The sequence below is a fragment of the Argentina anserina genome, chromosome 4, assembly GCF_933775445.1.
Source record: "Argentina anserina chromosome 4, drPotAnse1.1, whole genome shotgun sequence".
Lineage (NCBI taxonomy): Eukaryota > Viridiplantae > Streptophyta > Magnoliopsida > Rosales > Rosaceae > Argentina > Argentina anserina.
Genome location: NC_065875.1, coordinates 25,028,477 through 25,164,746, shown reverse-complemented (window position 1 = coordinate 25,164,746; position 136,270 = coordinate 25,028,477). Strand labels below are relative to the sequence as shown.

The 136,270-nt window shown below is 38.7% G+C and overlaps 23 protein-coding genes across 31 annotated transcripts in view; 15 read left to right on the top strand and 8 right to left on the bottom strand.

Moving 5' to 3' along the window:
* Positions 1–1,820, top strand: part of LOC126790940 (protein PTST homolog 2, chloroplastic) — a 3,315-nt gene extending 1,495 nt beyond the window's left edge. Inside the window, exons 3-8 of the mRNA XM_050517319.1 lie at positions 51–243; positions 331–578; positions 735–880; positions 969–1,116; positions 1,390–1,458; positions 1,538–1,820. Coding sequence (XP_050373276.1) covers positions 51–243; positions 331–578; positions 735–880; positions 969–1,116; positions 1,390–1,458; positions 1,538–1,633 — 900 coding nt within the window. The 3' untranslated portion in view covers positions 1,634–1,820. The remainder of the gene's footprint in view (positions 1–50; positions 244–330; positions 579–734; positions 881–968; positions 1,117–1,389; positions 1,459–1,537) is intronic.
* A 71-nt stretch (positions 1,821–1,891) lies between these two features.
* LOC126790941 (ultraviolet-B receptor UVR8) lies at positions 1,892–5,763 on the bottom strand. The gene is given in 10 exon segments (XM_050517320.1): positions 1,892–2,305; positions 2,394–2,489; positions 2,681–2,764; positions 2,885–3,019; positions 3,259–3,426; positions 3,660–3,818; positions 4,020–4,197; positions 4,257–4,509; positions 4,985–5,244; positions 5,327–5,763. Coding segments are annotated over 10 exon segments (1,854 nt in total). The 5' UTR covers positions 5,663–5,763; the 3' UTR covers positions 1,892–2,120.
* Positions 5,764–6,948: 1,185 nt separating this feature from the next.
* Positions 6,949–9,071, top strand: LOC126791544 (uncharacterized). The gene is made up of 2 exons (XM_050518004.1): positions 6,949–7,750; positions 8,331–9,071. The coding sequence occupies exons 1-2, from the start codon at positions 7,221–7,223 to the stop codon at positions 8,743–8,745; spliced, it is 945 nt and encodes a 314-aa protein (XP_050373961.1). The 5' UTR covers positions 6,949–7,220; the 3' UTR covers positions 8,746–9,071.
* A 3,015-nt stretch (positions 9,072–12,086) lies between these two features.
* Positions 12,087–14,296, bottom strand: LOC126790686 (homeobox-leucine zipper protein HAT5-like). Its single transcript, XM_050517019.1, has 3 exons — positions 13,837–14,296; positions 12,832–13,226; positions 12,087–12,748 (listed from the first exon to the last, which is right to left on the bottom strand). Exons 1-3 carry the CDS (start codon positions 13,961–13,963, stop codon positions 12,284–12,286), a joined length of 987 nt encoding a protein of 328 aa, XP_050372976.1. The 5' UTR covers positions 13,964–14,296; the 3' UTR covers positions 12,087–12,283.
* Positions 14,297–18,096: 3,800 nt separating this feature from the next.
* Positions 18,097–19,970, top strand: LOC126791436 (putative pentatricopeptide repeat-containing protein At5g40405). The gene has a single exon (XM_050517891.1). The coding sequence runs from the start codon at positions 18,097–18,099 to the stop codon at positions 19,942–19,944; it is 1,848 nt and encodes a 615-aa protein (XP_050373848.1). The 3' UTR covers positions 19,945–19,970.
* An 8,476-nt stretch (positions 19,971–28,446) lies between these two features.
* On the top strand, positions 28,447–32,259 carry LOC126790420 (protein NRT1/ PTR FAMILY 4.6-like). Its single transcript, XM_050516637.1, has 5 exons — positions 28,447–28,548; positions 28,644–28,764; positions 28,878–29,095; positions 30,376–30,816; positions 31,079–32,259. The coding sequence occupies exons 1-5, from the start codon at positions 28,546–28,548 to the stop codon at positions 32,048–32,050; spliced, it is 1,755 nt and encodes a 584-aa protein (XP_050372594.1). The 5' UTR covers positions 28,447–28,545; the 3' UTR covers positions 32,051–32,259.
* A 742-nt stretch (positions 32,260–33,001) lies between these two features.
* Positions 33,002–34,850, bottom strand: LOC126791624 (aldehyde oxidase GLOX-like). The gene has a single exon (XM_050518099.1). The coding sequence runs from the start codon at positions 34,782–34,784 to the stop codon at positions 33,042–33,044; it is 1,743 nt and encodes a 580-aa protein (XP_050374056.1). The 5' UTR covers positions 34,785–34,850; the 3' UTR covers positions 33,002–33,041.
* Positions 34,851–38,320: 3,470 nt separating this feature from the next.
* Positions 38,321–40,090, bottom strand: LOC126791890 (aldehyde oxidase GLOX-like). Its single transcript, XM_050518387.1, has one exon. The coding sequence runs from the start codon at positions 40,088–40,090 to the stop codon at positions 38,321–38,323; it is 1,770 nt and encodes a 589-aa protein (XP_050374344.1).
* A 1,495-nt stretch (positions 40,091–41,585) lies between these two features.
* On the bottom strand, positions 41,586–45,476 carry LOC126790583 (protein TWIN LOV 1). 6 transcript variants are annotated; one of them, XM_050516886.1, is made up of 7 exons: positions 44,111–45,476; positions 43,762–43,907; positions 43,528–43,603; positions 43,346–43,425; positions 43,191–43,246; positions 43,043–43,106; positions 41,586–41,892 (listed from the first exon to the last, which is right to left on the bottom strand). In XM_050516886.1, the coding sequence occupies exons 1-7, from the start codon at positions 44,697–44,699 to the stop codon at positions 41,740–41,742; spliced, it is 1,164 nt and encodes a 387-aa protein (XP_050372843.1). In that variant the 5' UTR covers positions 44,700–45,476; the 3' UTR covers positions 41,586–41,739. The 6 variants fall into 6 exon arrangements, 4 of the variants coding, with proteins under 4 accessions (XP_050372843.1, XP_050372842.1, XP_050372841.1 ...); XM_050516885.1 differs by having other exon boundaries at positions 43,528–43,587; positions 43,725–43,907; positions 44,111–45,475; XM_050516884.1 differs by having other exon boundaries at positions 41,586–41,868; positions 43,528–43,592; positions 43,700–43,907; positions 44,111–45,474.
* A 1,526-nt stretch (positions 45,477–47,002) lies between these two features.
* On the top strand, positions 47,003–52,249 carry LOC126791863 (uncharacterized). Its single transcript, XM_050518358.1, has 11 exons — positions 47,003–47,169; positions 47,669–47,978; positions 48,160–48,237; positions 48,349–48,911; positions 49,050–49,664; positions 49,847–50,001; positions 50,687–50,901; positions 50,987–51,120; positions 51,222–51,550; positions 51,637–51,740; positions 51,898–52,249. Exons 2-11 carry the CDS (start codon positions 47,693–47,695, stop codon positions 51,966–51,968), a joined length of 2,550 nt encoding a protein of 849 aa, XP_050374315.1. The 5' UTR covers positions 47,003–47,169; positions 47,669–47,692; the 3' UTR covers positions 51,969–52,249.
* Positions 52,250–52,372: 123 nt separating this feature from the next.
* On the top strand, positions 52,373–55,760 carry LOC126792465 (receptor-like protein EIX1). The gene has a single exon (XM_050518881.1). The coding sequence runs from the start codon at positions 52,884–52,886 to the stop codon at positions 55,758–55,760; it is 2,877 nt and encodes a 958-aa protein (XP_050374838.1). The 5' UTR covers positions 52,373–52,883.
* A 1,553-nt stretch (positions 55,761–57,313) lies between these two features.
* LOC126791865 (serine/threonine-protein kinase PBL34-like) lies at positions 57,314–61,008 on the top strand. The gene is made up of 6 exons (XM_050518359.1): positions 57,314–57,912; positions 59,014–59,348; positions 59,453–59,588; positions 59,688–59,824; positions 59,901–60,024; positions 60,334–61,008. Exons 1-6 carry the CDS (start codon positions 57,693–57,695, stop codon positions 60,846–60,848), a joined length of 1,467 nt encoding a protein of 488 aa, XP_050374316.1. The 5' UTR covers positions 57,314–57,692; the 3' UTR covers positions 60,849–61,008.
* Positions 61,009–62,378: 1,370 nt separating this feature from the next.
* On the bottom strand, positions 62,379–64,801 carry LOC126791866 (uncharacterized). The gene is made up of 7 exons (XM_050518360.1): positions 64,442–64,801; positions 64,153–64,296; positions 63,850–64,065; positions 63,541–63,662; positions 63,218–63,381; positions 62,821–62,975; positions 62,379–62,724 (listed from the first exon to the last, which is right to left on the bottom strand). The coding sequence occupies exons 1-7, from the start codon at positions 64,694–64,696 to the stop codon at positions 62,626–62,628; spliced, it is 1,155 nt and encodes a 384-aa protein (XP_050374317.1). The 5' UTR covers positions 64,697–64,801; the 3' UTR covers positions 62,379–62,625.
* A 3,446-nt stretch (positions 64,802–68,247) lies between these two features.
* Positions 68,248–73,656, top strand: LOC126792464 (protein DETOXIFICATION 8-like). The gene is made up of 7 exons (XM_050518880.1): positions 68,248–68,484; positions 68,861–69,405; positions 69,497–69,583; positions 69,693–69,749; positions 69,885–70,123; positions 70,207–70,412; positions 73,591–73,656. Exons 1-7 carry the CDS (start codon positions 68,248–68,250, stop codon positions 73,654–73,656), a joined length of 1,437 nt encoding a protein of 478 aa, XP_050374837.1.
* A 1,072-nt stretch (positions 73,657–74,728) lies between these two features.
* Positions 74,729–77,701, top strand: LOC126792959 (hypersensitive-induced response protein 2). Of its 2 annotated transcripts, none has more exons than XM_050519487.1 (6): positions 74,729–74,767; positions 75,678–75,875; positions 76,045–76,165; positions 76,576–76,667; positions 76,749–76,845; positions 77,040–77,701. In XM_050519487.1, the coding sequence occupies exons 2-6, from the start codon at positions 75,687–75,689 to the stop codon at positions 77,396–77,398; spliced, it is 858 nt and encodes a 285-aa protein (XP_050375444.1). In that variant the 5' UTR covers positions 74,729–74,767; positions 75,678–75,686; the 3' UTR covers positions 77,399–77,701. The 2 variants fall into 2 exon arrangements, with proteins under 2 accessions (XP_050375444.1, XP_050375445.1); XM_050519488.1 differs by having other exon boundaries at positions 74,739–74,767; positions 75,684–75,875.
* A 1,074-nt stretch (positions 77,702–78,775) lies between these two features.
* On the top strand, positions 78,776–81,220 carry LOC126792961 (mitochondrial outer membrane protein porin of 36 kDa-like). The gene is made up of 6 exons (XM_050519489.1): positions 78,776–78,923; positions 79,028–79,095; positions 79,503–79,613; positions 80,007–80,093; positions 80,255–80,463; positions 80,638–81,220. Exons 1-6 carry the CDS (start codon positions 78,875–78,877, stop codon positions 80,942–80,944), a joined length of 831 nt encoding a protein of 276 aa, XP_050375446.1. The 5' UTR covers positions 78,776–78,874; the 3' UTR covers positions 80,945–81,220.
* Positions 81,221–81,696: 476 nt separating this feature from the next.
* LOC126790225 (alpha-amylase 3, chloroplastic) lies at positions 81,697–88,931 on the top strand. Of its 3 annotated transcripts, none has more exons than XM_050516385.1 (13): positions 81,697–82,050; positions 82,140–82,270; positions 82,545–82,599; positions 82,683–82,805; positions 82,906–83,026; positions 83,129–83,445; positions 83,999–84,657; positions 85,050–85,239; positions 86,092–86,198; positions 86,772–87,021; positions 87,644–87,766; positions 88,164–88,331; positions 88,416–88,931. In XM_050516385.1, the coding sequence occupies exons 1-13, from the start codon at positions 81,787–81,789 to the stop codon at positions 88,572–88,574; spliced, it is 2,667 nt and encodes an 888-aa protein (XP_050372342.1). In that variant the 5' UTR covers positions 81,697–81,786; the 3' UTR covers positions 88,575–88,931. The 3 variants fall into 3 exon arrangements, with proteins under 3 accessions (XP_050372342.1, XP_050372340.1, XP_050372339.1); XM_050516383.1 differs by having other exon boundaries at positions 83,090–83,445; XM_050516382.1 differs by having other exon boundaries at positions 82,906–83,445.
* A 99-nt stretch (positions 88,932–89,030) lies between these two features.
* Positions 89,031–91,176, top strand: LOC126792463 (pectate lyase-like). Its single transcript, XM_050518879.1, has 5 exons — positions 89,031–89,042; positions 89,512–89,720; positions 89,822–90,482; positions 90,617–90,859; positions 90,955–91,176. Exons 1-5 carry the CDS (start codon positions 89,031–89,033, stop codon positions 91,174–91,176), a joined length of 1,347 nt encoding a protein of 448 aa, XP_050374836.1.
* Positions 91,177–92,270: 1,094 nt separating this feature from the next.
* Positions 92,271–94,199, top strand: LOC126789938 (AP2-like ethylene-responsive transcription factor At1g79700). The gene is made up of 6 exons (XM_050516020.1): positions 92,271–92,540; positions 92,643–92,734; positions 92,842–93,004; positions 93,113–93,163; positions 93,251–93,327; positions 93,420–94,199. The coding sequence occupies exons 1-6, from the start codon at positions 92,293–92,295 to the stop codon at positions 94,052–94,054; spliced, it is 1,266 nt and encodes a 421-aa protein (XP_050371977.1). The 5' UTR covers positions 92,271–92,292; the 3' UTR covers positions 94,055–94,199.
* A 564-nt stretch (positions 94,200–94,763) lies between these two features.
* On the bottom strand, positions 94,764–98,022 carry LOC126789939 (uncharacterized). Its single transcript, XM_050516021.1, has 13 exons — positions 97,890–98,022; positions 97,748–97,806; positions 97,509–97,565; positions 97,330–97,405; positions 97,126–97,196; positions 96,901–97,002; positions 96,707–96,796; positions 96,148–96,222; positions 95,973–96,005; positions 95,704–95,781; positions 95,491–95,565; positions 95,260–95,354; positions 94,764–95,116 (listed from the first exon to the last, which is right to left on the bottom strand). Exons 1-13 carry the CDS (start codon positions 97,936–97,938, stop codon positions 95,095–95,097), a joined length of 882 nt encoding a protein of 293 aa, XP_050371978.1. The 5' UTR covers positions 97,939–98,022; the 3' UTR covers positions 94,764–95,094.
* Positions 98,023–98,375: 353 nt separating this feature from the next.
* LOC126792462 (uncharacterized) lies at positions 98,376–101,402 on the bottom strand. Its single transcript, XM_050518878.1, has 8 exons — positions 101,194–101,402; positions 101,044–101,099; positions 100,572–100,734; positions 100,260–100,348; positions 99,996–100,128; positions 99,525–99,617; positions 98,970–99,072; positions 98,376–98,788 (listed from the first exon to the last, which is right to left on the bottom strand). The coding sequence occupies exons 1-8, from the start codon at positions 101,356–101,358 to the stop codon at positions 98,376–98,378; spliced, it is 1,215 nt and encodes a 404-aa protein (XP_050374835.1). The 5' UTR covers positions 101,359–101,402.
* A 1,478-nt stretch (positions 101,403–102,880) lies between these two features.
* Positions 102,881–105,153, top strand: LOC126791245 (single-stranded DNA-binding protein WHY1, chloroplastic-like). Its single transcript, XM_050517667.1, has 7 exons — positions 102,881–103,134; positions 103,387–103,487; positions 103,585–103,677; positions 103,889–103,983; positions 104,319–104,392; positions 104,685–104,773; positions 104,866–105,153. Exons 1-7 carry the CDS (start codon positions 102,894–102,896, stop codon positions 104,983–104,985), a joined length of 813 nt encoding a protein of 270 aa, XP_050373624.1. The 5' UTR covers positions 102,881–102,893; the 3' UTR covers positions 104,986–105,153.
* A 15,149-nt stretch (positions 105,154–120,302) lies between these two features.
* On the top strand, positions 120,303–135,856 carry LOC126792767 (WRKY transcription factor 72A-like). Its single transcript, XM_050519239.1, has 6 exons — positions 120,303–120,439; positions 120,858–120,875; positions 130,284–130,367; positions 133,729–134,325; positions 134,464–134,577; positions 134,727–135,856. Exons 1-6 carry the CDS (start codon positions 120,377–120,379, stop codon positions 135,570–135,572), a joined length of 1,722 nt encoding a protein of 573 aa, XP_050375196.1. The 5' UTR covers positions 120,303–120,376; the 3' UTR covers positions 135,573–135,856.
* Positions 135,857–136,270: the final 414 nt, after the last annotated feature.

Sequence of the window (136,270 nt, the reverse complement as noted above, 5' to 3'; positions counted from 1 at the left end):
AATGTAGAGATTCTAAAACATAATGTGTGATGCTTGTTACATTGTAAAAGACAGTTGGTGCAACAAGAAGTATGAGACCTGCATCATCAAACCCCAGTGAAGCCACCCTTAGTGATTCGGTAGGCAGGCTTAATCATAGCAGATCTCATTTAGATGCTGATGTTCATACAAATTCAATAAAGCCTGAAATGTGGAGAACTTGGAGCACGCAAAGGGCTGGATCCTCAGCTCTGGAATTTGAAGGTCCTGTAGTTTTACTTGTTTTCTTATTGTTGCATCTTTTTGGTTTATTAGTTTCGTTCAAGTGACCGTTAGCTTTTGATATTACAGCTGGTGAAGTTTCTTATGATAAGATGGGAGGATCAAAGGGAGTTTTGCAAGATGAAAAACTTCAATTGAAAGAGGGTGCTAAGGAATCAAATAGAAGGAATGATCTAGATTCTCATGATGAAGTGATCAATTACAAACAAGTACAAAGCCGCATGCAGCAACTTGAATCTGAGCTCTCCTCTGTACTTCATTCATTGAGGTTGAAAACTAGTAACATTACACCAAAAGAGATGGGAACGAATACTCATGTATGTGCATAACATCCCTGTGATTAATGAATCATGTTTCAGTTCAGATTTTTGACAATGCCTACATTTTTAGTTCACGTGTATGGGCCTGTTGCATTCACAATTCATCATGTCCTTAAACGCTTTCTCTTAAACCCACTTCTTTTTTGTCACCAGGGTCATGAAAGCTCCTCTGATGACTCGCGGAAGCTCTTTGATGCTTGGGAGTTTCAAGAAAATGAAATAATGCATGCTCAGAACAAATTGCGTTCAACACGTGCAAAGCTAGCTGTTCTAGAAGGAAAGATGGCGATGGCAATAATGTATGCAGAGTTTCTTTTTATGTTGAAAACAACAGTATAAGTCAGTTATTTCTTGCTTTAACACTTGCATCTTTCCTATTTATACTAGTGATGTGCAAAAAAAAGTGGAGGAGAAACAGAAGAGGGTCAATGATGCTCGTAGAGCCTTACGGCTGCTCCGAACTGCTTTAATTGTTTGGACAAGTTCAGCCTCAGAAGTGCTATTAGCAGGGTCATATGATGGTTGGGCTACCCAGGTATAATCTCTTCTTCAATTGATCATTTAGCTCGTGTTAGATTTGCTTTCTGGGAGGATTGCATGTATCTAAGAAATCTGATATACTTTAGCAGAGCTAGATAGGCTTTAAATAGATTAATTTTATTTTCTTCTTTGTGTTTTTGCCTTCATTTTGGAAGGGTATTACACTTTTAAGCCTTAATTACTTAGTATTAGGATCTCAATAATTTGTGGCAGTACTCTGTTACTGGCTCCATTGTAGCAAATGTTATCCGTGGTGATTGCTTTGCAGAGAAAGATGGAGAGGTCCAGTACAGGAATCTTTTCTGCGAGCCTTAAGTTGTATCCGGGTAGATATGAGGTAGATCAGTAGTGTTATTTGGTCATGCTTTTATGGCTATATGAGTAAAGAATGTGACCAGTTTCACCTTGCCTTGCAGATCAAATTCATTGTTGATGGCGAATGGCGAATTGATCCTCTACGCCCTATTGTTCGCAACAATGGATACAAAAACAATAGACTGATTATAACATAGCCATCCAATAGAAGAACTTTTCTTTAACGTAGGGGAGTGGCCGAGTAGGTAGTAGTTAAAAACCCTAGTGATTCTTGTGTAAGAAGTCAGATCTAACAGAGCATTGAATTCATGTAACACCCTGATTCTTGGATGGTGATCATTCAACCTCAACTACGATGGTTATCCAGCTGTCTTAATTCTAGTTTGTTTTTTTATCTTCTGAGAACATTACTTGAAAATTGATGCAACTTTCGGAATACAGATGGATATGAGTGCTGTAGAACCAAAGTTTGTATGAGATTAATGATCTGTTGCCAAAACAATACAACACTGTTACAGATATATTAACACTAAGAACCTGAACACACTATGGAACACAATTCTATTCCTGAAGTTGCATGACTCTTAATCTCTTCTTTTAGTTATTGTTGACCATGTGAAAGAATCAGTTGAAAATGGTGGCCGGAGGTCAAATGGGAAGGGAGCATAACAGTAAGTGCAGTAATCAAGGAAGTTGTGGTGTTCTTACAGCCATTGTGAATCCACTGCCACAGTAAATCTTGATTGCAGCAGTTTCATTCTGAGATTTGCGTCCGAGACTCACTTCTCGGGGACTGGTTTGATTATGAGTATTTCCCAAGCCAAGCTGACCGTGTTCGCCCCAGCCCCATGTCTTCATTACTCCATCAACTGCCATCACAATGATACATAATAAAGAATCAGACAACATCCAAGTATCAATTACAAAAGCTTAGTAATAGGGATAATAAACATCCACCTGTTACAATAGCAGAGTGCTCAGCTCCGGCTGCAATGTCCATGCTCCTAGTCCCTTCAAGACCAGGGACTTTTTCCAGAATAGCTTCTCCTGAATCTGCACAAAGAATCACACAGTTAACTAAGACCAGTAGTAATTTGAGTACAACGATTAACTGTGGTTGTCTCGATTTTAGGGGGCCATCAGAGTAGTGAAGCCATTTTTTAAGGGTAGTGAAACCAGTTATGATCAGTTAAAAGGAATAAAATTGTCTGTCTGGCTTGCAAACATCAAATCAAATGTATTACCTGCTAAGAGCCTGGCTGGATTCATGTTGTCAGTATTACCAAGGATTCCATGGTGAGTTCCACCGAGCATGAAGACTTCTCCACCTGTTTAAGATAATATGAGTCTGGCTAATCATAAAACAACATGGCTTATTGGAGAAATAGAAGTATGAAATATAAAAAAAAAACAAATGAACTAACAGAGCTGTTGAGAATAATAAATACCAGCAGTTAATAATAAAGCATGATTCCATCCAACAGAAACTTTGGTAAACCTTAACGATGTAGGTAAAGACTGTGGGGAGTGAGTACTTGAACTGCCACCAAACCCTTTCCCCCAAGTATACAAATGCCCGTGAGCTGTTACAACGGGTAAAAAGCGGATCTCAGAGAATAAGCTAAACTGATTATCAATACTAATGTTAGAAGGGTTTTATGCTACGTTTTATGGAATATCAGCATCTGTATTCCCTTCAACTGTTCAAGGTGAAGATGAAGTTCTCACTGTAATTCTTTTAGCTGTTCACATCGATTGGATCGATTTACAGATATGGATGAAAATATAAATGACAGAAAAAGAGAAAATTTGCTGGAGTCACCAGATAATGCTGCACTCTGATCTCCATTTGCCATAACGCTAATAACTTTTGCACCTTCAAATCCATCAATTTGTTCAGGAACACTAATTGACTTGATCTTGTCCTTGGAGATACCGAGTTGGCCACGCTTCCCGGAGCCAAACCCATAAACTTCATCTCCAGAATCACCTACAATGCATACACATCATGATCATGTGGAAGCTAAGGGGATGAGAATGAAGCAATGCATCAAGAAACGAAAACTAAGAAACTATAGAGAAGAAATGGAATGACTTCATCTTGAAATACAAGAATAAATAGCTTTAAGAATGTCATGGAGCACAAACATCCAAATACAACAGCATCACTTCATTACAACATTGTGTCTGCCTGAAACTATATGTGATCAGACTTGTAATTACCTTTCAACAAAACAAGTGAATGGCGCATACCACAGACTATCTGCTCAACACTACGATTATCAAAGAAAGAGACTATGACAGGACTGCAATGCGAAATGTAATCACCATGCCCGAGCTGACCAAACGTGCCATCTCCACATGTGAAAACATACCCCGCATCTGAAAACAAAAGCCAAAATCCCAAAATAAATTGCACAACCATACTGCAAAGTTCCCTTTTAGCTAAACACACCACAACCAGATTCAAGACAGTGCCAGAGCAATCAAAAGCAGAAAACTTTGAGGCTTTGAGCATAACCAAATTATAGATTCAGTCAACATTCTCTAGCAAAGGGTCTAATGTAAACTTCCTGAACATACCTGAAACAAAACCTGAGTGATTCCATCCAGCAGAAGCATGAGTAATGAAGTAGGTGTCCAAAGACATCACAAGCTTAGGATGTAGGCTATTGACCATCTCAGAATGACCAAGCTGACCAGAAGTGCCTCTTCCCCAAGTCAGCACCTTCCCACCTTCAAATAAAACCAGTTATATATTCTGTCCCTAACAAACTAAATTCATGATTCAGAGTCAGATTAGATGAAAGAGAGCAAGACACCTGAGGTTAAGGCAAGAACGTGAGCGCCGCCGCAGGCGAGGCGACAGATGGGTCCCACGGCGGCGAGAGAAGGTACAGAAAGCAACTGAGGGAGCAGCTCATCCTGTAGCCTCCCCGTGCCCAACTGCCCGTCCGTTCCTGCCCCCCAACTCCATACTTGTTCGTGCTCTTCTTCTTCTTCCTTCTGTAATCTTCTTTCTTCATTCTCTTCCATTACTCTCGGATGCCCTCTCCTTCTTTTCCAACGCTCACTCTCGCTTTTTGTACTTGTGTTCGACTGCTCATATTTTTGGGCTCTAACCCAATAATTGTGGGCTTCGACAACAAGTTTATGATCACATTCAATCACACAAGGATGTCTGGAACTAGAAAGAGTGAAAGACTGCAATCTCAATTCAGCTTGGTTCAGTTCCATTGTTGTTCCTAAACCTCCATTTCAGATTCAGAGCTTTTAGCATTTGGTGTTGGTATCAAACCACAGATATGTATGTCACAAGAGAGCAATCTCATTCACAAATCACAACTGCATTACTTGAAGTAAACTAGGTACAGTAGATCCACAACAAAGGGCTCTTTGATTCACTAGAAAATAACACAAAGCTCAAAAACCAAAACTAGAAGCAAGTTTCGTCTCTCAGTTCCTATCTTTATACCCAAGTCCCAAAACCCCATAACATGTTACAAATCCCAAATCGTCCAAACACTAAAAACCCAACACGAAGTTACAGAATGTCATCATAAGCCACAATCTCCCTTGCTCTGGAAGGCACCTCCAATACTGACGACTCAGAAATCTCATCAGCTCCTCTCGGGTTCACTATAGCCGAAGCAAGCTTGTTCCCTCTGCCATGACTCCTCAGAGGCATCCCGGCCCTCAAAAGCTTCGACGACGACGACGCCTCATTGCTCTTCTCCCTATTAGCCTCATCACCCGCAACTCCTTTCCTCCACTGTGCCAGAGGGTCTGTCGCCCACAGCACTTGTAACTGTAAATTTGACAAAACTTTTAGCCACCAAAATATCACTTTAAGACTCGAAAAGATGTAATTTCGGTAACGAAGAATTAACCTTTTTGGAGTGGAGGGTAATGCCGAAGGAGGAGTCGAGGGCGGCGTCCACGGCGGCTTGGGCGGCGTCGGCGGTGCGGAAGGCCACTTGGCCGACAGAGTCGCGGTCAATGCGGATGCGAGAGATGGGGCCGTAGATCTCGAAGCGGGACTTGAGGTCGAGGACGGAGGAGTCCGGGGGGAGGCCGAGTACGACGAGAGCGGGAGGTGGCGGCGGCTTGAAGGTGGGTTTGTCGAGCTCGGGTTCTTCTACGGCGTGAGGGGGGAGAGGACGACGGCGTTTTGGTGCGGAGGCGCGGCGGGAGGAGAAGTAGGCTTTATCTCTCTTGCGGTTCATCGGGTTTTGTTGGGTTTAAGGGAGGAGATTGGGAGAGAAACAAAGGAGTTGAGTTTCAGTTCCCGGGTTTTTGGTCGGAGAGACTTTCGAGTTTGACTGATGCTAGCCTCCTGGTTTTGGTGTGCTATTGGTGGCAAACTGTATATTTTGTGTTTCACTAAGGGGTATAACTGTCTTTTATTTTCTTTATTATTGGCTTTGGACTATAACCTGAACATTAGGTAAAATGCAAATACAAAGGTTTGTTTTCCAATAATTTCTGAAGGAGCTTATCGTATTCTCATGAAGCGATAAATAAAAAAGAAAGGAACTCTTGGTTGTATCAGGAATAAAATTTGGAGTTCGGTATTGTAACGATCGGAGGATTTTGGCCGTCCTAGCTTGAATTTGGCCATTTTTAGGACGAGCTTCACGTTTCCATCGCCGCAAACAGCTGACGCTTCAATACTCGTCAGATAAGTGCCTAATATGTCTGGAAAATCACCGGAGAAGATCAAGTAGGTTGCAAAAGACAATTTTACCCCTAATCGTTTTCTCATTCGGACCGTTTTGTACCTCCTCTGTCATTACTATTTACTACCTCGACTAGGTAAATTCCAACACCAAAGTTGTTTTTGATGAAGATTTCCAAGACCCAAGTTGATTCACACGATTTGGAATTTGTTCTAATGTATAAACCTTAAAAAAGTAGTTTACTTAAATCTAAAACATGGTTCTCTCCATGTCTTTTAAATTTTAACGGCATCAATGAAGAGAGTCTGATATTTTAACTATGTATCGGAAATAGTACAATTAGATCCACCAAATAATCTCTACCTTTAATTTCGTCATATTCTAAGTTTGGGTCTCTAACTATACTTTTAAGTTTTATGAATTCTCGTATGGCATCACTGCATAGCTCTAACCGAATGGTCGGACATACAATTCTTAAGTACATTGATTACAATTTTTAGAGTAAGTTTGAAAAGAGCTTATAGTGTCAAAATGCCTTTGTTTTGAAGGATAGAGCAAGTTTCTTTCAGGTAGTTGTAGTTGTAGAACATAAGTAATCTGCGTCAACCAGAATCTTCAATCTCGAGTCTCTAACTCAACAATGAACATGACAGAATAGCAAACATTTAGAGGCTGATGCAACCTCAGCAAATCTGAGACTCAATTCACATAGCCGGCAGTGCAAGTAAAACTGTAAAAGAATCTTAAATAGAAACTGGGCAATTACCCGGGTAACTATTTCATTGTAGCCTCAACGCCTCATCTCAAACCAGCCAAAACCTCGGTTTGTTCTCCCTCCCTACTTGGTTTTCGTCGCTCCCTCTTCCTCATCATCTTCTTCACCTTACCCATCCGACCAGAACTCAAACAAAAACCAAACCTTGGAACCAAACACTTTTGGACACAGTAAACATTTCTCCGTAATTTCCTTTCCCCCTAAACCCTTCCCATAAATCCTCAACTCTAAACCCACCACATGTCAATCACCTACCGAATTCAGCTTCACAGGAACTGAACTCAAAGCCAACAACTCAAAGCCATCGTTTCTACATCTCCCACTTCAGCAATGGCTGTAGCTCTATCAGCCTCAGCATCTCCATTAACATCAAAGTTAGTTCCAGCCAAAACCCTCTTCACATTTCCACCAAAACACTCCCACCCTCTCACTCCCCAAGCCAAACCACCCCTATTCAATTCTAATGGACTCACAGAGCTTCAATCTTTACGACCAGTAGCCCCTAGTCTCAAAGCTTCTCCTCCTGGAGTTTCATCTCATGGGTTTGAGGAAGATGAGGTGTTGTCAATTTTCGAGGAGAAACCGGTCAAGTTTGGGCTTTGGGTGTTGTTTTGGGCCTCTGTTTCACTTGCTTGGTTTGCGGCTTCCGGGGATGCCAATGCTGCTGCTGCTGCTGATTCGATCAGAGCTTCTTCTTTTGGTGTGAAGATTGCGAATGCGCTTCGGGGTTTGGGCTGGCCTGATGAGGCTGTGGTGTTTGCATTGGCTACGCTTCCGGTGATTGAGCTTCGTGGGGCTATTCCTGTTGGCTATTGGCTGCAACTCAAGCCTGTTATGCTTACTGTTCTGGCTGTTCTTGGGTTAGTACTCAATCTTTTTTATACTTTTGTATCGCCGATGTGCTTAAGCAGTTTGCTTTTAGTGATTTAGTTGCTGGTTTTTGATAAATTTTGAGTATTTAACTATTTATAGTGATATTGGAGCCATAGTATTGAGAGATCATTGCTTAGACTGTGTGTTTGGATCATAGCTACAATGTTTAGTTTCTTATATAGTGTCCAGAGCTATAATGCTTATATTGATTCATTTCGGTTAGAGATGCAATGGCTTCTTCATGTTGGACTGTGGTTCTTGTACTTTGTGCGTAAAATTAGAGCTATAATGCTTATATTGATTCGTATTCTTTTTTGTATCTGTTTGGTAAGCACACTTATCCTATAATCAATGGCAGCTAAAGTTTTGAATCATATATAATCAACATTGTCCTAATACGTTTTTCTCATTGAGAAGCATGTGTGCTTCAGGTTTCAGTGTTTTACCTTGTTAAAGTATTCGTGACTTTGCTGTGTGCCCAAGCCGTTATTTACTGCTGAATCGGGGAGGGAAATTGTAATTTTGTTGCCATTGAGATTATTAATGTTTGAGCTATATAATCTGCAGGAACATGGTTCCTGTGCCGATCATCATACTTTACTTGAAGAAAATTGCAACTTTCCTTGCTGGAAAGAATGAGGCTACATCTCGGTTGCTTGACTTATTGTTTGTGAAGGCTAAAAAGAAAGCTGGCCCTGTAGAGGAGTTCCAATGGCTTGGTCTGATGTTGTTTGTAGCTGTCCCTTTCCCGGGAACAGGAGCATGGACAGGAGCTATTATAGCATCTATTCTTGATATGCCATTTTGGTCAGCAGTGTCCGCAAATTTCTTTGGTGTTGTATTGGCTGGGCTTCTAGTAAATTTGCTGGTGAACCTTGGTCTCAAATATGCTGTTGTCACTGGTATTGTACTCTTCTTTATTTCTACATTCATGTGGAGCATCCTTAGAAATCTTAAGAAGTCCTTAAGCTCATCAACTTGACATGACATTGGAAATTTTGAAGTAATCCTATCTGTCTCGTGGGTTTCCCTGGTGACTCTGAATGTTTAGACTGTCATGCATTCTCCATTGACTCATCGCATGTTTTTGAGTTTTTCTTTGTCACTGCATAATTGGAATCACTACACATGCCATTGAGATCTATAAATGTTTTCCGATACTGGCATACATGCTGTAGAAGATCTATGAATGTTTTGTGATACCATAAACAGAGATGGAGTAATATGAGAGTCACGAGATGCATCTTTCTCTCAAACAAGTTATTCCTACCTAGCTGGATATAGGTTACTGTAGCTTGAGTGTGACTAAACAATTCAAGGTCATTTGTCTTCTTTCTTTTAGTCTCGAATTGTTAGAGGCGATCCACCAGGTTATTTGCCCAAAAACCTGTTGATGAAGCAGGTTTTTGATAGTCTCATAACTACTTCTGATGTTTCCAAATATGATATGTGCATTCATGATTCATCGAATGAAAGTAAATCCTATATGTTCAGTATTGCATGTGGTGTATTCTCGCATGCCTTCTTAAGTTTCTAGTTCTCACTTGTTGAACTTCATCATGCATCTGTTTATGCTACTTACAATACTTACAAAACAACCATAAGATTAGTGGAAATGCAAGTGAGAATCCATGAATGTTCAGTATTGCTTGTGGTCAATATTTGCTTGTGTTCTTAAGTTCCTGTCTCTCACTTGATGAAACTGATGTTTGATCTGTTTATGCTAGTTACAAAACAATTGCATGATGCATCTGATATGTTCAGTATTCTTTGGAGCTCTTTATTCCCTCGCCTTACTATGTTTCTGCTGATCAATTGGTGAATCACATCTGTTTAAACTACTATTGAACTATCGACTGATAGCATGATGCTACCAAACAATATATCAATACATATTGCTCTCCCATCTGTTTCGTTGTTTGGAACTGTTTCTTAAGCACTGCTGCATTAGTAAAGAGTTCTGAACATAAAAGATATCTATTTGGAAAATGGAGTGACACAATTCAGCTGCACCTTTGAAGGCCATGAGATAGTGCAGCTATATCAGTAGATCCTCTCTGGTTCACCTGAGTTGTGATATTACTGAACCCCCATTTCAGTAGTAGTTAGGGTTTAGGAGTCTGAGTTGGACTGGGAAACACTCGAAGCCCACTTCATTCACACAGCTACAGATAATTCCCCAATCCATCTGTCCTGATCAAAGAGTCAAAGGTAGAAGGCGAACACCCCTCATCAGACGCCATTGATGAATGAACCTCCTGACAACAAGGAGTGGCAGGCACGTGGGTATACGGCCCCACGAAAGAGACTGCACACGTGCGACATCAGCCATAGAGGGGGGGCTGTGGATGGACACGCCCTGACAGCCCATTTCAGACTTCCCCTCGGGGGCCCAATTTGATGTAACCCACCCGCCCACATTTACATTCTTATCCTCAAGGGTCACTGTATACACAACACTAGGTGAAAGCGACAGCCACAGAACCCTAGTCCCCCCCCCCAAGCTTTGCTTTCAGAACCACCACGGACGCTTTGCCACGTTGCCCGGGCTGTCTCCGTCATTGGGCCCGAATGTGGGCCTGGCCTACTTACTTTGGACACGTACACGGTGGTATTAGGGTCGTGTGTCTTCTGCTAGCTCCGGACAGTGTTAAATTGTCTGTCTCAGAGTTGGGACCGTCGGTCGTGAAATATCTTCAAAGTTGTGAAGGCCAATGGAAAATGGCAATGGCAACAAAATACGTCCACTTCTCCTTTGTACATTTCTTTACAGAAATCCTCTTTCTCTTGTCCTTGATTCAAAGTCGGGTCTTACAAATCCCACATGGCACACACTATCCCTCATTCCATTGTGTTTGACTGTTTGTTATGGTGTGATGACCCTATTATCCTCCCCTCCGAAAGCTTAAGTCGTCCGTGGAACTCGCTAGATGCACAGAGACATTACGATTGAATAAAATTGTAACATCTTATATGCTCAAAATATCGGTATTCTGACGTATTAGTAATATAATGATTTTTAACTGTCATTTAAAATAAAAATTTAATAGTACCAACATAGCCCGGATAATCAAAACTCCAAGCATGAAGAACTTTTGGGATAAAATTACAATACGATTAATCATTTGTGACAAGCATGAAAAAGAAAACACTGTTGTTTATTTTGGGATATTAGACTCAGATTGGTATTTGCTTCCCACCAAGAATCAGATCACAGACACACAGTAGCCTCTTCTCAATAGACAAAAGAACATTTCTCAAAAAAAAAAAAGACAAAAAAGAACAATCAAGAGCAGTGTGCACAGTGAAAATTTCCCCAGGGTAGAAAAATATCAGTCTTTTTCACTCTGGCAATAAAATTAAACTCGATCTCAATGCGGAGGTCAAAAATGCCACAGTTTCTTGCTCTCACCCCGAAAAAGTAGAGAAGATTTTCACAGCAAGCAAAGTTTGCTCATCTTCACGTGAAGCGTGACAAACCAGTAAGCTTCAGCTGCTGCATTTTTATATAGAGGCATGGACCATGCATGATGTAATGTATATTCTCATTAAATTAATTAACAATAGCAGAGACCATACCCTAAACAGTGTTTTACATTTTCGAGGCCACAGTTTCTTTGGGCAATCCAAAACTTTCATCAGCAATATTTTTCTGCATTTTCTTCTTCAGACGCAATCGTTAGGAAGAAAACAAAAAACTGAGCTTTGGAAAATTACTGAATACTTAAACCCTGAAGATGTCAGCATCCTCAGATTGGGATTCTGGTGCCAAAAGTCATTGCTGATCAAACAAGTATTTGTCACTTGGCAAAAATATTTGACTTTTTTTTTTTGCCACCATCTTTTTCATATGGTGGTTTTCACTGTTTTTGATTCAAACTCAGTTTTATAATACACTACTTGTCTTGGACGTAACTTCATGCAGATTTTAAAGAATTAACACAATATAATAGATATTACAAAATGATGATCATAATCTCCAGTCTATTTAGAGTGTACTCTGTTGTGTTCTCTGTTGAGCAACATGTAGATATTCGATCACATAATTCTATTGTTTCAAGAAACCCCCAATAACATAACAAATCCATGCATTAGTATATGTCATATATGACAAGATCAGCAGGATCAATTATAAAATTAGGTTATCAAATTCAGCGTGATCCGGACTCCTAAATATGCATCATCACGATATGTTATCCAGTCAAGTACACTCAAAATCTTACCCTTACAACAAAAGTTTTGTATTCTAAAAAGTTAAAAACGTGCTTCTGGACAAAACTACGTTGCATCTTAAAAGACTTACAAGCAGATGAAACATAATCATTGGCATAATAATTTTGGTTTATTGCTAGTTGATCGTAATTACAACCGAGACCTTGACATTGCATGATGGACAATGACACAAGTTCAATCTAAAATGTGATTCCCAGGGAGGCCTTGATCAAAAGAGCAGTGCTGATTTTCCAGCGGGAATACAAACTACCAGAAATGCAGAGGATTTTGATGTGGAATACAACTTCTCAGTAAGGCCAAAAACCAAAGTGATGCTGGTCTTCCACTCGGATGAATTCGAAATTACTAGAAATTGCAGGGGGATCATCGTAGCAGATGTCTTCCAGTTTTAACAAGCAAGGTGAGGGTAAATGCAAAAGGCTTTTGGTGAGGTTGTTGTCATCTTCATTGTCCTGTGAGAAATCTGAGTAATCAGCAGGTTCAAAACCATGAGAGGAATCAGCAGTTGTAGTAGGTTCTAACAACAATGAATGGTTTTCATTGCAACGTGGGCTATCCGAGTCAAACACATCACTTTTGGCAGAACTTGCATCTTCTTGCTTGCATACCATAACCGGCACATAAACATCAGCAGCATTGTTTGGAAATCCAACTTGGATATCCATTTTTGTCGAATTGATTCCATCATCATTTGACTCCAAATTCCCAGTTTCGTTCTCTCTCAAAAGCAACTTGTCCTTGAGGGAATCAATCTGTTCACGTAGGCAAATTACGATTAAAAACCAAAAATATCACAATAGAATTCAATTATCAGTGTATAATACTGCTAATTTACCTCATTCTTCAAATTTCCATTCTGCTTCTTTAGATTCTCATGATCAGCCTTGAGCTTGTCAAGGCTAGCTCTCAAAGAGTCATAGTCCTTTTCGAGCTGCTTGGTCTTAAACCGAGCCCGCCTGTTTTGAAACCAAATTGCAACTTGGCGAGGCTCCAAGCAAAGGTCTTTGGCAAGTTGGACTTTCCTATCTGGTTCGAGTTTGTTTTCTACCTCAAAGGTCTTCTCTAGAAACTGAACTTGATCCACTGTGAGGCGTCTCTTCTTTCCGGGATGATGCAGCTGGCTACCTTCATAATCCTCATCCCCATTTTCTTCTTTATCAATAGGGTGGAAGAGTGACTTGTCGATGTCTCCACCACTAACACTTTCGAAATTGACCATTGAATTTGAACCTGCATAACCAAACACAAAGAACACATACTTTAGAAACTCACTAGTGAAAACTTGACTTCAGGGTATTTGATGTGTTTAAAAAGAACTGAAATTTACAGCCAGCGGCATTAGTACTAATCCAGAATGAGTAGCAAGAAAATTAATTTAAGAACAAAAGGGAGGCCTATACAGAACAGAGTGGAGTAGATCAAAGAGCTTATGCGAACAAGCTTCAATCTTTCAATCTTATCATGTTAGATAAGAATATGAAAACAAAATTGGCAACAGCATATAGTCAAACTATGTTAAGATCCAAACTTTTCTTCAAAACTATAAAGATTTTGCTGAACAGAATCAAAATTTAACCCATAGGCTACAACAATGCAACATGGCAACAACTAAGAAATCTGGAGACTACACAACAGAAAGTTTGAAGCTTTAGTATCTATCAACCTAGAAGCAACATAACCAAAAGTCAACCAGAGAAACTCAAACTGCTCATGAAAATGGACAACCCGAAATGATGGTAGCAATGCCCAAAACAAACAGAAACACCACAAATAGAACAGAGGAGCTAATAGGCCAAAGAACCCACAAAGGGTGTAATGCAAAGGAGTTCTAAGCATTTACCATGAAAAGATGAAGATGAAGTGGGAATCCAAAGAGACTCAAGAACTTCAGAAGAGCAAGGAGGCCTTTCGTTTTGAAAAACAGCACTCATATCCGAAGAAGCACCATACCGTTTACCCCCCACCATATTTCTATGCGTACTTAATTTTTAGTTCCAATGCTGTGTGTGATTAAATTCTAAAGTGGATTAAAGGGACTTGCTTTGTGGTGAGTCACTGTAATGAGGAAACTCTGAGAGAGACTGAAGGAGCTCAAAGCCTCAAAAGCTCAAACCCATCATTCAAAAAAAAAGAAGCACTAGTGATTCTAGAGGGAAAAGGTTGGGTCTTGGGTTTATATGAAGAAGAAGCAGGAAAGCTTTGTGCTAAATGAAAAGGAGAGGCTTTTGCTTCAGAGGTTGGGAAGTTGGCAAAAGCCAGAAAAATATGAAAACCCTTGAAGGAGAGAGATGGGGGTGAAAGAAGAGATTCTTCCCTAGGGGGTAGAGCTTGGTGGGGTTATAAGGAGGAGCTTGGGGAAGACTGAAGAGACAGGAGGCTTTCTTTTCTGGGAGAGTAGAGACAGATTATACAAAATTACCCAAGTGCCCACCTCACTGAATTGAAGGAGGAGAAATAAAGGTTTCATATTTTCTTCTATTTGTTTGCTGTTTAAAGATGTAAGACTGTTTGTCAATGGCCAAAACTACGTACTGAATCCTGACCAAAGCTCAATACTAATGGCAAGTTTTCTCCATCTCATTTGGACATTTTCATTAGCATAGGAGGTTTTTTTTCTCATGTTTTCAATTTCTTTTTATTAAAGTGGTTATAATGTCTACATAAATTTATTTTATCGATAAAATGACTAAATTATAAAGACCACCATCTTAAGCAACTGATTGTGAATATTTTAATATTAAAAATAGAAGCCGTAAGCCGCATAATGAGATCAATTTTGTATGCAAGTTAGCCAAAAGTATTAGCGATGAAGTTCGCTTCTTAAAGTACATACACAATGGTGGTTCAAAACTTGAATGAACGCTTCAACAGTTTTTATGATTAAAAAAAACTCTTTCTGGGTTTTCTCTCAACTGAACCGACACACCACAACTTTCCTTTCTCTCCTGACCGGCGCCAGCGGCTTGCCGCCGTGCTCTGGTGCAGGAGAGGTGTTTTCCCTTTTTCCGTTTGTTTTGCTTTTCATGTTGCCTTAGTTGATTTTGGTTATGGCATTCTCTTGTCGTCCTTGGAACCCAAACCAAACACATTCAACATCAACGGCGGTGGCACCGGTGTTTTCTGGCGCTCTTAGATCAACTTTTTCCAATTCTTGAAGGCGGAGGAGGTTTCTGATATCTAGGCTTTGGGGACAATTGCATTTGGTTTCAGATCAAAATTCGGATTGGGTTTTTCGCTCAATCATGGATCTCTATGGCTATAGCTTCAGTTTCTTCTCATTTATTCTCCGAAGTTTATCTCCGCTTCTACCATTGTGGTTCATCTTTTGTTCTTCCATGTGTCTTTTTGACTGAGCTAATTATGGGTTTGGATTGTCAGAGGTTCCGATACAAAGGCTTCACTGAAAATCTCGTGTTCGAATTCATGCTACAGCTAGTTTTAGTCATGTTCTTTTCGTATCATTATTCTTTTGATTATTGTGTTTTCCTATTTCTTTATCTGTTATGTTTTTTTTTCTTACACATTTTACTGTGTTCATTTCTAGTTTGAGTCAAATTAGGCTTTCCTTGTAAAGTTCTATAGGATAGTTTAATCATTTTCTTTATATTCTCTATAATATTAGAGAATGTCATGCTTTTTGTTCTATACCTCTTTGTAATATTCGTCTTTTAATTAACATTATTTAATAAACAATAAACAATAAAAATCAGTTTTTATGATTAGAAGTCTCGTCTTAAATACAATAGAAATAGTTTTACAGTTAATAATAAAAGAAGAGTCACTTTTTTAATCAAAAAAAAAAGAGTCACATTCACCAATCACCATAGATTTTTGGGAGATTTAGTTCCTGGCATTGACAAGACATGAACAAGGACAAATTATATGTGATCATTTGTCTTGGAAGAATTATGACATGGATGCAATTTATAAGTTTATACAAGAGGAATGATGTAGTAATCAATGAATAGCCAAAATGGATGTGAAATTAGAAAGGAGGTTAATCTGGTAACTGAACAAAAATATATAATATTCTGAGAGATAATAACAAGGCAGAGAAACAAAAGGCAGGGGTCATCAGCCATCACCCTATACCCTATGGAGCGAGTTACGACCCTACCTTTCTTTATTTATGTTTTGTAGGGCACTGACAACTGACCTACCACTCTTTTCCTTTCACCTCCCGACTCCACCGCGGCGCAACCTCACGCCGCCGCGTTGCATAATCCGGCCGGCTTTATTCTTTTTCATTTCTCAGTAACTTGGCTCAAGCTTTGGTTAAGAATTGGCCATTGTCATCTAAGAAGTTCTTGGCATAACCGTTGTTCATTTCTTTTTCCATTTTTGGTTAACAATTGTAAATCTCTTTTTAGTTTGTCTTTGTTTTGGTTTGTTACCTGTTATTGTCCCTCATAAACAACTCTGGTCTGAATCTTAACTGTGTACTTGAATGGAGTCAATATGAAGTTCCTAGTTGACGTTGCAAACGTTGGCTGCCCTAAGAGACTTTGCTAAGAATCTATGCTCTTTAGTCTTTAGTACTATACTGCAATTAATCTAATCGAAAAATCTATACTGCAACTAATTACAATCGTTAGCTGACTTAGCTCTACTGCCACGGATGATATTAGGTGCTGTGGCGAACCAAATGTATCATCAATCATGATCAGTAACGCAGCAAGGCAAACTATACATATAAGCAACACCATTAATTAGTTTGTTGTAGAGCAGAGGACTTGAGATTTGTGATCTTGGACTACGATTTGATGTCTTCCAAAGAACGTGTTCTTCAATAGTCCTTATTAAGTTGCTTAAGTTTTCAGTAGCAGCCGTAACAGTTGCTTGATATATAATACAACTATACAAGGTATTTGTAAAGACCAAAATGATGTCTGCATTTGAGGAAGTTGAAACTGAGAAGCTGGGCTGTAATCTTATTGTAATTAACTAGCCACGAGGCAAACAAAGTCGTAACTAGCTGGGTCGTATAGGTCAAGTTACCATGACTTCCAATTCAAGCTTCAATCTTCTAACTAACTGCATGAGCATATTGCAATAATCTCATTAGTATTGAAATTTCAAAGTTGAGAACGTTATATTAGTCATTGTTTTCAATGTGCCGCATATGTGAACTAATCGAACAACGAATTGTATGTGGTCTAGTTCCCCTCGGATCCAAACACATCCCGTCCTGTGGTCTTAGTTATTCAAGAGAGATTACAGCAGCAGTTGCAATTTGCAGCAACAGTTCTGTATTGATAAGGCAGTTGTTGAGTGTAGTTAAGTGTGTCAAAGTCAAGGGCGGTGGTGGACTGGACGCCATTTATATCACACTTTGAATCTCAGCTACTCGATATCTTCATCATCAAATGTCAAAGATCATTTTCTTCATTTCAACTTTTCATATGGTTGACTTTGTACTATGCATTTGGCGTATATACATGCCTTCTCCGATCAGATCACTCCTACAAGTTACTACCAGCCGCATTCAGATTAAGGTCTAGAAAGAAATGTGATCCATGAGCAAATAGTCCACCAGATTCTAAGTTATTCATGCAATTTCAAAGAACTTGCACTTTTAAATAAGGAAGGTGTGTGTGGTCACAGCACTGTACCAATGTTCCTCTTCACTGCCAAATGCAGTGTTCAGTGTTGCTGAGATGGTTAAATTCTTCCCCCTGAAGACTTGTCATATCAACTTAAGGTAAGTTCTTACCTACATGTAGGACTAGAAGCTTCAATCTTTTAACCGCCAACTGGCTCTTAGCATGGTCAAACCAAAATAGACAAGCAACTTGGTCTATATTCAGAAGCATATCTTTCCTACTTTCTTCTGTTGCAACATGTTAATTACTAGGCAATTTACATCGTCTAGTAATTTGGGGTTTGGTATTATATAGTCTAAAGTGATTAGAGTCTCATAAACTAAGTCTACCCATAATGGCATAATGAGATATCAATAGGCAGAAGTGCTTGGGTTGGTTAACTTGGTTTAATATGGACGCTGCTAATGTGTGTTGCAAAGCCCAAACAATAAACAAAGACAAACCAAACAACACAAAAGCGACATCATAAGCGCAAACTCCACATTGTTGTCGTAGAAATGAGCTCCCTAAGATGCATAGCAAAACACCCAGCAATAGCACTAGTAGACTCCTCCACCACTCTCAAAGAGCTCAAGCAAATCCACGCCCAGCTCCTCATCCACGGCGTCCTCCCTCACCTCTCCGGCAACTTCGTCACCGCCATTGCCTTCCGTAACCCCAACAATCTGGAATATTCCAACCAAGTCCTACACCAATGTGACAACCCACCTATCTCTGCCCTCAACTCCATGATCAGAGCCTACTCCAAAACCTCCGCACCCACTAAAAGCTTCCACTTTTACAACCAAATCCTACACTCTCGCCCTAATCTTCTCCCTGATAACTACACATTCAACTTCTTGGTCGGCACTTCTGCGCAGGCTGCTTCGTTTGAGACCGGCGCATCTGCCCACGCCGCATTACTGAAGCACGGCTTCGAGAACGACCCTCATGTTTTAACTGCTTTGATTTCCATGTATGGCGAGCTGGGTTGCTTGGAGGAGAGCCATAGAGTCTTTCAGGGCATTTCGGAGCCTGACGTGGTTGCCCGGACAGCCATGCTGACCGCCGGAGCGAAATGCGGTGATGTGGATCATGCACGGAAGGTGTTCGATGAAATGCCCGAGAGAGACCCGTGTACGTGGAACGCGATGATTGCCGGGTATGCGCAGTGTGGGAAGCCTGAGGAGGCTTTGGACATGTTCCATTTGATGCAAATGGAGGGTGTGAGGGTGAATACGGTGTGTATGGTTTCGGTGTTGTCGGCGTGTTCTCACTTGGGGGTGCTGGATCATGGGAGATGGGCGCATGCGTATATTGAGAGGAGTAAGGTGAGGATGGATGTGACGTTGGGGACTGCATTGCTCGACATGTACGCGAAATGTGGGGACATGAGTAAGGCCATGGAAGTGTTTTGGGGGATGAAGGAGAAGAATGTGTATACTTGGAGTTGTGCGTTGGGGGGACTAGCTATGAATGGCTATGGTGAGAAGTGTCTTGAGCTTTTTACTCTCATGGAGAAGGAAGGCGTTCGGCCGAATGAAATTACCTTTGTTTCGGTTCTTAGGGGCTGTACTGTGGTTGGACTAGTGGAGGAAGGTCAGCGACATTTTGATTCTATGAGAAAGTTGTATGGGATTGAACCTCAGCTAGAGCACTATGGCTGCATTGTTGATTTATATGGTCGAGCTGGGCGTTTAGATGAAGCCCTGAACTTCATAAACAACATGCCAATGAAGCCTCATTCGGGTGCTTGGATGGCTTTGCTCCACGCCAGTAAATTGCACCGGAATCTGGAACTAGGTGAGCTTGCGTCGAGGAAGGTACTTGAACTCGATGACAGGGATCACTGTGCCTATGTGCTTTTGTCTAACATATATGCGGATTCCAAGTATTATGATGGAGTTGATAATGTGCGGGAAATGATGAAGGCTAAAGGTGTGCAGAAGAAGGTTCCTGGTTGTAGTGTCATAGAAGTTAATGGGGAAGTTTATGAATTTTTTGCAGGGGGCAACAAGTCTCACCCGAGGTATAATGAAATCATAACGAAGCTGGAAGAAATCTCCCAACGGCTGAAATCAGCAGGTTATGTAGCTAATACAAACCCTGTGCTGTTTGATATGGAGGAAGAAGACAAAGAGGATGCATTGGCTACACACAGTGAGAAGTTTGCCATTGCTTTTGGTTTAATCACTTTGAGAGAAGGGGTTCCCATTAGGGTTGTGAACAACCTCAGAATCTGTTTGAATTGTCATGATGTAACAAAGATGATCTCCAATATTTTCAACAGGGAAATTATAGTAAGAGATAGGAATAGATTTCACCATTTTCAAAAAGGTAAGTGCTCTTGCAATGATTATTGGTGAAAACGGAAAAATGGGAATAAAGCTGGATTTACTATTCTCCGATGTATCATTTTCCTCTTAGAATCAATAAAGTAGAGATTATCATAACAGCCTAATCATTTTCTCAGAAAATCAGAACCTTTTTCTTGTTCTAGCATAGAATCAACTGACAAACTAAAACAAAATAGCAACTGTATGTACTCAAAGTATATATTGTAGCTACTCTGATACTGGTATAAAACCAGGCTGCATACCTTAACCGAGCTAACACTGGGCTCGAGTGGTCACACAACGTAAAGTTCAGACCACAAAAACAGTACCGCATGTCAACCCGTTTCTCCAGCCCTGGAATTAATCCCTAGCAAAGCAAAGAATATTTGGGGGAAAATTCATATAAATCTTTGCACATTACACTAAACCGATCATAGTTTCAATTAGTTGATGTTATAAAGGAATTCATGCAACCGTGTGTTATCAAAACATTTGCCTTTTCTGAAATGTACCTCTTTCGCTACGTCTCTCTAATCCCTTTGAGTTTTCTTTAGAAATCGTACAGTATAATTCGCACATCGATAATTCTTAATTAATATACCATGGCTTATTTACAAGATTCATGTTATCAAAATAATGAAACTAAAAGGCTGATGATATCGATTTTTAGTCAACATTCTAGAATAGCAACTATATCTTTTGACGGCCGGTGCTAGATTTCGGTGTGAGAAAGCTTTGTAGCTGGCGTAGTGGCCGGTGCGGGGGCCTAAGCAAGTTGCTAGGGTATCTACTTTTGCCGATCAACAAGAAAATAGCTGGATGCTTATATTGTCTGGTTAACTAGTATAAGTGTGAGGGCCATGCTGCAAATTAAATCTATTCTGGGAAAGAATTCTGGATGAGACAAAGTGCGCGCAAACCTACTTTTAGGAAGGAGTGGAAGTTAGTTTAGTGGTTCATAGCAGCGACCTCATCCGTTTGTAATCAAAATTAGCTAGTCTTGATTAAGAAAACAACTAGTGCGTCGATTTGTATATATATCGAGTGAATCAACTCCAAATTCTCCTGGCTAGTTTACGCATCTTTTTTTCTTTTTAATTTCTAGTTCCAAGACATTTTTTATGTGGAGTCCGAAGTTAAATCCAATGGAAGAAAATCCCTCAATGCTCAACGGTGGTACACTGTTGCATACTGAAGCGGAGAGGCCAGTCCAGAAACCAGACATCATGGTATCCCCACAACTGAAAATAATTCATCAGGCATGTAACTAGACTCTAACGGGGCCCATGTGAAATGGTTCAAACCCGGTAGTCCAAAAACCGGATGCCCTGGCCACAGTAATGTCCTCAATGCCCCAACTCAGACTCATTTTGGCCCAGTTAGAAACAAAGAGGTGTGTAATACTTCAGCCAACGATCGAATTCCTGACCAATGTCGCGTTTAAGCCATGGTCAAAGAATTGTCGCGGTTAGAAACCACTACATCACACCATGTGGTTACGCATCTTTCTTTACAACTAGGGTTTATGCTAAATAAGGAACTAGGGAAGTGACCTCTGACGACTAAATGTATGCTATTGTAATTAATGGGCTAATTAGAACCCTCCCTCGATCAAAATATATCGTAAACTTTGCATACAATCACGTACATGTGAATTTCGTATAATTTATAATCTAAATATATAAATTTGATGAAAATAAGAGGAGTGCTAGGGCGTCATAATATGACGTCAAATTCGGTGTTGAAATCCTACGTGGCATGCCACGTCATATTGCCACATCAACAATTAAAATTATATAAAAATGTCATTTTAAATTAAAAGACAATCATATCCTTATTAATCCCACGGTTCTAAATTATTATAAAACATATATATTTTTCTTTTTATCATTTCTTCTTTTTCATCACAATAATGCTTCTAAAATACAATTTTAAATATTAAATTTTACAAAAATATGTTTGAAATATGTATCTGCATGTGCGAAATATATATATATATATATAAAGACAAAATATATTTATTTTTAAATTTCAGAAAATATAAGGTAACTACAAAATTTATATTTAGATGAAACTCTTGGTAAGATTCTTTAGTTTTTTTAAATGAAATGTTCTTTTGTTAGGGTATAATCGATTTAAGGGGATATGTAAGATAACAAATGTTATTTTTCCTAGAGTATACATATCTTAATTATTATCATATTTAATTCAGTTATGTCCATGTAATCTTTCTAGTAACAAATATGTCAAGATTCATAACTTTATTATTTAATTAATTTACATTCACGATTAATTAATGACTATAATTAATTAATACCAAAATCTAGAATCGTTGGATTAATGAGTATAAGATTGTATTTTCATTCAAAAAAAAGATTTTGTAATTATTGTAATTAATGACATGACAATGTAACGTGACATGCCACGTGGAATTACAGCGCCATATTATGGTGCTAAAATTATTTCCTAAAAATAATTATGTGCGAGGTTGATTTTCTCTGTATTCTATTAATTATCTCGAGTACAGTTTTAAAATTTATTATAACACGTACAAGTGATGCAACCTTTGCCATGATAATAATTATGCATGTTTTGCAGGTGAAGCTTAATTATCTAAAAACTCGATGAAGATGAGCATTTGACTTGAAATGGGAGTGGGATGATATTACTGATAAAACACAATAAGGCTGCAACGGCTGCGAGATGCCATTTGGGCATGGCTCAATTTCACCTCCGAAGAATAAGAATCTCATCAATATGCGTGTATAACGTTCAGAAGTTGAATTTCACATATGGTACGATATTCATATTGAGGTCCTAAAAGCTACAGCAGTGGATTGATTGTAAGCCACAATTTTAACAGGGAGAATATATAATATCGACAGATGATTTTATGTTACATTTGGTTATTTACCGGGAGCCAAAAAAATCCGATCTATTTCCAATTCACTTGATCAACAATCTTGTGGCAAGCATGAGCAATGATCACTATGTCAGTGACACTGGAGACATAGTATCCTACACGAAGTTATAATCGGACTGCTAGTTCATATCTTCCTACCCGTAGTTATAGTACGCTGGACTGCTAGTTCATATCATTTCTATTACGATTTTCCGATCCGAAAGTCGGATACTATTTTTTTCTTCAATATGACTCAATGTAAAGTTTTTCTATTATGAATTTATAAAGTTGGAAACTAAGGAAATCATCGATCGTTTGATAATTTTTTTAAGTTGCGTCACTTACAAAACTACTAGTTTAAATGAAATTAGGGGTTAAGAATAAGCGAGGGGACGTTGATGCAAACTCAATTTGTGCTTACCGTCTGATGGTGGAGGAGGCACTCTGATACAATGGCGGAGCCACATGCAGGCCCACCCGGGTCCAGACTCACCCCAGCTGTTTTACAATTTATATATAATATATGTTAAATAAAGTAAATATATAGTGTAATTATCTTGACTAGACCTCTTTAAAAGTATTTTTACAATTAATATTATCTATTACAAATTAGTCAAATATATATCATCTATTCTCACGTGATGATGATTAAATCTCTATTATTTATGTTTTATCTTCAACTAATATTTACCCTCTTAATGTATTAGTCAATTTTTTATCGTGAATGTTTCTGATTTATTCTTATATGTAAATAAATTTTTAACATTTTCACCGCGTGCATGTTAATTATACCATGACGTAATATGATTAGCTGAGTACATCACATGGCAGTGTTACGTGGTGTGGCGGGTACACAGAATAATTACTCTATTTTGAAGCTATTAAATAAGAGTTTTATATTAATATATATTAGTATTTTCTATTTTTCAACTTACTATCGATAATTCAGTACTTAATATTAAACCCTCTTAAGATCCAATCTTAGCTCCGCTACTGCTATCATATATACGTAAATATAAACAAAAGTTTGCTAGCTGGAGAGGGACCAAGTCACCAAGAACAACAAACTTAAGAGTTAGAGGAGTCATTAGTGCCCTCGACCTTGGGGCAAGGAGAGCTTGCGATTTATGGATCATGCATGTTGAGGGTATTACACAGCTCTACAGTTCACACACGGGATATATATGGACTAGCTGGGAAGGACTATACACAAACACATATATCGATCTAGGGGCCGGCCTCCACCGAAGCATATAAAATCAAAGTCAGATTATATCAGCACGACCTATATAAGAGAACTCAACCACAAAATCGAGCAGAAGGATGATCGAATAATTTAAAGAAATTATACATGCATCAAATTATCAATGAATTCTTTCCGCTAATCTCTATTCAGCTAGCTGGCCAATGAAAAAGGAGAGGAGACTTTCATAATTAGTTTTGAAAGGGAGAAAGGGAAAAGGGTGGACTTTCATTTCGTTGCTAGCTATCATGCTCAATATTCAAACCCTTCTCTTCCATTATTTCTAGAACTTATATGAATATATACCTTTCAACTTCTGAAAGGTTTAATAAATTTATGCAAGCTGGGATGGGGATGGCCCTAGCTAATTAAGCTCTCTCCCTCCCTTATATAGTTATATATACTGAACATGCCGTACAGATCGATCCGGCTCATAGGTTATGTCACAGTATAAGCAAAAAGACAACAACTGAGAGTGAGAGATAGCCATGCAGGAGAAATTGGGAAAATGAAACCTTGTTGACTTTGGAATTAGGCATACCAAATCTTATATAACATAAACTTAAAATACTATGGATAAGTGCTAATTATATCAAATATCGTGAACCAATCAGTCGTATGCCAAGTTCAAATATATAGATTCCAGTTATTTCTATCATATCGATGTACTCTTGGAATCTTATTTAGTATCAATAATTCACTGTAAAATGACATTTCTTTCATCGTTCTTGACAAGTGATCTTTAAAATGACAATGATAAAATACACAATATTTTTAACGTCTAAACTATCATCCCGATATTTTGGGAAAAATCTGTTGTGCACGGCTATATGCCATGCATACAACAAAACCCTGCCAAAATCTCACACACGGCCTCTCGTGCATCTCACGTTCCCCCTTTCGTTTGCCTGCAAAACACTACTGTATGTTATACAACAATGTACTGCAGATGAACCCGATATTTTGGGGATGCAAAGTTTAACTTGCATGCGCTCTTATCTGAGTTTTTTAAGCAATGGGTATATCATTTCACTTTCAAGAAAAATTACAATATTATGTTTTCTTCGAATCTAATTTAGTGGCCAATAATTTGTAGAATTAGATCATGATGATGTATAGCTCTTGTAATTTTTATTTTCCCATATTTTGACAATTCGTCTTTGCCACTCGTCGAAAAAGAAAGGCAGTTAATTGAAGTGAAAACTAACTAAAACTACAATAATATTCCATGAACAGAATGTATGCCTGGAATTGATGCTTTACTTTGCTGCTGCTTTATATATATATATATATATATATATGTATAGAAAGTAAGAAACCCTCTGTTAATTGCGGTTGCAGCATTGCACTACTGCAACGTACTGCGGCATCCAAACTTCCAAGAGAATCCTATCCAAACCGCCTTTAAATTCATTGTATTTGTGCCTGGATCGAGCTGAGAGTCTCTCTCTTACAATGACCTGCACCGATAATTACAGGTATGGCTAGTTATCTCCTGAATAGCCTATGGGCGGTAATGGTATATAAAATCATCCTAACCAATTCGTATACCAACCGTACTAAATACGTTGGTATATTAAAACTCGGTACATGGTATATGATACAGTATAATGTACCAACATTAAAAATATGGTAGGTAGGTGGTATAGATTTTCCATATACCATGGTATATCGTACATACCAACTTATATTATATTAAACTATGTAATTAAAAAAAAAATATATATATATACATCTTTAAATTTCAACCGTAGATTTATTGAAAAATAAATCCAAACCGTATAAATCTACTAATTTTAATATAATCTCTATGAGTTTCTTTCTCAAGTACACTATTTTTCTCGTTTTTCAATTTCTTTATTTAATTATGAATGAATCGATTCAATCTAATTCCCATGTACAAATGCTTAGACCTATCAGTAGCACCATCACTGCTTACAACATGTCAACATATATCGCATTTAAACCTATCATTTATTTTTTCAATTGTTTTGAGAATTCATAAGTACTTTAATAGTTTGACTATTTGGACTTTGGCTTTTTATTTATGACTTTGTATTTGGTAATTTGGCTGAAGTTATATAAGACTTTAGAATTATATTGCTATTTCACTTATTTGTTCTTACTTATTTGAATTGGACCTTTAAATTTTTGGGCCTTAAATATGTTGGTACAAGCTCATTACCAACCGTACCACTTAATTGGTATACCAACGTTATTGGTTAGTATAAATTGTGAATATTTCATACCAAATATATATTGGTTGGTTTATGGTATTGGAAAATTAATACTGTTATATCAACCAATCTAGCCCTAGAATAGCCACAAATTGGGTACGTGAAACCAAATTTACCATCAGCTGAAACTTTTGCAGACCGAAAACCCCATGTTGAAAACGAAATACTATCTACATCTAAATCAAACACAGAATCATTTCATTTTTTCAAGCAAACATTATTATTCTCATTTCCTTATAAATTATTAGTTGTTAATTACCATGAATGATAGGACTTGTTGAATTCTTTCATCTTACATACTTAAACATCCCTTCATTCTCGTTCGTTTACTGTTGATACTTACAATGATTCTAGGCTAGGGCTTGATAATTATAGTGATCGATACATAACCCTGTGAAGATTGAAACATCGATCCGCTGTATTATATGAAGTTATGAACTATATGAAGTCCTTGTGGCACATACATCTCTACACGTGGTAAATTCAACTCCAAGCAAACTCCTGGTTTCCTTGGTCGATATATCAGTGGGAAGGGTCAAAGAGACTCACAGCTGTCCCGGAACTCCGGAAGTAAGTCACTCAGAAATGCCATTAGTACTATGTGTCGGTCCTCATTCCAACTACATTACCAAACTATATACGCACAAAAAGAGACCTATTATTTAAACCAAAAATGATGATTGAATGCTTATCATATCCTTGTGAAATGCTAATAGATACTCCGTATATGGTATGGGTTTCAGCCGTTGGGAGATTTCTGCGATATGAATTGAATAGATGGTACTTATGATCCTTGTCCAATGCCTCCAATCCATATCTGCGATATAGATTTAATAGATGGACTTAATTTGGCTGTAATCTTGATCAAATAAGACGGTGCCACATTAATCATGTTGCATAAACTAATACATTCCATCCTCTAAATTAGTCTAAAGGATGCTCTAATCTCACTGAGAAAGTCTCCTTCATTTTGATGTTCAAATTCATACCTACTTAATAGCTTGATTACATATAATGATAATGATTTTATTAGATTAGTATATAATGCACTCTTTCTGTTTAACTTCGAGACAACGATCGCGAACATGTATATTCATATTATGAGTGTTAACATGTTCTAAGTGTGAATTTACTTTCAAGACAAATACAACTAAGTCATGTACGTCCTAATATAGTTTTGAGATAAACTTTTGCATTACACGTATCAACTGCACTTAACTTTAAGACAAATCATTCCGCGGTCATAGCACTAGCAAGAGGGGTGAGTCATGAGTGGGGAAGAAGGATTGTACGTGCTTGTGGCTATCAGCTATGTCTTCAAAAGCCAAAATTTGACCTACTTTTAACTTGTTCATGGCTATTGTAATCAGCATATCATGTCCAAATTATTTGTATCATGCAATTTCCAAATCTATAAGCTCCACAATGTCATGCGATTTGGATTTTCATTCCTCAGGGATCAAATTATATTTTATATAATTTAACTGTTGCGCGTTGATCAAAGGTTGAAGAATAAGAACCTTTGTCATGGATCAATAATTATTAATCGAAAATTATTAAATGGAAGAGCTAGCTTTACCAACAATGGAGGGTGGCTAGGATATAGAAAAGAAAGGAGAAAAAAAAAATATTCTATAAGATGGGTTAGGTCCTTGTAAACATCCCCATTCTGTGAACTCTAATAGCATACCCAAATTTAGGAAGGTGAGTCACCAAGACCTTTGTATTTAATATACTTTCATGGTCAAACATGATAAGGGTACCCTGTATATTTTTTGCTCCTTTGTTTACTCTTATAGTTTTGTGAATTGATTCTAAGACATACATACAGCTTTTTAGAAACCAAGCAACCCGAGAATGATAACTTACCTATTTGTTCATTTGCGTACTTGTATGGGAGTCTTGACTGAAGAAGTAGGCAATGTAACAAATGGAATTGGAAAATAGAAAGTAATTTGATTAATATTCCTACAGTTTTTATAGTAACATGGGGATAGGATAGATTTTTTTAAAGGGGGATCAAATTAAGTCATTTTCTAAAGGGGTGTGTAGACCATTCTCTCCTCAAGTTGAACCTTTCTCTCAAATCCTCCCCCACTCTTTATATCTCCCACACCACTCATATCACTCTTTATTTCTAATCATATCATAGCCTCCTCTACCACTTGGGGGGATCCAAGTTTAATTAAACTCCCAATCCCGTAGTTGAAAACACACAAAGGGAGAGAGCTCTCCCATACAGAGAAAAAATGGTGGGTTCTCTATTCCTCTCCTTTTCTCTTTACTCACTTTGCTTTTCCTATCACGCCCCTCTTTCTAAACCTCATGATCGAGTTTTGCTGTGTAGGAACAAGAACAACAGATAAGCAGCAGTAGCAGCTCCAGATGGGAAGGCTATTTGGACTGGAGGAACAAACCCGCCTTCAGAGGCCGCCACGGCGGCATGGTGGCGGCCTCGTTTGTGCTAGGTTTGTAGTTTGCACCCTTATCTTTTCATCTCCGATTCAAACAATTCAAGATTTTTTAGGTCATTTTGATACTGACACGGGTTTTTGGTATGTTTGGATATTTATGTATGCAGTGGTTGAGGTGTTGGAGAACTTGGCGTATCTGGCAAATGCGAGCAACTTGGTGATATACTTATCTGCATATATGCATTTATCTCCGTCCAATGCTGCCAACAATGTCACAGATTTCATGGGCACCGCTTTCCTTCTTGCCCTTCTTGGAGGTTTCTTATCTGATGCCTTCTTCACAACTTATCACATCTACTTGATAAGTGCAGTCATTGAATTCCTGGTAATTTCACTTCTGCTCTCTCATCACTTCTCTATGATTTCACTTCCGCCGGTTACCACTTTCCGGTTGCCGGCTGCGTACAGTCGTCTGGATAAATCTCTTCCATGGCATGTTAGGTCGTGCAGAAGAAGGATTGATAATTTGATATACACATGATTGTATACAACAAAACCGGTGATAACTAATACAGTAATACTATCTCAGTATCTCTTTTCATTTTTCCTAATTTGTTGCTGTGATTTATAGTTTTATATAGAATAGTTAATGGCCTTGATTGTCGCAATGGAATCGAAACAGACACGTGGCTTGCATCAGGATGATGTTTCATTCAGAAATCAGTGTCTGTTTTTTTCGATGAAAAGAAATCCAGAGTCTGTTGCAAACTGAGCTGAAACATGAAAATACCGCAAAACCCTCTCACTTGCTTATCAGTGCAAACTTCAACTTCTTTACTATGGAAGTTGAGGGAAACTGATATATTAATAATATTATACAAGTTTAGATGGGGTTGTGTGTTCTAGGCCTTAATATGAACAAAAAAATTTGCTCCAATTAGATTGGGAGGACCCATATATAAAACTGTCTCATATGTCATGCCATGACTATCACAAACTTGGATGACTCCAATTTCAGTTTGACAGCAATGCATGCAATATCAATGATGTACCTATATTTGTCTCCACATTGCGGAGGAGCTAAGGTACTACTTGGTAAGTACAAGATAAGGCCTTGAAAACCTATCACTCATTAGTAGCCAAGTTCTGGGGAAGACGTGAAAGGTTGCTCTGTCATAGTCTAGAGTAGGTTAATTTTCTGGATTTCAAATAGTCAGTTGGGTTATCTCGTTATGATGACCTTAGAATTTTCAACAATGGTTTTCGTCAGCTTGCTACAAGTTTTCCTTGTCTTGAATTTTCTATAATAGTGAATGGAGCCAGGTTACTTGTTACCAGTTAGCACCATACGACAATCGTTTTCAACGCTTCAGGTTCATGAACCACATGTATGGTGGCCCTGTTGAGAAGGAGAGCCAAAGCCACACATGTATATAGAGGCAATAGAGCTACATGCTGGATCAAATACTAGTGACATTTCATACGCCAAGTCCTTTTTGTGTGCCAAAAATGTCCAAAATTTGACGTGGGGAAGCAACGCGTGGCCTTGGCACCCACTGTTATGATTTTCCTTGTTTGCTTTTGGAGTTTTGACACGAGTAAAAATGAACTTACTATGAAGCTTTGAGGCTAAGTTTTAATGGCCAAGTTACTTTTATGTTGCAGGGTTTAATCCTACTCACAGTGCAAGCCCGCTTGCCTTCACTAAAGCCTCCGCCGTGCACCCCCGGCAGTCCCAACAGTCCATGCCAAGAAGTTGGCGGAGGAAAGGAGGTGATGCTCTTCATAGGTCTATACATGGTGGCGCTCGGTGTTGGAGGGATCAAAGGGTCATTAGCAACTCATGGAGCAGAGCAGTTTGATGAGAGCACACCGCAGGGAAGGAAGCAGAGATCAACCTTCTTCAACTTCTTCGTGTTCTCTCTCGCCTGCGGCGGCCTAATTGCGGTGACACTGGTGGTGTGGATTGAAGACAACAAAGGGTGGGAATGGGGTTTCGGAATCTCAACCATCAGCATATTGTTGTCTATACCAGTTTTTCTTGCCGGTTCCACTCTTTACAGGAATAAGATACCTAGTGGAAGTCCCCTAACAACCATTCTAAAGGTAAGTAGCTAATATCTTCTGATTTCGGACAATCTGCATGGTCGATATTAGCTCATTAAAGCTTGTTCTGTCATTTTTGTTTTCTCATATTTCCACTGTTGAGTCATTCTTCATAGAACATTTTATGCCCTCCTACTTCAACTTTTTTTAATTATTTCATCAAACATTTTGACATGAGTCACTCTATTGAATAATTTTACTGAAGCGCTCATATTAATTTTCACTTCGACACATTTCATCAAACACTTTATCGTGTCTGCAGGTCCTGGTCGCCGCGGCACTCAACCGATGCATAACCAACACCCCAAGCAATGCCATAGCCAGCATGACAGCAAGCCCTACATCTCCATCTCCAATCATCACAAAACAACCGGACCAACCCCAAACCACCATCGAACTAAAACACGACGCCGCCGCCGAGACGCCGTCACAAAGCCTCAAGTTCCTAAACCGAGCCGTCCTCAACAACCAGTGCACAGTCCAGCAGCTGGAGGAGGTCAAAATCGTCCTAAAAATTCTCCCCATCTTCGCCTGCACAATCATGCTCAACTGCTGCCTCGCCCAGCTCTCCACCTTCTCCGTCCAACAAGCCGCCACCATGGACACCCAGCTCGGCTCCCTCAAAGTCCCTCCGGCCTCCCTCCCCATCTTCCCCGTCGTCTTCATCATGATCCTCGCCCCTCTCTACGACCAGTTCATCGTCCCCTTCTTCCGTAAACTCACCAAGTCCGAAATGGGCATCTCCCACCTCCAGCGCATCGGCATCGGCCTCGCCCTCTCCATCGTCGCCATGGCCATCGCCGCCCTCGTCGAGATCAAGCGGAAGCGAGTGGCCTCACGCGCCGCCGCGCTAGACTCGAACGCGCCGCTGCCGATCACCTTCTTCTGGATAGCCCTTCAGTACCTGTTCCTCGGCTCAGCGGACCTGTTCACGCTCGCCGGGATGTTGGAGTTCTTCTTCACCGAGGCGCCGACGGGGATGAAGTCGCTGGCGACGTCGCTCACGTGGGCGTCCCTGGCCATGGGGTACTACCTGAGCTCGGTGATCGTCTCCGTCGTGAACGAGGTTTCCGGCAAGTTTTCCGATCACAAGTGGCTGTCGGGGAGCAAGCTGAACAGTTATCATTTAGAGAGGTTCTACTGGCTCATGTGCGTGCTCAGTGGGTTGAACTTCTTGCACTACCTCTTCTGGGCCTGCAGGTATAAATACAGAACAACAGGGGTAAGTAGGTAAATTACCACTCCTGGGGACGACTGCAAAAACTCGTTGGGCTGTATATATGAATGGGCCCAGTGCTGCATACAGAACAAAACTTGGGCCTATAGGACATGACTTGTATCAGAGAGAGCCTTACACATAGTAATTTGTAATCATGAGATGAACATGAACTATTTCATCATTATTTTAGATTTTCCAAATTGATGGTGTTCTGTTCTGCCTCATTTATGTTTCCAGTTTTTGATTTCTAGATTGCATTGGCTTGGTATTAGACTATCTAACTCTTCAGAAGATTAGTGGGATGGGCGGATGGCCGTTGTCTAATGGTTGTGACTGGCGAGTTTCATTCGAGTCGTTCGTTCATGCCTGCGAGCTCACACCAAGATCTTATTGGTCGCCGTTTCTATTCATCGTCTTGAATTCACGACAGTACCTAGTGGGAAAACCCGAGTTAAAAGGTTTGTTATACGCTTATACAAATATATTGGCCGAAATTACGTTGTAGGAATTCGAGTTTATGTTCCGATATAATGGCCTAATCGAACCAATTTGCTTTTCGCTGATCCAATTGATGTTGCATTTTTATTTTTGCTACTTTGATTGGGTCTTGCAAGTGGAATGATTTTTGTCACCAAAATCCTCTCATCTGATTATTAATCTTCACCCATTAACATAAGAAAGTTCTGTAGTTGGAATGTTGGATTTGCATTTGGGTCTCAACATTTGGTCCAAATGCCAACCTCTTCCTTGTAATCAAACACCAACCGCAATATCTCAATGGATCGATCAGTAGAAAGTTGAAACTTACCCAATAATTACTCTAATAATGTGGCTAACTTAGACAAAGCAGGCTAATAAAAGTACGAAACATATTGTTTTACAAATCAAAATTATACACTGTGTATTATTAACCTTCAAAACTTCTTATAAACAAATCCGATTCAATCCAATATTTCTCTTCCTAAACCAAAAATACAAAACCTAAAACCCTAAACCTCAGCTGCATTCATTGCACCTTGACCCACAGGGCCTGACCCGGGACTCCAGCGTGGACAATGAAGAACATGTAAAACCCAGGTGGCGCCACGGTGGCAGAAGGCGGGCCCCGCGCCGTCATCTTGTAATCGAAAACAGACAAACGCTTCAGACTCGCAACCTCCAAAACCACCAACCTCTGGTTCATTGCCAGCGAATGCGTCGTGAACGACGGCGCAACCAGCGCGGCGGATATCGCCACGTCAGGCCGGTACACTGACAACCCGAAGTTGACGGAGAATTCCTGGCCGTACGATACGATGTTCTCTCTTGCCTCGATGGATATGATCGTAGGGCGCATAGCAGCAAAGCTGGGGCTGAGGTACGGTGGAAGGTACGCCTCAAGGCTCAGCTCAGTCGGGAAACCTCGCCGGAAGTTGTACATTTCGTGGGGGTTACTCCCGCCCACTAGTATTCTGCCATCGGGCAGCAGCAAACACGAGGAGTGGTACATTCTGGGGATCGTCGTCGGGTTCAGCACCACAAACCGCCGTCTCGGGTCGGACTCGTAGGTCTTGTACAGCACCGGGTGCAAAACCGGGTTGATCGCGTCCTCCCACCCCGCCGTCCCGTTCGCCGCGCCGTTCAGGATGATGACGTCACCGTTCGGCAACAGCAGCATGTCCCCCATGACACGTGGCAGCGGCATTTCCTCCATGGCCCATTTCGGCGTCGGATCCGAGAGCTTGATCCGACTGCAGCTGGCCGATGCGCCGACGTACTCCTTCACCTTATTCAGATTCGACTTGTTGTAGGCGCCGCCGTACGACCCGCCGCAAATCAAGACCTCGACTTCGGGCTGACCCGACCCGCTCATCTTTAGTGGCAGAAGCACCGACGACCCGGTGGCCGGATAGGACCGCTTGACTCCGCCGGGCATCGCCGGAATCTCCCTGACGACGGTGTTGTTGTTGTAGTCAAACAGAATTGACCGGTTGTTGGCGAAAATGAAGAGGTTGCCGTCCGGCAAGAGATGCAAGAAGGGATAAAGATTGTTCTCCTCGTAAGGGTCCGTCGTGTCCCACAGGAATCTCATGTGGTAAAGCTTGGACGACACGTGGTCCTCCTTGGGGTAGAACTCGTAGCTGAAGGCCCGCCTCCCGCCGACGATGATGACGCGGCCGTCAGGGAGAATCTGGTTTGTCGCGTACCACCTGTGCGCCAAAAGCGGCACATCCAGCTCGTCCCACTGACACGTGTCGTCGTCGCACGGAGTGAAGTTCCTGATGGCTTGAATCCCGGTGCCGTAACCGCCGGTCTGGACTAGCACGCCGTTGGGGTCCACCGCGCCAGACGAGCACCACGTGTCGGAGTTAACGACCAGAGCGCGGAAGGTTTCGGAAGCGACGTCGTATAGGAGAGAGTGAGGAGTGCAGTCAGTTACGGTGCGGTTGTGGACTGTGTAGTTGCGGCACTGGTCGACGGCGGCGCCGTTAGAGTACGTGGCGTTGGAGGGCCCCATGTCTGTACGGTCAAAGAGAATGACCTTGTTGTTCTTCAGGAGCTGCATGTGCATTGCCGAGACGCCGATGTTTTCGTGGAGGAGAATCCATTGCCCGCCGTCGTACGGGGTGGCCAGGGTGGGGCCCGGCGGCGGCGGTGACATGAAGCTGAAGAAGTTGGAGTCCGGGGAGGCGATGAAGAGGGAGAAGATGGTGGCGGAGATGTAGAAGAAGACGGTGGAAAAAGCGGTGGGATTCTTGAAAATGGGCATGGCTTGTGGCTTTTCTTGGAGTGGTTCTTGGTGGACTGGTGTTGGATTTAGGAGAGTGGTGAGAAAGAGAGGTAGGGGAGATGGGGTTTGGCGTTATATGAATAACAGAGTGAGAATAGAAGAGGGGTTTTGTTAAAGCTGAGCTAGCTGTCTGGGGTAGGCATCTGAGGCGTGTGTGTGTCTCTGTTACACTTGCTGAGTAATAGTGCAGGGATTTTGTTTTTTGTTTTGTTTTTAAGTAGAACCGAACAGCGGTCCATAAGTTATTAGTATTACTGAAATCACTTAATATAAAAATGTACATAGAACCTTAATTTTCAATTAGTAATTCAACGTAGAAAATACTAACATTACAATACAAATATTCTCAACTAAACAACTGATTTATTATATAAAACACCACCTAGCAAATAGTGGAATATTTACAACTTCATTTGCTTTATAATTGTGGTGACAAACCAGAGAAATAAAGTTCACTCAGAGCCATATGTTTCTAATTCGAATAGCTTCCTCACTATGATGTCATCGAACATGAAATCCGATGATCGTAGATTTAATCTTACCACTATGAGTCAGCGACCAATTGACAAAATAAAGTACTCAACTGTCGTCTAGGGCAAACATTGCACTCAAGGTGCTTAGACCGAGACCCCTACCTCTCAAAAACTTGAAATGAAGAAAAACATAAAAACAAAAAATGCATAGAACATAAACCATGAAGCTTCGGATATGATCCAAGCTCAATTTATATATAAGCAAATTCCAGCCGTTAGAATCCGTGTCAGGATAACCCACATACCGTGGTCGCCACCCCAACTCTCACCAACTAGGGAAATAAAACTTAGCACACCTAATGTCTAAAGAGAGACAGAAACAAATATTGAACAACAAAGAAAGGATAGCTACCCAAGATAAGTCCAAGAAGGGGAGCACACCACACCAAGACCAAAAGATGTCCTTCCTCAATTCTTCAATTGCACCGCCATCCCTACCAAACCACCACCTCCATCGAGCCATCACTGTCATCACACCACTGACGAATCAAGCCGAATGCTTGCATTCAAAACAGAGGTCATATTCCAGCCAAAGCGATCACATAATCACGATTTCATCACCAGAAATAATCCCCCCCAGCCAGGCCTCGACTCTGCCTAACTGTCCCCCATCATCGATCCCGCCGCCATCGATCTTGAATTGACACGGCCGCAACCCTTTTCATCATTGTAACAGATCTCAGATCCAAGCCATAGGTTTCTAGAGAAGAAATGAAAGGCTTGACAAACATGCCCAATCTGACAACGATGTGGTTAGGACGTGCCGCCAAACAGAGAAGAAAAAGTTGGTTGGGGTGCAAGCGCGTGGAGGAGCGTTCTTTTCCTCTCTAGGGTTTTACACACAAATTTATAAGGAAAAATCTGTTTTATGTATATAGCAAATTCCTGTCAAAACCTCACACACCGGTTCATTGTGCACCTCACGTTCCCCCTTTTTTTTGCCTGCAAAATACTGTTGTATGTTATACAACTAGATGAACCCAATTTATAATGCAAGGGCTCTTTGTCGTTGTAAATGTTAGGGTGCGTTTGGGTTTTTCTTAATTTTTGGACTGTATGGAATTAAATTTGTATTTTTGAGGCGTTAAATTACAATTTGAAATAAATAAAAACATATCTTTTATATGTTCCGGTGAGTATCATAATGAAGAAGTCAGTAGTCTGGCAAAAATTGAACTGAACTCTATGATTTGTATTGCTGCTTTGTACGTACTTTCTGATTACAGATAGTATTTGGGTAAACTAAAGTTGTACAATTTTAATAAGTAGTTGTGTTAGTTCGTTTATGATCGTAAAAATACTGTTCGTCGAGCTTTAATTATGAGAAGAAATTGTATTCTTTTTCCTTACGGTATTGCATATACAAGATAGTGATACTACATCATAAAAATGTTCGTCGAACTTATGAGATGAAATAAATTTATATGAAACTGTACCTGACGACCTACATTCTAAAGTTAATAAAATTCATACTTGCTTAGTCAGTTTAGTGGGTGCTCTCATCTACAATATTTATTTGGTTCTTAATATAGAAATCTGATACATGTACAGCATGATAATACGAAAACCATAAACTTAACTTGAAAATGAAGCAAATTACACGAGTATCACAATCAACGCAGTCCTTATTGAGAAGAAAGCTTTATACCATTATAAAGTTTAACCAATCCAATGATCCATTATATAATGGCCAACAACAAACCTATATATTAGACAGATTCTTAATAAGCATGCATGCCTGAGTATTGATAGTTTTGGGTCAAGTAATGTATGTGCAATCTCAATTGGTTTAATTATATCATTATGTTGGATCATTGTTGATGGCCTTACGGAAAATATGAAGTAATTACTGATAGAAACAACTAACACTTAAAGTCGAACATCTTCTCGGGCCAGGTGACTAAAACTTCCGGATGATCGATTACTTAACCACTATTATATATCAATGCTGACTTCCATATGTCATATTGCTCACCCATATGTTGACACAGATCTTCTTGAGGCGGTTCAGCTTATAAACTCGAAGAAAACTTGTTTAACAGCTGAAGGGGTTGCTGTACCGCCTGTACATTGTTAAGGTGCCTATTGTTTGAAGGATGTGCCTCCTTGACTCATGATTTAGCTAGCTATGGTGTTTCTATCAGTTTGCTTTATAGGGATATGATCGATCGAGTACCCTGTATCGCCTTATGTCTGTTGGTGATCGATGGAGGGAAGGCACCATGTTCAGTCCTATGCCTTGTAATGTTTTGACCTTCTGAATAGATAGAACCTTTGCATAATCAGAACAACAAAAAAAGTAAAAAGAGAAAAACAACTGTACCGGGGTTTTATATATCTAGTATAAAAATCAGATAAATGTGTAAGTTTTTGATGGTTTACTTGTAGTACGTGGTCGAGTTCCTAGACTACAATCTACCTATACTGTAATTTCCTTCCTTCCGAGGAATTTTCAAGCAACTACAGTAGCTTTTTTTTGTTAGAGAAGATTAACTATGAACTTGATTCTCAAGTTCTCAAGTTTAGCGTTCATAATCATTATGACAACTTGCGTATAGTTGGCTAGTAACTGTAATACTAAATTAACTCTTGTGCAAGAATATCTATTTAAAAACTCTGTTATCTCAATTAGTTTACATTCAGACTTCATACACCATAAAAAAGAAAAATACAAGCATAGTAATTAAGAAGACGAATCAAAATGAAAATTGGTGATAAATGCTTCAAAGGTGCACTGCAACATCTGTTGGTTGTTAAAAACAATATATATATGATCAAACTAATTAACATGTATATCCTTAATTATCTCCAGCTCACTTCCTGGCGGATACGCTTGCAAACTTACAGAAAAATCACAAGAAATGAATCAGTAATATATATACTGAACGAATCCAACCAAAAACAAATAAATGAATTTCATAAAAAAAATTCATTGAATGTGCAGAATCACATCGTAGAGGTAATTAGTGCATCTGCCATAATTTACTGCACTTTCACCCAAGTAGCATGGCTGGGAATTCCAGAATGTACAAGGAAAAGCGTATAGTAACCCGGTGGCGCCACCGTGTTCTTCGGCGGGCCGCGAGCTACGATCAAACAGTCATACTTATCCGTCGACTTTCTATATCTGCTATACAAAGGCTTAAATCTAACAATCTCCAAAACCACCATCCTCTGATTCATAGCATACGAGTGCGTCGTAAACGACGGCGTTACGAGCGCCACTGAAAACTCGGAAGCATCTTTCGTGTGCAAATCAAGCTGAAACTTAACACCAAAATCCAGACCGTACGATACAGCCTTAGTCCTCGACTCAACGGAGAGGATCGTAGGACGCAGAGAATTGAATTTGGGGTCCAGGTACGCCGGAACATAAGCCTCCAAGCTCAGCTCAGTAGGGAACTCCTGTCTGAAGTTGTACCTCTCGTGAGGGTTGCTCCCGCCCACTAATATCCTCCCATCTGGCAATAGCACCGCCGACGAGTGATACATTCTCGGAATAGTCGAGGGATTCAGTACGCTAAACCGAGCCTCCGGTTTCCGCTCGTAGGTTTTGTAAAGAACCGGGTTCAACACCGGGTTTGTCGCACATTCCCAACCTGCCGTCCCATTTGACGCGCCGTTGATAATGATAACATCTCCCGTCGGCAACAACAGCATGTCCGACATGACACGTGGCATCGGCAGAGTCTCCATGGCCCATTTCGGATCCGGGTCGGTCAGTTTGATCCGCCCACAGCTGGTAGAGGCTCCTTTGAACACTTTCATGTTGTCCTTGTCGGAGTTATTTCTATTTGCGAATATATACGAACCCAGCTCTGCTCCGCCGCATATCAACACCTCGGCCTCGGGTAAACCCGACCCGTTTATTTTGAGAGGGAGGAGCACCGACGAACCGGAGCTCGGGTAGTTTCTTTTCACGCCGCCGGGCATTACCGGAAACTCTTTGATGACTCTGGTGTGGTCGAAGTCGAGTAAAACCGACCGGTTGTTTGCAAACAAGAAGAGGTTCCCGTCCGGCAAGAGATGCAGAAACGGATAGAGGTTGTTCTCCTCACCCTTGTCTGGTGTATCAGCCGTCTCCCACAAGAACTTCAGGTAATGCGACACGTCGTTCGTTCTGGGAAAGAACTCGTACGTGAAAGCCTTCCGACCTCCGACGACGACGGCGCGTCCGTCGGGGAGGATCTGCGACGAGGCGTACCACCTTTTCTGCATGAGGCTGTGTTGATCAAGTTCCAACCAGTCACACTTGTCGTCTTCGCATGGCGGGATTGTGCGGACAGTGCGGGTGCCGTTGCCGAAGCCTCCGGTTTGGACTAGGGTTCCGGTGGGGTCCACCGCGCCAGAGGAGCACCACGTGTCGCTGTGGACGATGAGGGGGCGGAGAGTGTTGGAGGCGAAGTCGTAGGAGAGGGAATGAGCAGTACAGTCTGTTGTGATCGGTTCTCGGGCATGAGGTTTGGCTGCAGGTCTGCCGTGGATGGTGTAGTTGAGGCAGAATTTTTTGTCACTGGGGAAAGTGAGGTTGGAAGGCCCGACGTTGGTTCGGTCAAAGATGATGACTCGGTTGTTCTTGAGAACCTGCATGTGCATTGCCGAGACCCCGATGCTTTTTTGGAGAAGAACCCACTTCCCTCCTCTTCTATCGAAAGCGGCAGCCGAGATAGTCTCAGCCGCCGTTTCGTTATTAGAAGAGGATGAGACGAAGAGGGAGAGAATAATGAAGAAGATAGAGGATAGTAGAGCCATGGTTGAAAATTGGAATGCTGTGTTGTTCTGTAGTCGTAATCTTGAGTTAATGTTATATAGAGGTCGAGTTAGTGATCGTCTGATCGACTTGAATCATAGGTGCACTGAAATGTAATTGCGTGTAAGTTTTGTGGTATCTCTTCAACTACTTTGCATGCATGAGTTGGATTGATGTTTTTAGGCCACTGATATATATATATATATATATATATATATGTATCTACTTAAATAACCCGCGTAAAACATTAGGGAAGAATTCGTATGAATAGTTGGACTCATTTACTATGAAGGTTGTATATAGTAGGACTACACGCCCCTATATGATCAATTATGGATGCTGATATCTCGTGAGTCAGATAATTTCTCAATTTTTCTCTTTAAGATATCGATTTCCTGAATATGGTGAGCTGTATTTAGATATGGAATTTACGTTCTGGGTTGAAATTCTTCCAAATACACTGAATTATCTATTTTCTTAGATTAAGTACTGAGCTTAAGAATAGTAAGGAGACAATGGGACATACAGTTAAACACTCATCTTAGCATAACAGCATTTGATCAAGAAAATTAGGTGATATTAGTGTAAATGAAAGATGAACATCATCAGTAGTGCATGTGTTAGTTATTATATCTTAGTCAATGATCGAAGTCCCGAAGACTCGAAGAGATTTAGGTATCCTAAATAGTAATTATATTTAAGGACACGCATCTGATTGTGGAGAAGATGAACGTACTTCCGCGCCATTAAGTCATGGATCAATACCCTTCGATAGAGGGGTTTGATCAAGGACCAAAATGCATTTTTTAAAGGAATTTACTCATGACTGTACACAATTTTATCCATATTAAATGTCACGTTGATTTTCCATTAGAAACTTCTAATCATTGTTTATTTCCCTAAACCCTCACATATATGCTAATTTATGGCATATATTCTTAAATCACAAGTTACAACCAGCTGTGTATACGGAAAATATATAGTATGTATGAGCTAGTCAGATTAAAGTTTAAATTGCATTCTTAGTTGGCAAATTTGATCTGCTTGCGTGAGCTAGTTACTACTTGCTATTATGCAAGACCTTCCCTCATTTAGTTCAGACCTACAAAAATTTAGCTGCCAAGGTCCATTCTATTGTATAGTGGAATAGGTAAGATCCATTCTATTGTTTTTTCCATAGAAAAAAAATGGTGGCATCCCATTTTGCTTATTTTGTTGTTACTTGTTATACTGGGTTGGGACTCTACAGCTTTCCCATCATATGATGTGCCCAGCTCGTTGGGAGCTAACCCGGCCCAACAGAGCATAAAAACTAAAAAGACACACTTGGTCATCAATTCCTGAAAGTTCCAATACCAGTAGCTGAAACAGACATAAGAGTTGCAATCCAGATTTAAGGTACACCAATCTAGGGAGATACGATATCAAAACTATGAACACAGACACAAAAGATAAACAAAGGGAAATGGAGGCTAATCTTCATGAGTAGAGCTGGAATGAACCAAGGAAATGCCCCTTTCCATATATATATATAAATAATGTTGGTGTAACAAAGATCTGATGCAGCACTCAGCACAAGCATTTCTGCTTTCTGCATTTTCAACTAAAGCCAGATGAGAGTACAAATGCGAGAATTTATACATTCATCATCTCAAGACTTCGATGTGCCAGCACCCATTGATAAACTCCTCACTGCAATCCTGACAGCTCCAACAGCGCTCAGCTGCCTCATCTCAGGGCTCAGCCCATGCCCGTCCTGGTTCTTACACGCTTCTTCCATCTGAACACCCACAAAGTATGCAATCTGAACACCCATCCATAAACACGTAAGACAAATATTGTGACAGAATATATGATCAGAACCTCTTTGTGCTTCCTTGTCATCAGAGACAGTTAATGTAATTTAAATGTTGTTGCTTACAACAATGCCAGTCTAGTATTATTAGGAAATTTTGGATTTCAGGTTATGTGTACAAAGAAGTCATATTCAGATATTCTTCATCCAATGGAGAGAGAAATAACAAAATCGGTAGAGTAAAAGCATTGGCGTTAGCAGCTATGAATTAACTTACAACAAACTAATGGCCAATGTATAAATTTGTAAGAAGAGAAGGCAGAGCCTTATATATGATTCTGGAGAGGTGGTTAATTAAAAAATTGTTGGGGATAAATGTGTGGAAATATGATCATTTCAGTAAACAATCAATCCACGGTATATAAATTCTTGTGCATATATGATCAGTATATTTTATTTGCATAATCACCTCATATGATTCAATGTCCCAACAAACGTGATCACAGAGGACAGAGAAACACAAGCAAACACAGTAAACAGATAATTTTGAATACAATTAGTAAGTATTTTTCAATGAATCTTACCTACTTTACGAGAGATAAAGTGAGCACATCATCATCAAATGCATATCAAACATCACAATCAATGGCCACAGGTAGTACACTCAATTATTTCACAATTTTCATAACCAAAGAATGTTAAGATTTCAAAGGGTAACCAGAGAGTTTCATCAGGAACTATGCAACTCCTTCTAGAGTGATGCACACATTATTCCCACAAAAACAAAAATGCAATATGCTTTTCGGGCTCCACCAATTGATCTCTCCCAGTAGAAACTGATTAGTGTGAAAATACACAGAAATTTACAATGTGTGATGCAAATTTTAGTAACAACGTGTTTTACAAGTTAACTGGTTGACACAACCACAAAGAAAGCACAAGTACCACAGCAAACCATCCAGAGACTACAGTTGTATGATCTCTTTTCCTGATTGCTTAGAAGAATCAACAAAGTTGACTACATGTCAATTAACTCAAAACTGCATATTATGTCCTACTTTGCTCATGACAGTTGGGAAAGGCATATCAAGTTGACAGCATAAACCTCAATGACATAGTAAGATCAACTATGGACATCAAAACATATCATATGAAATACCTTGCCAGAAGCATTACGAATTGGTGATACATGAAGAAGATTCCAAAATGAACTCTTATCCTTCCTAAGAACGAAGCAGCAACAAAGTTAAATCAGATGAATAATGTCAGTTCATTTGCAAGATATCCAATAGTAGTTAAGTAGCAACCTGTAATTCAAGATACGTACTGTGCATGCTTTTTCATTCTGAACGCTTTCCTTTATCTGAAGAAATGCAGGTGATATGATCAAATGAGATAGTGGACTTAAGATCGTCATGTTATGAAAGCACAAGGTGAAGAGATCAAACTTAAAGAGGTATACCCGATAAGTTGCAGAGGAATCTGTATCCTCCCCACTTAAAAATCTACAATTGCGTCCCAAGACTTCGTGTCTGGCATAACCTGTACAACAGGAAAACAACTGAGGTAAGCAATTGCATATGCTAGATTGTTCAAAGCATTTGCAAAGTATGCATCAGGAAAATAGAACATATCTCACATTACCTGTCAATTTAAAGAAGGCCTCACTCGCATAAACTATAGGCATGTCAGGTAAGTGTGCATCTGTTCTGCAAGGCAACTCAATCATGTTGAAGTAAACAAAACACAACCATCAGCAATCTACAGCAAGCACAGATCATTTTCTAACGTAAAATAATGAGAATTTGCAACTCACAATACAAAGCTCTGTTTGATTCTACCAAGAGCAATATTTAAGGATGAGCTGAGAAGGCCCACCCCAGTTAAGCTGCATCTCTTTCCACACACCAGTCTGCCTGTTAACTCGCTATAGTGGGTTAGCACTGACAATATGTTATTCATGGCAGACACAGCTCTACGCTTCTCTAACTCACTTGCCTCGCACGTCTCCTCAATCTCCACTCCTGTACATACATCACACGAAATGAACAGCCATACACAAACCAAAATTTGTTCTCAACACAAAAGAATGAAAAGATCAACATCATAATTCATAATCACATTGAAACAAACCTAAAATAAGTAAATTCTAGCATTTCGAAACAAGAAACTCATTCCTTCTATCGAAATGAACAATTAAACAAGCGAAAACTAAACAATGCCAGACCTATATCAGCATCATCATCATCATCATCATCATCATCATCAAATGCACACTCCAGAGACAAAGCACGCCCCAAATCCACCAAAGCATCCGAGCACACCTCTCTCCTACAAGACCCATAAACACTCTCAACCATCCTACTCTCCTCCTCATACACCAAACCAACCCCATTCCTCCTCCTCGGTTTTCGCAAAATCGGAACTTGAACTCCCACAAAATGAATCACCCTCCCATCCTCTTTGCTAAACACTGGACACATATGAAACAGCATCCAAAACGGTGTCCCATCTCTCCTATAATTCACCAAACTAATCTCAACACCTCTCTCTTCCCTTATAGCCTCCCTTATCTCCATTACAGACCTTCTACAAGTAGCTGGGCCTTGAAACATCCTCCCATTCTTCCCAACCACCTCGCTTTTCGAGTACCCCATCATCTTCAGGAACCCCTTGCTCGCAAAAACGATGGGCTGGCCGGAAATACAAGGATCAGTCACCGTAAAACTCTCCGGCAATTCGTTCAAAGCTTCTAGAACCCAAAGCGAGTAACGACTCTTGAGTGATTGCTCTATTAAACCCAACTCCGAATCCATCTCCTCTCTAAAACCGTCACTCCCAATCCCATGTGGCACATCAACCTTCCAAAAAGCTTCAAACTTTAACGAAACCCAGCACGAAAAGTGACCAGAGAAGCCAAATTTGCTGTGAAAGTTACAGAGCGAAGAAACTGGGGAAGGTAGTATGTGTAAAAACTAAAAACTGTGTCAAAAAGGCTACATGTTTTGGAAGAGAGCGAGCTTCTTAGAGTGGATGGGTGCACCCACCAATGGAAATATCTTGGGCAAATTGATGCGAGTTCGAATGAACAAAAATCGCTGAGGAATACCCATCAATCGTTTTGGGTTCGTTTGTGGGAAAACAAGAGAAATATGAATGTGATTGACACAACACAAGCATCTAGTTGCAGCACAGAGTCACAAAAATACTAAGGATTTTCGGGTTTTTTTTTCTTTCTAATTCTATATCTGGTATGATTTTGGTTCAAATATAGTATTTTCACTCTGTAAAACACTAAAATGAGACAGACGAGTACAAGAATCTAACATCGAACTTGGCTTTGGCAAGTCGGTCGACCACTTGCATGATTGCTTGAGACACACAAACCTGGAGCTTTGTTTTTCATCTCTTCGGTAGGAAAAGTGAATACGACGCATACATCATAGTACAGCATATGTATAGCTTCACCTCCATCGATTTTCAACTACCAAGTATCAACCCGACTCGTCAATCGTCATCGAGGGTTAGTTTAGAGATGACAATAGAAAAAGGAAAGATTACCAGAACTGAACAGATTGAGAGCATTTATGGTGAGGTGGCTTAACAAGGATTGACGTTGGCTAATATTTTGGTTAAATTGAGTTATGTGGCGCTCATAAATCCGATTTCGTAGCCTATAATTTAACATAGAGTAAGATAAGATAAAATTTTGTCAGGTTATAGATTTAGTCTAGACATTATACTATATTTAGACGCATGATTTTCATTATCATATTAGACATTATGGAATCATGCACATATCCCGACTCTACTTGTTGAGTAATCGATCGAATCCCACAAATACTATTGTTCACATATTACCCACCTTGTGTTATGATAATCTTGATTAAATGTAACGCTCTATGTTACATCATCTCAACCCACTAATCAGTTCGGCTTGGTTCATGTCGTTCCTTAATTGAAATCTTCAGTTAATCAAATCACAGAGGCTTTCCGTTTAAAATTTAACAACTACTGTTGTTGACTATAGGTCTATAGCAAACAAATGAGTTTATGAGTATGCATATTAGGAGATAAGAAATGAACTAGGATCCTTCCTTAGTCGTTGTCAGATGGTTCCATTCGGCGGAGGCTATCCTCATCCCACGTGTACAGACCTATTTTGATCGTGTGGACCTCAACCTACTGATGAAGATCAGGCTCAACAGAAGCATGATACGTGGAGAGAGTTGTTTCGATGCTCCCAATGAACAATCAATGATTGATGATGAGAACCGACGCTGATACTTATCCAATCCTCGTCATACTGTGCTGTCCCGCCACTTTTTTTTTTGATGACGTGTGTTATCCACAGGCCTGACCTTCACTCTTTTCTTTTGCTTCGTATTTAAGCCCAAGGCTTCGCATTGTTAGCCCATGTCCATGTGGTGGATGATTCCGGCTCGATCACACAACTCGCCATTAGCCCAATTCCCTCTTATTATTTTTATTTTATTTCAAGAAAAGATGAACTTAGAGTTTCAATTCTCTCGTACAACAATTACTTTGGTAACGTTGGTCGAGACCCGTCGAGTGGTCGGATTATGGAACGTTCTTGGTTACAAATTTGAATTTCAACTCTTATAATTCGCGAGCAGTGAGTAATTCAGATTAGTGTAACTTTGTTAGAATTCATGTGCCTCATTTTGAAGTAAACGGGAAAGATATATTTCACCATATGTTATAAATTATAGACATAACTGATGCGCCTTATTACCTCATCCCTAATTAAAACGCATGAAAATTTGTAAGTACAATAGACACATGTAGCGAAAGACTAGTAGATGCCTAATGACTATTGCAAACTAAGGCATACACTTTTCAATTTACTGAATCCGTGCGTTATATGGGTATAACACTGAAAAACCTATATATCCGTCACAACTTATGGATATCAGATTTTTCATCAAAAAATTATTGAGCCAAAATTATATGCTACACCGAATGAAGTTAATGAATACTATTGATGATATCAAGCATATGATTCGAGCCCGTGAAAAATATATAAAGCAATATGTGGGTAAATAAATTTGCTTGATATTACTTTAGTTTTTGGTAGTGCTAAAAACTCTCGGTTAATACAACAACCGTTACGAGTGAAGAAATGGACCCCCCAACTTGACGATCACAGCTTTCACAGTCTCCCTTCCCACTTCTAACCGTCCACCGCCTCCCAATCTCAGCCGGAGCTCCCTCAGGCCTCCGTCTCCGGATCGCCGCTAAGGTCCAAACAGCACCGGATCTCGGGTAAGTTCATTTCGTTCTTCCGATCAGCTCAGAACCAATTTAGGTATTTCACAATTCAGTTTCCAATCGTGGATTTCAGAATCGAACAAATTTCACTTTCGAATTTTGATTCTGGTATATTCTTGTGATTATTGCTTGTTCCAGGTAGTGAGTGTGTGAGATTCGTAGTGCTTTAGCTGTTTGATCGGGCTTGTTTTCAGAGTTCATGTAAGATTATGATGCGCATTAGGGTTAGCACTTTAGGTTCTGATGAGTTAGCTCAGTCTTGATTACTGAACTATGCCTACCGAGAGATTTTAGTGTTGTTGAGAAGAGTAATGGAGAATTTTCGTGTCGAAAATGTAGCCTTTTCTGTTGTTTTAGTCATATAGATCATGTATAGCAGTTGATTAGAACACTGGCAATTTGGAGGTTTGTAGCTAGAAACACACATTGTATTGGTTTAGACTTTTAGAGTATTCCTTATTGCGATGGACCGACACTGTCCTTGATTTTGCAGGCGGTTGTTGTTTCCGGTGGGACGATGAGTTTTTTTTTGCGGTCTAGCCCACAGTTTCCACGTGTACAGGCAGAGCAGCCGGCTGTTTATGAACCACCTCTGGAGGCACAGCTTCCCCCAAGACCAGCAGGACCGACGTTGGAGGGTCTAATTGCCGAAGATCCTTATCCACAGTATTCAGCAATTGCTGATCACGTAGAAGAAAATGAATCTGGAGTTGAGCACGGTGGTGGTGCAAAGAGTGAATCATCTGCAATAGCCAAGCATCATGATGTTTCAGATGAGGAAGGATGGATTGCGATCCCGTACAGTAAGTGATTCCATTACAATGACTTTGCATACATTGACATTTGGTCTGTGTGACTTATGGATGCACGTAAAGTGGGCTCTAATGTGCAAACAATGGTTGAGTGGGTACTTATATTCCTTACATAGATTGCACCATTGTTCTGATAATGTATATTTTTCTAAGGTTTGTTTTGTTCTTGTAGAAGGACTTCCAGAAAATTGGAATGATGCACCAGATATACAGTCATTACGCTCTATGGACCGCTCGTTTGTTTTTCCTGGTACCTGTTTCCTGAATCTCACCTCCCTTTCATTATTGACATGTATTTTCACAGATATGGGAGAATATACCAGATGCTAAAATTACCTGAATTGTAAAATTTCTTTTCCAGGCGAACAAGTTCATATCCTTGCATTGCTGTCAGCATGTAAGCAGGATACAGAAATTATCACTCCTTTTAAATTAGCTGCAGCAATGAGTAAAAATGGCTTAAAGCAAAGTCCAACAAAGCAAAATGGGAATGCTGATGGTGAAAATGATGCATTATCAAGAAAAGGAGAATTTAGTCCTGATAGTCAAAGTACAGATCAAAATGGTGAAACTCTGTCAAACGAGATGGCGGATCCACAAAAGGATGTTTCTGCCAGTGAATCCCTTCTTCGAATGGAGGATCACAAGAGACAAACTGAAATATTATTACAAAGATTTGAGAGGTCTCATTTTTTTGTTAGGATTGCCGAATCAGGTGAGTCCCTTTGGTCTAAAAAGGGTTCTAAGAAGTCTTCAGAATCATCTGAGATGGATGGTCCAGAGGCCACAGAGAACGGAACCCAGAAACGTGCATTGTCTCAACTCAATGCCATTGTCGATAAAGGAAAGTTTGATCCCAATGTCTCTGGTGGCGTAGCAAGAAATGATGTCAAGTGTTGCTCTCTTTCTAATGGAGACATAGTGGTATGTATAGTGAAGCTTCTAGGTCATTTGTTTTACTTTTCTACACACACATGCACACACACACCCATATGCACAGCTGATCAAATTAGTCATTAAAATCGTCTGTCCTCATTCATATTCTTGTTTGGAAGGGTGCAGGTACTTTTACAGGTGAATGTTGGTGTAGATTTTTTGAATGACCCTGTTATTGAGATTCTTCAATTTGAAAAGTATTATGAGAGAAGTTTGTCTCCAGAGGCTCAGGAGAACTTGGTTTATGCAAATCCAGACCCTTGTGGAGAATTGTTAAAGTGGCTGCTTCCTTTGGATAATGTACATCCACCTCTAGCTCGTCCTTTATCGCCTCCTATAACTTCCAATTCAGGAATCGGTAGTGCACCTCAAAAGCCCATATCTGGTTCTCAGATTTTCTCCCATTTTAGAAGTTACTCCATGTCATCAATACCACAAAATACTGCACCACCACCTGCACCTATAAAAGCCGCCAGTTCTAAGCCAAGCTTTGATCTTGAAGACTGGGATCAGTTTTCATCTATGAAGCTCCAGAAGAGTAAAAAAACTGGTTATGAGGGGCTATTATCTTTTCGAGGCGTGCCATTGGAGCGCGAAAGGTTTTCTGTTCGTTGTGGATTGGAGGGCATCTATACACCAGGAAGAAGGTGGAGGAGGAAACTTGAAATCATACAACCTGTGGAAATTCATTGTTTTGCTGCGGACTGCAATACAGATGATCTTCTATGTGTCCAGATAAAGGTGTGTTCCATTGAATACACATTTTTTTGGTTAACTGGTAATGTGCAAACAAAATACTAATTGTAGTTTTTTCTGTTCAATATGCAGTCATCTTAGATAGTTTCACAGATCACTTATTTAAGATGCATTTTTTTGTAACCTTTAGCTCACGTTCCTACTAAAATTATCAATATGATTTGCAGAATGTTTCTCCAGCACATACACCAGAAATTGTGGTGTATGTGGATGCTATAACGATTGTCTCTGAGGAGGCTTCAAAAGGTGGACAATCTTTATCATTGCCAATTGTGTGCGTGGAAGCAGGAAGTGACCATAGTTTACCAAATTTAGCACTCAGGTGATTCTTATGTCGTGGTGTCTTATCTAAGAATTCATTTGTCACTCAGTAACTCCAATCATTTTTGTTACTCTTAAAAGTTTTATTTTGTTGTTATTTATTTTTATTTGGAAAATAGAAATAGGCTTAGAGTAAGGAAGTTAATCAGTTGCAGATCCTAAGGAATTGGGTCAAATTGTCTGAGGACTTATTGTTTGGTACTTCACGTAGGAGTGCCTTTATAAGCATAAGAGTAGGCAAGTGACACAGGGAAACAACCTCAGTTTAACTTGTTGGCAGGTTTTCACATAGCAAATTTCCACCTTGTCGCACAGTTTCACCTTTCTTAGGTGATGATAGATATTGTCATATTGTGAGGCAGATCCGGCAACAATGAGTCATAAAGAGAGACAGCCGTTTGAGTTTGAAAGTTCATGTGATTGGACCTTGAAATATCAATTGCATGAAAAAAGGGAAGTTGGGCTAATATGTAACATAGTTAAATGTAACCTGTCAGAGTTGAGTTAGAGATTGAAACCTTGAAAGGATTAGCTAATCAGTAGCTACAGAGATTGCCATTGTAAACATTTTGATTCGATGGTCAACTTAGTTTGTAGTTAGGACAGTTTTTGTTTGTTTGTTTGTTTAGTTTTGGAGTCTTAAGCTTACTTCCTTATCCTGATCTCATGAGAATTTCTTGTGACAGGAGAGGTGAAGAGCATTCTTTTATTCTTAAACCAGCAACAACCCTGTGGAAGAATTTCAAGACTGGTGGTGATAGAAGTACTCAACAATCACTGGCGCAGGCTGGAAATGCAGCATCAACTTCACGTCTGGCATTGAAGACTGCAGAACAAAAAAAGAATGCTTCAACTGCTGACCAGTATGCAATCATGGTATCCTGTCGGTGCAACTACACAGGTAATTATATTCCAGTTTGGTTTTCCATACATGGAGAACCTGAGTATGTCATTTGTGATTGTGATCCTTTTTTGTATGTCTGCAGAGTCGAGATTGTTTTTTAAACAGCCAACAACTTGGCGACCACGTATTTCAAGGGATCTGATGATATCTGTTGCGTCTGAAATGTCTGGACAATCTAGTGCACCAAATGCAGGAGTCTCCCAGCTTCCTGTTCAGGTCTCATATACTGTGTAGCTTGCGTCATATATGTGTGTGGGAGTTATCCTTCATTTTATATATGTGAAGTGGGTTTCACAATAAATTTTTCAATTGGTCAGGTCTTAACTCTTCAGGCTTCAAACTTAACAAGTGAAGATTTAAGTCTGACGGTTCTTGCCCCAGCTTCATTTACTTCGCCACCTTCAGTCGTATCCTTGAATTCTTCACCTACTTCTCCAATGAGTCCATTTGTTGGTTTTCCCGGGTTCACAGGAAGAACAACTGCCGGGAGACATAATTCTATTATTCCAAGGCTGAACTCAGCACCCTCTTTATTGGCAACTCAGAAACAATCTTCTTTTAAAGAACAAGCTTCTCCAGTGTCTGATGTTCCTAGTACTGGTTTGGGTTGTACCCATCTGTGGCTTCAGAGTAGAGTTCCACTAGGGTAATACTTCGATCGGGTCTCATTATTCTCTTATATATTTTTGTTATGGTTATACCAATATTAATAATTTTCTACCATCATATTAGATGTGTTCCTTCCCAATCTACGGCCACCATCAAGCTTGAGCTACTTCCACTGACTGATGGCATAATTACGCTGGACACCCTACAAATTGATGTCAAGGAGAAAGGTAGTTATCTGACTCCCTGTTTCTACTATATAATTATTGGTCATCTAATTGTTGCATAACATTACATATATGTGAAAACTTCTATCCTTAAGTACATGCAAAACCACAATGGTAGATTTCTTTTTCTTACGGAGGGTAGTATTTTCTTGCATAACAGGTTGTACTTACATACCTGAGCACTCGTTGAAGATTAATGCCACTTCGAGTATTTCCTCTGGGATTTTTTAGAAAACATCATGTGCAACATGCAATTCATTCCATATTCATATTGAAGTGTCAATTTCTGTAGTCATCGAGTATCAGGCTCTTAACAACAGGCACTTGCTTTGTTCAGTTAAAATTGTGGTGTCAAATTGTTTTAGAAACAGAACCTCACAGGCTGTGTTGTAAACCGTGATTTGGGAATAGGAATTTTATAGAATACCCCTTAAAGGGAGAGATTGTATTCTTTGTAGATGAATCTTCTACTCGTGAAATGTAATCGTTTAATGCAGAGAAAGTTAGTGTTATACGGCTGTTTTTTTCAGTTACATCACTGGCTTGATTTTTTTATTTTTCCCCTTATTTTGTTTCCTATGTTTTGAACTTTTGATTAATCCAAAGAGACTGAGAGGTGTTGTCCACGTCCATATATACAAATTCTATAGGTAGTTTCGCTTACATTCCTTACAACATGTTCATAATACAGGCATGACTATGATTATATTTAAAGTGCTCAACTTCACATCCAAATATCAAACTCTAATTAACTACTGTAATACATGGACTAAATGCCTTTCTTAATAAGCAAATGAAATCAACCGGAGGCCTCATATGTATAGATTATTATGCCTGGGCAACCTGATGCAGACTGGTTAACTAATCATCTGAAGCTGAGTCCAACCAGCATGAAGCATAAACCAATTTCGCAAGTCAGAGTGAAATTAGCAGGAAACAACAAACCAATCTGCCGAAGCATATTGCGTAGCAAGACTGGGTCGAATTAGCTCGAAAAAAATCAAAGACGGCCAAGAATATAGCATACTTTCCACTGCGAATCACAATGATCTCACTTCGATTGTTTGCTTATAGATAGCAGCATATCTTCCATTTCAGCCAACAAAATAACTTTCTTACCTATTTGATCAGGGAGAAAAAAACAACATGGTTAGCAGAAGCTGCAGCAGCAGGAGTGTGTCCTGTCATCTCGTTTCAACTGTTCTCCTCCTTTTGTTAACTAAATGCTCAATATTACTTGACGCCAACTCTGATGGTAACAGTTTCAAACCAGCTTGCATTGAGCTGGAGAGGAAGGCACTACTTAAATTCAAACAAGTCCTGAAAGTCCCTCTACATAAGCTATCTTCCTGGGTTGGAGAAGACTGCTGCAGTTGGCTGGGCGTAGGTTGCAGCAACCAAACCGGCAACGTTGTCAAGCTTGATCTCAGATGCGATGTACAGGGAATGACACCTTTCACCTGGGCATGCATAGGGGGTGAGTTAGATTCTTCTTTACTTAACTTAACACACTTGAATTACTTGGATATGAGTAGCAACAACTTCAGTGGAACTTCTATCCCAAGTTTCATAGGTTCACTGAAAAAGTTGAGGCACCTTGACCTCTCAGACTCATCTTTTGGCGGAATGGTCCCTCCTCATCTTGGGAATCTGTCAAACTTGGTGCATCTTTCTCTTGCTTCAGATGCTTTATCAGCGGAAACCTCTCTTTGGGTTTCGGATTTGAACTGGATCTCTCGTCTCTCTTCCTTGCAATATCTCAGCTTGGCATACGTGAACCTTAGCAAGGCATCAGCTGATTGGCTATCTGATGTCAATAAGCTTCCTTCACTGCTAGAGCTGGACTTGACTAATTCTCAACTTCATCACCTTCCACAATATCTCCCACATGTAAATTTTACATCACTCTCGGTCATCGAACTCTCATACAACCACTTCAACTCTTCATCACCTCATTGGCTATTCAATATCAGTACCCTTGTCACAGTAAGAATAGATGGTTGTAGCCTTACTGGCTCCATTCCTGAAAGTGCATGGAAACAAAACCATTGCAGCTTGCAGACTCTAGACCTATCATATAATTCTTTAAGTATGGATGTACAACCATTTATTGCAGCTTTGTCTACATGCAGCAATAGTAGCTTAAGAGTGCTAGATATCATGTCAAATAATCTCCATGGATCATTGCCTGAATCTTTGGGATCCCTAAAATATTTGGAAACTTTTAGTTCCGGAAGGAACTCAATCTCAGGTCTTCTCCCGGCCACAATAGGAAATCTGTCAACTCTGCAGGTTCTAAACCTAGACTTTAACAACTTGATGAATGGCACCATCCCTGAAAGTTTGGGACAACTTTCAGGGTTATACGTATTGTCACTCTGGGGTGGTTCATGGGAAGGTGTCTTCACTGAAACTCATCTCCAGAATCTCTCTAGTTTGAAATTTTTTTCCCTGTCTTCCACAAACTCTTTGGTTTTCGATGTCAGTCCTCACTGGACTCCTCCCTTCAATCTATTCTCTCTCTCCATCAGTGACTGCAAACTGATGAGTCTCTCTTTTCCAGCGTGGCTCAGAAATCAGAGTGACCTCACCGAAATAAATTTCTCGAATGTTGGAATTTCGGATGGAATACCTGATTGGTTTTGGACAAATCCAAAGGGGAATTTTATGTGGTCCTTTGTGGATCTCTCTGATAATAAATTAAGAGGACAACTTCCAAGCTCAGTAAATTTTTATCCCGGAGCATATGTTGATTTGGAGAACAACTTCTTGGAGGGTTCTCTTCCACTTTGGCAAAATGTCATGGAGCTCAGCTTGGCAAACAACAGATTTTCAGGACCAATTCCCACAAGCATTGGAGAGCAGACGCCAAATTTGTGGAGCCTAGACCTTTCTAAAAATAATCTAAATGGTAGCATCCCTGCTTCCTTAGGTAAAGCGAAGAACTTGTATTGGCTGGATCTCTCACGTAATCACCTGTCTGGAACCATCCCCAGGCTAGTGATGACTGAAACCATAGATTTTTCCTACAACAATCTATCCGGTCATATTCCACACTTCATGTGCTCACAATTATCTTTAGTGTCCTGGCTGAGATTAAGCAACAACAATCTCTCAGGAGAGATTGACAAGTCCTTTCAAAATTGCACAAGACTGGTAACACTTGATCTTGGAGGTAACAAACTATCAGGGAGCATTCCAGAATGGATTGGAGGAGATCTGTATGTACTAATGCTCGGTAATAACAGATTCACCGGAAGTATACCTCAACAGATATGCAACCTCCCTTATCTTCATGTTCTAAATCTTTCTCAAAATCATCTCTCGGGATTCATCCCTCTATGCCTTGGCAGTTTGGAACGTATGAAACAGTTAACCATCCGGTTTGACGACTCATACGTACCCTCAGGCACGGACATACCCCTCCGTGATCTTGAGCGTGTGGACCTAAATGTGAAAGGAGTAGCAGGATATGAATATGGCAGATCTCTCTTAGATCTTGTGAACAGCATAGACCTCTCGAGCAATAATTTAGGGGGTGAAATACCTGAAGAGATAACGAGTCTTTCCTATTTGGGTAGCTTGAATTTATCGCGGAACCAGTTGACGGGAAGTATCCCAGCGGGTATAGGAAAGTTAGGGCAGTTGGAAACTCTTGATCTCTCAAGTAACCATCTCCGGGGTTCAATCCCTCTCAGCATGACCTCCATGACTTCACTGAGCAAATTGAACCTGTCCCACAATAACTTGTCAGGGCCAATTCCATCAGCCAACCAATTCCAGACCTTCAATGACCCTGCCATGTATGAAGGAAACTCAGGTCTTTGTGGAGCACCGCTGCCAACTCAATGCTCGGCATCTGATCATGATGATCCAGGTTCTACTAAAGAACACGATGATGGTTCTGGAGATAGAGGGTTGTATATAAGCATCACACTGGGATTCATTATAGGATTTTGGGGTGTTTTTGGCAGCTTGGTGATCAAGAGGTCCTGGAGACATGCCTATTTTTCATTTTCTTAACAAAATTAAAAATAATATTTCTCTGAAAATCAAAGCGAAATGCATATGGAGAGAAAAGAGTTCGCACGAAGGATGATGTATGCTGAGGTCGCTTGCTTAACAGGTTTTGTGTTATTCCTCTCCCGAATCTCTCCATTGATATTAAGTGCTTAACTATTAGAATTAATTTGTTGTTCTGATGATCTGATCGATATACTATAATTTTCTTGCATGACAGGTCTTACTTGTATACCTTGGTGATTAATTTAGTATGGTATGTGTTGTTCAATGCAACTCCCAGCATTTCCTTGCCTGCATTTACTTGTTCTAGGCATCCAGCACTGCAGCAAGATCTTAGTTAGGCAGAGAGTTTCGATCACTTTTCTTTGTTTAGTTGGAATTCTCAACTGAGGTGGGGATTTGACCCCGATTTTATATAAAAGAAAATTTAAGCATGAATTGCCCAAGTATTTTTTTTTTTGGTAATCCCAAATCTTCTTTAAAATGTATAGAGAATAGAATTGCTGTATGATAAACTAAAAAATGATATCTTGTAATGTTTTATATAGGAAAGTATAGAAATGATATCTTCTTATGTAATTTCTATTGTTTTTTTTTATTAAAATAAAAGGCAATGCCTGAAAATGCAGGCTTATGGGTGCATTCAGTTCGATACCTTAATGGCATGATTAATGCAGGGTGGCATTATCTTCCCCAATTACCTTTTTATAATGGTGCCAATCATAAGAAATAAAGCATTACAAACCAAACGTGTTATAATTAGATTTATCTTATCTTATATGGAGTGGAACACTTTGCTTCACATAATCACATTGCTGCAAACTATCTTTGCAAAATACGTGGTTGAACATCCACTAATTATGAAATATGTGAAATAAGAGAAAAATTGAAAGAATATTTTGTATTTATTATATCTCACATAGGTGTTAATTATATCGTTTTAAGACCGGAATAAAAAAAAAAAAAAAGAGGTGATATTTGATGTGATTGATTTACAAATGAGGTAGATGTAATAAGAGTCTTTAGTTCGGATCAGAACAAAAAGTGATACCTAAATCGCTTCCGGCTCTAGAATGATAGCTCACCCGGCCGATCACCGTGTTATGGAACCAAAACACAGAATGAGAGATGATTGCATTGCGGCATTGGGCTCGAAACAAATGATATCAACCCCGACGCCGGCGTCACCGTCCCGCCCGCACATCCCAACACTTCACCATCACAATGGGTCCCGCTCCTTCTTCTCTCTCCTGCCCGGACTGCCCCTTTCCCAAAGCACATGCCACTGCACCTCGTACGGTCAGCCACACCCCCTACCCGCTTTCTTCGGGCAGCTCCCCTTTGCACTTTTTCCAGTCTTCACTCCAATTAATAACACAAAAAGAAAGAAGAGACAGGGAGAGAGATAGTCGATATTATTATTACTACTATTTTAGATTTTGTGCATTTTTCCAAAAATAAAAAAAACATTTTACTCTCTTTTTTTTCATTTTTCACACACACCCAACTTTAAACTGGTCAGATTGTGGGGGAAGGTCCTTTATTCTGAGATTTATGCATCTTTCAGCAAACACATTTGTTGTGGGCTAAACTGAAGTTTTGTTTGCTCCTATCTGTTGGAAACTGACACTTCCTCTCTTTGGCTTCTGTTCTTTTGTTGTTTTCATCTTATCAAAGTTTGGAGCTTTCAAGGGTTTCCCATGTTTGTTTTGATCTACATCCTCTATGATCTACCATCTTTCCCTAACTGGGTCATCTTTTTCTGAGCCAAATCCAGTCGGGTTTGGAAGAAAGGTTTGAAATTTGGAGCCTTTTGGTGGGTTGTGGAGAAAGGTTGAGACTTTGAGACTGTTTGACTGGTTTAAGGTTGGTGGGTTTTGGTGATTTTGATGGTAATTGGGTTTTGTTGTTTAGGGTCTGTGAGAGAAGAAGATGGGTTTGGGAGCTGAGAATGGGAAAGTGAAAGTGGAGTCTTGGGATATAAGCAAATCCAAGGTGAAGAGGAAGAAGAATAAGGTAGTGGATGATGAGGATAATGATGATGTGGAGGAGGGGGAGACTGGGTGCTGGCTTAGGCTGAGGTTTTTGGGGAGCTGCATTTCTTCGAGATCCAAAGTTGATAGCTCAATTAGTGGCTCCAGTACTCACTGTGGTAAATTTCTGTGTTTGTTGGAGTCAATTTTTTACTGGCTGCATTTTTTTCGAGTTCAGATGTGTTTTGGGGATTGTTGTGTTGTTTAGCTTGTGGCTTGTGCACTGTAATCAGTTCTTTCTTTGTTAGTCATAACTTGTTTCCCATAGTTATAACACTGCCATTTCTGCATTTTCAGTATTTTTTGTGTGTCTTTGCATGCATTGGAGGTAGGTTTTTATAGTACAACGAATTGCATATTAAGCCTAAACAATAGCAATTTACAGTAAAGAGCATTGAAGACAGTTGAGTAAGACTGCATGTACACAAAATCAGCAATCACATTAATTGTGATCAAGTGGGTTTCACTCTACATTCATGATGGCTTTAGTCAAATATATGAAAATTCCCAGAATTTTTTAAGAGTATACCTGCAAGAAACATGTGAGTTGCTGAGACCCAAGTGTGCCCCTTTTGATCTTCATGAGAGGGGAGCTGATTGATGGCTATAGGCTTGATCCTGAAAGAAACATGTGATCTTGCTTTTGAGGATAAGACATATCCATGCATGCTATAATCTAAGACATCTATTATAGTGTCTCCTTTAGCTGGGTAACAATATCTTGAGTTCATATTGTACGTTTTAAACTGTAATGAGCAATAGCGAAAGTTGTCAATTTGATTTAGCTACTTCTACTTGTTGGAGGATTGCTATGGGTAGGAGTATCTTCAACAGGTCACAGGTTAGAAGATTGCTCATTCAGTTAGCCACATAGGTTTAAAAGAGTAAACTAGTTTTGAAAATAAATGGCCTGTTTAGATGGTCTATCCTCTAAACTAGTTGTATCATAGCCGAATCTTTTTTCTATTTTAGATTATATTTTGTGTTGGGTTCCTGAAAAACTTATCAAACTGACACAAGTTGGTCTATCCTCTTACACAATATGTATGCTTCCTCTGGTTATGTTCTTATATAAAGTTCTATCTGTGATTGAAACTCGATTATAGTGACGTGATTGCAACTCAGTGCTATTTTTCTTTTGTCTTACTTTCAAAGGAAACAATGCTTTTGTTTCAGTAGTCTATGCATTGCCATTTTGTCATTTTATTTTGGTTTTACAGAAATCAAATCTACAAATGATACAAGCAGAGACCAACCCATGGCTACTGCAGTGTCTAACTCAACCACTAGTAACACAGAAAGTAATGCATCCACTTCAAAGTTCGAAGAGGAACTTAAAGTTGCTACACGGTTGCGAAAATTTGCTTTCAATGATCTCAAATTGGCAACAAGAAATTTCAGACCTGAAAGTCTTCTTGGTGAAGGTGGTTTTGGTTGTGTGTTCAAGGGGTGGATAGAAGAAAATGGAACTGCTCCAGTCAAACCTGGTACAGGGCTGACTGTTGCGGTTAAAACTCTAAACCATGATGGGCTTCAGGGTCATAAAGAATGGCTGGTTTGGACATTTTCCTTTTATCTTGTAAATTTTCACTAATTCATTAACTCTCTCTGCTTATGTGGTTTTCAAACATGGATTTTTCTTGTCTTTCTTTGTGACAGGCTGAAGTAAATTACCTTGGTGACCTTGTCCATCCAAACTTGGTAAAACTTATAGGATACTGCATTGAAGATGATCAAAGGCTACTTGTGTATGAGTTCATGCCTCGAGGGAGCTTGGAGAACCACCTATTTAGGAGTAAGCAACTGCTCTTTTGACATTAGAATTTTCGTTCCTTTTACCTATTTAGATGTATTTTTTTCAGTATATATTGATAATATTCATTATCATATGCAGGGTCCTTGCCTCTTCCATGGTCTATTAGAATGAAAATTGCATTGGGTGCGGCAAAAGGTCTTGCTTTCCTTCATGAGGAGGCAGAAAGACCTGTGATCTATCGTGACTTCAAAACCTCCAACATCTTATTGGATGCAGTATGTGCTGAACACTTTGACAAACTAAACATACTCCCTAGAGTCATTCATCTGTCTAATGAACAGCTGTTTTCAGGATTACAATGCCAAACTTTCTGATTTTGGACTCGCCAAAGATGGCCCAGAGGGTGATAAAACTCATGTCTCCACACGTGTGATGGGAACTTATGGTTATGCAGCTCCAGAATATGTAATGACTGGTATGTGCGATTACCCTGAATTTTCTATTTTATTCGCTGTGAGTGTCTGCATATTGTGCATATCAATATTGCCTTCGAGAAACAGGTTTCCCTCAAGATGGAGATTACTTGTGATTTATCTATTCATCTTATTATGCTTGGTGTGCAATGTTATTGCTTCTGTTGTCTATATAGTTGCTAGGTCCTGCAATCGTAGGTGCAACGACCAATTATTCTGTAGTATATCATTTGTTTCATACATGCAATATCTTGCCACACTTCTTACTACTTGTTCGAGTCCAATTAAATTCAGTGGTGCATTTTTTGCAGGACATCTTACATCAAGGAGTGATGTCTATAGTTTTGGTGTAGTTTTACTTGAGATGCTGACGGGCAGAAGATCTATGGATAAAAATCGGCCTAATGGTGAACATAACCTTGTGGAATGGGCTCGACCACATCTAGGAGACAGAAGAAGATTCTACAGATTGATAGACCCTCGGCTGGAAGGTCATTTTTCTATAAAAGGTGTACAGAAAGCTGCACAATTAGCTGCTCATTGCCTTAGTCGAGATCCTAAAGCAAGGCCCTTAATGAGCGAAGTTGTTGAAGCACTAAAACCTTTGCCAAACCTTAAGGATATGGCAAGCTCATCATATTATTTCCAGACCATGCAAGGTGACAGAGTTGGATCCAGTCCAAATACCAGAAATGGTGTCAGAACACAAGGAGGATTGCTTACAAGGAATGGGCACCGGAGTCTTTCAATACCAAATGGCTCCCATGCTTCTCCATTTCACCATCAATTTCCCCATCCATCACCAAAACCTAATGGAAAAGCTTAAGGTAGGGCTGGCACCTGTCTGTATTGTTTTCCGCCCGCTAGTCGGCATTCATTTTCCCTTTTCTTTTTTCTTCCTCTTCGTCCTCAGTATAGATGTATCATCTGTTAAATGATTTGTTCCTGGACAACTGCAAAGGCAACAGAGAGACATGTTTGCTTGATGTTATGTTTAGAGGGTGACCCCCCGGTAGGGAAAATGTAAAGGCAGGTGCGGCTTATCGAGCAAAATGTCTGTCATATTGGTTATCAAGATTTAGGGCTCGATTGGTTGGTATACTATTCTTAATTTTCCAATACCATATACCAACTAATATATAATTGGTATGAAAAATCCACAATTTATACCAACCAATAACGTTGGTATATCAATTAAGTGGTACAGTTGGTACGGTTGGTAATGAGTTTGTACCAACATATTTAAGGCCCAAAAATTTAAAGGTCCAATTCAAATAAGTAATAACAAATACGTGAAATAACAATAGAATTCTAAAGTCTTATATAACTTCAACCAAATTATCAAATACAAAGTCATAAATAGAAAGTTAAAGTCTACATAACCAAACTGTTAAAGTACTTATGAATTCTCAAAACAATTGAAAAAAATAAATGATAGGTTTAAATGTGATATATGTTGATATGTTGTAAGCAGTGATAGTGCTACTGATAGGTCTAAGCATTTGTACTTAGGAATTCGATTGAATCGATTCATTCATAACTAAGTAAAAAATTTGAAGACGAGAAAAAGAGTGTACTTAAGAAAGAAACTCAGAGAGATTATATTAAGGTTCGTAGATTTATACGGTTTGGATTTATTTTTCAATAAATCTACAGTTGAAATTTAAAGATATATATAATTTAATATAATATAAGTTGGTAGGTACGATATATTATGGTATACGGAAAATCTATACCACATATATACTGTATTTTAATATTAATACGGTATACTATCTCATGTACCATGTACCAAATATTTAATATACCAACATATTTAATACAGTTGGTATACGAATTGGTTGGAATGGTTTTATATACCATCGCCAGTCCTACCAAGATTGTTACCTCCCTTTGTCATCTTATTCCTTCAGTTAATACAAGTCTCTGTTTCGTAGCCTACTTCTGATCTGATTTCCGCCAAAGTTAGTCAATTTGGTCAATTTCATGAGATCAGGTTTGGCAGCTTAACAAGCTACGTCTCTTAGACGTGATTCTTTAACTTTGGTAAAGGTAAGTGCGGCCGCCCATCACAGTCAGATGGCAATAGGTGAAGAAAAATTATTGAAATGGAGTCCCTCATCTTGTATCACCAAATAAAATAAATAACCTTATCGGAATCTTGTGCCACATCAGGTGCAGATAAGCTGTAGTTATTGAACACGAACTCTGCATCATCATCATTATCATCTCCTTATACAAGTCCTACTGATGCCTAAGCTATGAGCTTTTCAGTATTCGTCTCAGTTTCTTGGTACAGTTCCATTTTTGTCTATGGACAATTGCCCTAACATGGTTTTTAAATGGTTATTTTGCATTGGAGCAACTCATCGGACCTACCTTCATTTATTAAATGCATCTACCAAATACATTTACATGCTTCAAGCTCTTTAATTTTAGAGCATAAGTTTTTTTTTTTAAAGAATTTTTGGAGCATAAGTTGCTACAATAGAAATGTCACCCTTGCTTCTTGTACCAAAGATATAGTTCTTGAACAGGTCATTATTTCTGGTGCTGCATGAAGGATTGAAATGATCTCATCATGCAGTTATTTACGAAGTCCTTCATGCCGCCCTCCTGGTCAGCTGCTCTGACGACGTGCTCTCAAAGATCTTGTCAGCATTACCAACTTCAAATCCTTCCCTCCTGTGATGCTCTTGAATCTGTGGTAGTTGCATTTCAATTTGTTCAAACTTTTGGTGCAAAACATTCAACAATCCAGAGGGCTACTGGGTTAAGTACTTAAGCAATACATTTACCTCGTTGTCTGGTAGATTACTGTACTGAGGCAGCACCAGGCGTTGAGCAAACTCAATGTAGGAGCAGGGGACTGACTCGGTTTGACCATCCCTAAATTGGAAATTAACTGAATCTGCGACAGTTGAACTTTGCAGCAGAAGACCATCAGGGCTCACTGTTAATGAAAATAGTCATCAGATCAACATTTCCAAAGTTTAAACTGCAATACGATCACTCTGTAACATAAAACTTCATAAGAAATTTCAAGAAATTTTGCCTGAATTCGATTTATGCTAAAGAAGTGTCATTGATTCAAAACATAATATGCACAAAGTTAATAGACATATCACTTTTTGGATTTAACACGATTTCACACACTTATTTGATCTGCTACAATGATGTAATCATGTAACATACCTTTCAGAATTCCACCTTCAGAATTCAACCTGAATCCATTCCTCTCGATGAACTCATTGAGGCTCTTAATATCTCTCAATTGAGATTTCAGCTGGTGAGCAGAGATGGTGACATGGTTGACTGCGTACCCATTGGCAAGGGTCCAGGCAGCATATTCACTTTCCCTATGTATCCATTATCCAAATATAAGTCTTTGAAGATCAAGATCAATCCTAAAAGGCTAAAATGCTGAAGTTTCAAAAGATTATACTATGCAGGTTATGTTATGAAGATGCAATTTCATTTATGTAAATGTTAAGATACGCTCATAGAAATTTAAGTACCTAGCCAATTGCTGAAATTCTGAGTATAATGGCTTTTCCCAAGTCAAAGTTCCCACGGCACTTGCTAGAGCAGCATACTTATTCCCAGAATTAGAGTTTTCAGTGTACTTATGGATTATCTCCTGAAATTTGAAACAAATAGCATTCAACTATTGGAAATAGGGAATGGTTCAAGTGGATTTCAATCGAAAAGGAAGATTCTGACAGTGGATTTCAAAACCCTTTTCCTTTTTCCCTCTGATTACATAATGTATATCATAAAACTCCTATCAGCCATGAACATATAACATTACATCAAAATATATGTACCTGAGTCTGTGGACTCATCTGATCAACAAGAAGCTCAGATATGAATATTCTCGGCAACGGCCCATTAACACCAGCACCACCATAAGAATTCGCATAACTAGGAGGAGAAAACCACAATGCCCTCAATTTCTTAGCCGGGAATCGTAACTCTTCCCTGGAAGTATATCCGAAATCCAAGAAAAATCTAGCCATAGAATCAATTCCATAACCATTCACCTATAAATCGTTCCCAAGTTAAAACATAAATGACAGACTTGATTAACAATGCTAATGAACATGAAGATCAGCAAGTAAGAGATGTACCCCAAAGGTCCTAAACGCGAAATGATCATAGCTAATCTGTTCCTCAGACCCAACAAGATCCAACACTGACTTTGCTGTAGGGTTCCTGCTCAAGTACACAGCCTCCATGTTTGCCAACACTCCCCTGAAGAATGATTCACCTCCCTGCAATACGACACCGAACGATATATTCTTTCTTGATGTTTGATCATGAATATAACCAGAAGATAATCATGCACACAGTCACATATAGCACACACATATATATAAATGATCATGGGGGGTTTATAACAGTACAAGTATATAGTACCTGAGAAGAAGAAGAAGAAGGGTGATGGGATCCATTGTCGGATTTGGAGCTACAAACAGTGCGGAGAGGTTGGTTTTTGGTGGAGATGGAGTGTTTCAGATTCAGGGGAAGACGTAATCTGGTAAGGGAGATGAAGGTCCTGGTGAAATTCAGATTGTTGCGTTGGCGAGATATGAGAGAGTGGAATGAAGGGTAGGAAAGAGAGGAGCTTCTTAACATGGTTATGGTGGCGGTGTTGGAGAGTCGGATAATCATTCGTCTTCTTCAACCTTTGGTTTCGACTTTCGAATTGTTTGATCTACTTCTTCTTGTTCTTCTTTGTTCGATGTGTTAGTGGCGTTTGCTTGCTTCCTGCTTTGTACAGCCGCCACCTGGATCAGTGGATTCTATAACAGTGTATTTAGATAACCTCAATTTTTTTTTCTGAAATTTAAATAAAAATTGGTATTTCATGATTCTTTTCCTCAAGGCTTTCTGTTTGGATTAACATTAAGTGGAAATTATAATTCTTATAGAAAATAAATCAGAGATTTTAATATAGAGATTTCCCACTTGAATTCCATTAAAAATATGTATTTTTTTTCTAAATTCCTTCTAAATGACGGAAACAAATTTAGCACACACCTCTATCATGCCCATCTCATTCTCACCACCATAAATTAATGTCAAGTGTCTTTTATAATACTATAATTATAAATTTGTTGAGAAAAAAAACATTTGTCATTCACTTAGGGTGGTGGGTATGAGGTGGGCATGATAGAGTTGAGCGAAAAATTTACTTCTCTAAATGACATTAATTCTTGTTATTTTAAAAATTATGCATTATAATCCAAACGAAATTTTCAATTAATTAAAATTCAAATATATTGGATTCTAATTCATATGATTGTATAAATTATATGGAAACTTGAATTACAGTATCCAAATACATCGTAAAACATGAGTTCTAGATTTTGACGTGTGACACAGTTGAGTTTATCTTCTTCTTTTTGCATTATTTTTTTAATGAGGTTGTATTTGCACCTCCCAAGTTACTGTTTGTACCTCTATAATTTTTTTAATATTTTTCTTTGACTTTTTCAACTCATCTAAAAAGTCAGTTAATGACAAATCTTTACTACTATAAAGCGAGCACTTCAAGAAAATCACTAAAATATGAATTTCCGAATATACCTCTTTGTAGTCTTACACTCACACACAAGACAACATGATAATTACGTAAAACCATAAATGTTTAACCAATGTGTTTTATCAAAAATATCCCTCGGGGTAAATAGAATTACATAAACATTTCAATAAAATTGTGCAAACTCATGCGATGAAAACACATACATCGCATGTGTACGAGACTAGTATAAAAATAAAAGGAGACGATTTTTCTTTACGACAACCTCTTGTGTTCTTACTCTTCTCTTCTTCTTTCTACGACCTCTTGTCTTCTCTTGTTGATGGAAATTGACGACTTAAAGTAACCCAGAAGCAACAACAAGTCACCTGGAAATGGATTTGGACCTGGTGGTGAAGGTTTCATCAGTGCCTTTGGACACATAGAGAACATATTAGAAGCAAGTAAAAGATTCAAGCAATTGTAAAGTGAGGACATCGAGTGATTCGAGTCTGACTTGTTGACAGGCATTTGCTCTGTGCAAGTTGAATGGTTTGCCTCCATTTGTGTTCTATGCCAAACACTTAAGCTAGTTCAAATTGCGTATTTAGTTTTCTAGTTTCAGTCTTGAATTGTAGAGATTTTATCTTTTGTAAAATTGATTTGATCAGCCATGTTTTGATCTTACACTTCAATGCTGTAACGATTAGCTATGGAGAGGTGATACTACAAAGAGATTAACTACTAAAAGGGTGGACGAAGTTCAATAAAACTATCAAATTAGAGTACTGGGTTTTAGGAATAGAGAAAACTAAGTTTGGATGGAGGGTGTAATGGTAAACAAGAGGAGGTGTATTTTAGTTTTTAGTTTTTGCCAAAAGTAATTAGGAGGTGTTAATAGCAATGGAGGTATAAACAATTCATCAAAAAAAAAAAGGAGGTATAAACAATAATTAGGGAGGTGCAAATATAACCCCTTTTTGAATTGGACAATTAAAAGAAATGATGGACAGTTCAACTAAAATTCTGCGATATATGAGATGGCATTTGAAAATCCAGAAGGGTATCTGAACCAATGCGAGAGGGAGAGCGAGTCCTCTGCATATGATGGGATCTATTCATACATAACATTAGGAACAAACAACTGAAACAAGATAATGATGTATAAATACAGAGTACAGAGTTTACTTCCTGGAAATAATACGAGTGTATTTTTGTAATTAAGGGGGTTGAATTAATTACACCTTTTAGTTGAGGATAGAAGTAGATTGAGAATGAGTTTGATCAATGATCAAAGACTTCGAGATATAGGGTATAACCATAGTGATAAAGCTTGTGACAGCTATATGCTTATGTAAGTAGAAAAATAAGCAAAGTATAGAATAGCGTTATTATTGTTGTAGTATACTACATGTATGTCACATTATCTGGCCGCGACTTTCCTACATTAGCAGCCAAATATGAGATATAATTCATCCAAGGCCTCAACTGACTGATGTGTCCTAAAGTAGATAGGAAATGAGGGAGCTCAACTAGACAGACAGAAGCCCCGATGAGGTTATGGTATACAAGACGAACCAAAGCGCACAGAGCGTCCCCATTGCACTAAAAAGAGCATTGTTGGCAAATCTGTGAGTTTAAATTAGATGAAACCAATGGCGTCTGAACCAAGTATATGATCTTTCCTTTGAAATTGAAACTTGAAAGGGAAAGAGTGAAGGACCCAGAAGACCATAATCGGATTGGAGTAAATGCACGATGTTTTATTTTTATTTTTCGGAGAGAAAATGTACGATTCTTGGTGGGATGGCCAATATGGATAGAGGGCTATAGAGATTAATACGAGTCAACAAAGAGGATAAATTAACCTAGGAATTTGAAGTTCATATATTAGGTGACCCTAACAAATCAATTGAATAAAGGAATCAACACTCTTTGCTAAATGCGACGATCAATAACTACTATACTATTTTTAATCTGGTAGGGTTGAGAAAGTTACATATTATGACTATTAAGGAATTGACGTTCAAACAACCATTTGTTTTTTGTTTTGTTTTTGTTTTCATAATGAATTTATCGAACATGAATGTCATACAAGATGAATTTATCTTTGTAAGTTTTTATGTACCGAGATATAAGTTCTCCTCTACTGCTTTTTACCTTGTATAGTTGTATTGGATCTCCCTGTATGAGGTTTTACTTGTTAGTTGTTACATAATGTGTTTGGACCTTTAACGGATATTTGGCGGGTAAGCTCGACCCGTTTACAGTAACCCGAAACACACCAGTAAAATGGTCAGCAATTTCACCGCAGTACAGTATTACACGAATGTTACCGCGTAAGTACGAAACAAGTTAACCCAGACGGTAAAAATACGCTCCTCACGTTTCCCTCGCTCACTTTCCATGTATGAAAATAAATATACCTAAATCTCCGCAGTCCCTTTGTGATTCTTCTCTCTCACCTATTCGCTCTCTTGCTTTGTTCAACAGGTACTTTTCACAATTCAGAGCTCCGTAGCCGGAAATTCTTACCCTGTTTTGAAATTTACGCTGTAATTAATCTTTCATAATTCGTAGTTCATAGTTGTCGAATTGTATGTTTTCGCTTGGAAATTTGCCTTCTCCTTCTAGTTTTGCTCTGAAGTTTTGTACCGTAGTATCGTTGCAGTTTCGAAACCACATGAGGTGTTCAAACACAATGCAGCAGAAACTAGCAATGGGAGAGAGTGTTGATGAAGAGCATAAATGGATGACTAAATTTGTGAGAGAGCTGAAGAAGGAGGGATTTATAGCTGCACCAATGATCGCAGTCACGGTATTGCAATATCTTCAGCAACTAGTTTCGATGGTTATTGTTGGACATCTTGATCAGCTCTCACTCTCCAGCGTTGCAATTGCCATTTCTCTCACCAATGTCACTGGATTCAGCCTTCTTGTGAGTTCTGTGTTTTTCCTTAATTTTGATTCATCCATGCATACATATGTAATCGATACTAATGAACTCATTCATCTCATATAGTTAAGGCTAGGGGTCGGGATGGTAGAATTTGATCACTATATTAATTTGCACTTCTTTTCTTTTCCATTCAGTTCTTCTTTTCATGTGTATGCTGTTTCGAAATTTTGGTTAACCAGCTAAATTAGTAAAATGGGATCGATCTGATCAATCGTCGAGTCGGAAAAACTGGTGGAAATAGATATATTTGTTTTTCATTATTGAAATAAGATATATATTGACACCCTCTAATATATAATTAAGCTGTGACGAGTTAGTTCTAATTTGTATATATATAATTGTATTTGGAGAGCAGTCAGGAATGGCAGGTGGATTGGAAACCTTATGTGGGCAAGCATTTGGAGCAGAGCAATACCAAAAACTTGGAACCTATACTTGTACTGCTATAATGTCCCTTATCTTGGTTTGTCCTCCAGTATGTGTTCTGTGGATATTCATGGATAAATTGTTGCCTCTAGTAGGCCAAGATCCATTGATATCCCTTGAGGCACGAAAATATTCGATGTGGCTCATTCCTGCACTATTTGGTGCTTCAATTCTCAAACCACTAACTCGCTACTTCCAGTCTCAGAGTCTCATTTTCCCCATGCTCCTATCCTCTTTTGTCATTCTACTCTTCCATATATGTGCATCATGGGCTCTTGTATATAAGCTGGGATCTGGAAGCAATGGTTCAGCGATAGCCTTTAGCTTGTCCACTTGGTTATATGTGGTAATGCTGGGTTCCTATGCCATTTTTTCCTCAGCCTTCAAGAAATCCCGTATTACAATTTCAAAAGATTCTATTTTTCATGTTGGAGAGTTCTTTCGGTTGGCTACCCCGTCTGCTGTGATGGTTTGGTTAGTACGTTTCTCTCATTTTTACCATATTACAAGTTTCATATCTTTTCTCACTCACTTATCTTAATTTGTTTCGTTGATAAAATCGCAGTCTGAAATGGTGGTCGTGCGAGCTGCTTGTTTTGCTATCCGGCCTTCTATCAAATCCTAAGCTAGAGGCTTCAGTGCTTTCCATATGGTATGCTTTCATTATGTATCTAAAATTATATATATATATATATATATTTCTTAGATATTAGTCATATTGTTATACTATAACTCTCCTTTGCCTCTTTGTGATTGTACAGCCTTACAATCTCTACCTTGCACTTCAATTTATCATATGGATTTGGAGCTGCCGCAAGGTATGTTCTAAATATTTTCTTATTTTTGTTTTAGTGAAATTTGTAATTTTATTAGGATAGTGTTATCAAGCCACCACCTTAGGTGTCTGCAACATACTCAAATCAATGGAAGCTAAAACATAAATCCTTTTACAGTACTCGAGTATCAAATGAATTAGGAGCTGGTAATCCACAAGCAGCTCGAGTAGCTGTTCAGGCTGCAATATTTCTCTCAGTCACGGAGGCGCTTATTGTAAGCACAACTCTCTTTTGCTGTCGTTCTATTTTGGGACGTGCTTTTAGCAACGAGAAGCAGGTAGTGGACTATGTTGCAGTGATGGCACCTTTGATTTGCCTCTCAGTTTTTATGGATAGCTTACAAGGAGTGCTTTCAGGTACGAGCCTAGCTACGTACGTGAAGGCATGTTTTCTAATTTACAGGAATATCATCTCACCCTAAGAACTTATGTATATGAAGGGGTTGCAAGAGGAAGTGGATGGCAGCATATGGGGGCCTATGTCAATCTTGGAGCATTTTATTTAGTTGGACTCCCTCTGGCTTTAGTACTTGGCTTTCCTATGCACTTGAGGGGTAAAGGCCTTTGGATTGGAATAGTAGTTGGCTCTGCTGTGCAATCAACTCTTCTGGCTTGCATCACCTATTTCACAAATTGGGATAAACAGGTTCATTACTCACTTTCATTTTAGTTTATTTATTTTTTATCCTATCTATCTAAATCATTTTACATTAGGTACATATATATTACATACTCCTTGTTAATAACAAAAAGCTGTGACTCAAATCATATATCTGCATTGTCACGACCCCAAAATTTTGAGTATGAAACTCAAATTCCGAAGTCATAAAAACTCTAAAACAATCTCAATAAATCGAAATCATTTTAATGTTACAGCGGATCATTACTGAGTTCATAGTACAACTTAGTCAAAATGATTATTACAAACCAAATTTATAATTCAACATTATATCAAATGGAAATGTAAAAATCATCTCAAATCCTCACCACAAGATAGAATAAAACAACTTTAAGTCTTCAGAGTTGTCCGTCGATTTCCGCTAATCCACACCTGCGGAATTATCCCCTACACCATCGAATAGGTGCACCGGAATTGTAAACACAAACTCGGTAAGCTTTGCAGCTCGTATGAGTAAAACAATAATATAACTCGCATAAAAATATATAAGAAAATCCACAAAGCATCAATCATAAATGCACTCATGAGTCATTAGACGGCCCATCTGGTTGTCTAATAATATGAAAATATATGTGCTCATGAGAAGTTGGGCAACCCCTCTGTTTACCCAAATGCATTTATAATACGAGTACTCATGAGCGCTGGTACACCTCTGTTACCCCTCATGATAGTACGCCGCCGACATTGGGCAACCACTTGCTACCCAATATCAAAAATATGGGTACTCATAAGCCGATAACCCATATGTTACCTCTCATGCAGTACACTGGCAGACAGACTAGAGCTCTAACTGTATCGTAATTTTTGCCCGACCAAGACTAGGTTCTGACATGCCAATACGTCCGAAGACTGGTCCGAAGACAAAAAAAAACACGTCCGAAGACAGGTCCACAGACCACAAAAAGAAAAACGTTTTAACAACTCAAGTTAAAACCACGTACAAACAATAATCACATGATATTGTACAAATCAAATCGACATGCTCAAATAAATAATCATCAACGCTAAAATGAACTCATTCGCAAACGGAATTTATGACAGTATATAATATAGCAAACTATATACATGTACCTATTTTACCAATTATACACATACACAATCCACTATATCTTATACATATTATAGTTCATTCTTTTTAATTAAGCGTAATTATGAATCTTCGCAAGGGTAGATTCGTCACTATGAGATTTTACTCACCTTATAATCCTGAGCGTAATTTCCACGATTTCGAATGTGAATCATTTACTTGATGTATCGATCACCTAGAATAGATAAGAAGTGAATTTAGAATCGTCACGTAAAACCTTAAATGCCGAAACAGTAATAATATTTTACTGTCCAGCAATTTCTTGTTTTTACGAAATTATTGTTCATGTATTTACTATTCATGTACGCGTGCATAGTATTTACGTATTTATGTATGAGTGCATAGTATTTACGTATTTCTGTACGTCCATGCACTATTTAAATCGTATATACTGACTCAATAAATAATAATTACTGATTTACCCTTTAGAAAATTACTTTTACAATTACTATACATAATTTACATTTACATTTACCGTACGTAAAATAAATTCACATTTACTGTACGTAAATTACGTTTTACATTCACCATACGTAAAAATAAAATTTACAAAATTACTGTTTCAAAATCACTATTCACGCATCGCCGCGCGTGGCGCTCACGCGCTGCCCACAGGGACAACGCGTGGGACCCACGTGCCGACTCCAAAACCGGCGCGTAGCACGCCACCGCCGTCCCAAAACTCTTTCTTTCTTCCTCCTCCTCCACCAAATCACCACAAAAAATAACCACAAACATCACAACCAAACAATTCAATCACACCCTTACCTAATTTGTGCTTTAGATGCACCGGAGAGTCGCCGGAGGAGCACCTTGGACGGAGGCGGTTTCTGCTGATTCTTTGTGTTGCTAGTTGAGCTCTGATGCGGCGTGGGATGGCGTGTCGAGCTCGGGGTCGACTACGGAGGGCCGTGCGATGCTCTAGAGGCCGGCGGCCCAGGGGAGGAGATCGCCGGCGGTGAATTTTCTGAGGGAGAGAGAGAGAGAGAAATCGGGGAGAGAGGGAAGAGGGAGGCGGGTGAAGAGAGAGAAAGGGTTTCCGTAAATGGAAACCCTTATTCTAAAACTTTCCTTTTTATACCCACTTCCAAAATCGGAAACTAACTTCCGCCGTAAATAACTTTCACGTACGACGTCCGATTAGAACGCGTGACGTGTCCACGAACTCGTATCGACGAGCTCTACAACATTCTTGAAGGAAGTTTTCATAAACGAGTGACATAGTAAAAGTCGATTCTCACGTCGCGGATTACGTAACTTTTTTCTAATTAAAAGTTCCGATAACGTTTCCGCTTTCGATTCACAAGTCGCAAAACAAACAAATGTCGTTTAATAAATTTTACAAACTCTAATAACTTCTAAGAATTCAATTTATTTGACTCCGAAAAATCGGGTCATTACATGCATTCTGAATCCGGAATCGAGCTGAATATATGCTTTATTATTTTTATCCTGATTGACCCTGGTTTTCATGTGTAATCGGGGAAGGGTCCAATGCCAAAACCTATCAACGCCTGGTAGTAACACTCCACCCCATTTGAGAAACAAACAATCTAGCACAGTCTGTGGATAATCCTTCGAGGCATCATCGTTGTCTCATTGTTGAATCAACACCAACAAATAAAAGACTCAGCTAGCATAATTATGAAAAACCAAAATGCATGCCTTCCCTTGTTTCTCGACCCTTGATCTAATTGTCTATTCCTGTTGGTGGGCCCTCAATCCCATCCTTGTTTTGTAGATTGAAAACAATTTTGTACATTTTGTTATAAAAGATTTGTAGTAGTCTATTATATAAAGCTCAAAATTTTCATAATTTAAATTCAAATTTCTAAAATTCAGTGGTCCTCATTACATTTTGAGGTCAAATTTTTTATTGACTTATTTTTGTACACACAATCTAGTGTCTCCATAAAATGAAGTGTTTCATAATAGAATTTTCCTTTGGTATAACTCTTCTATAGTTTTGTGTATTGTGATAGCATGACTATTATTTTTTTAGTATTAAACTATCTTTGTGTAGAGAACATTCTGATAACTTAAATATGTATATTTCAGGCAAAGCTAGCAAGAGAGAGGATATGCGCAGAGAGACCATCAGAAGACATGGAATCAGTTGAATGAGAAACAAAACAACATGGTTGGACTAGCCCTTGCATTATTAAAGTATCATTGTTGTTAGGAATATATGAGTAATATATATCGTGCAGAATAGTAGTATCTAGCACATCGCTATTTCATGTACTAATCAATATATTAAAAATGAATAATAATAATAGGAAAGTTATTAAAAGGAAATGAAAGAGTCAAATAGAAAGTATCATTTTGTTGTATCAACCTAGCTGTGCATATTCTCTTTTGTAATTTACAATTTTCACTCAATGAAAATAGTCACAACCTAGCCTCCAAAAAGTTTCTTAGGTTCTTTTTTATCCTGTGCATTCCCTACAATAAATCTCCATATCGCTTTCAACTATCCACTAAACACGAAAGATGAAGAAGGACAATTGTTTGCATATCTGTGGATTTAGCATATATGAAACCAATGGCGTGTGGACCAAGTATATGATTTTTCTTCGATCATTACTTTTAAAATTGAAAGGGAAATAGTGCAGGACCAAGAAGACCATAAATAACCTTATCGAAAAAGAAGAAGACCATGAATCCATAATCGGATTGGAAGCAAATGCATGATGCTCGGTAGGATAAAGGCAATATTACTACTAGTACAAGTCAACATAGAGGGTGGATAAATCTATCGGATTCAAGAAATTTTCATACATTAGTGACCTTAACAAATCAATTGAACCGAAGACTCTTTGCTAAATATGATGATGATCAATGAATATTATACCAATTTAGTATGATAAGGGTTAGATACCATTCAATATTATGGGTTGAAAGGTTACACAATGATTTTAGTCCATATGGCTATTATCAACCCTTGTGTCACAAGTTAAACTAGGGTTTTCTTAACATTTTGTCGGGTACAGATCGACCCGTTTTGTACCCGAAACACGCGAGAGTGAAAACTGTGAAATTAATGGTTTAGTTTAGGCGCTAATCCGCTATTGCCCACATGGACTGCGTGTGTCCCACCTCGCCAGAAATTTCACCGCCACAGTAAAAACACGCCCCTCACTCGCTTTGCTTATAAATAACACCCAATTCTCCTCTCGGTTTCTTCAAACAGGTACCGCCTCACAATTCAGACTACTCTGTTTTGGAATTTACGGTGTGAATTTGCTTATATCTTAGTTCGTAGTTACTGAATTGTATGTTTTCGCTGTGAAATTTTGCCTTCTCCGTCTAGTTTTGCTTTGCAGGTTTCGAAATCAGTACCGCCGGTACAATTTTTCGCCTTTGGTTTTTCGTAGGCTTTGATGAATTTCCAAGTTTTGCTTGAATTTTAGTCGCTGTAAAATTTTGCGATTCTGCTATGAATTTCGGTTTCACCGTTTGTTCAGCTCTCCATTTTTGTTTCGGAGAAAGAGAGAAACAGTGGGAGAGCTGTGTGAAATTCTTATGGATTTATGTTTTACTTTCGAGTTGTAGATATATTTGTTGCTGGATTCCTTGGTAAATTTATTTGAGAATTTAGTATTGTTATTTTCGGTGCTTGGTGATTTACAAGAGTTGCATGAACATCTACTCATCTAGACTTTGTCTAAAAATCACTTTGAATTTTACAACAATTTGGCTTTTGCTCTTGTCTTATGTATGTTGTTATTATGACTTTGATTGTAACTTATACATGTAAGAGTATCTTTGGTTTACGGCCGGCCAATACACACATGCTTCAGACTCTTGAATCATAAAATGTTTATGAAAAGCTTTTATTAAAAAGAAAATATGATTAGTGTTCCTAGTTGTTTTCATAATTGGAAAGATGTTATAGGTAAAGGAGTGATGCAGTCGATTTAAGCTTCGTATCGTTGTTGAATTATGGTCATATGGTGTATGGTAATTTGAGGTTAAGTTTCCCCTTGATCAATTCAGTGATAAAGAAGTTGGTGCTTATTTCATTCAGTAGCATGTGTTTGATTAAGGCTAACACTATTTTGGATATCTGTTGATTATGCAATAAAAATACTGTAGTGCTAGTTTGCAACTCTGATGATCATTGTTTCTACTGTCTTTGGTAGAATCAGAAGATGGGACAGTGCCTTGGGTGTATTCAGGTTGACCAGTCTACGGTTGCAATCAGGGAAACTTTTGGGAAGTTTGATGATGTGCTTGAACCTGGTTGCCATTGTCTGCCTTGGTGTTTGGGTAGCGCAGTAGCTGGACATCTCTCTCTACGAGTCCAGCAATTGGATGTTCGATGTGAAACCAAGACCAAGGTTTGTTTTCAGTTTCCTAAACACTAAAGATTGCTATGACCATTTATATTCTCAGTAAGAACTTAGCACACACTCTAGGTAGCTCTCTTGATGGCCTTGGTGAAAAATAAATTATGAAAACTATAGTATACAGTTTGTCGGCCAATTCTGAATTATGGTATGTCTCCAGGATAATGTCTTTGTTACTGTGGTTGCTTCCATTCAATACCGAGCTTTAGCTGACAAAGCTTCAGATGCCTTCTACAAGCTCAGCAATACCAGGGGGCAGATCCAGTCATATGTCTTTGATGGTATGGATTTTTTGATGTTTAAGAAGCAATATATTCTATAAGTTTGTTGGCTTTTTATTTATGCATGATTAACAATTTAGGTAGTCAATGTAGCTAGTTCGTTTGTGTTTTCAATCATCTTTTATCACAAAGATAGCTAGTCCAGCTTGTGAAAATTGTTACAAGGTTAATGCTATTCTTGAACTGGACTATTTTACCTTTAAAGAGAGCAAAATAATAGTGAAAATGGAGATTGCAATACAATAGTTTGTTAGGTGCAGAATATTTAGGTTGAGGTTTTCACTCGACCTCTAGCTAGTTCTTGTTTTCATATCATCTTATTTTGTCTCGGACAGGTTTATATTTTAGTGTTCATAGTTGAGGTGCTTAACAATGCTTTCAGAATTCATGGAAATCTTTTTTCTGTATAGTTATCAGGGCAAGTGTTCCAAAGCTGGATCTGGATTCAACCTTTGAACAGAAGAATGATATTGCCAAAGCTGTGGAAGAGGAACTTGAAAAGGTATAGATTTGTCTGCCATTGTTTGGATCGAAATCCAAATTCAGATCTTGGTAACTGGTTTTTTTTGTGTGGTTTTTGTAGGCCATGTCACATTATGGGTTTGAAATAGTGCAGACATTGATTGTGGATATTGAACCAGATGAGCATGTGAAGAGGGCAATGAATGAGATCAATGCAGGTAAATATATTAAACGGCAATACATCGGATGCATTTTCTTTTAATGGTCATATTGGTTTATCGGCTTTCTTCACAAATAAGAATCGATTTGAAACAGATTACTTGTCTATTGGTACAATATGTATCTAAGTTATCTTCTAGAAATGCAAATTACTAATATATAATTATATACATTTGTTCTGTGATTAATGCAGCTGCTAGGATGAGGTTGGCTGCAACTGAGAAAGCTGAAGCAGAGAAGATACTACAGATTAAGCGAGCTGAAGGAGAGGCAGAGTCCAAGTATCTGTCAGGGCTTGGCATAGCAAGGCAGCGCCAGGCTATTGTAGATGGGCTGAGAGACAGTGTGCTGGCCTTTTCTGAGAATGTACCGGGGACATCATCAAAGGATGTCATGGACATGGTTCTGGTGACACAATACTTTGACACATTGAAAGACATCGGTGCGTCTTCAAAGTCCAATTCAGTTTTCATCCCACACGGACCTGGTGCTGTGAAAGACATTGCTTCTCAGATAAGAGATGGTCTCCTTCAAGGATCAACTCGCTCGTGATGTCCCTAGTACGGAGATATGAAGTTGGAGGTGCAGGCATATATAAGCTTCATTATCTACTTGTTAGTTCTATTAAGCAAGGCTAGTAATCATTGTATTAAGCATATATAAGCTTCATTATCTACTTGTTACTTCTATTAAGCAAGGCTACTTGTTAGAAAAGTACATTAAGAGGCTTCATACTCATCCATTCCGACCTCATTGTCATCATAGTCTTCATGATCCCTTTCATTCGCATTGTCCTCATTATTTTCATTCGCATTGCCTTCAATATCATTGTTATCTTCTTGACTTTCATTATCACCATTCTGTGGTCTATTTTTCCACATAGCTTCAACAATATTAAGTTTCCAAGCATTAGCCTCTGTTCTTTGTTGTAGTTGACTTTGAGAAAGTAGTTCAAGATTCTCGTCTTTCATATTAAGTTCTTCATCATTTTCTATTTCAGGAGAAAATTTATCAGAACGACATTCTTTATTGCAACTATTAGTACAATTATAAAAACAACCATCATTTCTTTTTTGCCTACAACAATTATACCAAATCACAAGAAAAACCCATAAAATTGATTTGAGCAATTAAAATAAAACACATGATTAAGAACATAAAAATTTTCGATCTTATTGAGAGAGAGAGAATACATCAAAATCTCATGTCTAGATGCTTGATTTTCTAACAAGCATGATATAGTGTAAAAATACTTCAAAATCCAACAAAATCAACTAATAAATGAAATCATTCAAAATCAATCGATTTTTGAATACCACCAGAATTCATAAGAGTTTTTGAAATCTTAATTGAATACCTTGAGATTTTAATGGATTATTTAAAATCTTAATTGAATACCACAAGATTTCAAAAGATTCTTCAAATACAAGAAAATTCTATAGAATCCTAGTTGAATACATCCCCTAAGACTCGGTTTGGTGAATACTGACATATGTGGTATACAGTAGGCGGATTTGAAACGTTTTAAGATGCTTGTTCATAGTTGGTGTTTCAGACTAAACAACTTCATAGTTGGTGTTTCAATTCTATTTATTCAGGTCGAAGCGATTTGAACTATTTGGTTGGTTTATTTTATTTTTCAAACAGTTTGTTCTTATAAATTTCCAATATCGTGAACTGATGGCTCTTGATTGTCCACCATTTGCTGCTCTACTTAGAAATTTCAAGCCAAATATATTCACAGAAGAAAACAGCACAGCAAAATGTTTAATTTGTTTTTGCATACGTGGCATAAAAACAGCACCAAAAAGGCGAATATGCCAAACACAACCCCCCCCCCCACGATTTCGAGACTTTTCTTACAAATCAACGGCCCAAAACCCACACGCCCCCAGGTCCATATCCAACGGCCCTAAACCACTCTCTCTCAACAAACACCTATTCTAGGGTTTTCCTCGATTGCGTTTGATATTCACACTCCCTTTCAGCTCCTTCTTTTCTTCTCTCTTTCGTTCATCTCAAACAACCATGGTGAAGGGACCCGGTCTCTACTCCGATATCGGCAAGAAAGCCAGAGGTCCTTGCCTTTTCTTTTTAATCACTATTTGATCATCCGATTAGTTTCATTTTATATTTTTATAATTTCGCTCTTCACTCATAATCTGTAATTTCTCGGTGTAGATCTTCTTTACAGGGATTACCAGACCGACCACAAGTTTACCGTCACCACTTTCACCACTTCTGGAGTTGTAAGCTTCTATTTTCTCTTTTATTTTCCAATATATTTTTATCAATTTTGGTGATGAAGTAGTATATTATGTAACTTTAGATTGGTTGTTAGTTAGTATTTTTTTAAATGAAAATGGTTTAATATAAGGAATTTAGAGGATTCAAATAATCGTTAGTAATGAAATCTCGGAGTCATGATAGTGTTTCTTGATTATGACTTGGCTACTTGTTGCTACAGTAGTCTAGGTGTGTTTTCGTGATGTCATTTTTCTCATAATATAAGGTTATAAGAGGTATAGCACTGAATGTGCATAATTGCTGATGGTGTTATTTTGATGTTTTAAGCAGGATATGGTTTACCCCATGTTTTGTGTCTTGTAGGATTCGTGCTCTGTTTCTGATATGAACTTTTGTTGTGCTTCTCCAGGCAATCACTTCGAGTGGAACTAAGAAAGGGGATCTTCTTTTGGGGGATGTGAGCACTCAGCTCAAGAACAAGAACATCACGACTGATGTTAAAGTTGATACCAATTCAAATGTGAGTTATCAGCCACTTCAAATTACTAATGCCCTTACAATGTTAGTATGTATATTTCTTTTGGCTGTGTACTTGCAATCTTAGATGGTTAACAACAAACTGTTTTGGGTTTCATGACTAGTGTTTGCATATTCTTGTGGGGTTCTGTGAATCATGCAAACTGAACCAAAGGTTAATCGTTATAAGTTGGCTGTTCATGTTAGTGCAACGACATTGATATATTTTACTTAAAGTCATGTTGATTTCTGATAACTGTAGTTTTTATGTAGCTTAGGGTTGATGTGTAAACATCAGAAAAGTAAACATCCATCAAATCTGGAAACATCACATGATTTTGGAATATGATACTCATTTATTTGATTATGTGTTGGCTGATGATAGTATTTATAACAGCTTCTCACAACAATTACCGTTGATGAGCCCGCACCTGGTCTTAAGGCAATCTTGAGCTTCATTGTACCTGATCAAAAATCTGGAAAGGTAAGATATCTTTCTGTTCTTCACAAAGCATTGTTGTTGCATCAATTGTATCAACCATTTTGTATCCCTTATAACGGAGTTGCCCCATATGTCTTGATATATATGACTATATGAGGTGCATTATTACACAACATTCTGATTTCGGGTAATTTTGAAAACAGGTGGAGCTTCAATACCAACATGAGTATGCTGGAATAAGTACTAGCCTTGGATTGACTGCCAACCCTGTTATTAACTTCTCTGGTGTTGTTGGGAACACTTCCCTCTCTCTTGGAACGGATGTTTCTTTTGACACTGCCTCTGGAAACTTGACCAAGCTCAATGCTGGGCTGAACTTCATTCATACTGACCTGATTGCCTCCTTGCTTGTGTAAGATATTCTTCATTAGCAAAATTAAAGAACAGATTAATCACATCAATCATTTTTTCTTCTCCAGTTCAGTTAGCACTTCTGCGTCTGTATGTTGAGGCACCCTTTGAAAAGAAGTCTTACCTTTGTTATGCTTCTGGGGTTTGATATTTACATTTTTGTTGTTGTATGCAGGAATGACAAGGGTGATACCCTCACTGCTTCCTACTTCCACACGGTCAGCCCACTTACTTGCACTGCTGTTGGTGCAGAGCTGTCCCATGGCTTTTCTAGCAACGAGAACACCTTCACCATCGGCACTCAGCATGCACTTGACCCCCTTACCTCTGTGAAGGCTCGGGTGAACAACTATGGCAGGGCAAGCGCTCTCATCCAGCACGAGTGGCGTCCCAAGTCCTTGTTCACTATCTCAGGAGAGGTGGACACGAGGGCGATCGAGAAAAGTGCAAAGATCGGTCTAGCCTTGGCACTCAAGCCATGAGCTAAGCACAACCATCATGTGCAAATGGAAGGTGGGTTTTGTTTTTGCATGGTAGAGGGCAATAAGCTAGGTAGTAGGTAGGAGGGAATTTCTGTCATGAACTCGTGGTCCTTTACTATGATGCTATTGGTTTCTCATATCTTGGTGGTAATGGGTTGTAAAAAATAATTGGCACGGACCTGATGTCAAATTCCTTTTGAATTTTCCACCCATCTAAGTGTTTAGTAAGGGTGTACCTTAAACCAGAGTTTAGAAGCGAGAGCTTTTTTTTCCTTCTGAAGTTTTGCCATTCCTGCTTCTCCAAGTTATCTCATGAATTCTGCAGTAGATCTGGAAATCTGATTTTTGAAACTCTAAATCAACATGTTGAAAACTTGAAATGAACAGGGATATCATGTTATGATGGATTTACGCAAAGTCCCTATCGTTTTCACTAAACAATTCGTGACGAAACAACAACGCTTGCACCACATGTGGTCCATGTGAACAAATGGTTCCTAGTAACGCATATAAGGAATGACAATCGAAGATACTTTTGCTTGCACCATAATTTTTTTTTTTTTTGCATAATGAACAGAAGGGGTTCACTTTCCTTCGTTGTAGTCTTGTAGAATATCAAGTCGGCTTATATTTTTTGGCCCCTATTGAAAATATCTCAAATTCTTCAAACAGTTAATTGACGTGATACGAAAGTGTCGGAAATTAAGTTAATAAATTAGAAAAAACTAATCGACTTTTCAATCAAAAAAAAAACTAATCGACTTTATTCAAAAAATATCTCTCTAATTCTCGAGATTTTCATTTCCTGAGTCACAGTCTGAGTGGCTCTGGTGGTCAGAGCCATGTCGACGGTGAGCATTAAGCCTCTTCTCCACCACGGTCACCGGCGAAGCTCCGGCCACCGTTCAGCTTCGAAGCTCGTCAGGCTCAGTTCCTTGAGTGCTTTTCCAAAAAAGACGGAGTTTCGCTGCCGGAACTTCTGCAACTTCCGGCGTGCTAGTGCTCTCATTCTCCGAGCTTCTTCTACTGACACCGCCGTGGCTGCGAGCTCTGAATCCACAGTACCTCTCTTCAAGAAGACATTCCCTCTGGAGCGAACTGAGCTGGTTTGAGTCTTCCTTCATGATCATGAGCTTGGTGATTGTTGTGATGAATTTAGGAAGAGCTGATTTGGTTTTGGAATTTGAAATTTCAGGTGGAGGGAAAGATCTCTGTGAGGTTGGATCAGGGGAAGAATGCTCGGAATTGGACGCTCACCGTCGGTTGTACTCTTCCCGGAAAGTGGATTCTTCACTGGGGAGTTTCACTTGTTGGTGACGTCGGCAGGTAGATTGCTTAGACTTGATGTTTCGATTTCGAGAAGAATTGTTCTGTTTATGTATGTAGGTGGTTGATTTGAGTTACTGTTCTAGTAGCTGTTAATGATCTTGATACTTGAATTGTACGAGTGTTCTAGTAGTTGTGAATGATTTTTTTCGAGTGATTAATAGGCGTAGTTGTTAGGATAGTGTGTTTGTTCTTCCAGATAGGATCAATAAGTAGGAGATAGACTGGTTTTGGATGTATTCCTTGTGCACTAATGCATTGAAATGTTGTATAGTGAATGGGATCAACCTCCTGAGGAGATGAGGCCACCTGGTTCGGTTTCTATTAAGGTATGTGTGGCGTTCTCAAGTTGATAGGGGAGCTGAAGATTTTGAATTGGCAGTATCATTCTGAAGTGTATGTGCTTTTTCAGGACTATGCAATAGAGACACCCTTGACGGAATCAGCATCATCTATTGGAGGTGATACCTCTCAGGAATTGAAGATTGATTTTAATCTTGACAGTGGAATTGCAGCCATTAATTTTGTTCTAAAGGTTCTGATTTAGCTAATAACAATTAAAAGTTTCAGTCCTTTATGCTGGCTACTCCATTATCTATGGTTTATATCCTTATCTGGGGGTTTTGGTGATGTAGGATGAAGAATCTGGTGCTTGGTATCAGCACAGAGGAAGAGATTTCAAAGTGCCTCTTGTGGGTTACCTGCAAGAAGAACGCAATGTTGTTGGTGCAAAAAAAGGATTCGGGATGTTGCCAGGTAATTCAAATTTTTTTTTGAGAAAAGATATTTTCATTGATTTAATATATATGTTCAATTCAGGAATTGTGGGGAAGTTATCAAACATATTTTTCAAAGCAGAATCATCAAGCTCCCATGACAAAGATAGCAGTAGTGAATCCAGAGGAACTAAGGAAGAAAATAGGTCTCTAGAAGGGTTCTACGAAGAACTCCCTATTGCAAAAGAAATTGCTGTAGTGAATTCAGTAACGGTTTCTGTTGGGAAGTGCCCTGAGACAGCTAAGAATCTTCTACATATGGAAACTGATTTACCTGATCATGTTATTGTCCATTGGGGAGTTTGCAAAGATGAGGCTAAAAGATGGGAAATACCAGCAAGCCCACATCCACCAGAAACAGTAGTATTCAAGGATAAGGCTTTACGAACTCGACTGCAGGTTTTTATATTCTTATCATCTTTGCTATTCCCTCTCCTCCCTTATTTAATTCATATTCTTGTGCTGGCGAGTTGGTCATTTTTTCCTAGTATAAATATTGTGTGTACCCATTTCAAAATGTCTGTACGTTTTATGCTCTATTCTGAGTTTCTGACTATGACACCGTGGTTAAATATTGGTTATTTTTAGTTTGGGTAGAAAATTTTTCAATTATTCTGCATGACAATTTATTAAGTTATTAACGGGAAAATGAGTTTTGTACAAAAATACTCGCTGTAGTGCCATCTTTTAGGTTTGTACTCCATTGCCAGAAACGTTATTTTATTTTTTACTTGGATTGATATTCATAATACATTATGTGATAAGGAATAGCGGCTTTTAATATGAGCTATACGCATCCTCGTGCTTGGAGATTTCTTTAATGTAACCCTCTATCTCATGCATATTTGTTCTAAGCTGTCTAGAAAAAGCTGAAAATAGTGCTTCTCAATTTGGTCTCTTGAAAGAACTTTTAGTTGGGCTAATGAACTATCTTCTTGGTTCCTGTCTATAGAAAAAAGAGGGAGGAGATGGATGTTGGGGATTATTTACTTTAGAGGAAGGACTCGCAGGATTTCTTTTTGTTTTCAAGCTAAGTGAAAGTACATGGTTGAAATGTAAAGGCAATGACTTCTACATCCCCCTTCCAAGTGCAAATATCTCACCTGCCGTAGCAAAAGAGGATCAGCCTGAAGGTGCTATTGCAGATGGGAGAAGTGCAGAGGAAATAGAAGACAATTCTTTCACTGAATATACCAACGGAATAATTAATGAAATAAGGACCCTGGTGAGTGGCATTTCCTCTGTGAAGAGTCGAAAGACGAAATCCAAAGAAGCACAAGAAAGTATTCTTCAAGAAATAGAAAAATTGGCTGCTGAAGCCTATAGTATCTTCAGAAGCACTGTTCCCACATTTACTGAGGAAGCCATTTCAGAATCTGAAGAGTTGACACCCGCTGTCAAAATAACCTCAGGGACTGGCACAGGTTTTGAAGTAGTGTGCCAAGGTTTTAATTGGGAATCACATAAATCTGGAAGATGGTACATGGAGCTCAAAAATAAAGCTGCCGAATTATCTTCACTAGGTTTCACTGTGATTTGGTTACCACCTCCTACAGATTCTGTGTCACCTGAAGGGTACATGCCAAGGGATTTGTATAATCTGAATTCCAGGTACCCTATGATAAATTTATACCACATAATAATTTTGCATGATCTTCATAGCTCTACAGTGCATTTGTTTTGATATCTGTATAGTTTTTTTTTGTTACTTTTGATGGGTTAAAAATTTAAAAAAGAAAGAAAAGGTGAGTTGGCATACCCCTGCTTGCTTGGTTATACACAGTGATGTGCGGACCATCAAAGTTTCAGACCTTATCCTTTTCTTTTGGTCCGAACTCTTTAGTTGTTATCATAGACCTTTTTTTAACCTTAATTGGCAGTACATTCAACTCCTTTGTTTCTGGAGTTCCTTTTCATTATTACTCTTAATAATTGTTTTGGAGTTCAGGATGGATGCTGTATTCATCAGTAATTCTTCATTGCTCGTGTTTCGTACTTCTCAGATATGGCACTATGGATGAACTGAAGGAGACTGTGAGGGAATTCCATAAATTAGGTATCAAAGTACTTGGAGATGCTGTTCTAAATCACCGCTGCGCACAGTATCAGAATAAAAATGGTGTATGGAATATATTTGGTGGTCGTTTAAATTGGGATGATCGTGCAGTTGTTGCAGATGATCCACACTTTCAGGTATCTAATTTTTTATCCCTAACAACGTTCTTAGAATTAGCAACCTTACTTTTTTTTTAGTAGAAAAACTCAACTTGTATACTGGCTTTCTGTTCCCGTTTACTTGGGAATGTTGTGAGTCAAGTTTATATGCAGACAGTGAGAGAGGTTAAAAATGATCGCATTTGTGGAAGCACATTAGAGACATTATAATTTTATTATTTCATGTGTACACATGGGCACATGTGATATTGTTGTTTGTGCCCTTGTTTGCATGTGAATAGCAATTATAGCATATAGAGTGACAAACTTCATTCCTAAAAGGCTAAAACACATGGGTATGCTTAGAAAGACATGATGTCTAGTTCATTCCATCTGCATGCATGTGCATACAATTTTAAGAAGAATACGAGGAAACGAGGGAAAGAGAACATAAAAGTTTTCTGCCATTTTTTTCTGGACTTGGTATTTGAAACCCTGCATTTCCCTGTTTAAAATGAGTTTAAGTAACTTTAGTAGTGACTATTTAAAAGTTCAGATGGTGGAGTTAGAGTGTTACATATATTTAAAAGGTAGAACACCAAGTTGACACCGTTCAATTTTTAAGACAACACACCATTAATCTACCTGCTAATTCTCATCAGACACTACACATTTCATAGAGTGACAGAGTTTCAAGCTTACCCTGTGTATTTACTCAAAAAAAAAAAAACTTACCCTGTGTATGTAAGAGTAGAATACTGATATTAACCAGAATAAAAGTTCCAAAAGAGAACAGTACTCTGTAGAGTTGGGCAGAACATATGTGATTTCTATGAAGACTATAATATATAACTTCTTGGTTTGTGAAAAAGCCATATTTGTATTGTACAGGGTAGGGGCAACAAAAGTAGTGGAGATAGTTTTCATGCTGCACCAAACATTGATCATTCACAAGATTTTGTGAGGAAGGATATCAAAGAATGGTTATGCTGGCTAAGGTTAAAAGTCTGAACTATTTACTCGATTTTTTGAGATTCTATTTTTAATGTTTGCCAGTTTACTTAGTTTTGTATTACTGTATAAATAAACACAGAGATTTCAATATGGATGTTCAAGCTTGATCACATCTCTGTCAAAGCACACATGTTAAGAAAGTGTGCTAGTGCTTGAGTTTTAAGAAGCAGCTGTTTATTTCTTGTATAAAATATCTCAAAGCTATTCAGGGAGCAAAATTCATAATGGTCCTAGCAGTAGGATCATGTCTTTTAACAAAAGAAATGCGGTGATTTATGGTATGTTCCAAAATTTAGTAGTCTGCTGAGTACCGTCCTTTTCATGAGCACACTGATGAAGTTTCTGGGATGAGGCTGTCATACTTATCATGTCAGATGATATCAGTGTTGGCTTTGACTTTTTATCTTTTTTTTGAAAGGGGCTTCAACCCGTGATACATATGAATTTGCTTTCTATATGTATGTAACGGATGTGTCAGTACTTTATTGAATATAATTTTCTCTAAAACATATTACGTTGGAAGTTTTTTTTTATAAACATATGGATCATAATGACAGGCAAGAAATTGGGTATGATGGGTGGAGGCTTGATTTTGTTAGAGGATTTTGGGGTGGTTATGTTAAGGACTACATGGATGCTAGTGAACCTTACTTTGCTGTTGGTGAGTATTGGGATTCCCTAAGTTATACATATGGTGAGATGGATCACAATCAAGATGCACATAGGCAAAGAATTATTGATTGGATTAATGCTACTAGTGGAGCCGCTGGAGCTTTTGATGTAACAACAAAAGGGATCCTTCATGCTGTAAGTATTCATCTCTGTAAATTTTACAATGAAACCTCTGTACTCAATTCGTTTGTATGATACATTGATACTTGTAAACCTGATTTTGTTAAGCTGCACCAGAATGATCTTGATTCATAAAGAATCTTAGTTATTCCCTTTTAAACTGTAGTCTTGGTGTTATTTAGATATGTATGCCTTTGTGAAATATTTTTGCATCCGTGAAATGATTTATATATAATCGCAGGTTACAGTAAGCTTTCTCTAATAGATATGCCAGCATTTTTCTTGCTAGTTCCATAAAAATTACTTTTTTCACATTGTAGTAAAATATTGCTAAAATAAAAACAAAATGGCTTTTAAGTTCTTATGGCAAAACATCTTGTCCTTTGCCTACAAAGAATAATGCAGTTAACACCCAACTGTTGACCAAATTGCTGCACCCCTAAGTAGTTCAAATATGTATACATATAATATGCTGATATGTCCTACTGAACTCATTTAGAATTTGATCACATTTAGCATCAGTTTCTAAGAATGATGCTTCCGAATACACTAGCCACTTTCCGTGAACAATAGTTGTTTGTTTTCCATGGCTATATGGTAGATGATACGCATTTAAATCTAATATATAATTATGCAGGCTCTGGAAAGATGCGAATATTGGCGATTATCAGATTCAAAGGGAAAGCCTCCTGGGGTTGTTGGTTGGTGGCCATCTCGTGCTGTTACCTTCATAGAGAATCACGATACTGGTTCTACTCAGGTTGGAACTCCTTTTATTTCTTGATTTTTTTTATATGTTACAGCGAAGAAGGATATCAATGTTCCTCCTACCTACTCCCTTGACTAAAGTAAACTAGCTTGGGCAGTGTCCTTGTCTTACGAGTTTATCCAAAATAGAAGGATTTTTTTTTATTTGTTCAAGTTGTGAACCTTTCAAGTTTCAACATGATACTAATCCAGTTGAGAAAAAGGCATTTTTCTAGAGTGGTAAGCACCATACTATTTAAGTTCTCTACCTCCTACCTGCTTTCACATTTCACAGAATCAGATGACTGAAAAGCAGAGCTTCAATTTATAAGATCAATTTGATAATGTTATTGATACAATAAGATTACATCTCGTTGCATAACTACACATATTTTTTTTTGCTTTTGAAGGGTCACTGGAGGTTTCCACGTGACAAGGAAATGCAAGGATATGCTTACACTCTGACTCATCCAGGAACACCAGCAGTTTTCTATGATCACATCTTTTCTCACTACCGGTCAGAAATCGCAGGTTTAATATCTTTAAGAAACCGGAACAAAATCAATTGTCGCAGCATAGTAAGTATCAATAGTAATGCAATCATCCGTTGAGCAATATATGGCACCATAGAGGTTGATTTCAATTTTTAAATTATATTACAGGTTAAAATTACCAAAGTTGAAAGAGATGTGTATGCTGCTATCATTGATGAAAAAGTTGCAATGAAGATCGGACCAGGTCACTATGAACCCCCAAGCGGGTCTCAAAAATGGTCCAAAAGCCTCGAGGGAAGAGATTACAAGGTCTGGGAAGCATCATAAATTTTCCAGTGTATGTGTGATATATCTATGAGTATATATAGTCGAATGCAGAGAGATGAATAAGGACTGGCCGGAGCTGTGCATTTGCAGCTGGTTGGCTTATGTGGAACTGATGAATATTGGGTTCAAAAGGCGGTTTGCCATTATAAGCTGTTGATACATTGGAGATGGATACCTTCTGTATGTAACACGTTCGATCTGGACTTCTGGTTCTGGTGTACAACTCCACTCTGCTTTCCGGTGTGTTACAGTAGAATGTGTAAAACCAAATCTTTCTTTTTTTGGGAGAGCTAATGTATCTTTTTCAAATGATTTATCAACAAATATTATACAAGAAAGTGGCATGTTGCTGACAAATTTCTCTATGGACTTTTTTTAGTAAAATGATAGAAATATGAGTTTTCGACCGTGTGTTATTGTCCCCCAGTTTTGGATATGAAGTATTAGAAACCATTCATGACAATTTGGGTAGTTTTATACTCTGGTTTTTATTGTTGAGGGACATGAGGTACTTATGAGTTATGAGGGCTCATCTGCGCTTTCGCAATCCTCCCCCTGAAAAGGAGTGGGAGTTTGATTAGGTAATTTGATTAGGTATTGGGCAGACATTTATTTTTGTTGTTGAGGTCTATATATGACCGAGAGATATTACACTCAAAATTGACCAGTTCAAGAATATTTGAAAAGTGGGCTAATTGTAAACCTTCTCCTGAAAGGTTGGTTCCCCACACTTCCCGCCATATCCACCTCTATCTTCCCCAAATCGTCAGCTTTATATAATCTGTGCTTAAAGGTAGGAGGCTCACCCAACCCAGCTTCAATCTTCTGGCCTGGGTTTGGGCGACATATGATCATTTTAACGCCTTAGGCCTTCTCCTACGCGGTTGACAATCTCAAGCCCCCCAAAAGTGAATTAAGAAGAACCATATAATCACAGACAATGGCAATCACCACACCCGGCGGGTCAATCTTTCTCGTCTTCCTTTTCTTCTCGAGTGTCGCTGTTTTCGTCAGCGGCCAAAATTATACTGCCGAAGAAGACGAGTACTGGAAACAACGAGCTGCCTCTGCTATAAAAGTTGCCAAGGAATCCGTTCATCCAGATCCCCATAATGTTACAGAGGAGTTCAATGCTGCCGTACACAAGTATGTTCATGTCATTTTTGCGCTTTAAAGTTTATTAATCGACGAAATTATATTTGAATATACGAATTAATATGACATACATGCATGCACGTATGAATTAGGCACATCATGGGGCACAATAGAACGAGGAGGACCTTGAGAGGTTTCAAGAGATATGATGGTGTCTGCAATGCCACCAACCCAATCGACGCATGCTGGCGGTGCGACCCCGACTGGGCCGAAAACCGCCAGAAGATGGCCGATTGCGTCATGGGATTTGGCAAGAAGACTACCGGCGGCAAGGGTGGGCCGATTTACGTCGTCACTGATGGCTCAGATGATGATCTCGTCAACCCTAAAGAAGGGACCCTCCGCTACGCGGTGACACGGAAAGGTCCTCTCTGGATCACCTTTGCCCATAGCATGGTGATTAGGCTGCAACAGGAGCTACTGGTGACATGTGACAAGACCATCGATGGTAGAGGATTCAACATTGTTTTTGCCTATGGTGGTGGCATCACTCTCCAATATGTGAGTAATATCATCATTACCAACATTCACGTTAAGGACATTGAATCCAAAGCCGGTGGTACGCTCATGGACTCCGAGGACCATGTTGGTTTGAGGACCAGGAGCGATGGTGATGGCATCTCCCTCTTTGGCGCTTCTAACATCTGGATCGACCACGTTTCCATGGCGAGGACCGACGACGGGCTCATCGACGCCATCATGCTTTCCACTGGTGTTACCATCTCCAACTCCCACTTCACTGACCACAACGAGGTATATATATGTATAATCTAACACCGATCGAGAAAATAGATGGACATCTCACGTACACATTAAACTATTTTGTCTTGCTAAGACCAAAGTTTATTATATGTCTAGCTAACATGTCATGTCGTCGATCAAACCAGGCGATGTTGTTCGGGGCAAGTAATAGCCACACTCAAGACAAGGACATGCAAATAACTCTGGCCTTTAATCACTTCGGGCAAGGATTGATTCAGAGAATGCCAAGGTGCCGATTTGGATTCTTCCATGTTGTGAACAATGACTACACCCATTGGATAATGTATGCTATCGGTGGTAACATGAACCCTACCATCATCAGCCAGGGTAACAGGTTCATTGCTCCTGAAAGCCAGGTCTCAAAAGAGGTACAACGTACTACATTCATCAAATTTGTTCATTAATATGGATACACATGCATGCGTTTGATATACAACACACTGTTTGATGTTATATTAACCAGGTGACCAAGAGGGAGTACTCAGACCCATCGGAATGGAAGAACTGGAACTGGAGATCCGAGGGAGACGTGATGGAGAATGGAGCATTCTTCACTGAATCCGGGGACCCCAACTATGCGAAATCATCCAAAATAGCTATGATGCCCTTCAGGCCTGGGAGTTTGGCCCCATCAATGTCTAGCTTTGCCGGCGCTCTAGAGTGCTGTGTTGGCCAACCATGCTAGTCATGCGCACACAGTTTAGGCTTTTCGATCCATCGTAGGCTAGTTGGAAAGTCTTAACTGTGGATACAAAGAAGAAGTTGATCGAGGAGAAAGGAAGAGAAACATCCGAGGTTACATGTGCTGAGCATTAGAGGGCAGGAAGGAAGGAAAGTAGGAAACAATATATGAATTGCAGCTGCATGCTCTGATACATGCATGCCCTTTTTCTTTCTCTTTTTCTTGTTTCTTTGTTCTTTCTTTTCTATTTTTTTTCCTTTTTTGGTTTTTATTTTTGGAAAGTAATTAAGCAAGAAAATAGTGACTAACCTTCTTCGACCATTTCAGTGTAAGTCCGAGTATCAAATTAACAGTGAAAATTGCCGCATTACATAAGTACTTCCAATCTGTTTTCAGGCATGAAATGAGCCTGATATTTACTAGAATTAAGCAGTTTTTCAACAAACAACAGCTAATCTTGTATGCACATAATGCATTATGCATGTGTTTAACACCTTTTGTGCGCCATAATTAGAATCATTTAGCACACAGACACTATTCGGAAAGCATCTGTGTCATAAGGTTCGATTCCATAGAAATTAACGTGATTGGAAGCAACTCCAAATTTAAATACCAATATACAACTGATCATCAAAACATTTATCACGAAGTATAAACTCTTACTTAATTGGACGTAGAAACCGAATGTAAGGACTAAAGCATGAAACGACAATTGAAAATTGGCCTTTATTCACAGATAATACAAGACCTAAACGCCTCCTGATCCCAGAAAACAAAATACATAAAGCATTTTGGATATTATCATCTAGAAGAAGCCAATAGTTCACCTTTGTCTCCCATGAAAATATTACTCGTCAACTTTGATCGCCAAAAACTACACCAGCATTTTGGTCTTGGTTTTTGTATATTTCACCATAATTTTTGTCTATTGCTTTGTAACAGCGCTCATTTTTGTCTCAGTTTGGCATCAAAGTCATCGGACCATGAGGAACAAAATAGGCATAAGTTCAAGTAAAGGAACATGTATATAGTATATGCACATCTGCATTCTGTTTTCCAACAACAAAAGCGAGCTGAAATTTGGAAACACAATTGTCTTTTGTTGCTTGGTATTGACAGATGGATCAGCTGGCTAGTAGTGTTAAATCAGAACTCATGACGAGCACAGGGAAGCGTCCGATTTGCATGATAGAAGTTGATGCACTGGTTAATAAGTGTGTCAAAAGAAGGAGGAGGGATACATCTACGGGTGTTTCAGCAACAGTTAATAATGCGGATCAACAACAGAAGACACAGCCTAACCCTCAATCTAGTGCTACCACTACCACTACTGTCAAAAGAAGTTCCAGATTTCGCGGAGTCAGCAGGTTTGATATGTTGTCTTAATGCTCACATTTGTTTATTCTCTACTTTGGCCAGAGTTAAGCTATAATATTTTTGAAGAAGCCTAACTGTAAGAAATTATGCAGGCATAGATGGACAGGTAGATATGAAGCTCATTTATGGGACAAAGGGTCTTGGAATCCAACACAGAGGAAGAAGGGGAAACAAGTTTATCTGGGTAACAACTAACAACTAGTTAACTAGCTACGCTGCTTGGAAGTTGGAACCACTACATTCAGATAATCATATATTGAATTTTCTAAAAAAGTCGTAATGTATCTGCAGGCGCTTATGATGAGGAAGAATCCGCGGCAAGAGCTTATGACCTTGCAGCACTCAAGTACTGGGGAACATCAACTTTTACAAATTTTCCGGTGTCTGATTATGAGAGCGAAATTGATCTAATGAACACACTAACAAAGGAAGAATACTTGGCCTCTCTAAGAAGGTATCATTTCATCTCCATATTAATAAGCATTGAGAAGCCTACGGTCCAACTTAACTGTTGTACGATTTTCGAGTTAGTGACCTTTGTATCATGTCTATATATCTACAGAAGAAGCAGTGGCTTTTCAAGAGGTGTATCCAAGTATAGAGGAGTTGCAAGGTACACTTCATTTTCAACTTCCATATTCAATTTGTCACTTTAAAGTTTATATTCATGTGTAGTAAATATTCCTGGATGAAACTGCAGGCACCATCACAACGGGAGATGGGAAGCAAGGATTGGAAGAGTGTTTGGAAACAAGTACCTGTACCTTGGCACTTACGGTAAGTAATTGATACTCGAGCACCTTCACTGATGATCTCGCATTGAAATGTGGCCTATAACTGAAGTTTGGTTTCTTTGATGATCACTGCAGGCACTCAAGAAGAGGCAGCTCATGCCTATGATATTGCAGCGATAGAATACAGAGGCATAAACGCCGTGACCAACTTTGACTTGAGCACATACATAAGATGGCTCAGACCAGGACCCAATGCACTTGTTGCTGATTCTCAAGAACAACAAAAACCAAATATTGTAGACTTCAACAGCAACATTCCAAGCAAGGAAGAGAAACAGATGCCAATATTTAGTCCGAATAACTCATTTGCGGTAGAGGACATTGACACCATAAGAACTAGGGACATTTTCCAAATACAGAACACTATGCCCCCTATCAGTCCTAGTTGCACTCCTAAGTCATCTAACTCCCCAACTGCACTAAGCCTCCTCCTCAAATCCTCCATATTCAAAGAGCTGGTGGAGAAGAATATGACTGATGAAAACGAAGAAAGTGACGATGAGAAGAGTCATGTAGTAAAAAACTTGCTCCCGCAGGCCAACAGTACTGAAAATCTGAAGAGAATTTTGTTTGAAGGGATTCACAACATCCCATTTTCGTGTTCTTCCAACACTGATACATTGCCTGCTTTAGAGTCCCCGGAGAAGAACATGCGACCGTTATGGAATAATGGTGCCATGAACATGTTCTCTTCAGCTGATTTTAACTGATTGACTTGAAATAAGTTACAAGATCAGCACTTTTGGGGGTTGATCATGTGCTTATGTCCAAGAACGAATCTTTTGGAGTTTAAGATTAAGCATTTTTAGTTTAATTACTAGGAAACTCTTGCGAGCTAGATACCTTTGTCTTCTTCTTATTGACTGTTAGAAGCAGTTGATTGTGTGAATAATGAAGTAATAAAGGGATTAGCCAGTGGTTATTCTATCGAATGTAAGATTGACTCTGGTGGTGTTGGCTAAAATGATTTCATAATAAACACTGAACACTTGTTGCAATCCATATTGATGAGAAATAGTGATTTTGGACAAAAAGAAACATTGGTAGTTTGGTACCAGTTCTCACAAGATTGGGAAATTTTATCATTGTTACTTCCTGAAAAATAATATCTTTTACTATAAATATTAGTATTTAAGTACTATTTAATTTTATTCAAAAGGGGGGGGGGGGGTTCATTTATATTGTATTCTTTTTTCCAATTTGTAAAATGTCACCTACTCGAATCCGGCTAATGTTTAACGCTATTAGATGTCCATTTAGTTCCACTTAGTTTATACATCCAAAGCCCCATGTCTGTTTCAAGCTTCACTAGGCCAATTGTAGAACTTTTACATATAGATGAGTTTTGTGCTTTTACTTGTTTGGCGGATGAAATTCAGGCAAAGTAATAGCATATAAGATCACAAGTGTCTTGCAATGATCTAACACGCTTATTTGTACGAAAATTTATTATAGACGGGATTAACCATTTGCAACATCCACTACAAAGGAGTTGAGGCTGGCTACCTTACACAACTGATCAAAAAGGAAAAAAACAGATTCATATCTCAATACACCATTACTTCAGCCTTATAATGGCATCACACAATTATAAGCTAACGTTATAAGCTCCAGAGTAATATTTACTTCATCCTCACCATAATCCAAAGTTTCGGAAAAAATGCCAGAGAACTAAGATTGTATACATTCGGACTTGAATGGAGAACCTACAGCCACACAGCTTTGATCTATCTTGTTCAGAATGGTACAATCAACACTTGGCTGACACCGACCTGCGAAATTAAGCAAAAAAAATATAAATTATTTACAGAAAGTTCATGCAAGCAGAGGACATAGTTGCCAAAACATAGATGCAACTGAGCTAACAGATGACATCAGTTGTTCAACAAACCCAACACAGTTTTGTATTTCTGACCTGGGCAAGTTCTTTGGAGGCTCTTCCAACTTGGTAATACCATCTTTTGCAAGAGCACCTTCTAACAAAGTACCCTCAAGAGCACTTTTCAGCCCCTGTAAGAAAGTGATGAGAAGTACAATCACGCAACTGCTGTTAATGGTCTAAATGTCGAGATCAGCAGCTTACAAATACTTATTACAATTTTTTAACAATGATAATCCCAACAAACATAAGTGAAGGGACTCTTACAATCATTATGTTGTCTCCCGAGTATGGGAGATATCGGCCGCCTCGTGCATTATCATCAGATAGTTTTAGTTGCTTCTGCATGTAGAAATAGCACATTAGCCAATTGATGACCAAGAACTTGCAATGACTTGAGGGCAGGGCATAACTTTAACAGTGATATTATCTAGCATCAACAAAAAATCATAAATCCTAAAAAAGAAAAAAAGTACAGACCTGCAGATTTTCAGGCATTTTAACTGGTTTCCCGCTAATTAAGCTGCAGAGGTAAGAGACGCCCATATTTGCAAAATCCTGAACGCCCAGATATATATGTGTCAGAACAGCCTTATGAAGACAAAAGTATATAGTAGCCGCCACATTAAGTTTTTTGAAGCGAAGATATATTATAAACTTGCAGAGCAGAGAAACTTAAATTATAAAGAAAAGCATCGTAACACATATATCCTATGGCTTCTCTATTTACTTAAAAAACAAGCATTTACCTGCTTGTCTTCAAGAGATTCTAATTTCCACCCCTGAGAAAAGAAAATATCAAACAATGTTAGAATGTATAAAGAACTTAGAGCCCAGTAACACAGCAAGAATGTTCTCCTTCAGGAAACCAACATGGCAACGGACAAAATAAAGAGAAGACAATCATGTTGAAGCATAACTCACCAAACCAGCTACCATTTGTTGCAGTTGAACCAAGTTAATGTCCAGATCGGTCAGATTTTTCTGAACCCCAGCTACCTGTTTCAAAAGTTGCAAACAATCTTAAGAGACAATGCAATCAAATAATACTACTCTTATGGCTAAATGAATCAAGTATTACTGAATCTAACATATATCCATATTCATATCAGAAAATACACACATGAGAACTGAACTTTGAAAAATCAAGACATCAAACACCACATAGGAAAGGTGACATAGATATGAAAAAGACACTGAAGAAACAGTTGTCAGAAGTTCATATATAAACCGTCTTTGATCTTATTGGAAACATTTTTAATACTCAAATTACCCTTTGAACATGGATTTAACAAATATGAACCTCATCAAACATGTAAGGATAAGATCCAATCTAAATATCATGATTTGATCTTTATCATCCTTCTGAACTCTGAAGTTGATAGGATGCAAGAACTAAGAAATAAAAGTAGTTAAGATAATAATAATAATAATAATAATAATAATAATAATAATAATAATAAGAATAAAGAAAATAACATACATCCTTCTGAATTGCCTTTGACAGATCATTTTGCTCCAGCACTTTATCATCCAAATTCTGGATTCTCTGTGTCAGGTGCTTCTTTGTATTCTGTCAAACAAAGAATGTTAATCACAGTTAAAATAGTTTATACAACTGAACTACACATCATATATGAATTTTTTATTGGCCCAATCAAGAGAGCAGAAACTTACGACAACAGCTTCTTTTACAGTATCCAGACTTTTTGTCAAGTTTGTAACAGCAGCAGCCATATTACGCTTTGTCACATACATGAGATCCGAGAATTTAAGACCCTAATAATTTTGTAGAACAGAAGAAGTTTAGATTACCAAGTCACCATCTACTGAACACAAATATAATTACAACTCAGGGATGCAACTGAAGAAATACAACAGACATGCATATCAACCGCAAACCTTCCACCACATATAACCATAACCCACCGCCCCCAGAGTAGCAGCTGGCACTATCAGTGATGACAAATTACCTACAAAACATGAATTTCACAAAACAAAAGCAATTAAAATCCATTTCTTTCGCATCACAAGATGCATAATTCACAACACAATCGCAGTAACTTTGAGAATTCACATAAAAACAATTCAAGAAAAGTAAGGTACTTTGGCCACCCCCATTTGCATTCAGCACAACTGTCTGCCGCGCTGTGCGTATCTCCTCCAGCAATCGGTTATACATCTGGAAAAAAAATCCACATAAAAAAACAATATATCCACACCAATAAATTCAACGCCAAAAAAACAAACAAAAAAAATTCAGGTTTATCAAATTCAGTGCTTACCTGTGATGCAATCTTATCAGAATCACCTTCTTGCTCTCCTGATCCATTCAACAAAGCCTGCCAACATATATATAACCTCCATAATTAATATCTTATAAGCAAAAATAGCTTCATAATTTTCACAAAAACACAAAAAAATATGAATATTTAACACAAAACAAACAAAAACTATCTGAATCTAATTATCAGAGTAAGACTGAAAAAAAGGGAGTAGGTAATTGAAGCAAAATTAATCAAACCTGAATTTCAGCGATGACGTCGGAGAGTTTGCCGTTCCGGACGAGGATGGAGGTGTAACCTGTAAAAACAGAGCTGAGATTGATCGGAGCTGAGTTTGATTTTTCAGCGAGGAAAAAGTGAAGCTCGAAATAAACACAGTACCTGCTCCAGCTATGAGGAGGACCCTGCTGAGACCTATTTGCATAGCCATGGCGGATCAGAAACCCTAAGCCGTTAAGCCGAGCCGGCGAGTGTGGATTTTTACTCTTTTCTTTGGGGGCTTGTGATTCGGGGAAGACGACCTTTTCTACTCTTTTCTTTACGACACGTCGTGGCTCTTTTTTTTTTATATATGACTTCTGCCCCACTCCTCAAAACTTTAGCCCACCGTTAGCCCACCGTTAGCCCAAAACTCCAGACTGGGCTTCTCAATTTATTAAATATAAATTTAACGTTCACGAGTTTAGATTAGTCGTTGTCCGGTTTAGGTCATTGTTCAGTTTGAGTTTGCATACAAACTTGATGGTGAGTTTCTGGAAGCTGACTTTTTAGCTCAATTTTGATCTTTAGTCTTTATGGCATTGCATGCTTATGAATTTTATGGGGATGGCAGTCAGCAAGATAAGTGTATATTTTGTTCAGAATGTTTCATTGCTTTGCTTCTTCATCAGATTGATGACCAATGTTTGAGGAATGTAGATTTCTCTTATGAGTAGGACATGTCCTACTATTATGCCCGTTTTCTTTGCACAATTTGCACTTGTATGTTCTTCGGCTCCCGGAACTGTGAAACTTCTTCTTTTGATGAATACTAGAACTTAGTCCAATCACTTCAGGGCACGTTGTTCGGTTGTGGCCTCTTTGGTCACATATTCTGCAATGGTGAGGTCTTCTAACAGTGGATTTGGGACGGTTCAATGTCGGACAAGTTCTTCTGTTATGACCCTTTTGTCCACAGACGCCACAGATGAACTGCCTATTCATCAAACTATCCTTCAGTTCTGGACAGTAATGCCTCCTATGCCCCTCCCGGCCGCAGTTCCTGCAGTAAAACTTTACGCCTGTGTAGAAGGACAAAACAGATCAAAAGTCAGGTAATAGGAGAAGAGATTGTAAAGTGTATTTTTTTTAAATGCTTAACCGAGATCAAACATTAAGCTGAGAAGTTCTGAGAAAGAGGCAATGTGATGTCACTATGAAAGCTGTCTGAAGTGGACTGTGTAATTTAGTATAAGAACTGACCCTGCATGGAAATGCTCCTTCTGCGACGATTTTCTGGGTCACTAAAGAAAGATTTTAAAGTTTCAGAGGTATGCTTTCTAGCTGCAGCGGTTCCCTTAGCTTTCTGCAATGCATATGTTGAACTTCAGTTAATTTTTCATTTTCAAGTTCAGAAGTAATGTTGTTCATTTGAGTATTTCTCACTCTCACTAAGTTAATACTGCAGATAAAAATAAGCCAACACATAGGTGGCATGATCTACACATAATTGATAGTCAGTTTTCAGTTTTCACTGCAGCATAAGCTCCAAAACAGGGAAATAATCAAGCATTGGTGGAAGATTTGATATTGTATTTCAGGTCTCTACACTAGTCATGAAAGCCCTCAATTTTAAGAATCCTTGGATATTTTAAGTGCTCTAATAAGGAACATAAGTTCTGCAGAGAAAAACTAAATATTCACCTATGAGGCAAAGACAATCATTTCGAACATGGGTATATACATATATGAACAGTCATCAAAGATAAGCATAAAAAGATATAAACATTTGGAAATAAAACAGCATGAGTTCCAGACCTTTATTGCAGCGACTCTTTGAGCATGAAGCTTAGGATCACGGTGGATGATCTTCATTCTCTTACTAAATAGACCAGTTTTGGCATTTAGACTCTGCAATCATCCAACTAGACAAAGAAGATTAAATTCATGCATGACCACTACATAATAATTACTTATCTCATTATCTGTCTATAAGTAACACTACAAAAAGTAACGAAGATATTTGCAAATGCGAAAGCAGCAAAACTGAAAAAGAAGATGGGAGAAAAATGACAAGAATATATAATCTCTAGATTCTTATCCAGAAATGCAAGCATGCTATTTACAAAGCAGATTTCACTCGGATCACGAAGGCAACTAATGGTCCCTAATCTCTGCATGATAATGCAATTGCAGATATCATACATAACTAATATCAGTAATATGCAATATGAGGCATATTTATTTCATCATGCAACATGTCGGGTAAGATTGAAGCAGAAAACTAACTTTTAGAGACCGGCTAATCTTCAAATTAACTTCAGGAGGTAGTGATTGGTACACTCGCCTTGACTTTCTTTTGACATTCAGTTTTATTTCCAAATTATCAACTTCATCATCTTCCTTCACTTTGAGAGGAGAACTGCGAATCAGAAACAATAAAATTTAGAATTTCTCTGCAGTATCTAACAAGTATTACATGTACATGATAAAGATACAAAAGAAAGCAGTATCTAAAACTAAAACAAGAGAAAGTAGGTATAGAGAAGATACATTGAGCGAGCTTTCTCCCATGGTCGTTCGTCGATAGACTCTTCCCATATGACACAATCTCCCAAGCACTGACGACAAGTCATTATGCCCTATTACAAAATAGTGATACTGGAATTAGGAAACTCTTGTTGTCTAATCATCTTATTCACATAATGGTACTCTCCAAATTACAAAAAAAGGAACTAGATTGAAGGTAGAACTGACTATCTAATTCAAGGTAAACAGTCTCAAAAAATTAAGTTTGTAATTCTCAATTTCATGATACATTGATGATATAGAGAATGACACAAGCAGCCGGGGAATTGCACATACCTTACCAAGGCACTGTGAACAGTCTGATCTAGACCTTTCTATGCCACACTCAGTACAAGGAGTATAACCCCTCCCTCGGCAACTTGGGCATGGTAGCTCTCTGATATACTGTCCATTAGGACCAAACCAAGACCTTGGTTTTCGTGCACCCAAACTAGCATCCCTATATGTAAGACTGATCAATATATCATACCTTAGATATCTTTCCTACAATAAAAATAACCCTAACAAACCATTGAACAGCACATATGAGTCCAGAAAGTACTAAAACTGAAAAATTAAAGACTTAACAAGTCCTTTTTTCAATGAGTCAGTGCTTAGATAATGTTTAGTAAATTGCAATGCCTAATTAGTTTCACCATTAACATATATTTGACCAATAACGTGATTCATAATCCAAAACCCAAGTATCATAAGCAATAATACATAGAAAATAAGGCATGGAATCTGAAAAGGTACAAACTTTACTGACCTTGGCTTTGGATTACCCTCAAGCCCGAACAGGTCCTCAGAAAGATCATAACCCAGCTGCACATTACAAACACAAAGCACAACCCAATCACACAAAATGCAGCTTCAGCTTTTCCAAACCAAGAAAAGACTAAAATTACGAGATAAATACCTGCTTTGGTTTTGGCGCCGAAACAGAGTCGTCGTCGTTTAAAGAGGAGCAAACAACTCTGGGGACGAACGTTAAAGCCCTTCTCTTGAACTTAAATAAGAAAAATAAGCTCACGCTCTTATGCCTCCACTGCGGCGCAAGCCCTAACGAACACAACGACGACATTTGACATCAACAAAACGCAGGGAGAAAGTGACCAACGGCTTCAGAGTGAAGATGGAAGAAGAAGAAGAGCCATTGCTATTTCTGAGGCTGAAAAACTGACAACCGGCCGCGCCTTTTTTATCAGATGAAGCCCATTTATCCTTTTGGGCCGGAAGTTTAAGCCCAGTTACTTTGTTTCGAACTTGAAAAAAAAATCGTTGTTAATAATCGGGACCTGATTTTCTAGAGCCGTCTGTTAGAGAGGTGCTTAAAAATCATGAACTACGAGTGAGAAAATTTTAGCATGAAAATAATAGCATGCGATTTGGACCCAAAAAATCGTGTGCTGTATAACCCACAAATTTGAGTAAAAAATCCAGAGGCGAATCTTAGTGCAAAGTTAGGGATATTCAAGCATCCCCAAGTCAATTATTAATTTTTTTTATTAGGGCTATTATCCCCTATTCTCTCACACACTCTCTCCCACACTCAATCTCTCCACCAACACCTACACATACACACACTCACACCCAATCTCCTCCCACACTAAGCTCTCTAATCTCACACGGACCACCAAATTTTTTTTCTTTTTATCTCTTGTGTCTTCTTTTCCCTTCTTTTTTTCCATAAAATTAAATCTCTAACCCTAAAAACTAAAGCATAATTCTTAAATTAGAGTGATAAATCGCATTTGAGATCGGACTCACTCCACCATTCCATTAAGAAGTTATGTGCAGCCTCTACTCCTCTAGTGAGCACGGGATGTCATGATTGAATTGGAGATTTTCCCATTTGGGATTTCTGGCTTTCTACGTTTGCTTTCCATCTACCCTCGGTTACATATGTTTGGAGGTATTTTGATGCAGATAATGTAAAACAATCAGTTCAAAAGTGAATCACATAGTATTTTGAGTACATTGTCAAATTTTTTTTTTTTGCCTTCGGCCAAATTTCAAATCCTCCATAAAATACAATTCTAAATCAAGCATCTCCTAAACACCCGTTCAAGATCCGCCACTGCAAAAATCGACATTTTTCCACTGGCGAGAAAAATTGTAGTATTGATCTAGATAATAGGACAACACTATTCTTGGGTCACACCGGACGGAAGCAAAGTTGTCGACTACCTTTTTTGACCACTCTTATGTCCACCCACTTAGATGAAAGCCACGTGTCTTTTTTACTTACTATAGTTGTATCATAGTTAACTCTTAAATTTCTTAAATTAATTATTGATTTATTTTTACCATGTGTTATTAATTTATATAAATAACCATGGTTATACCATTGTTAATCTAAGACACATAGCTTTCATCTAGGTGGGTGGGCTTGAGAGTAATTAAAAAATGTGGTCGGCAAATTTACTTCCCACACCTGACTCCTCGGACCTTGGCAGCCTCGATTATTTGTAGTAAAACCCACCGAAATTGGATTATCGCCTTTCCGCATATTGGGCCGGGTCGAGGCCCATACCAGGCCCGCTATGGCTAAAAAGTACAAAAGAAAGAAATGATGTATTAGCCGGGAAGAGTGTAGAGTAGAGAGAAGAGTCAAGGATGCTGAAGCTAGAGTACTCGCTATCTTCACCGGTGGCGGTTCAAAACCCTAGCCAGTCGCTTTCGAGCAAAGCTAGGGTTTTCAGCCCCAACAGCTTTGGATTCGCTCCGAATTCGACGTCGTTTGGGAAGAGACGACTCGCTTTGAAATGTCGTCAGTCCGAGTACTTTGACCAGCAGAGGCTCACCGCCCCAAATCCCCCGAGCGCCGCCGCTTCTGCTCCTCAAAGTCCTTCTGGAGGTACCTTTTTGTGTTTCAACTCTACTTCTCAAGCTAATAGGGAGTTTTGGTTAATGATTGAAAGGATAAGAAAGCTTTGAAAGCAGAAAAGGTTGGAATCTGTATTGGTTTTGAGCTCAGATTGCATGTTGGATTTGTGTTTAAGCTTAGAAAGAACTGGATTAATGTAATGGATTAATAGTTAGAGTAATGATTAAGAAGGCTAACATGAATCTGATTGCTAAATGGTTTGGTTTGGTTTTGGTGGTGTAGCTACTGCGGTGCCGGCAAGGTTTTATGTGGGGCATTCGATATACAAAGGAAAGGCGGCGCTCACCGTTGAGCCCAAAGCTCCGGAGTTTACGGCTTTGGATGTAAGCTTTTGTGATTGGTGCTTCATTTAGGGCGTTGTGCTCATTGTATAGAGGGTTGGGATTGAATTTGATGGGATAAAATTGGTGTGTTGCGCAGTCCGGAGCATTCAAAATGTCGAGGGAAGGCTTTGTGCTGCTTCAGTTTGCTCCTGCTGCAGGCGTGCGCGTGTATGATTGGAGCAGAAAGCAGGTAATGTGTTCACAACAAACAGTGAATGGTATTAAAGAGTGATTTTGACGATTTTATTATGGCTATAACATTACTTTGGGAACTCCTACTTTACAACATTGGAATCCTATAGGCTATAATTTTTTTCACTTTTCATTTTCCCAGTATATAATTGAAAGATGATTGGACTTGTAATGGATGTATAAATATATGAAAAATTTACTTTGTGTAGGTATTCTCACTATCGGTGACAGAAATTGGAAGCATAGTGAGCCTTGGTGCAAAGGAGTCCTGTGAATTTTTCCATGACCCCTTTAAGGGGAAAAGGTGCCATGTCTACATCAGTTATTTTATGCTGAAGAATGGGAGTTTCAACTCCCTCATGACATGTTAACTGGGTTTAACCTTTACATCTTGTCATCATATTGAACATAAAGGTCATAATTTGGATTTAAAAACCAAAAACATTTTTTCATGATATATCATAAGCTTATTTCTGTTTGCCAAAGAAATCTGGTACTGTGGCCTGTGGCCATATGTACTGTGGTATCCATCACTCCTTGTATGTCTATGCATATTCTCCTAATACATGTTGCACCTTGTTCATTAGATGATTACTTATAGTACAAGTTAAAATAATTGAAAATCTATGTGTTGTGTAGTGAGGAAGGCAAGGTCAGGAAGGTCTTGAAGGTGGAACCTCTTCCAGATGGATCTGGCCGATTCTTTAACCTTAGTAATTCTCTTTTTCATGATATATCACTTGTCAGTATAATTGTATGATGTAAATGTATACCTTAGGCATGCTACATTCTCATTGCTCATCAAAGCACTGGCTTTCCAGTTTCCAATAAATAACAGCATGCTTCATGTTCAAACAATGAAATATGTAATGCACTGGCAGAATTTACGCATTTGAAAGTTTAAGGATACTTGATCATTCTGTTTTATGACTTTTATTGAATATTTGTTCAACCTTATATATTATTTCCGATATGAACTTTATGATTTTATTGTGTTTATTGAAGGTGTTCAAAACAAGCTGATCAACTTGGACGAGAATATTTATATTCCTGTCACCAGAGCAGAGTTTGCTGTTCTCAATTCTGCTTTCAATGTAAGATCTCTACTGATTTATACTTATACTGTCCTCAACTAGTTTTGCTAAATTATTGCCTGTTATGATTCATGTCCACATGTTCTCTGCAGTATCTCTTGCCCTATCTTATAGGTTGGCATGCATATGCAAACTCTGTAAAGCCAGAAGATATGAGCCGTGTGAATAACACCACTCCTAGATATGGAGGAGACTTTGAATGGAGCCGGTAGTGAACAATGTGGGGGTTCTCAGAAGTGCAAATTATGTTCTTTCTTGTGTGTTGTAACTGTACTGTGGTTAGGATTTAGGAAATCCTCAAATTTTGTTAATCAGAGTAGCTACCTGTTTATGGAAAATCTAGTACGGATTGAAGAATGAAGAGTATGACCTTGGTTCTTCTAGTCCTTTTCTTTTATTCATCACCTAAATTTTAATCTAGTTTGGTCAATCTCTGCCATTTCCCAATGTTTAGTGAAAGTTCATCTGATTTGGAGTTTGGTATCCTTGAGGGCTCCTCCTCAACTTCCCAATGTTTATCACTCGAGCAAATCAATTGAGGGAGTAGAAGTAAGGTGTTATTTGTCAACACATGCACACACACAAGCCTTGATCTTTAGGGCCTGAATATTAACCACCGGCGTCCCCTGTGCCGGTACCAATGCCAACACAAGAAGACTAAGACCTGCGATCAAGAGGAGGTGCCAGTTGTTGAAGGAAATTGTTAGATTTAATCACTATTCAAATCAATTACTTAATGTTGCATTCTTATGCATGATGCCACTCAATTGACAAACCATGTTGTATTATACTGCAATTAGTCCATTGGTTTATAGTCAAGAAAAACAAATTATTGACCCTGTTTGTTTTAATCCGATGGCTAACGGCTAACCTAGCTATGCAATTAAATACTTGCTTTACTATCCACTATGAGGATAAATTGTGGCTGCATTTAGTCAAGTTAACCACAACCTAATCTGATAAATTTCCATTTAGTTTAGTTTACAGTAATTAATAAAGAATTTTAACTTGGGTAGAATTATAGAATCGATCTCTGGTTCCTTTTTTTTTTAATTAGAATTTATGTTCTTTTTTCTTCGTATAAACTTGTTGGTAGCTAGAAAAACCATACAATTCGATCAATTGTTGTTTGTTAGTTGGAAGAAAACATATGATGTATATATGTTTTGGAGCCTTTGAAGGGGCATTGACTGACTTGGAAGTAGACGGACCGAGTTCATCATGGTATGTGCTTAAGGTTAAAGTAATTATAATATATCTACACTAATTTAATCTCAAGTCTGTCATTGATCTCATTACTCAAACCATCCAATCACATTCAGCTAGATAGCTAATCAATCGAGGTCAGTGTATGTATATATTCATTCAAGTGTATGGTAGACAACACTAGAACTAGAATCAGCATCAATTGACCTGGGTTGATATTATATAACACAATCCAGTGCGTCTTGGTTTGAGCTAGGGTTTCAGATCCATTATGTGGTTATGTAGCATTCTAGCTTTTATAGTCATCGTGAATTCGTGATCATGTGCCTGTAAAACATTAAAACTTTGGTTTGAGCTGTCAACAGCAGCTAGCTAGCCCCTTGACCCTGTTATAAGAATATACTTGAGCAACTGTTTTCTTAGATTTTGTATAAATGCTTATATCACTGAAATGGGAATTAGGTAGTGCATGTTTATACAGGGTGCAAGTGATATCAGTGACCTATTCTGGACGTTGATCATTGAACAAAGTACTTCAAGTTTAACTAATTTTAATAATTTATCTAGATATGTTTCAATCACATTCTGTTTGTTTTTACTGTCATGATTCACGTATATATGTTGAACTGCTTCAAAGGTCCTAGTACCTACAAATATATAGTTACAAATATATTAGTCTTCCAAATATACAAATTAACTTCCAAGTACTGCATCGCCATACAAACTTATATAGTTATATTAGTCTCAGGTCTCCCTTTGCAGCCACTTAATTACATGTGAATTAGTCAATTAAATGTATAGTTTTCTATATTTCATCAGCTCTTACTGTCTGGCTGGTAACTGCAAATTATTTAGGCATATATTTACTCAAACTTTGATTTATTCCCTTCTGAAATCAGGATTTTAAAGTACTTACCAGAAAATAAAGTTCATCACCATGAATCAACCTTTATTTTGCAGATGTGCGGATCATGAATTCAGATATAGAATTCCGATTACGACCTAGCTTCTAGCTGGCTGCTCCATCTCTACTAATGTTAATTTGTTCTTAAATTATTCTTTATTCGCTCTATAATTTGCAAACGAAAGCAACACTTTTGGATCATTAATTTATCTGTACAATACAAGACTGAATTCAGATATACTATCAGAAGTTCAAACGTGTCATACCAATATCCACACGAACGTACGTAATATTAGAAATCCAGTAGATCGATATTGTTTCTTGGCCAAATTAGCTCTTCCATTAGATTAAGAGACTATCCCTAGATCTCAATAACTAAAATACTAAATCGTTCTCCTTCAATTTCCTTCATTCCGTATCAACGCCGGCCCGCTAGAATAAAAATTATCGAATACCGGTCAAAGAAGCAAAGCAAATGATAATACTGATCTTAAGATTTAATCTTTTCATAAACGTTTTACCATAGGTTTGTCACGCAAGACTCCAAGTAATTGGATCATATAACCATGGATTAATCCAAACTAGCAATTATAAAGCTATTTCGATCTCTAACCATGTCACCGCACCAGTGGGTAAAGACAAATCTTTGGCAATGCAGATAATACACAATTCAAACTTCTGGCCAAGTGCGGTGTAAGTTAAACTAAATATGCATATAGATTGTACTCAAGCTTAAGAACTCAAACATGTCTAGAGCTGCCGTAGCTTATGTTACAAGGTGAGTTTGACCAGTTGACGAGCTTGGTTGGTTCTCCTATGAGCTATCCTTGATGAGACTTCTCTAATATATTGTTTGTTTTTATTATGATAGCTAGAGGTGGGACTAAGTTATTCTATATATAGGCTAATTAACATAGGTTACTTCCTATAAAGGTTTTCCTATATGTATTAGCAATTGGAATAACTCTCACAACTCCGACTCTCACAACTCCGAAATTTCGAATGATAAAAATTCGAATTCAAAGCCATGATAACTCTAAAACAATCTTAAATATAATGAAATCATCTTACAACAACAGTGTATCGAAACTGAGTTCACAATACGACTCAGTTGACTTGAATAATGTCACGACCCCAAAATTTCAAGTATGAAACTCAAATTTCGAAGTCATGAAAAACTCTAAAACAATCTCAATAAATCGAAATCATTTTAATGTGTAACGACCCTAAAATTTCGAGCTTAAAAACTCAAAATCTTAAAATCGTTAAACACAAAATAATCTCAATGAAATCGAAATCATTTTAATGTCGCAGCGGATCACATCTGAGTTTAAAATATAACTCAGTCAAGCCGATTATTACAAACCCAAATGATAATTCAACATATAACAAATGGAATTGTATAATCCTCACAACAACCTCACAAATAAAATCACACCAAATCTCACACACAATCCACGCTGGAACCTCACCACGACTGGATGCGATCGACTTCGAGTCTTCGGAGTCGTCACTCAATCACCACTACTCAGCACCTGCGGAAGTATCCCCTACACCATTGAAATTGGTGCACCGGGATTGCAACACAAACCCGGTAAGCTTTACAGCTCGTATGAGTAAAATATTAAAATAACTCTCGTCTCATAAAAGACACAACTCCACATCAACACAGTATAATGAAAATCATGAGAAAACGAGCAACCCATCTGGTTACTCTAATACTTTCACAAAATGGTAACTAATGAGCGCTGGTACACATCTGTTACCCCTCACTTAGTATACCGCTGATGTTGGGTAACCACCCGCCACCCAACATCCAAAACAAGCTGAGTACCCATGAGCAGATAACCACCCGTTACCTCCCATGCAGTACTATGGCAGACAGACTAGAGCTCTAACTGTATCGTAACTTTCGCCCGGCCAAAGGCTAGGTTCCGACTTGCCGAACATGTACAATAATCTCACATCATATTGTACCACACATCACGTCCGAAGACAAATCACAATATTTCACATTCTTCGTGATAAAATCATGTACAATAATCACACATCATATTGTACGTTTTAAAACTTTCACGATATATCCACAATAAAAATCATAACAGTATATTATATAGCAAACTATATATATTCGTATTTATTTACCATTTATACAATATATACATAGTCCACTATATCCTATACATGTCATATTTCATAAACACATGAAAAATTACGTACAATATTCTCACATCATATTGTACCATTTAAATCACATACTCGTTCACAATTTTCCGTCACCGAAATGACTATTTTTAATGAATTAATAACAGTACGTAATTTAATGAACTATATATATATGTACTTATTACCATTATACTGTATATATGTAGTCCACTAAATTATATACATGTTGTAATTCATTTGATAAACACGCTTGCAAAAATGTTGAATCACCACGAGGGTAGATTCGTAATTCAGTGAGATTTTACTCACCTTATAGACTCGAGCGTAATTCCACAATTCCCGATGATAATTCCTTTTCTTGATTTAACGATCACCTTGAAAAGATAAGAAAAGAATTTAGAATCATTTCGTAAACCTTTAAATGCCGAAACAGTAATAATCGATTACTGTTCAGCAATTTTCGGTTTTACGAAGTTACTGTTCACTGTTCACTATTCACGGTTACTATACAATACTCAATTAATACGTATTTCTGTACGTATAAGTACTATGTACGTATTTCTGTACGTATAAGTACTATATACGTATTTCTGTACATATAAATAATATATACGTATTTCTGTACGTATAATTATTATGTACGTATTTCTGTACGTATAAATATTTAAATACGTATTTCTGTACGTATAAATAATAATACGTAATTCTGTACGTATAAATATTAATACGTATTTCTGTACGTATAAATATTATATACGTATTTCTGTACGTATAAATATTATATACGTATTTCTGTACGTATAAATATTTAATACGTATTTCTGTACGTATAAATATTAATACGTATTTCTGTACGTATAAATATTAATACGTATTTCTGTACGTATAAATATTAATACGTATTTCTGTACGTATACGTACGATTTAAATGTAAATACAAATTCAGTAAATAAAATTTACTAAATTACCCTTTTACAAAATTACTTTTTACATTTACTGAAAGTAATTTATATTTACATTTACCGAAGGTAAAATTTAATTACATTTACCGTAGTAAATAAAAATTACATTTACATTTACCGTACACAGTAAATTACCAAAATACCCCTTCAGTCAAAACTAATTACACCGCCTCACACGGCGGCGCGTGAGGCACACGCGCCACCTCCGGCCGGCCGCGCGTGGGGCCCACGCGCCGAGGCTAACCACGGCGCGTATCACGCCACCGCCACCCCAAATCTCTCCTTTTCTTCTTCCTCCTCCCCCCATGCGGCCTCACGCCGCCTCATACGCCCTCCCACCAACCTCACGCGCCGCCTAAAGCGGCGGTAACCTCCCCTTTCATCTCTCCGTCCGATCTCCACCAAATCAACCCAAAACAATCAAAATCTCACAACCAATTCATCAATTTCATCGATTCTTACCTTTCTTGAAGCTAAGGACTCCGATTTGGGCACCGGGAGTGGTCGAATCGCCGGTGATGCTTTGATTCCTCGGGGAGGACTTGAATCGCGGGGTTTTTTGCCCCTTAGTCGATTGCAGAGGCTCCAAGGGCGAGGATAAGCGTCGTGGTGCTGTGCTCTCGCGTCGCCGAAGTGGCGCTCGGTGGCGATGAAGCTTACGGCCTCGGGTTGGAGTGTGGAGGCTGACGACGGCGCGAGGAGGTGCGTTGACCTTGGGGTTTGTAGAGAAGAGCCGTGCGACGCGATTGGGAGGGGCGGTGTTCGTCACGGCAGCCTGGATGGCGAGATCGCCGGCGTGGGAGAAGGATCGGGGAGAGAGGGAGTCGCGAGGAGAGAGAGAGAGAAAGGAGGCGGGCCGAATGAGGGGTTTCCAATTATGGAAACCCTAATTCATAAATGCTCTATTTATACTAGTTTCCAAATCGGAGACTAACTTCCGACGTTAATAACTTTTACGTACGACGTCCGATTTGAACGTGTCACATACTCACGAACTCGTATCGACGAGCTCTACTACTTTCGTGAAGGAAGTTTTCGCAACCGAGCGATGGAATAAAAGTTGATAAAAACGTTCGGAAACTTAACGTTTTTCTTATTAAACGCTCTCGGAACGTTTCCGTTCCCGTTTCGTAGCGTTTGCAACAATCATATTCATTTAAACTGAAAATCATGTCTTTATAGAACTCAAATTAATTCAAACAATGTATTTGAAATTTAGGGTTATTACATAATGTCACAGCGGATCATTATTGAGTTCATAGTACAACTCAGTCAAATTGATTATTACAAACCAAATTTGTAATTCAACATTATATCAAATGGAAATGTAAAAATCCTCTCAAATCCTCACCACAATATAGAATAAAACAACTTCAAGTCTTCCGAGTTATCCGTCGATTTCCGCTAATCCACACCTGCCGAATTATCCCCTACACCATCAAATAGGTGCATCGGGATTGTAAACACAAATCTGGTAAGCTTTGTAGCTCGTATGAGTAAAACGAACAATATAACTCGCATAAAAATATATACGAAAATCCACAAAGCATCAATCATAAATGCACTCATGAGTCATTGGACAACCCATCTGGTTGTCCAATATCGACAGAAAATATATATGCTCATGAGAAATCGGGCAACCCTCTGTTTACCCAAATGCATTTATAATACGGGTACTCATGAGGGCTGATACACCTATGTTACCCCTCATGTAAGTACGCCGCCCGACATTGGGCAACCTCTCGCCACTCAATATCCAAAAATATGGGTACTCATGAGCGTTGACACACCTCTGTTACCCCTCATGTTAGTACCCTGGCAGACAGACTAGAGCTCTAATTGAATCGTAACTGTCGCCCGGCCAATGCTAGGTTCCGACATGCCAACACGTCCGAAGACTGATCCACAGACCACAAAAACGTTTTAACATAACTTAAGTTAAAACCATGTACAAACAATCATCACATGATATTTTACAAATCAAATCGACATGCTCAAATAAATAAATATCAACGCTAAAATGAACTCATTCGCAAACGGAAATCATGACAGTATATAATATAGCAAACCATATATATACACCTATTTTACCAATTATACACATACACAATCCACTATATCATATACATATCATAGTTTATTTCTTTTAAATTTAGCGTAATCATGAATCTCCACAAGGGTAGATTCGTCACTATGAGATTTTACTCACCTTATACTCCTGAGCGTAATTTTCCACGATTCAAACTCGAATCATTTACTTGTTGTGTCGATCACCTAGAATAGATAAGAAGTGAATTTAGAAGCGTTACGTAAAACCTTAAATGTCGAAAAAGTAATAATGTTTTACGAAATTATTGTTCACATACTTACTATTCACGCATTACTGTACAAATACATAATAATTACGTATTCTTGTATGTGTACATACTATTTACGCATTTCTGTACGAGTACATACTATTTACGTATTCATGTACGAGTGTATACTATTCAATCATAAATACTGTCTCAGTAAATAATAATTACTGATTTACCCTTCAGAAATTACTTTTACAATTACTGTACGTACTTTACATTTATATTTACCGTACGTAAAATAAATTCACATTTAATGTACGTAAATTACTTTTTACATTCACCGTACGTAAAAATAATTTTCTTACAAAAAATTTACTGTTTGAAATTACTGCTCACGCGCCGCCGCACGTGGCGGCGCGTGGGGTTCACGTGCCACCTCCGGCGACCGCGCGTGGGGTTCACGTGCCACCTCCAGCGACCGCACGTGAAGCTCACGCGCCGCCCACAGTGACAGCGCGTGGGGCCCACGCGCCCACTCCAAAACCGGCGCGTAGCTCGCCACCGCCGCTCCAAAACTCTTTCTTTCTTCCTCCTCTACCCTCCTACGGCCTCAGACCGCCTCTTGGCCACCTCACATCCCCTCACGCGCCGCCTAAGGCGGCGGTACTCCCTATCCTCCTCATCCGATTCACCCCCAAATCACACACAATACAACCAATCACACAAACCTTTACCTCGATAGGGCTTGAGAACCACCGGAAGATCGCCGGAGGTGGAGCTCGAACAGCGGCGGAGGAATCGCATGCCTCGAATTGTAGCGCGAGGACTCACGGCGGCGAGGGTAGGCGTGTCAACCTCGGGGTTTGATGCGGAGGGCCGTGCGATGCTCTAGAGGCCGGCGGCTCAGGGGAGGAGATCGTCGGCGGTGAATTTTCTGAGAAAGAGAGAGAGAGAGAGAGAGAAGAGGGAGGCGGGTGAAGAGAGAGAAAGGGTTTCTGAAAATGGAAACCCTAAACTCCAAAATTCCCTTTTTATACCCACTTCCAAAATCAGAAACTAACTTATGTCATTAATGACTTTCACGTACGACGTCCGATTAGAACGTGTGACGTGTCCACGAACTCGTATCGACGAGCTCTACAAACGAACGATTGAGTAAAAGTCGATTCTCGCATCGCGAAAACGTAACGTTTTCCTAATTAAAATTTCAGAAAACGATTCCGTTTTCGACTAACAACGTCGCGAAAGTGAAACCAATGCATTTTAATAATCGTACAAAGTTTATCAATTTCTACAAAATCAAATAAATTGATTCTGAAAAATTGGGTCATTACAAATAATACATTACCAGTTAAACACTCAAGTATTAAAACAATTGGAAATGTAATATTCACTCAATCCTCACCATAAACAAAAGAAGGAAACCCTCAGAAATCCTCTGAATAAGCTCTCTGAGCCAGCTAATCTTCACTTGCAGGACTACCCCATACACCATCGTATTGGTGCACCGAGATTATAACACAAACTCGATAAGCTTTGCAGCCCGTATGAGTAAACCAACATTATAACATATATCACATACAAGAGAAATATAACAGATAACATCTTAAGACATGCGTACTCATGTGACATTGGGCAACCCATTTGTTATCCAATATCATTTAAAAATATGTGAAATCATGAGACACTGGGCAACCTATCTGTTACCCAAAATCATTTAAAAACATGGGTACTCATGAGACCCAAGCAACCCATTTGTTACCCCTCATGCAGTACACCGACAGACATTGGGCAACCCATCTGGTTACCTAAAATCATTTAAAACATGTGTACTCATGAGACCGAAGTAGCCATTTGTTACCCCTCATGCAGTACACTGGCAGACACTGGGCAACCAATCTGTTACCCAATATCACTCAAAACATGACTCATGAGACCCAGGCAACCATATGTTACCCCTCATGCAGTACTCCAGTAGACACTGGGCAACCCATATGTTACTCAATATCACTCAAAACATGGGTACTCATAAGACCCAGGCAACCCATTTGTTACCCCTCATGCAGTACACCGGCAAACACTTGGCAAACCATATGTTACCCAATATCACTCAAAACATGGATACTCATGAGACCCAAGCAATCCATCTGTTACCCCTCATGCAGTACACAGGCAGACACTGGGCAACCCATATGTTACCCAATATCACTCAAAACATGGGTACTCATGAAACCCAAGCAACCCATTTGTTACCCCTCATGCAGTACACCGGCAAACAGACTAAAGCTCTAACTGATTGTAACCGACACCCGACCAAGGCTTCATTCCGATTACTGCCAACAACGTCCGAATACCAGAAAACGTTTTAACAAGACTCAATGTTAAAACTACGTACAATATAACAATCCACATATGTTATTGTACTACAACCAATCGACTCTTGCACAACAATATATATATAGTCACTCTAATAATTCATTATACCAGAAGGTATGTTATCTCCCTTCCGGTTTCATCCGCCACAATTAATCAAAAATAATACAATCTTATATTTGAAATAAAAACCGTAACATTATATAATATAGCAACTCATATATATGTATCGTATTTACCATTTTGTACACATACACAACCCACTATATTATATAGATGTCACAGTTCACTCTTTTTAATAAATCATAAATATGAGTCACCGCTAAGGGTAGACTCGTCATAGTGAGATTTACTCACATTCACTATAGTCCATAATCACTAAAACCTTTAAAAATCATTTATTAAAATAGCATTTCACTTACCCATGAACCGTATATGATCAAGTTCACGTAATTTAAACCAAAACATATTTTTATAAGCTAATGATGCAATGACTATGTTAACAACTCAAACTAAATTCAATAACTTCGATCATGATGATCAGTGTGAGGTTTACTCACCTTAGCTCCCAATGCGTCTTCTACTCAAAATAAGGAAGGTACTAGCCACCACAATCACTCCATAACCAAGCAAGAAGTACCTAATTCATATCAAGGATGCAATTTGAAATTTATACTAATATGCATATTTCTATATATTAAGTACGTAATAGTAGAGAGTGAAAAATAAATGAAAAGTTGAAACCTAGAACAAAAGGTTTACCACACGAAAATTCCTGGTACAATGATATGAAAAGAAAAGATTTGAGAAAACATATATGTCATGGATAACATACGTACCTAAAAATTGAAAATAAATGACGAATGATACAAGTACACAACAAACTTTGTTTCTCTCGTATGATCTACAAAAACTGGAGAAGTGTTTGTATTATGAAACTCTCATATGAGCTATATAAAGAACCTTTTCTTTAAAAAAAAATTGAAATCAAATCTTTCAGCAATTTAAAGTAATGAAAAATCAATGGAATGATTGAATTAAACATATAGAATAAATAAATGCTAAGATTAAGGAAACCGAAATGATCTTAAAAGGCAAATGTAATAACCCAAATTTTCAATACAATTTCTTTTAATTTATCAGAAATTAAGGGAATGGTAATTTGATTAAATTCACATTTTACGCCTTTTATTTTGTCGTTGTTCGAAGTAGAAATTGGTTTCAAGAGCCAAAGGTGTGTTATTTGATTAAATTCATTTGACCCAAAGAGTCGAATTTTAATCCGTCACTCTTTTCAGGAAACTTCCTTCACGAAAGTCGTAGAATTCGTCAATACGAATTCGTAGACGCGCAGCACGCTTTAATCGGATGTCGTATGTGGAAGTTGTTAGTAACGGAAGTTTGGTTTCCGATTTTGGAAATAGTATAAAAGGAAGGAGAGGAGATTAGAAATCAGAAAATAAGTTATTTTTTTTTCCAAAAAAGCAGCTCGATTACTGTTTACCCGAGCTCGGGTACTGTTCACCCAACCCAAAAATCTTCTCAGGCCGATTTCTCCACCATCCGACGTCGCCTCGTGTCGTGCCACCTATCAAACTGACGGGCTCGACGATCTCCATCTTTTGGGCTACGCCTTGCACTCCGGCGACAACCACACACGGTGCAGCAACTGCCGGAAGTTTCTGCTGTGATGGCGCCGCCTCCTCCGGCCACCATAGCTCGAGATTCTTGGGGGGTTTTGCTTGTCTCAGTCCCAGCAACATTCCCACAAAAGGAATCGAGCCAAATCGAAGTGTAAGCACCCGAATCAAGAATTTCAATTTCTAGGGTCTGTGAATAGTGCCGAATTTATGTTCTTCGTCGTTTGGACTGTTTAGGCTTGGATTTAGACCTTGGTGTCAACTAGAAAGTTGTTGGAAATGTTATTTAGGTTGTGGTGGTGAAATTTGGTGATGATTGGTGGCGGTCGGTGAACAGTGACGACGCATGAATAGTACTGTGAATAGTGTTCTGTAACAGTAAATGTAAACAATGTTTTTGGTAAAACAGTAACAGCAAACAGTGCCATGACAAACAGTAACTGTGAACAGTGTTTTGTTAAAAAACAGTAACTGTGAACAGTATTTTAGTAAAAAAAACTGTGATTAGTAAATCATGAACAGTGTTCTATGAACAATGTTTTATGAACAACATTTAGTTGTACTGGAATCGTCACCTGGTATTTTAAGTATCATTTTCTAAGCATTTATCATGCTATTAGGTGACTGACGAAACAAGTGAAGAAATTACTTTCAGTGTCGTGGAAGTTGCACGCAGGAAGGAAGGTGAGTAAAATCTCACATAATTACGAATATACCCTTGCGGAGATTCAAGATTTTGCAAGAGTTTTTAATATTGAATTACGACATGTATACGATATAGTGGATTACATATATACTGTATAAATGGTAATAAGTACATATATATATAGTTTGCTATATTATATACTGTTATGAATTCATTGGAATTGGTCATTTCGATGACGAGAATTAAATATTGAGCATGTGATTTAATTTGTACAATATGAGGTGTGATTATTGTACGTGGTTTTAACATGGTGTTTGTTAAAACGTTTTGTCTTTGGACGTGTTTATGAAATATGACATGTATATGATATAGCGGATTATATATATATTGTATAAATGGTAAATAGGTACATATATATATAGTTTGCTATATAATATACTGTTATGATTTTATCGTGATGATGTCATTTTGATTACGAGATTGTATATCGAGCATGTGATTTTGATTTGTACAATATGATGTGTGATTATTATACGTGATTTTAACATGGAGATTGTTAAAATGTTGATTTGTCTTCAGACTTGATTTTTGTACAATATGATGTGAGATTATTGTACGTGATTTTAACATGGAGATTGTTAAAATGTTGATTTGTCTTCGGACTTGATTTTGTAAAATATGATGTGAGATTATTGTACGTGTTTGGCAAGTCGGAACCTAGTCTTTGGCCGGGCGAAAGTTACGATACAGTTAGAGCTCTAGTTTGTCTGCCGGAGTACTGCATGTGAGGTAACAAGTGGTTATCGGCTCATGAGTACTCATATTTTTGGATGTTGGGTAGCAGGTGGTTGCCCAATATCGGCGGTGTACTACGTGAGGGGTAACAGATGTGTACCAGCGTTCATTAGTACCCGTATTATAAATGCATTTGGGTAACCAGAAGGGTTGCCAAATTTCTCATGAACATTTTCGTTTTCATATTTTGGACAACCAGACAGACCGTCCATCGACTCATGAATGCATTTATATTTGATGTTTTTTGGATTTCCGTATATATTGATATGCGAGTTTTATTGTTGTTTTTACTCATACGAGCTGTAAAGCTTACCGGGTTTGTGTTTACAATCCCGGTGCACCAATTCGATGGTGTAGTGGATACTCCGCAGGTGTGGATTAGCGGGAATTGACGGACCGCTCAGAGGACTTGAACATATTTAGTTCCAGCTTGTGTGAGGATTTTGTGCGACTTTCTTGTGAGGATTATACATTTCCATTTTATGTAATGTTGAATTATAAATTGGGTTTGTAATAATTGGTTGTCTGAGTTGTATTGTGAACTCAGTAATGATCCGATGTGCATTTAAACGATTTCTATTCGTTGAGATTGTTTTAGTGTTGTACGACTTTAATATTTTGAGTTTTTATACTCGAAATTTTAGGGTCGTTACAGCAAAATAGGCTTGTAGAAAAAAATTTTGAGTTTAAATTGAAAAAACATTTGGGTGTGGATTTAATTTAAAAGAGAGACTCCAATATTAGGTATAAATCTAATTTTCTCTTAATTAAATTACTTAATCAAGTTATATATGTTCACCCTCTCCACGTACTGTGCTTTGGAAGCAAATTCAATTATAAGTGGAAGGAATTTGATCTTTCAAACATAAATTAATTAAGGACATCGATCTGATCCCCACTTGAGCCGAAAAAGTATATATATAACTGAGTTAATTTATTAAGCTTCTGCATGTATTTTATATACTCCAAGTGGTACTATTAGCTTGGTAGACTTAGACACGTTTCACGATTAATTTTCAAATCGCATTGTTAATAAGACATATGCGTACTCCAGGTTGCCAACGGCGCGCGTAGTTTAAGTGATTCCAATAAGTAAGAACAAATACGGCTCATAGAAGATCATTGTTGTATATATATGCAAATTAATTTTGGATTCATCATCTACAGAAGTATGTGTGTATGTGCACAGTGGCGGAATCCAGATACTTTTGTAAGCTAAGGAAAAAAAATTAAGATGAACATAATGAATTTCATGACCAAGATTTTCAAATTCAGACAAATAACTGGAGATGGACATTTACGAAAATCCTGAGAGAAAAAATAAAATTTGGCAAGAACAAGGGTTTTAATAATTGAATTTGTGATTTTGGATGATTTGACAATAGGCAGAAACAAGACAGAGAGTTGAAAGTTGGGTCTTTTTATTAATTTTGAAAGAAGAGGAGAGTTTATCCTTTGTCAATTAATATAGAGGCAACAACATAATCAACTAGATTAGTTCATTTTGACCTTGGCTCAAATCTTCCTCTTTTTTTTTTTGTGTATTAATGAAACAACATCATTACTTGGCTCTCATGCATCAATGAAAAGGCCAAAACAATATCATTTTGGCGGCAACTCAAAGAAAGAAAAAAAAACCGGAAAACTTGTCCAGAATTCTGTAAAATTTACCTAGTTTACATGATTTTTCTCTAGTAAAGCTTTATGACAAAGGTCAAAATCCCAGCCTAGGCAAGTCCCTAGTCTGGTCTATCAATGAATCCGCCATACAACTTTAAAAAAATCAGTTTACGCAAATGAAGGCAAACACATCTGATCGAAAAAAAGCCCTAGAGGACCGTCTCCATAGAATGCAAATTAATTAGTCATGTTATATATATCTTTTTATTAATTTCATTCGAAATGGCGAAATTTTTTTGAGGACCGTCTCCCTCCTTGTTTTTTTTCTCGATCAGGCTCGGCACCAGGACAAGCAAAACGAAATTAGGATTTGGACATGCCAACACGAGTGAAATTAACTTAACATATATACATGCACGTTACCGTCGTTACGTCCACCTTCTGAAATATTTCAAGATTAAACGAACCAAACATGACGTATATAGAACCACAGATAACCAAAAAGATAAAAAAATAATAATAATCACCGAAAAATTTGAACTGAAAAATCTAAAGACTTATGTAGTCAAGGTAGATGACGGCTATCTATATAATGAGGTGTTGACCCATGCAAATGGGGGCAAATCCAGCCTAATTGGTAGATGAAGTCCTAAAAATTGATCCTCTTCCTCTCTTAACGTTGAAACTAGCAAAGTTGAAAATTGAAACTTAGTTATTGAATTATCGAATATATAATTGGTTATGGGAAGCTAGGGCATTAGTCTAATACGCGACCTTTTTTTAAGAGAAAACTGCGATTGTCAAATTTCTCATTAAGTTACTGCATTGGTTTGTATATATTTTCTGAAGAGTGGTTTGTGTATATGAATTCAATATAATACCGAGTCAAAATCTTACTCCCTCTCGCCCTCTCTATATATACAAGAAACCAAAACTGCTATATATGCAACTAGCAAATTAAGAAGATTGAAAAGTCTCTGCTGGAAAATCAGTTATGGAAGACAGCAGAATGAAGCCCGATGGTGATACAGAAAGCCCTTCCAAAGATATAGAGAAGGTAATCAGAAGTTCTCTACTGGGTTTTATAAACCCAGAATTATACAGTACTTTTGATTTTATTCGATATATATATAGTTAATCATAATTTCTTGTGCATAGTTTGACAGTTCTAAAGATTTTGGGTTCAATTATCATACACGTGTGTGTGAAATGATTCCATGAGTTCAGCTTTTACTAAGTATTAACTTTGAACTTGGATTAAGCTGAAAAATTCATTGTTTTGAACTTGATTATCTTTGATCTGAAATTAGGAACTTATATATTTAAGTAATTAGTTATCTGTATGTAATTATGCTGTGCATCAATGGCTAATCCCAGTTTTAGTGATCTTGTTTGTTTGCATTGATTGATTGATCGGTTTTTGTTTGTGTTCAATCACATAACTATAATATTACGTACTCATATATGATATTCAGGGAGGACATGTTGAAGTTTGTAATAACCCTAGATTTTGAAAACAATATGTGAATTGATTTGAATTCTATTGAGTTTTGGAATTTCAAATAAAATGAAACTTATTGTTTACGATGCTTTGAAACGAAAAACGGAAACGTTTTCGGAACGTTTATTAAGAAAAAAACGTTACGTTCCGAACGAAATTATCGACTTTCATTTCATCGCTCGGTTACGAAAACTTCCTTCATGAAAGTTGTAGAGCTCGTCGATACGAGTTCGGGGATATGTGACGCGTTCTAATCGGACGACGTACGTAAAAGTTATAAACGTCGGAAGTTAGTTTCCGATTTGGAAACTAGTATAAAAAGGAAATTTTGTTAACTAGGGTTTCCATAACAGGAAACCCTTTCGCACCCGCCGTTCTCTCCCTCGAACTCTCTCTCTCTTCTCTCGAGTTTTTCCCCCCTCCGAAACGATCGATCGGCGATCTAGCTCTCCGGCGCACCGTGAGCCACACCGCCGTGCTCAGGAGGATCGCGCGACCTTCCTCTCCAACCCTTGAGCTTGCGAGACGCTGGCACGCCGCCGAGACCTCCACCTCTCTTCCCGAGCCTCCCTCGGCATCGCACCGTGAGCACCGCTTCCAAGCTGCCTCATCACTCATCGCCTGACCCTGGGCACCGCGAGACCTCTCCACAACAACCCGCAGGCTCACCGCTGCTCGAGTCGACGTCGCCGACTTCTCACGCATCGCCGACGACAAATCGTACCCCATCGATCGAATTAGGTAAGGATTAGTGTAATTGAGTTGTGGTTTGTGATTGTTGGATGTTTGGGTTGATTTGGGAGAATTTTTGGATTGAATCGTGGGAGATCGGAGGATGAGGAAGGGGAGGATTACCGCCGCCTAGAGGCGGCGCGTGTGAGGTTGTGGGGTGGCCTGGAGGGGCGTGAGACAGAGGGAAGGAAGAAGGGAGGAAGGAGGGTGATTTTGGAGGCGGCGGTGGCGCGATACGCGCCGTGGTTAGCCTCGGCGCGTGGGCCCCACGCGCGGCCGGCCGGAGGTGGCGCGTGTGCCACACGCGCCGCCGTGTGGCGGCGGTGTAATTAGTTTTGACTGAAGGGGTATTTTGGTAATTTACTGTGTAATGGTAAATGTAAATGTAATTTTTATTTACTACGGTAAATGTAATTATAATTTACTTTCAGTAAATGTAAAAAGTAAATTGTAAAAAGGGTAATTTAGTAAATTTTTATTTACTGAATTTGTATTTACATTAAATCGTACGTATACGTACAGAAATACGTATTAATATTTATACGTACAGAAATACGTATTTAATATTTATACGTACAGAAATACGTATTAATATTTATACGTACAGAAATACGTATTAATATTTATACGTACGGAAATACGTATTAACATTTATACGTACAGAAATACGTATTATTATTTATACGTACAGAAATACGTATTTAATATTTATACGTACAAAAATACGTATATAATATTTATACGTACAGAAATACGTATTTAATATTTATACGTACAGAAATACGTATATAATATTTATACGTACAGAAATACGTATTAATTGAGTATTGTACAGTACCCGTGAATAGTGAACAGTGAACAGTAACTTCGTATAAACCAAAATTGCTGAACAGTAACCGTATATTACTGTTTTGGCATTTCAAGGTTTACGAAACGATTCTAAATTCTTTTCTTATTCTTTTAAGGTGATCGTTAATCGAGGAAAGGAATTATCATCGGGAATTGAGGATTTACGCTCAAGTCAATAAGGTGAGTAAAATCTCACTGAATTACGAATCTACCCTCGTGGTGATTCAACATTTTTGCAAGTGTGTTTATTAAATGAATTACAACATGTATATAATTTAGCGGACTACGTATATACAGTATAATGGTAATAAGTACATATATATATATAGTTCGTTAAATTACATACTGTTATTAATTCATTGAAAATAATCAATTCGGTGACAGAAAATATGACATGTATAGGATATAGAGAACGATGTATATAGTATAAATGGTAAATAAATACGAATATATATAGTTCGCTATATACTATACTGTTATGATTTTATTGTGGTGATATTGTGAAGGTTTTAAAACGTACAATATGATGTGTGATTATTGTACATGATTTTATCACGGAAAATGTGAATTATTGTGATTGGTCTTCGGACGTGATGTGTGGTACAATATGATGTGAGATTATTGTACATGTGAGGCAAGTCGGAACCTAGCCTTTGGCCGGGCGAAAGTTACGATACAGTTAGAGCTCTAGTCTGTCTGCCATAGTACTGCATGAGGGTAACGGGTGGTTACCTGATCATGGGTACTCAGCTTGTGTGGATGTTGGGTGGCGGGTGGTTACCCAACATCAGCGGTATACTAAGTGAGGGGTAACGGATGTGTACCAGCGCTCATTAGATACCATTGTGTGAAAGTATTAGAGTAACCAGATGGGTTGCTCGTTTTCTCATGATTTTCATTATACTGTGTTGCTGTGGAGTTGTGTCGTTTATGAGACGAGAGTTATTTTTATATTTTACTCATACGAGCTGTAAAGCTTACCGGGTTTGTGTTTGCAATCCCGGTGCACCAATATCAATGGTGTAGGGGATACTTCCACAGGTGCTGAGTAGTGGTGATCGGGTGACGACTCCGAAGACTCGAAGTCGATCGCATCCAGTCGTGGTGAGGTTCCAGCGTGGATTTTGTGTGAGATTTGGTGTGATTTTATTTGTGAGGTTGTTGTGAGGATTATACAATTCCATTTGTTATATGTTGAATTATCATTTGGGTTTGTAATAATCGGCTTGACTGAGTTATATTTTAAACTCAGATGTGATCCGCTGCAACATTAAAATGATTTCGATTTCATTGAGATTATTTTTGTGTTTAACGATTTTAAGATTTTGAGTTTTGAAGCTCGAAATTTTAGGGTCGTTACAGTTGGTATCAGAGCCTAAGTGCGTATTTGGCGATTATCTATACCATCCGGGAGCGATGATCCGACTGCAGGCGGGCTCCCATCACATGCTCCCCGGTATTGATATGTCGTCGGGTACGCGAGAGTGTTAGGAGCCATACCTTATGGTTTGGTCCTGTAGAGAGTATTGTGACGATACTCCGATGATTCACCTTCTTCTGAAATTTCATGATTGATATTGGTTGGATCTATTTTGTCGAATTCGAGACTTAACATGTATGACTGAGTGTTAATTGTTGAATGGTGATGAATTTGGAAAATGGCCGTGGACAGGGCCGAGGACGGACGAGAGGTCGAGGCCGAGTTAGGGCTGCAGGCCGAGTCCGCAATGTATAGAACCTTTATTAGGAGGCTGCTCCACTGGAAAGACAAGTTGATCTTGTTGCTATCATTAGAGACGATAGTCGTGTGTTGAGGTTGATCACAGACATGAGTGAGCTGCTAGTGCTGTCATTTCATGACGCTTGGATCATATGGTAGCGGACCATTGGATCGAGAGTATTGGGACTTACTTGGTAATGATTGAGTACTCTGAGTTAGAGAAGACGATGATAGCCACATTCATTTATTGATAGTTGGCAGTGGAGGGGTTAGGATTGATTCCTACGCCTATGAGAAACTCTTTATGTGTCACTTCACTTTTGGAGTGTTCCTCGAAATTGGAGACAATGAAAGGCTTATCCTATTGTGATTGGAAGTAGAGAGTTCTCTGCTTATTTGATAGTGATTCCGGACCCCACTATGATGTGATCTGAGGAATTGATTGGTTGAGGCCGCAGTACGCGGTGATTGATTGTGTTGACGTGATGAGTTCTTTCATAGACCCAGGATACCAGAGTTTCGTATCTGTGCCTTGAGTCGGATAATGCCATGATAGCTAGAGTCTTGGAAAATGTGGAGTTTGTGGATCTAGAAGTAGCTATCACAGACATTGTTCTACTATTCGAGTATAGTGGGGTGTTTCAGGAGATACAGGGTTACCTTCTTCGAGAGTTGTTGATTTCTTTATTGATGATGTGCTTGGTATGGCATATGTATCAAAAGCGTCTTATGGGATTGGGAAAGAACGAGTTTAAAGAATTAAAAGAGCAGATAGATGACATATTAGACCTAGAGTTCATCAAACCTAGTGTCTCAGCTTGAGTTGTGACGGTGTTATTCGTGAATAAGAAAGAAGTCTCATGCGGTTGAGTGTGAATTATAGGGGAATGATTAAGGTGACCATCAAGACTATGTATCATTTACCTAGGATCGATGATGTGTGTAATACGTCCTTAAGGTGGTGATACAATTATTAAACTGAGATTCACATTACGTCGTTGTTGCGTTCTAACTCGTTTTGTTTCGGACTTTGACAATTGAAGTTACACATTGTTCTTGGTTGAGCAAGAAATCTAATGTGTTAAAGAGATTTCATTTTGACGTCACGAATTAATTATTTTGCTAGATGAGCATTTAATTGAGAATGCCGATCTTTCAGGATTTAAATATTTTGGTGTTGGGGATTGGAACTTCACAATGCCACAAGTCCAAATGAGACGCAATGGCGGTGAAGTGACTCTATCGAAGGTAAGGTATGAGATGACCTTAGCTTAATGATGTTTTAACGATTTGGTCGTGACAAATACCGTCTAACTGGTAAAGAAATGGTTGGGTACTAAATTTTCTTTTCAAGTGCAAGTGGTGTTAGTATGGGAAGACTTAGATGCTCTTCTTCCCTCTATGCATCAGATTTTTATTGTTGGATAAGGTGAAGTTGACTGAAGTGTTCAACAAGGGATACATTTTACAATAAAGAGTAATCAATTATATTACTATTTGCAGAGAAGTTATGTTGGCCGAATGTGTCGGCCATGAGAGTTCTTAATGAAAGTAAAGAAACAACTGTTTAGAGTGGTGGTGTAGCAACCATTTTTGGGTTGATTTTGAGGAGACAATAGACCCAATAACCAACTTCTGTTGTTGAATTAATTGCAGAATTTATTAGTACTACGACGGTGGGGGAAATAAATATGTTAGATGATGCCACTGGTGCGTTTGTGTGGGACCGTATGTCATGAGTTTGAGGCATGTATGAACCAGGGGTAGAGTATATCGCGGTCGCGGTCTTGTAGGATTTTGCGTTGTAAATTAGCTTAATTTTCATGTTCCACCGTTGTGGGATAAATGCCACCTTGGTCTGACTTGTAAATTGTGGCGCACCACTCAGGGAAGCAAGAAGATGAAATTAATTTTCGACGGTAAGTTTTGATGAGAGGGGTAGGATGCGTGATGCATCTCTCTTGTGGTGGTGGTAGAATTTTCTACAACCTTTTGCGTATATTAGTCGATTCTCTGGTGCACTGTTTGAGAGTAATTCTTAGTCCAAGGTGGTGTTCTGTGGTGGTCGTGGACTTGATGAGTTAAGACTTCTTTACCGTGTAGCCGATACAAATATGGTACTTAGGTGGGTATCATGTACGACAACTTTTGATGGTTTTAATAAGACGATTATAGAAGCAGATTGTTTTGCGGTTTGAAAGGAATGGTAGGTTCATGGTCCTAGCTATGCGTTGAGGTGAAGTCATAACGGTACTGTTGTGGGTAAAAGTATGATTACCTTGAAAACCGATGTGTGTGATGCAAGTAGTAGGCATGTGTTAAACATTGATTTAGACTTGTGTTAGATGTCGAGAGTTTTTGACCATGCTTAGTGGTGAGGGGCAAGCTCATGACTCGAGAATTGTCTGATAACCGCAAGAGAGTGGTGAATTAGACAAAGGGGTATGTTGACATCGCTACCGAGAACATCATTATAGTTTGGTGACTCACATGTGTCTGTTAATGTTAGAACACGTGACAGACTGTTTGTTTGGAAGAAAGTTGAGGGAATTGAGGATATGCTGAGAGCTTATAGGCTGTATATTATAGGTAGCTGGGAAGATCATTTGGGAATCGATTGAGTTGCTTACAACAACAGTTACTGTTCCAGCATCGGTATGGCACCTTATGAGACTCTTAAGGTAGACCATGTCGATCACCTATCTGTTGAACCGAAGTTAGGCGTAGTGAGATTCGGCAAGAAAGGAAAGTTGGCACCGAGGTACGTTGGGCCCTTTGAGATACTTGAGAAGGTGGGCGAACTAGCTTATCGACTAGCCTTGCCTACTAGTATGTCGGGTGTTCACAATGTCTTCCACATTTCCATGTTGAGGAAGTATGTACCAGATGAGTCACATGTGATTGATCATAGCACCATTGAGGTGAAGGAAAATGCTACATTTGTGGTTGAACCGGTTCGTGTCCTGGATAGATCCACAAAGAAGCTACGGAAGAGAGAAGTTGGGCTAGTCAAGGTGTTGTGGAGTCACCATGACGAGGGTGATGCATCTTGGGAGTTAGAGTCAGACATGATGACCAAATACCCACAGTTATTTGTTGAGTGAGCTTGAATTTCGGGGCGAAATTCCTTTAAGGGGGATAGATTGTAATAACCCTAGATTTTGAAAACAATATGTGAATTGATTTGAATTCTATTGAGTTTTGGAATTTCAAATAAAATGAAACTTATTGTTTACGATGCTTTGAAACGAAAAACGGAAACGTTTTCGGAACGTTTATTAAGAAAAAAACGTTACGTTCCGAACGAAATTATCGACTTTCATTTCATCGCTCGGTTACGAAAACTTCCTTCATGAAAGTTGTAGAGCTCGTCGATACGAGTTCGGGGATATGTGACGCGTTCTAATCGGACGACGTACGTAAAAGTTATAAACGTCGGAAGTTAGTTTCCGATTTGGAAACTAGTATAAAAAGGAAATTTTGTTAACTAGGGTTTCCATAACAGGAAACCCTTTCGCACCCGCCGTTCTCTCCCTCGAACTCTCTCTCTCTTCTCTCGAGTTTTTCCCCCCTCCGAAACGATCGATCGGCGATCTAGCTCTCCGGCGCACCGTGAGCCACACCGCCGTGCTCAGGAGGATCGCGCGACCTTCCTCTCCAACCCTTGAGCTTGCGAGACGCTGGCACGCCGCCGAGACCTCCACCTCTCTTCCCGAGCCTCCCTCGGCATCGCACCGTGAGCACCGCTTCCAAGCTGCCTCATCACTCATCGCCTGACCCTGGGCACCGCGAGACCTCTCCACAACAACCCGCAGGCTCACCGCTGCTCGAGTCGACGTCGCCGACTTCTCACGCATCGCCGACGACAAATCGTACCCCATCGATCGAATTAGGTAAGGATTAGTGTAATTGAGTTGTGGTTTGTGATTGTTGGATGTTTGGGTTGATTTGGGAGAATTTTTGGATTGAATCGTGGGAGATCGGAGGATGAGGAAGGGGAGGATTACCGCCGCCTAGAGGCGGCGCGTGTGAGGTTGTGGGGTGGCCTGGAGGGGCGTGAGACAGAGGGAAGGAAGAAGGGAGGAAGGAGGGTGATTTTGGAGGCGGCGGTGGCGCGATACGCGCCGTGGTTAGCCTCGGCGCGTGGGCCCCACGCGCGGCCGGCCGGAGGTGGCGCGTGTGCCACACGCGCCGCCGTGTGGCGGCGGTGTAATTAGTTTTGACTGAAGGGGTATTTTGGTAATTTACTGTGTAATGGTAAATGTAAATGTAATTTTTATTTACTACGGTAAATGTAATTATAATTTACTTTCAGTAAATGTAAAAAGTAAATTGTAAAAAGGGTAATTTAGTAAATTTTTATTTACTGAATTTGTATTTACATTAAATCGTACGTATACGTACAGAAATACGTATTAATATTTATACGTACAGAAATACGTATTTAATATTTATACGTACAGAAATACGTATTAATATTTATACGTACAGAAATACGTATTAATATTTATACGTACGGAAATACGTATTAACATTTATACGTACAGAAATACGTATTATTATTTATACGTACAGAAATACGTATTTAATATTTATACGTACAAAAATACGTATATAATATTTATACGTACAGAAATACGTATTTAATATTTATACGTACAGAAATACGTATATAATATTTATACGTACAGAAATACGTATTAATTGAGTATTGTACAGTACCCGTGAATAGTGAACAGTGAACAGTAACTTCGTATAAACCAAAATTGCTGAACAGTAACCGTATATTACTGTTTTGGCATTTCAAGGTTTACGAAACGATTCTAAATTCTTTTCTTATTCTTTTAAGGTGATCGTTAATCGAGGAAAGGAATTATCATCGGGAATTGAGGATTTACGCTCAAGTCAATAAGGTGAGTAAAATCTCACTGAATTACGAATCTACCCTCGTGGTGATTCAACATTTTTGCAAGTGTGTTTATTAAATGAATTACAACATGTATATAATTTAGCGGACTACGTATATACAGTATAATGGTAATAAGTACATATATATATATAGTTCGTTAAATTACATACTGTTATTAATTCATTGAAAATAATCAATTCGGTGACAGAAAATATGACATGTATAGGATATAGAGAACGATGTATATAGTATAAATGGTAAATAAATACGAATATATATAGTTCGCTATATACTATACTGTTATGATTTTATTGTGGTGATATTGTGAAGGTTTTAAAACGTACAATATGATGTGTGATTATTGTACATGATTTTATCACGGAAAATGTGAATTATTGTGATTGGTCTTCGGACGTGATGTGTGGTACAATATGATGTGAGATTATTGTACATGTGAGGCAAGTCGGAACCTAGCCTTTGGCCGGGCGAAAGTTACGATACAGTTAGAGCTCTAGTCTGTCTGCCATAGTACTGCATGAGGGTAACGGGTGGTTACCTGATCATGGGTACTCAGCTTGTGTGGATGTTGGGTGGCGGGTGGTTACCCAACATCAGCGGTATACTAAGTGAGGGGTAACGGATGTGTACCAGCGCTCATTAGATACCATTGTGTGAAAGTATTAGAGTAACCAGATGGGTTGCTCGTTTTCTCATGATTTTCATTATACTGTGTTGCTGTGGAGTTGTGTCGTTTATGAGACGAGAGTTATTTTTATATTTTACTCATACGAGCTGTAAAGCTTACCGGGTTTGTGTTTGCAATCCCGGTGCACCAATATCAATGGTGTAGGGGATACTTCCACAGGTGCTGAGTAGTGGTGATCGGGTGACGACTCCGAAGACTCGAAGTCGATCGCATCCAGTCGTGGTGAGGTTCCAGCGTGGATTTTGTGTGAGATTTGGTGTGATTTTATTTGTGAGGTTGTTGTGAGGATTATACAATTCCATTTGTTATATGTTGAATTATCATTTGGGTTTGTAATAATCGGCTTGACTGAGTTATATTTTAAACTCAGATGTGATCCGCTGCAACATTAAAATGATTTCGATTTCATTGAGATTATTTTTGTGTTTAACGATTTTAAGATTTTGAGTTTTGAAGCTCGAAATTTTAGGGTCGTTACAAAGTTGCTGAAGGAGAGTACAATTCGAAGCTGCAGCCTTCACCTGCGCAAAAGGATGGAGCTGAGAACAATGAGAGCAAGCACAAACAGGTATATATATATAATGCTGGGAAAATTCAGGTAATTTAATCATGTATTTATCTAAAAAAGCTGATGAATCAATCTTAATTGTGTGATATATATGTGACTGCTTCTCAGCAGTTCAGAACTCAAATTGATTAAGATCATCATGCATGAATCTTCCAGATAGGCCAATAAAGTCAATACGTACGTACATATAGAAGTCATAGATCCCATGTGATATTGAATCATGTAGGTTTCATTAATATCATTTCGGGAGTAGTTAATTTGCTCTTATTAATGTATCTACGTTCAATCTCACTTAATCAGATCAATTATATGCATGTGCACATGCATTAATATCGTCAATTTGTTTTAATCAAATGAAAAACCCTTGCAGTAATATGTTGAAAGAATCAGGTGTAACGACCTTAAAATTTCGAGCTTAAAAACTCAAAATTCTAAAGTCGTTAAACACAAAATAATCTCAAATAAATCGAAATCATTAAAGTGTAACAGCGGATCAATTCTGAGTTCTCAATACAACTCAGACAACCAATTATTACAACCCAAATTTATAATCCATACACAAAATGGAAATGTAATAATCCTCACAAATCACTCACAAATCTCACAAATGAAATTACACAAATCCTCACACACGAATCCATGCTAAAACCTCACCACAAGTAGGATCCGAACGACTTCGAGCCTCTGTAGTCGACACTCAACCTCCACTAATCAGCACATGCGGAATTATCCCCTACACCATCGAATTGGTGCACCGGGATTGTAAACACAAACCCGGTAAGCTTATAGCTCGTATGTGTAAAATCAAAATATAATTCGCATATCAAAATATACGAAAGATCACAAAACAACAAATATAAATGCCCTCATGAGTCAATGGACAGCCCATCTGGTTGTCCCAAAGAAATATGAAATGAAACGCTCATGAGAAAATTAAGTAACCCTTCTGGTTACCCAATACATTTATAATACGGGTACCAAGAACGCTGGTACACATCTGTTACCCCTCTCGTAATACACCGCTGATATTGGATAGCCACCCGCTACCCAACATCCAAAATAAACTGAGTACCCATGAGCAGATAACCACCCGTTACCTCACATGCAGTACTAAGGCAGACAGACTAGAGCTCTAACTGTATCGTAACTTTCGCCCGGCCAAAGGCTAGGTTTCGACTTGCCAAACACGTACAATAATCTCACATCATATTGTACCAAAAATCAGGTCCGAAGACAATTCACATTTTAACAATCTCAATGTTAAAAATCACGTACAATAATCTCACATCATATTGTACAATTCAATCACATGCTCAATATAATCACAATAAAATCATAACAGTATATTATATAGCAAACTATATATATTCGTACTTATTTACCATTTATACAATATATATATATATAGTCCACTATATCTTATACATGTCATATTTCACAACACATGCTCAATACTCAATCTTCCGTCATCAAAATGACCATTTCTAATGAATTAATAACAGTATATAATCTAATGAACTATATATACATGCACTTATTACCATTATACAATATATATATATTCCACTAAATTGTATACATGTTGTAATTCATTATTAAATACTCTTGCAAAAATCTTGAATCACCGCGAGGGTAGATTCGTAAATATGTGAGGTTTTACTCACCTTATCGACTCGAGCGTAATTCACAATTCCCGATGATAATTCCTTTTCTCGATTTAATGATCACCTTGAAAAGATAAGAAAAGAATTTAGAATCGTTTCGTAAACCTTTAAATGCCGAAACAGTAATAATCGGTTACTGTTCAGCAATTTTTTCGGTTTTACGAAATTACTGTTCAGTGTTACTATTCCCGGACACTGTACAAATATGCAATTAATACGTATTTCTGTACGTATAAATACTATATACGTATTTCTGTACGTATAAATACTATATACATATTTCTGTACGTATAAATATTATATACGTATTTCTGTATGTATAAATATTTTATACGTATTTCTGTACGTATCAATATTAATACGTATTTTTGTGCGTATAAATATTAATACGTATTTCTGTACGTATAAATATTAATACGTATTTCTGTACGTATAAATACTATATACATATTTCTGTACGTATACGTACGATTTAAATGTAAATACAATCTCAGTAAATAAAATTTACTATTTACCTTTTACAAATTACTTTTTACATTTACTGAAAGTAATTTATATTTACATTTACCGAAGGTAAAATTTAATTATATTTACCGTAGTAAATAAAAATTACATTTACATTTACCGTACACAGTAAATTACCAAAATACACTTCTGTCAAAACTGTTCACACCGCCGCACGTGGCGGCGCGTGTGGCACACGCGCCACCTCCGGCGGGCCGCGCGTGGGGCCCATGCGCCGAGGCTAACCACGGCGCGTATCACGCCACCGCCGCCTCCAAAACCACCCTCTTCCTTCCCTCTGCCTTCCCACGGCCTCACACCGTGCCTAGCCCCCTCTACTCGCCCACACGCGCCGCCTAAGGCGGCGGCATCTCTCTCCAAAATCTTCCTTCTCCGATCTCCTCAAACATGAGCAACCACCACCAAAAATCACACCCAAACATCTAAACAACCTAATTAGGCTAACCCTCACCTCAATTCGATGATGGAGAGCTCGCCTTGAGCACAGTGATGGCGAGGAGGATCGGCGCTGCGACTTGCAGAGGCTGTGGCGACGTCGGGGGTCCTCACGGGGCGAAACACGTGCTGGCGGGCTGGAGGGTGACTGCCTAGGTCCTTGCGGCGTCGATGGACTGGGCGGTGCAGGCCACGGACGCGCGGTGGTGGAGATCGGAAAGGGAGAGTGAAGGTTTCGGGAGAGAGGGTCGAGAGGGAGAGAGGAAGAGAGGGAGAGAGGGAGGCGGGCTGAATGGGAGAGAGAGGGTTTCCAATTATGGAAACCCTAATCTCATAAATGTTCTATTTATATCAGTTTCCAAATCGGAAACTAACTTCCGACGTTAATAACTTTTACGTACGATGTCCGTTTAGAACGTGTCACATACTTACGAACTCGTATCGACGAGCACTACAACTTTCGTGAAGAAAGTTTTCGCAACCGAGCGACGAAATAAAAGTCGATAAATTCGTTCGGAAACGTAACGTTTTCTTATTAAACGTTCTCGGAACGTTTCCGTTTCCGTCTCATAACGTTTGCAAACAATCATAATCATTTAAACTGAAATTCATGTCTTTATAGAACTCAAATTGATTCAAATAATGTATTTGCAATTTAGGGTTATTACATCAGGTAATCAACCTTTTCCATATCCATCTTGAGGACCATCTTTGTAATTGTTTAATGGCCTATACAGGAAGCAGCCGATGTTGAACTGATGTCAGCCAGAGCTGAAACTGGGGAGGTTAGAGAAGAAAATGAAAGGCTAAAGGTGTTATTAGCTCGAACCATGAAGGATTACCAGAATCTTCAGATGCATTTTCTTGATATTATACAAAAAGAAAAAAGAAAAAAGGGAACTATGGATACCAGTAGTAGTGCTGATCATCAAGGAACTGTTCCGGCTGAACCTGATGAACTCGTGTCCCTTAGCCTCGGGAGAACCTCGAGTAGTACTACTAGTAGTTCTCATGAGCATTATCTCAGAAAGGATCATCATGAGATCGTAAAAAAGACCAGCAGAGATAGCAATGACGAGGTAATGCATGAACCTGGACTTGCATTGGAATTGGGATGCAGATCATCTGAGCCAGCTGCTACTGATCATGAAACTATGAAGGTTAATTCAAGCTCTGAATATAATAGTTCAGTTGGAGACCCAAAGGAAGATGAAGTAGCTGAGATATGGCCACCTAGTAAAATGTTAAGGACAAGAGACGATGATGTTTCACAACAGCTGACCCATTTGAAGAAAGCTAGGGTTTCTGTCCGAGCTAGATGCGATACTCCAACAGTTAGTTCTATCGAACTTTTGACTTTAATTAACCCTAGCCTAATTTGAGTTCTTTAACGCTACATGGCTACTAACAAATAGTTTTGATAAAGATGATCACTACCTAAGAAGTAATAACCGTACCATATATAAATGCAGTTGAACGATGGATGCCAATGGAGAAAATATGGACAGAAAATAGCGAAAGGAAATCCGTGTCCTCGAGCATACTACCGTTGCACAGTCTCACCATCGTGCCCTGTGAGAAAACAAGTAAGCCGATGATAGTACCTCAAAAAAGTCCTTACATATATACGTGCTAATACTATATAGATATTGATATATATTCTCGTTTCTGAGTTAATTTGCACATATCACTCATGTCGATATTGTCTAATAATAAACCTGTTCAATAATTTCAGGTGCAAAGATGTGCAGAAGACATGTCGATATTGATCACAACCTATGAGGGTAACCACAACCACCCCCTTCCTATGTCAGCCACGGCTATGGCTTCCACCACCTCTGCCGCTGCATCCATGCTTCAGTCTCACTCCTCCACCTCGGAACAAGGTCTTCTAAACTCAACTACAGCCCCCGTCTCCACCTCCACTAGTAACCCCCATAGCCTTGGACTAAACCTCATCAATAGTCTCTCCCAAAATTCATCGAGACAACTACCACAGTCACAGTTCTATTTTCCCAACTGTACAATCTCGACCAACAATTCCCACCCAACCATCACCCTTGATCTCACTGCTCCATCTCCCTCCCAATTCGGACTACGATTCGGTTCAGGGTTACCGAGATTTTCCCCGAGTAGAAGCCTCAACTTTTCATCATCATCTTCCTCTTCTTTAGACCACAACACATTACAACAAGCACCAGATTGGATGACCAATCATCACGCTACCGCAGGCTATTTCAACTATGGGACAGTTCTATCTCATCAGAACAGGATGAACCAAGTTGTTGGTGGTTCTTCTCTCAACATTGGAAAGCAGCCATTTCAAGAACCAAATTTCTACCAATCTTACGTACAAAATGCTCATCAGAACGCAGCTCCTGCTCCACCTCAGCATCATATGTTTACAGAGACAATAGCCGCTGCAACAAAAGCAATCACATCAAACCCTAAGTTTCATTCAGCTTTAGCGGCGGCACTCACATCATTTGTTGGTACTAATGGCAGCAGCAGTACTAGTACTGAAAGCTCAGGTCTGAAATTAAAAAGGGATGAGTCCTTAACACCGAATAATCCAATCTAACCTGCATCAACTCGGGCAGAGAATCAGGTGTGCACCTCCGGCTACTTGAAGTCTTGAACAAATGAAATCAACATCACCATTAATTGAATTAGTTCTCAATAACATGGAAGCTTTTTTTTGTTTTCCACCTTCATTATATAACAATATTCCATGCACGAACGTCTTACACTTCTGTTTCTCAGCTGAGAATAGCACGAGGGATTTCAAGCAGACTAATGCTAGAGCTAGCTAGGGACAATATTTTTCGATCACATTTATGAAATGCATTATGCGACAGGTGTGGTCTATTTGTTACATCGATCGATCAGCTGTCACCTGCTAGATAGTGTTTCTAAGTAAATGTGGCTGAAAAATTGTAATAACCCTAAATTTCAAACAATTTTAAGTTTGATTTGAATTCTATAAAATTTGGAATTTTAATATGAATGAATGTGATTGGTCGCGATGTTATAAAACGAGCGACGGATACGTTCTCGGAACGTTTAATTTGAAAAACGTTACAATTCCGTAACGTTTATATCGACTTTTATTCTGTCGATCGTTTGCGAAAACTTCATTCACGAAAGTTGTAGAACTCGTCAATACGAGTTCATGGATATGTGACGCGTTCTAATCGGACGATGTATGTAGAAGTTATTAACGTCGGAAGCTTGTTTCCGATTTTGGAAACGAGTATAAATAGATAATTAATGAAACTA

What these genes read in the sequence shown, in the direction of transcription:
- LOC126791866 (XM_050518360.1), bottom strand. Translation starts at nt 64,696, where the DNA reads ATGATTATCCGACTCTCCAACACCGCCACCATAACCATGTTAAGAAGC. An exon ending in TCGCGTTTAGGACCTTTGGG is followed by an intron (nt 64,066 to 64,152) that starts GTACATCTCTTA and finishes AACGATTTATAG; the next exon opens with GTGAATGGTTATGGAATTGA. An exon ending in GTAATCTACCAGACAACGAG is followed by an intron (nt 62,725 to 62,820) that starts GTAAATGTATTG and finishes CAACTACCACAG; the next exon opens with ATTCAAGAGCATCACAGGAG.
- LOC126792464 (XM_050518880.1), top strand. Translation starts at nt 68,248, where the DNA reads ATGCAGCAGAAACTAGCAATGGGAGAGAGTGTTGATGAAGAGCATAAA. An exon ending in CCGTCTGCTGTGATGGTTTG is followed by an intron (nt 69,406 to 69,496) that starts GTTAGTACGTTT and finishes ATAAAATCGCAG; the next exon opens with TCTGAAATGGTGGTCGTGCG. An exon ending in GGATTTGGAGCTGCCGCAAG is followed by an intron (nt 69,750 to 69,884) that starts GTATGTTCTAAA and finishes ATCCTTTTACAG; the next exon opens with TACTCGAGTATCAAATGAAT.
- LOC126791544 (XM_050518004.1), top strand. Translation starts at nt 7,221, where the DNA reads ATGGCTGTAGCTCTATCAGCCTCAGCATCTCCATTAACATCAAAGTTA. An exon ending in ACTGTTCTGGCTGTTCTTGG is followed by an intron (nt 7,751 to 8,330) that starts GTTAGTACTCAA and finishes TATAATCTGCAG; the next exon opens with GAACATGGTTCCTGTGCCGA.
- LOC126792959 (XM_050519487.1), top strand. Translation starts at nt 75,687, where the DNA reads ATGGGACAGTGCCTTGGGTGTATTCAGGTTGACCAGTCTACGGTTGCA. An exon ending in CCAGTCATATGTCTTTGATG is followed by an intron (nt 76,166 to 76,575) that starts GTATGGATTTTT and finishes TTTTCTGTATAG; the next exon opens with TTATCAGGGCAAGTGTTCCA. An exon ending in TGGAAGAGGAACTTGAAAAG is followed by an intron (nt 76,668 to 76,748) that starts GTATAGATTTGT and finishes TGGTTTTTGTAG; the next exon opens with GCCATGTCACATTATGGGTT.
- LOC126791624 (XM_050518099.1), bottom strand. Translation starts at nt 34,784, where the DNA reads ATGCCCATTTTCAAGAATCCCACCGCTTTTTCCACCGTCTTCTTCTAC.
- LOC126792767 (XM_050519239.1), top strand. Translation starts at nt 120,377, where the DNA reads ATGGAAGACAGCAGAATGAAGCCCGATGGTGATACAGAAAGCCCTTCC. An exon ending in CTAGATGCGATACTCCAACA is followed by an intron (nt 134,326 to 134,463) that starts GTTAGTTCTATC and finishes ATATAAATGCAG; the next exon opens with TTGAACGATGGATGCCAATG. An exon ending in CGTGCCCTGTGAGAAAACAA is followed by an intron (nt 134,578 to 134,726) that starts GTAAGCCGATGA and finishes CAATAATTTCAG; the next exon opens with GTGCAAAGATGTGCAGAAGA.
- LOC126792462 (XM_050518878.1), bottom strand. Translation starts at nt 101,358, where the DNA reads ATGTCGTCGTTGTGTTCGTTAGGGCTTGCGCCGCAGTGGAGGCATAAG. An exon ending in GAGGGTAATCCAAAGCCAAG is followed by an intron (nt 100,735 to 101,043) that starts GTCAGTAAAGTT and finishes TCTTACATATAG; the next exon opens with GGATGCTAGTTTGGGTGCAC. An exon ending in GTTCACAGTGCCTTGGTAAG is followed by an intron (nt 100,349 to 100,571) that starts GTATGTGCAATT and finishes ATTTTGTAATAG; the next exon opens with GGCATAATGACTTGTCGTCA.
- LOC126791245 (XM_050517667.1), top strand. Translation starts at nt 102,894, where the DNA reads ATGCTGAAGCTAGAGTACTCGCTATCTTCACCGGTGGCGGTTCAAAAC. An exon ending in TCCTCAAAGTCCTTCTGGAG is followed by an intron (nt 103,135 to 103,386) that starts GTACCTTTTTGT and finishes TTGGTGGTGTAG; the next exon opens with CTACTGCGGTGCCGGCAAGG. An exon ending in ATGATTGGAGCAGAAAGCAG is followed by an intron (nt 103,678 to 103,888) that starts GTAATGTGTTCA and finishes TACTTTGTGTAG; the next exon opens with GTATTCTCACTATCGGTGAC.
- LOC126791865 (XM_050518359.1), top strand. Translation starts at nt 57,693, where the DNA reads ATGGGTTTGGGAGCTGAGAATGGGAAAGTGAAAGTGGAGTCTTGGGAT. An exon ending in TGGCTCCAGTACTCACTGTG is followed by an intron (nt 57,913 to 59,013) that starts GTAAATTTCTGT and finishes TTGGTTTTACAG; the next exon opens with AAATCAAATCTACAAATGAT. An exon ending in CCAACATCTTATTGGATGCA is followed by an intron (nt 59,825 to 59,900) that starts GTATGTGCTGAA and finishes AGCTGTTTTCAG; the next exon opens with GATTACAATGCCAAACTTTC.
- LOC126792465 (XM_050518881.1), top strand. Translation starts at nt 52,884, where the DNA reads ATGGTTAGCAGAAGCTGCAGCAGCAGGAGTGTGTCCTGTCATCTCGTT.
- LOC126790583 (XM_050516883.1), bottom strand. Translation starts at nt 44,699, where the DNA reads ATGGATTCGGAGTTGGGTTTAATAGAGCAATCACTCAAGAGTCGTTAC. An exon ending in GGCCTTCTTTAAATTGACAG is followed by an intron (nt 43,426 to 43,527) that starts GTAATGTGAGAT and finishes CCTGTTGTACAG; the next exon opens with GTTATGCCAGACACGAAGTC. An exon ending in GTACGTATCTTGAATTACAG is followed by an intron (nt 43,107 to 43,190) that starts GTTGCTACTTAA and finishes CTTCGTTCTTAG; the next exon opens with GAAGGATAAGAGTTCATTTT.
- LOC126790686 (XM_050517019.1), bottom strand. Translation starts at nt 13,963, where the DNA reads ATGGTGGGGGGTAAACGGTATGGTGCTTCTTCGGATATGAGTGCTGTT. An exon ending in TTCATCTTCATCTTTTCATG is followed by an intron (nt 13,227 to 13,836) that starts GTAAATGCTTAG and finishes TTGGTTATGCAG; the next exon opens with GTTCAAATTCAATGGTCAAT. An exon ending in ATGGAAATTTGAAGAATGAG is followed by an intron (nt 12,749 to 12,831) that starts GTAAATTAGCAG and finishes CTACGTGAACAG; the next exon opens with ATTGATTCCCTCAAGGACAA.
- LOC126792463 (XM_050518879.1), top strand. An exon ending in TTCAATGCTGCCGTACACAA is followed by an intron (nt 89,721 to 89,821) that starts GTATGTTCATGT and finishes CGTATGAATTAG; the next exon opens with GCACATCATGGGGCACAATA. An exon ending in ACTTCACTGACCACAACGAG is followed by an intron (nt 90,483 to 90,616) that starts GTATATATATGT and finishes CGATCAAACCAG; the next exon opens with GCGATGTTGTTCGGGGCAAG.
- LOC126791890 (XM_050518387.1), bottom strand. Translation starts at nt 40,090, where the DNA reads ATGGCTCTACTATCCTCTATCTTCTTCATTATTCTCTCCCTCTTCGTC.
- LOC126789938 (XM_050516020.1), top strand. Translation starts at nt 92,293, where the DNA reads ATGGATCAGCTGGCTAGTAGTGTTAAATCAGAACTCATGACGAGCACA. An exon ending in AGATTTCGCGGAGTCAGCAG is followed by an intron (nt 92,541 to 92,642) that starts GTTTGATATGTT and finishes GAAATTATGCAG; the next exon opens with GCATAGATGGACAGGTAGAT. An exon ending in GGGGAAACAAGTTTATCTGG is followed by an intron (nt 92,735 to 92,841) that starts GTAACAACTAAC and finishes ATGTATCTGCAG; the next exon opens with GCGCTTATGATGAGGAAGAA.
- LOC126792961 (XM_050519489.1), top strand. Translation starts at nt 78,875, where the DNA reads ATGGTGAAGGGACCCGGTCTCTACTCCGATATCGGCAAGAAAGCCAGA. An exon ending in CTGATCAAAAATCTGGAAAG is followed by an intron (nt 80,094 to 80,254) that starts GTAAGATATCTT and finishes TTTTGAAAACAG; the next exon opens with GTGGAGCTTCAATACCAACA. An exon ending in CTGATTGCCTCCTTGCTTGT is followed by an intron (nt 80,464 to 80,637) that starts GTAAGATATTCT and finishes TGTTGTATGCAG; the next exon opens with GAATGACAAGGGTGATACCC.
- LOC126789939 (XM_050516021.1), bottom strand. Translation starts at nt 97,938, where the DNA reads ATGGCTATGCAAATAGGTCTCAGCAGGGTCCTCCTCATAGCTGGAGCA. An exon ending in CTGATAAGATTGCATCACAG is followed by an intron (nt 97,406 to 97,508) that starts GTAAGCACTGAA and finishes TTTTTTTTCCAG; the next exon opens with ATGTATAACCGATTGCTGGA. An exon ending in TGCAAATGGGGGTGGCCAAA is followed by an intron (nt 97,197 to 97,329) that starts GTACCTTACTTT and finishes CATGTTTTGTAG; the next exon opens with GTAATTTGTCATCACTGATA.
- LOC126791863 (XM_050518358.1), top strand. Translation starts at nt 47,693, where the DNA reads ATGAGTTTTTTTTTGCGGTCTAGCCCACAGTTTCCACGTGTACAGGCA. An exon ending in TCTCCCAGCTTCCTGTTCAG is followed by an intron (nt 51,121 to 51,221) that starts GTCTCATATACT and finishes TCAATTGGTCAG; the next exon opens with GTCTTAACTCTTCAGGCTTC. An exon ending in CAGAGTAGAGTTCCACTAGG is followed by an intron (nt 51,551 to 51,636) that starts GTAATACTTCGA and finishes CCATCATATTAG; the next exon opens with ATGTGTTCCTTCCCAATCTA.
- LOC126790225 (XM_050516382.1), top strand. Translation starts at nt 81,787, where the DNA reads ATGTCGACGGTGAGCATTAAGCCTCTTCTCCACCACGGTCACCGGCGA. An exon ending in CTCTGGAGCGAACTGAGCTG is followed by an intron (nt 82,051 to 82,139) that starts GTTTGAGTCTTC and finishes TTGAAATTTCAG; the next exon opens with GTGGAGGGAAAGATCTCTGT. An exon ending in CTTTACGAACTCGACTGCAG is followed by an intron (nt 83,446 to 83,998) that starts GTTTTTATATTC and finishes TCCTGTCTATAG; the next exon opens with AAAAAAGAGGGAGGAGATGG.
- LOC126791436 (XM_050517891.1), top strand. Translation starts at nt 18,097, where the DNA reads ATGAGCTCCCTAAGATGCATAGCAAAACACCCAGCAATAGCACTAGTA.
- LOC126790420 (XM_050516637.1), top strand. An exon ending in GGCGGCCTCGTTTGTGCTAG is followed by an intron (nt 28,765 to 28,877) that starts GTTTGTAGTTTG and finishes TTATGTATGCAG; the next exon opens with TGGTTGAGGTGTTGGAGAAC. An exon ending in GTGCAGTCATTGAATTCCTG is followed by an intron (nt 29,096 to 30,375) that starts GTAATTTCACTT and finishes TTTATGTTGCAG; the next exon opens with GGTTTAATCCTACTCACAGT.